The following is a 144,179-nucleotide window of genomic DNA, read 5'->3' as shown; positions in this document are numbered from 1 at the left end:
ATGAGACAGCAGAAAAATCTTTGCATCCAGAAGACAAACTTATGCAGTATGGATGTAGTAACTGTCAGCTGGTCACTGGATATTGTACTATCAACTGGACACTTTATAATGGCCTTTAATTATAGATGGCACAGTTGCAAGTGGACTATGATCTTTACTGGAAAAGCCTTGGAAGCCAACATGTGGCAAGAAATGTGACAGGAAGCTGGAAAAAATGATTATTTATGACACAGTCATCTTTGTCCCTGGAAATATAAAGCTGGATACTTTGACTATGATGCAGGCTCTGGCCAGGACGCAGGCAGTACACTTGATGAGGAGGGTACAGAAAGTAATTTAGAAAGTGCTAAAATAGGATGGAAGAGGGTTAGAGACAGAATTATCCCTAAACCATAATGAGTTACTCTTGGTCACATCTTAGTGACAGATTCTTCTGCCTCCAGTCCTGTCCTTTGAGCCACATTGGGACTAAAACTAGTGTGGGACTGGCATAGTGATCATATCAGCCTCTAGCTAAACAATAAAGGACACAAATATGCCTCAACCTGTGTAATCTCCCCTAGCAAGAGAGCTATTCAAACCACCACTTTCAAAGGTCTTGAGAAGCTAACGTAATATACGGGTATCCACACTGTATTGTCAGTGTCAGGACATGCATTTCACAAGCCATACTATTCAGCATTGGTCCCAAGGACATGAAGCATCATGTAATTTCCACTTGCCATATAACTCTAGGGCAGCAAGCAGGTTTGGTGGAGAGAGAAAGTCTTACTCAAGTGTTAGATATTGGCCTATTAGGCAAACCCACCTTGGCTATGGCCTGGAGTCTTTGGAGAAGTATGTGTATAATATGACACAATACACTATATTGTCATGTGTATCTAAAAAGAACAAAGAAAAGAAGAAAAAAGAAATGATAGTAAGTTTAAATGCCCAAAAATTCTTGGATACCTTCTCCTTATAAGCATATGGGAGCTCTGACCCCTGCCCCAAAGACTGTGGATGTCAAAGCTGTACATCCAGATGATATACTGCCAGAGTTGACACAAAAAGCTCTGCTGTTTTGCACACAGCATTAAATCCAGGGTAGGGGACAAGTCAATGGAGGCTTAAGTAGTGTGTTCCCCCAGAGATGGGCTGGCTATTTTTTTTATGTTGTTCTAATTAGTTACACATGACAGTAGAATGAACTTTGACACATCATACATAAATGGAGTATAGTTTCTCATTCTTCTGGGTTGTACATAATGTAGAATCATACTGGTTGTGTAGTCATATATGTGTGTAGGGTAATAATGTCCAATTCATTCTATTATCCTTCCTATCCCCTGCCCTCCCTTCACTCTCCTCTACCTAATCTAAAGTAACTCTATTCTCTGTTAGCCCTACCCTCTGATTGAGAATTAGCATCTTCATATCAGAGAAAACATTTGGCCTTTGATTTGGGGGGATTGGCTTATTTTGCATATACTTTCCAGCTTTATCCATTTACCACCAAATGTGGGCTGGATATTTCTTGCCATAGTGTGAGGAATCTCCAGTCCTCCTAACTAAATTCCTGTTGGTCCTCTTGGGCTGTGGACTTGTGATCATGACCTAATGTGTTAAAGAGAATACTCAGGCAGCTGAACTTAGACTTCTAGTCAGGCATGTCATTCACTATTCATTTTAAGAGTCCCTCATGGACTCTGTCCATGAGTGGGATGCTCTACAGCATCTTCCCCAGTTGTCATTGCCTTGTTCTAGAACAGATAAGTTGTCACCAGTACTTTCTTTTTGGAAGGTGCAGATTAACTTGACAAGTCCCTATTAAACATTTATTTTTCTATTTGTAGCTGCAGTCTCTCACTGTTTTTCTATTTTCTGTGGAACACTTGCTATTATAAAGACAAAATGTTGTCTGTACAGTCACAAACCTCAAGTCACACATGAAAACATAAAGTAATGCCTTATGTAATGTTCTCCCTGGATAAAGAGCAATGATAAGTCATTGATTTGGTTCCTGGGACTTCTGGTGGGAAAAAAAATGGTTATTATGATCACTTGCATAATTGTCATCTTGCTCCTTTTTGTTCATGTGCTCCTACTGGTGCTTTGGACTCTGCTTACAAGCCATACAGGATGTCTTTTGTCATGCTGTCTACACAATATTAAAACTCCTCCCAGGCTCAGGGCCCATCATGGAAGAAGGGTGCATGTGAGATTTTAAGATCCAGTTACAAGTTAGTTACACATGCATGTGATCAGCTTGACATGACTGAAGCCATCTAAAGTTGTCACCACCATGATTGCCCCAAAGTAACCCTAGCTTGTTTCTCCTGCTTTGTTTCCCAGCATATTATAAATAGATGAAGTCATTAGAGTCATGTATTGTATTAAGTAGAGCTTTATGACTGGAACTTAGTAGTAGAAAAGTGAACAACTCTTTGATTCTCGTTTAAGGTAAACCAGCTACATTGCAGCTAGGATGAAGTTGTTTTTGACCAGACCCATATACAATACACACTTTTCATTCTGGCAAAGTTGTGGGGATGCAATTGCTATCACTGCCACTCTTACATCAGTAGATTCCCCAGTAAAGTGCCCTTTTTAATCCTAGATCTGTCTGCATCTCATTCTTTGGTCTCATAGCACCTTGATGCTGGTTCCCATACACTGGGACTGAGTTGTTCTGTACTACAGGCTGAGAAGAATATAGGAAACCTCAGAATGAGAGCTGGAAGTGCTCCATCTTGGGCTCACATAAACAGTTTTCATATAAACTCATGTAAATTTTTCATTCAGTGAAGCACATTTTTAAAAACTCATATAAAAAGAAATTCATTTTTCTTATGTCCAGAGTATTTGTGAAACATAAGCAAAGCTCATCCTTTTCAGGTTATTTGCTTTGTTTTTGTTCTCAATTTTGTCCTGGTTTAACATAAAATGTGATATAAACCTCCTCTCATAAAGCATATTATTTCAGACTCTCATTCCAGGTAAATAGGCCCTGAGTAGACTTCCTACCCATTCCTTTTCATACCCAAAGCAAGGTTTTCTCTCTGATTCTCCTTTTTTAAGTCTCCTGCTGCTGGCTAAGAGACTTGTTTGTTGCCCTCTTACTCACCAGATAAAAGTACAGAGATTTTCCTATTTATGATGGTTTGACTTAACCAATTTTCATATTCAATTGTGGGAGAGTGCTCCCTTACAACAATCCTGTCTTTCCCTTTCAGTATGGTATTCATTTAAATCCATGTGATATTAATCACCTTATTATACAATACATAAGTTTGTGTTGGATTATTTTGCCCAACTGTAGACTACTGAAAGTATTCTGAGCACATTTAAGGTAGCCAAGGCTTATGTATAATAGGTCTATTAAATGCATTTTTGACTTATGTTTTATTTTGGTGTAAACCTATCATAAGTTGAGGAAGCACTTGTTTATAGTCTCAGCATTTAAAAAGAAATCATTTGTAAGGAAATTATAGAGTCAGAGACCACTCCTTCAGCTGTCATATCTCTTAGGAGCCTCTGCAGTGGACCTCTTAGCTCCTTACCACTCTGCCTGTTTTATATTGTTGGCAGTTATTATTCACTTAAATTTGTGTTCTTTTATATCTTAATTTGGAAATAATAAATAATCCAAAATACTAAATGATTTTCTATTTACCAAAACAACCAAAATTTTAAAATGGACCAATATTCAGGAATGGTGCAGATGTGACACTGCTATAGTTCTGTGGTAGAGATATGGACCAGCAGCAGTTATAAGGCACTATCACTGCTTGTCTGTCAGTGCCTGCTTGGTTGTTCTTTCACATGTGTGAGTTGCCTGGTGCTTTGTTCCCATAGCAATCTCAAACCGACCTAACATCCTGGTCTTTTTGATGATATAGGGTTCATAATTACATCTGGCTACTTCCTGCTGGCTAGGAGTGCTGAGGGAAAGGGGTTGGCTCAGACATTGGTTTTGGTAGGGAGGTGATTATAGGGGTGTAGGAGCATCTGGTTGTAGGTCACTCTGGCAATTTCACCCATGCACTTTGGGGCGAACCCAAGGAGGCCGGGGGTAATCATTAATAGAAGTCCCATTACAAACATAGGAGTGAGAATGGGAGTCAGCCATGTAATGAGGGTTGAGTTTAGCCAGTCTGGTCAAGGGTCATTTGATTGTAGCTGTTTAAGCCTTTCATGCAAACAACAGAGGCTTTTGATATTCTTTTCTACCAATCCAGTTTCATTGATATAGTAGCAGCATTCATCTTTCAGGAATAGACAGATTCCTCCTTTGTCTGCTGTCAGGAGGTCTAAGGGCTTGACAGTTCTGTAGTAAAAAGTTAGGCAATAGATGTTATTTGCCTTTTCAGGGAAATGAGAAAGGCGGCCGATGCCTCTACTGCTTCCCAAAGTTGTTGTTCAAGCTTCTGAGTAGTGGTTACTGCATAACCAAGTCCTCCTTCACCCAGTCCTGAGGCAGCAAGTAAGGAGGCCAAGGAGAGTCCAACTACTACTGGTAGAAAGCATCCCATCTTGTCCTGGAAAGAGAGGTGGTAACAAGCCATGTTAATTCATCCTCACTGTACAGAGTTGACTGAGAGACAAAGATGAAAGGAACACAAAAAGCGAAGGGCATGCTGAGGCATAGATTTTTTATTAAGGTACCATTGAACCAGCAGAAGAATCCCAGTGGAGCAAAGCTTGGGGAAGAGATGAATGATCTGATCACAGGGTAGCTCCTAATAATTGGAGAACATCTCTGCTTAGGAGAAGAACTGGACAGGATGGAATGTCCAGAAAAGAATGTGTGAAAGGGTGTCCCTCCAGGGCACAGGCGAGCTTAGCAGTACAGTTTGGGAAGGAGGGTTTGCTGTCAATCTCCATAACTGAGATCCGGGAAGGAAACATAGGCCCAGAGTGAGCAGACAAGACAGAATAGGTAGCCCCTACCCTGAGTCCACAAGGAAGGTTATGGACTTATCCAATACCTGGAGTGTTGCCCTGGGCTCAGTGAGGGTGATGGGGGTCCTTGAGTCCAGGCTTCTTCAGTCTTCTGTGAACCCCAATAGTTCAAGAGAAGGGACTGCCTGGCTGGTCATACCCCCACATGGCAACACCAAGGAAGGGCCAGCCATGCGGCAGTCACTTTTCCAATGAACTGTCTGCTTACAGGTGGGGTACAGCCTGCAGGGGGACCGTGGGTTTGGGCATTGGCAATCACAGTGACGTTCGCATCCACATTTGAGCAAGCCCCTGGCAGAGAGGAATGCTGGTTTCTCCTGAAGACTTCACTGGAGCCATAGGCCTAAGGGCTGCTGTCGAAGCCTAGGTTTGGAGTATTACCTTTTTCTGCAATTGAGCCTGCCTGGCTAGTTCAGCCAATTCTTCCCAGGCATTATAGACTTTAAAGGCCATTTTCACCAGATCTTGGATATGGGTCTGAGGGCCCTCCTCAGCTCCTTTGAGCTTTTTTCTTATATCTTGGGATGATTGGGTAATGGAATGGGTTGCTAACCCTGTAGCCCTGGAGGGAGACTCAGGCTCCAGCTTAGTATATTTGGTGAGGGCCTCTGTAAGATGGTTGAAAACTAAGGCTGGATTCTCATCTGGATCCTGGGTTATTTCTCTAATCAAAGTTAACCCCCTTATTGGAAACTGCCTGCATGCCGGCTATAAGATATTGGACCATGTGAGTGCAGTAGCAGCGACCTTATTTGCCATCTTGGTAGTCCCAGTTGGATTTAGTTATGGGAGAAGCTGCTTTACCTGTGGGGAGAGTTATATCTGTTAAGACAAATTTGATAAAGCATGATCTCATGTGGCCTGCTGGATGCAAGTCTTACCCTTCTGGGGTAAGGGTGGAGGGGAGAATGACATAGACATCCTGCCAGGTTAGATTCTAAGTTCAAGAGAAGTATCAGAATTCCTTGCTATTAAGTAGAAGTGTCAGCATAGAAAGACCCAAGGAGCTTTTCAATCTGGGAGAAATCTTTAAGTGAGAATGGGACGTGTACTCAGACAATCCCTTTGGCACCAGCCACTTCCCTAAGAGGACAAAGGAGCTTTGGGTTAGCTGGTAAGAGGGCCTAGTGGGATTGGCTGTGGGCACTGACAAAGAAGAGAGGAGTGAGTGGGTGGAGAGATCCATTGGCAGGAGGGTTAAGGGTTGTATCAGTAGAAGAGGTGGGCAGAGGAATAAGGACTGCAGGAGGGGGGGGAGAGGGATGGAGGGGAGGGTTGTGGAGTGGGGGAGGAGGAGTTGTGGTATTAGGAGGAGGGGAGGCGAGGGTGCAGGTGTGGGAGGGGAGGAGGAAGAGGATTGGCCTGGGTAGGGAGGAGGAAGAAGAGAATGAAGGGTTGAGAGTAACTCAGGTGGATCTGAGAATGAGAAAGGAAATGTAGAAGAACAAAGGGAAAGGGGATTGGATTTTCTCTAGCAAGGAATTCTTGAGCAGTAGAACAGGTAGAGTAGAGGATAGGACTGGAGTATATATCCCAAAAAGCCTGAATGTGCCTGCAGATGTAAGGGACTTCTGCCCACTTCCCTTTCTAGTGACAGAAATTGTCCAAATCAATGAGTTCCTTCTGGGGGCCATTTTTACCCATTGTCTAAGGAGGACTCAGTGTTTCCCAAGACCTTCTGGCACACTCGGGGGTGGATGGGAGCAGAAAAAGATGTCCCAATTTCTGATCTCACTCCCCCAGAGGGACACATAAGTATTGGGCCAGGGTTGAGGCATCCCTGCGTCCCACCAGGGATCGGAGTGGCTCACTCACAGACTGGGATGTCCCCACAGTTCCTGGGGCCTTGAGCAGAATGGGCAGGGGACTATGGTATGCGCATGACTTACAGATAGACCACATGGGTGGTCAGGGGAAATGAGGGAACGTACTCCAGATGAAGGCAGAGGGAAAGAAACAGCAGCTTAGGAATTTCCTGATTCCTTGGAAGGAGAGTGTGGACGTCAAACCCTATGGGGGAGACCCAAAAAGCCCTCCTGGGTTTTTAGCACCAGGGGTAGGGTCAGGCACCAGTGATGAAAAGGGGGCAGATGAAAAGCTGCTGAACAAAGATTTATTGATATTCACTCCCAGGTGAGACCCTCTAGTCCAACAGAGTAGGTCCAGGGGAATCTTACCCAGGCTCAGCTGGATTGGAATTTTATTGGGATTAGGGCAGGAAGGTAGGGCTTGGGACATGAAAGGGGGTTGGTCAGGGGATTTTGCTGAGATCATGTCCTTCCAGGATTGGTCAGGAGACCAGCTAATTGACAGGGGGTTATAAAGCACTATCACTGCTTGTCTGTCAGCATCTGATTGGTTGTTCTTTCGCATGCCTGGGTTGCCTGGTACTTTGTTTCCTGAGTCACCTCAAACTGGCCTAACAGTTTTGTGTGACCTTTGGCTGAAGTTCACAACTACACTTATTATGTCACTTACTAATACATTTATTTTGATAAAAATGTATAACAGTGAGAATTCTGAACAGATGGGATTGTAGAGAGTATCCAAAATCCTTCAAAAATTGGGATATCATTTCATAACCTAGGCAGGTTGGGATGTTGGTACGTTTTATCTTTATATAACTTTTTGCATCTTTCCCATAAGTTAACATAGTATTTTCTATGTTTTTAAATGCAAAATTACAATTAAATGTAAACAATGCCCAGGAAATTATACTGGACATGACATAATAAAGCCAACAGTCAGCTGTTCATGGTAGTGTATGCTTGTAATCCAGCAACTCAGGAGGCTGAGGCAGGAGGATCACAAGTTCAAACCCAATCTCAGTAAAAGCAAGGGTCTAAGCAACTCAGCGAGACCCTGTCTCTAAATAAAATACAAAAAAAATAGGACTGGGGATGGTCACATGCCCTGAGTTCAATCCCCAGTACCAAAAAAAAAAAAAAAAAAGAAAAGAAAAGAAAAAAAGCCAATAGTGATTCCTGTCTCACAGAAAACAAAAAACAAACTGGGTATGGTGGCACACACCTGTAATCCCAGTAGCTCAGGTAGCCTGAAGCAGGAGGATTGTGAGTTCAAAGCCATCATCAGCAACTGCAAGGCAGTAGACAACTCAGTGAGACCCTGAAGTTAGTTCAGCCTTTCTGAGTAGAAGTCCATGTCACCAAGTCCATCCTTCCCACCATAGCCACTCTGTTCATGGGCTTACTTTACAGGAATGACTGGGAAGAGAGTCTGAATGGCATCCACAGATTATTAAAATTCCTGCTCTACTGAGGTCACTCTTTAGTGAGCATTCACATGGGGCACAAGTATCTTCATGATGTTTAACCATTCAGAGAAGCCTATCCACATATTTATCCCTCATTTTTCCTCATCAATAGTTTTCCAGTCATGGTGTGCTCAAATCTATGACCATCTTATCAAAAAAAGTAGTGTAATGGCTATGTTTTATTCATTATGTCTAATCAGCATAATGCTAACTATTTCATGGACCAGTGTTATGTTTTGTGGGAAAAATATATAAAGATCCTTGTGAGTTGATATTGTGACATAATGCTGCTGAGGTAGGATGATGAAAGCATATTGTTGGCCTTGCCTGCTGATTCCAGGTACCCAGGGATGTGTTAATTTGCTCATGTATCTGGTACAAAAGTTGAAATTGAAGTCACTACTTTCTTAAGCTTATGGTAATCCACTGTCATTCTCCATGATCCATCTGTTTTCTGCACAAGCTGAATAGGAATGTTGAATGAGGATACAATGGGAAAAATTAATGCCCCCTATGCCCTTTAAGTTTTTTAAGGTGGCATTAATTTTTGCAGTCCCTACAGGAATGCAATATTGCTTTTGATTTATTATTTTTCTGATAGAGTTTTAGTATCTTCCATTTCACCTTTTCCACCATCATAGCCCCCACTCCATGGGTCAATGTAGGGAGTCTGCAGCTTCTAAGTATGTTTATTTTAATGATGCATTAAATAATTGGTGAGCTAACAATGGGTGGGATCAAGGACCTCTGAGCCAACTATGAGACGAACTTAAACTAAAATTCCATTGATCACATGACCTCCATCAACCAGCCCCTACCTGGTGGGCCATAGCAGTGCTTTGTTTGGGTTTACTGGAATCAGTGTCAGTTCAGAGGCATATCCCATAATATCCCTCATATACCTCATTATTTCCTTTTCCTCAGTGCAGTCATCCTGGTAAGAAGTGATAGGTTTCTTGGAATAAGGAGAAAGATTAATAGTTTACATATTGGCAGTGCAGAGGGTCTTTCCACAAAGGTACCCAGTCTCCCTTTCATTCAAAGCCTTGTGGTTCTGCAAACTGGCTCCAATCTGGGAATTGATTGAAGGAAGGTCTTTGACTCTTCTTGTAATTCAAGTTTGACTTCTGGAACTCTTCTGCTTATGCAGATCCAGTAAGAATTTAATAGATTTTCCATCTATTTAATTTGTAGAAACCCAGTGATCAAGTAACCAGTACTATAGTCTTTGCAGGTCAGATTAATGTAACTGCTCCTTTGACTCTAGTCTCCACATGGTAATCATAATCACCTTTTCTTTGGTTACTGAGTGCTGCCATTTGGCCCCTACCATCCCAGGATCAGCTTTTTCCTACTACATGCTTTAAGTTTTCCAGTTCAGTGGCAGCAGTTCCCATTTAAAAATCTGACCTACATTAAAATTGACCAATGGCATATTTAAGGGTCCTGGGGCTCTCTACAAATTTATTTCTCAAATTAATGGTGAAAGATATATCCTCTAGACTTTGTTTTAGTGTAAGTGAGCAGATACTAAGGACAAGGCTAGTATAATTTCCATCTTCCTTATCCTTTGGATTATTCCCTCATGTCATTCCAAGGCAGTTCTGGCAATAACTGAATTTAGGTCACCTTTTGGTCCACATGGGTCTGGGAGTTTGTGGTTCTGCAGCTTTTAGTTTTATGGGATACTGTTATAGAAAGAATTGTCTTGCCCCAGTGGTGCCTTGTCAGACCTTAAAAGGGGAGATTTTTCCTGTCCCCTGGTCTTAAGCTGAAAATGTTGAAACCTACTGCCACATTCTTTGTGGCCATCAGCTTCCACCCCCACTGCCCTTCCATGGGCAAAAGAGGCTGGAAGACAAGGCAGAGGCCAGGTTCTCTTTGGCCATTTTTTGATAGCCTAGGCAATTTTTCTGGAATTTTTCCAAGATTAGAGCAGGTATCCTTGATCCACAGTGAGATAATCTGTGACTGCCTGGGAGGGCCAGCCCTGGGTTGGAAGGATTTAAACCTTTTTTTTTAACCCTTTCTTCTGGTGTCCTGCTATCTTTGCACACAAGAGATAGTGCTTTCAAGCACATTAAACTTAGTTCCTGACTGTTCAGATCCCTTATAATGTACCTGCATAAATGCTTATACATACAGAATCTCTTTTATATACTTTACCCCTGACAGACCAACTTCAACTGCAAGATTGTATAATAATCCAGAAAAAAAATTCAAAGGCCAAATTGTGTTACATTAAAATCTTTCTCCTAGGTAGGCTTATACATATAGGAGGCCCCTTTAGCCAAGATCAGTCTTCTCAAGAAACTACTGGTAAGATCAATGCAGCTTGACCCTTGACTTAAAGGGCCATTAACAGATACAAAAAACAGACAAGTGAGGATCACTGAAACCAGGGCTAACATATAGGAACCTTTAAAACAGACCTGCATATACAAATTTCTTCAACTTATTTTACCTTTGACGGAACAACTCTAACTTCAAGATTGTATAATAATCCAGAAAGTTATTAAAAAGCCAGATCATTACAGTAAAACATTATCTTAGACACTCTTGTATCTGTAGGTGGCCCTTTCTTCAACTTATTTTACCTCTGACAGACAAACTCCAATAGCAAGATTGCCCTAAAAAGAAACAGAGAGACAACCAGAGAGGAACCCTGAAACAATGGCTGACAGACAGGAATATTTAAATTGACAAGCCAAGATCTTTCGCAAGAGACTACATATAGATCAATGCAATGTTGACCATGCTTTAAAAGTGGAAGGAACAGATACAAACAAAATAACAGCATAGACATACAATCAGGGGGAATCCTCAAAGCCAATGCCAACAAACAGGTGATAAATTAGAACAGAAATATTCCTATGTTATTGAGTCCCCAGTTAACCATGACTGTATACCAGTGGCACCACAGGTGTCCCCACAATGAGGGACCATATATGTGGAATCAAGGGTCTTGACATGCACACTGTGGAACTTATCAGATGACCAAGGGTATCGTGATTTTACTGAGTTCAGTTTTCCTTTTCCTCAAAGTGGACCATGATGGAGCAATGTGCACCATTCAGGGGGAAAAGTTAGGAGTTCCCCAAAGCAACAGGAGTTCAGCAGCTGCTGGGATAGTCCCTCAGTCACTCCCTTTACTTACAGGAATAGCTTCTTGTTTTGACCTGAGACAAACTCACCTGTCTCCTTACTCTACTGCAGTTGGCTCTCAACAAGTTTGCCAGCACCCTCCATCCTCAGCATGGAAATGGGTTCCTTGGAGAGCCAGGCTTGCCCAAGAATTGTAGAGCAGGGGCTTCTCTGGTGTCCCACCCAGCGTACCAAATTTGTACCAAAAACTCAGTTCTTGTCTCCAATGTCAATCCAATAATGAGAACAAGATTTTGAGAAAAAGGAAAAAAGAAAGTTTATTGTTTTGCCTGCAAAGAAGAAACACAAGGACTCCTATCTCTGTGTTTCTTCTTCTGAGAACTGTCTCTTCAATTCCTTTGCCCATTTATTGATTGGGATATTTGTGAAGTTTCTTGGTATTGTTTTTTTTTTTTTTTTTTTAGTTTTTTAATATATCCTGGAAATTAATGCTTTATCTGAGAGGCAGGTATCAAAGGATTTTATCTCATTCTTTAGGCTCTCTCTTCATGTTCTTGATTGTTTCTTTTGCTGTAAAGAAGCCTTGTAGTTTGATGCCATCCCACAATAATGCTACTTTTTAAAAAGTTGAAAACTTTGAGAAAATTTTATATATGGTGACATTTGTATTTCAAAATTGTTCAACTCTCCTATGGATGATGATAGTTCTGGAGAATAAAGAAATTATAGAGTTAGTCTATAATTCTATAATTAATGTGCCAATTGGTAGCTGAAAGTAAGCACTAAGCTAGAATGTAGAGAATTGTTTTGTTGTTGTTGTTTGTTTGTTTATTATTTTTGTTGTTGTTGTTGTTATTGTTGTACCAAGGATTGAACTCTGGGGCACTTGACCACTGAGTCACATCCTCAGCTGCTTTTGTATTTAATTTAGAGACAAGGTCTCACTGAGTTGCTTAAGGCCTCTCTAAGTTGCTGAGGATGGCTTTGAACTCACGATCTTCCTGCCTCCAACTCCCGAGCTGCTGGGATTACAAGCCTGCATCACCACATCCAGCTGAAGGTAGGGTTTTAATCCAGGGTAACTAACAGAGCTTGCTTGCCTTGGCTGACCGCACTTGGTGGCTGGATTACAGGTCAGGGGAGCAAAGTCATCCTACACAGCTGAGGTGAGGCAGCTGCCAAAGACAAGACAAAGTTCACACAGCAACACAAGTTTTCAGACCCTAGTCTGCAAGCAACAGGTACAGGGGAGACAATTTTACTTTCAATCTATTTATAAGATGTGTTCATTTAATTTTCAGAATAAAAAGAACCAAACAAAAATGGCTTGGTGCTTTCATGCTTGCTTTTAGCTTCCAGAACTCTTCAACTTTGCCCTAATGATTGACAGTGTAGGGATGATTTCAGAATATTCCTACCAATGCCATGAATAAAAATCAATACTAGAGATCAAAGCACAGGGGCTGCGATTGTGGCTCAGTGGTAGAGCATGTGCCTAGCATGTGTGAGGCCCTGGGTTTGATCTTCAGCACAGCAAAAAAATAAAATAAAGATATTGTGTCCAACTAAAACTGAAAATAAGTATTAAAAATAATTTAAAAAAAAGAAATCAAAGTACATATGGTTGTACTTCCTAACAATATGTGGTAAATAACCCTGCATACAAATTCTCCATGTCAAAACTCAGAGAAACTGGATAGCATTTGAGAACAAAGGAGAAATAAAGACAAAATGAGCTGATTGGCATGGAAGAGAAAACCAAATCAATTTGGGGACAAGCTGAAGTTTCCTATGGGCCTGTGGAAGGAGATGTTCTGTGGAGTTCAGCAAACCAGGAGACAACACGGTGGAGCTCAGTAATTCATCAAAGCTCTCTAAATCCTGGTGTCCACACTTTAATATGAATTAGCTCTTCTGTATTTTATGAAGTCTCACCTCTGTATGTGAAGACATCAAAAGATGGAGTTTCTACCTAACACATAGATGCCTTGAAAGCTGTGCATATTTGTCCTTTGTTTTGAGTCAACCTGGGATTTCTGCCCACAGTAGGTTGCCTCTCTTCTGGATCAACAGACATTTCTAAATAAAATCTTGCCTATGTCTAAATTCTTTTCAAGTCTGCTATTCATTTCTTTTATTCTAGATCCATGAACCCAAGTTCAGTAAGAAAATTAAAAAAAAAAAAGATGAGTCAAATAGCACCTACCATCTAAACAAATTCCTTAAAAGTTATTATGATTGGGGATAAGGAAGTTGTCACAAAGTATTTCAAGTTGTTGATTGGTGATTTTTTTTAATAGAGTACATTTAAGTTAATGTAGCTTTCACCAGGAAAGAAAGCTACCATTTTGAATCTTTGCAATGGCCAGAGGCAGGTTTCCTGGGAGGATCATTATTCAATTATAGAGATTTAATAGGAATATCAGGACATTAAAATGGCTTCTTCAAGAAGAAATTTGACTGGATTTTGCTTAAGCCTATGAATTTTACAGTTCTGGTTTGGTCAACATAAACTAAATTCAACAAATTCATTAGATTTTCTATGCATCAATAATGAACCCACTAAGAAAGAATTCAGGAAAACACATTTATTCACAATAGCTTAAAACAAAATTCAAAAACAAAACCCTAGGGACAAATCTAACCAAGGAAATAACAGACATGTACAAAGAAAATTACATAAATTTGATGAAAGAAAATGAAGATGCTAGAAGATGAAAAGACCTCCCATCTTCATTTTAACAATTTTAACAATTGATACTGTTAAAGTAACCTTACTGCCAATAGTGATCTTCAAATTCAATGAAATCCTCACTAACATACCAAAGACATTTTTCACAGAACCAGGAAAAAAAACCCTAAAATTTATATGGAAAAAAAATGAGAAATATCTAGAACAGCCAAAACAATCCTGATCAGAAAGAGCACTGGTGGAGGCATCAGAATACCAAATTTCTAATTATACTGAAGTGGGCACCCCCTTTCTCCACAGAAAAGCCCTCTTCACCGTGGCTGATTTGGGGACTGTCAGCAAAAGAGTCTCTGCAAAAGAGTCCAATGTAGATAAACTTCCTATTTTCATGTCACCCTGTTTACTTGGCCACTGGACGAGAACATACAAGCACTCCAGGTGCTGGACACCCCCTTACTAGTTTTCACAAACATATCAAATATAGTACTTTGAAGAAATGTGCAAACAAGGCCTCTGGCCTTGAGTTGGGCTTTACAGAGATGTCTACATTTTTAAGATAAATTACAATTGGGCTCCATGGTAACAGCTGGCAGGGGGAGGAAAGAAAGGGGAGAAGAAGCTCTCCCCTTTTCTCAGGTGTTGTCCTTGAAGAGTTAACCTGCCCAGAACAGTGAAAGAATAATCTGCTTTTATGTGAATTTCTGCAGACTGTGAACTTCTGAGCCCCTCCCCTTACACACTGGGTATAAAACTCTGAAACTCCCTGATTAATTGATTACAGCAAATTCTGTGCCCTCTGAACCTGGCTGCAGCCAAATAAACTGTTTCCTGCTATCTTTGGTGTCTTGCCTTGTTTGTCCCTACAACAATACTATAGAGACTTAGTGTCAAAAACAGCATGGTACTGGCATAAAAGCAGACATGTAAACCAATAGAACAGAATAGAAAACAGAACTAAAGCCATCTGATTCTTGAAAATGTGCCCCCCAAAAAATACAATTGGGAGAAGACAGACTCTTTAATAAAAGGTGCTGGGAAAACTAGGAAGCCGTATATGGAAGAATGAAACTGGATCCCTATTTCTCACCCTATACAAAAGTCAAGTCAAAGTGGAACAAAGACCTAGGAATTAGACCAGAAACTTTGCAATTCCCACAAGAAAACATAGGGGCAACACTCCAACATATAGTTGCAGGTAGTGACTTCCTCAATAGGACTCCTAAAACTCAAGAAATATTACCAATAATTGATAAATTAACTGGCATCAAATTTAGAAGTTTATGTACAGCAAAAAAAAAAAAAACACATAAAGAGAGAACAAGCATGAAGAGAGAACCTACAGAATGGGAGAAAATCTTCATTAGCTTCTCTTCCAAAAGAGGATTAATATCTAAATTATATAAAGAACTCAAAAATCTCAACACACACACACACACACACACACACACACACACACACAAACCAATATAGTAAATGGACAAATAAACTAAACAGACACTCCTTGAAAAAAGTACAAATAGGCAGCAATTATAGAAAGGAATGTTATCATTTTTAGCCATTTAGGGAAAAGCAAATCAAAACTACATTGAGGTTCATTCTAACTTCAGTTAAAATGTCAATCATCTAGAATATAAATAACAATAATTGATGGTGATGATATGGGGGGAGTCCTTATACACTGCTAGTTGGAATGTAAATTAGTACAACATTTATGGAGATCAGTATTTTTAGAAAACTGAAAAAGAACTACTGTCGCGACCCCTTGCCCGCAAGGAAGACGCAACTCGGGAATCTTCTCTCAGCAGTTTATTCAGGTCCTTGATACTTTTTCTTCTTAACCCCTGGATGCCCCTCCCAGCCTTAATAAATCACCTCAAGCCCCAATGCGAAGCTGCCACGTGGACTTTTCTCACAGGGTGCCAAGTCACAGCATGCCAACTCATTCTGATAAGGAGTTGTTTGTCACAGACTACAGGGGAAACCAGCGCCATCTTGTAATGGCGGCCACAGTTCACAGAAACGGCTCACCACAAACTACCATATCATCCAAGTATACTGCTTCTCAGAATTTATCCAACAGAAATAAAGTTAGCATACTTAAGATATACATGCATACACATAATTATTTTAGCACAATAAAAAGAAAGAAGTTGTTGATCAGCCTAGGAACCCATAAACAGATAACTAGATTATACACACACACACACACACACACACACACACACACACACACACACACAATAGGATTTTACCCAGTCAGGCTAAGAATAAAATTATGTCATTTGCAGAAACATGGATGGAACTGGAGATGATCGTGTTAAGTGACATAGGCCAGACTCAGAAAGACAAGTATTGCATGTGTTCTCTCCACATGTAGAATATAGGAAGGAAAGAAGATGACATGAAAGTAGGAGGAAGACTGTTAGGAAAGGGCAAGAGACAAGGAGAGTTAAGAAGAGGGTAAGAGAGTAGATAGAATCAAAGCATGTTGAATGGATTATGGAAATTTCACATTGAAACCAACTATTTTGTGCAATTCACATGCACTAATAATTATAATAAATGTATTGAAATACTTTTGGTTTAGGGCACAGCAAGGCAAAACCCTTAAAGTCTGTCTTGAAAGAACTTGTAGATGAGTGAGCCATTTGCCAGTGCCTAAGCCATTGCCCAGAGAGGACAGCTGCTTTCCCAGAGGAGCAAACTCTTTCCTGGTTAAATTTGTTGCAGAGTCTTCATTGGCTTCCAGTTTGCCTTTGGGATGAGAATTCCCTCGAAATAAAAAGTGACTCTTGTTCACAGAAGACAATTCAATCTCATGTCCCAATTTCATTATTTATGAAACTTTACATTTCTTATTTTTTTCTTCATTTACAACAAGTTCTGCATGGGCTTTCTTTCGTTCAGCAAGAAGGTCCACGGAACAGTGTAGAGGAGAGTGTGGCTTCAAATTCCCTAATCAAGACCTCCAAAGACCAAGCAGGAAAGTAGGTCTGATTTTATTGTGCAGTTACCATGTATATATACTTAGGCAGTTGCTAAGCAGTGTACAGGCAGCCACCAATGCAATTTCTGGCCAACTGTCCTTGCAGCGGCCAATCGAGGAGCAGGCAGTGGAGCAAGTGCAGGGATTGCAACATGGCCTCATGCCCAGGCCTGTGCCTATGGGATAAGTGGTTTGCCACTCACATATCTAGCAAAGGGGAGTGGTTTGCCACTTAGATGCCCTTAACATATACCATGTATGCGTACTCCATGCACTTGTCCCCACAATGCTCTAGGTAAACAGATTTTATTTACATTTCCCCTTTTCTTAAAAAAAAAGCTTTATTAAGCTGAATATTGACTAACTTGAGAATTATAAACTCCTGGGGATTTAGTCTGAAGAGGGCCCTAAGATTTTATGGCTTTTACTACTTGAAGGCTTGCCAGATTCTTAACGTGAAGTTCTAAAATCTAACGTTTTTTCCAGAGGGAGAGGAGAAGAAAATATTAAAGTAAGCCAAAAGTATTCTACACACACAAAAAAAGACTAACCTAGAAGTAAAAGACTTCACCAAAGCCTTATCCAACTTGGTGAAAGGAAAATTACCCCATTCTACCCCTCTATATCTAACCTGTCTCACCGAAGAAGGGCAGTAAATCTAAGAAGTACCTGCAACTGGCACAACCCAGAGGCCCAAGACTACTAAAATACTGAGACTCAGAGGATTCCACATGTATCTCTTCTTCCCACACTACATGAATGAGGCTGCTGTATAATAATGGTGGATTATACCCAGAAGAACTTCAAGACTTGGATTTTATATATGAGGTCATTTCTAATGAAATTCAAAACAACAGAGGAGATAAAAAAACAAAAATACTAGAGGAAATCTTATCCTCTCACATATAGAGCTAATGTAAACAGCAAGTATAACCTAACTGTTGATAAATCCTCACACTGACAGCTTATTTAGTCTTTGTCTTTTATTCATAGAAGATACTCCCAAGATCAACTGTGGATGGCCGAAACCACAAGATTTGCCAAACCCTATATGTGCATGCTATGTTTTCTCCTCTACATACATACATATGATAAACTTTAGCTTATAAATTAAGCACAGTAAAAGGTTAACAACAATAACTACAATAAAGTAGAACAACTAAAACTATACTACAATAAAAATTAAGATAGTCTCTCTCAAAATATCTTAGAGTATTCTACTTATCCATCCTTCTTATGATGACGATGATGTGAGGTGATGCCAGGCCTATGTGATGAATTGCTGTGGGTGAATGATGCAGGCATTGTGAGGCAGCATTAGGCTTCTATTGACCAGACAGTAGATCAGAAGGAGCATCGTGGATTTTGAGTGACCCTGGATCATCAAACCTTCATGGTATTGAGTGTGTAGTTGGATATGCTTGCTAAAGGGATGATTCACATCCTAAGCAGGGCAGAGCAGGATGCCATGAGATTTCATCACACTACTCAGTACAGTACACATTTCAAAATTTATGAATTATTTATTTCTAGAATTTTCCATTTAATATTGTCATACCGTATTTGATCACTAGTAAATAAAACTATAGAAAGTGAAATCAGGGATAAAGGGGAATGACTCTACCTAAGTTTCAGAATCAGATATATTATGTCTGACTCTTGAAGAAAAATGACAAGGAATGCTAAAAGACAAAAAAAAAAACACAATATGGGAGTCAAAACAGCATGAAAACAAGAATCATACAAGGCAGAGTATTGATAATTACAAGACAAGGAATTTAAAATAACTATGATTACTATGGCAAAGGTCTACTAGAAATAGTGGACAGAATGCAACACTAGAGGGGTAATGCAAGCAAAAAGTGGATGATTCTAATAAAGAATAAAAATGATGGAAATCAAAATACTACAGGAAAACAAAAATGTCCTTGATTAGTTCATCTGTAAATTGGACACAGTCAAGGACAGGATCAATAATCTTGAAAGAGGTAAATAGAAGCATCTCAATCTAAATTGCAAAGAGAAAATAAATTAAATACAATTTCCAAGAACTTCATGACAGCAAAAGATGTAACATGCACAATGGGAATGCACGAGATTGAAGAAAGATGAAAAGGAACGGATAAATTTTAAAGCAATATTGACTGAAGAGTTTTTTAACATTAATGACAGACACCAAGTGACAAATTATGAAGACCAAAAAAGTACTAAAAACAAAAATCCACACATGGGGCAACTCATACTCAAACTTCAAAAAACCAGACACAATGAAAAAACTGTTAAAAGCCAGAGAAGGGGAACAAAATATTAAAAATGAACCAGACTTATATCAAACTTCTTGTCAGATACTATGCAATCAAAAACACAGAGGGACAGTTCACAATAGCCAAACTATGGAACCAATATAGAAGCCCTATAACAGATGAAATGATAAAGAAAATGTGATGTATATACACAATGAAGTATTACTCAGCCTTAAAGAAGAACAAAATTATGGCATTGAAGGTAAATTAATGGGGCTGGAGAATATGATGCTCAGTGAAATAAGCCAACCCTCCCCCCAAAAAGGCCAAATGTTTTCTTTGATATGAGAATGCTAATTCACAATAGGGGGTTGGGACTAGGGAAGAATAGAGATACTTTGGGTTAGACAGAGGGGAGTGAAGGGAGGGAAGGGGACATGGTGATAATAGAATGAGTTAGACATTATTACCCTGTGTGCATATATAATTACATGACTGGTGTGATTCTACATAGTGTACAATTAAAAGAATGAGAAGTTGTACTCCATTTATGTATGATGTGTCAAAATGCATTCTACTGTCATGTATAACTAATTCAAACAAAAAAATTTAAACCATTTAAAAAGAACAAAAAAAAGAAAATAAAAAGGTGGAGTGAAATATCTAAAGTGTTTAAAAAATCAATCAATAATTATGAATTTAGTGAAAATTAACCTTTAAAAATGAAGGACTGTTGAGAGTCACGGCTGAGTTGGAATGGCCCCTGGCATTTTGCGGGAAGTAATGGTTGAGAGGGGAGCCATTAAGATGATGCTGGATTGATTCAATTGTATATAGACCCCTGCTGTCCTCCTTGGGCGCCTGCTACTTTGGAGTTCTCTGGGGCATTTCCTGGGGAGTTTGAGTTGGTTGGTGAAGTTCCAGTGGAGGGAGTTCCAGGTGGGGTGGTGTGCCAGAGAGGGGCCCCATGTGGTGTTCAGGAGAGTTCCCAGGGAGTGTGCATGGAGTGCTGTTAGAGTTAAGGCAATAAAGTTTCCTGTTTGAACATACAAGTGCTTTGTGGCCGCTCGGTGATTTGTGCCCAACCAGACTGCAGCAAGGGACAAATAAACACTTGTTGAAACATAAATTGAGAAAATTTGTCATAGCTCTACCTTGCAAGAAATTTTAAGAGATTTTTCAGAAGGAAGGAAAATTAATAAGTAAGAAACCTACAAATATAAACATAAGGAAGGAATTATTTATCTATTTACATTAGATGAATAGTAACTAAAGGTAAAATAAAATCTTCATTTTTCTTATTCTATATATTGCTGAGAGCCATTGCCAAGTAGGAATGACACATTGAAATTTCCTTGCCAGCGTACACCATGTTGCTTAGAGGAAGGACTCATGGAAATGGACTTGCCTTGGACATTCGCTGTGACATTGCATGTATTCTTGAGTAAGGTGACCTTGCTCAAGGACCAGGGCAGATCCAGGTTTAGGGCGGATCAGGTTTTAGGGAGTATTCCGTCCTTGGGTTTAGGGCGGTTCCAGGTTTAAGGTGAATAGGGCATATCCTGCTGCCTCAGGCAAGCCCGATCCTTGAGTTCCCCTTGAGTTCTCATGGGATTCAGAAAGTATTTGGGATTCAAAGCCTGATGGAGTATGTGAATTTTGCAGCAGAACTTGGATTTCCCCAGAACGTGTTTGTAGAGGGCCGGTGTGAGTTTGGGAATAAAGAGTTGCTGTTTGAATCTACAAAGCTGTGAGTGGCTCTTGATTCTGTGCCCAGCCAGACTGCGGTAATATATAATCAAATATAAGAATATTAATTGAATTGCATTGGGCAATAATCATACAAGGATAAGTGAAATGAATGATATCAATGTTATAAATTATGAGAGAAAGAAACTGGGAATAATCTGTTAAAAGGTAACTGCACAAATCATGAAGATATATAATGTTATTTGAAAGTGGATTTGAATAGTGTGTGTGTGTGTGTGTGTGTGTGTGTACTATGCTAACACTAATCTATTTATACTTATGCATCTAAGATCAAGGCATTAGAATGTTTAAGGAAAAACTTATATAATTGCAAGCAGAAATAGTGGAGTCCATTATTTCACTTGGCACACTCAACATATTTTGTGAGTAATTGACAAAACTAGCATTGAACCAAATACTACCATATTGTTATGGTTTAGATATGAAGTGCCTCCCCAAAGTGCAATGCAAAAATTTTCAAAGATGCATTGATTATATAATGAAATCTTTAGACTAATTAGTAGATTAATCCACTGATAAGGATTAACTGAATGGTAACTGAAGGCAGAAAGGGTGTGGCTGGAGAAAGGTCATTTGAGGTTTGACCAACAAGAATTAACCTAGTATGAGGAGTTATTGCTGTCCTGCCATGTTCAGCATTCCAGCCTCCTTGGAATATCTCTGCATTCAGATTCTTCAGGGTACACTCCCCATGAATTCAGGAGATTGGGCCTCAGCACCATGGGTGCACCCTGCCTTCACAGGGGGGGCTACGAAGTTTTTTCACTGTGCTAAGCTGCCCAAACAGAGATGGCTACAAACATGGCCCAGGAACCCTGGCTACTGCTCAAGATGGTGGCAGACCTTGCTATCAAACACATAGTGTTGGTGCTGCAGGTCTGCAGGATGCTGGAATTTAGGGTTCATGGAGGCTTCCACTGAGATTTCAAAGGAAGGTCTGAGAAACCAGGAAAAGTGTAGAAGGGTTGAAATCCCTGCAGGCAGCCCCTGAGAGGATGATGCATGAAGGAAGCTAGAGTTCAAATGAGACCCCCAAGATTAAGAGATGCCAGTAATGTGGAATATCTACAAAGGAAAGCTGCAGGAATCAAGAGGCAAGATGAGAGAGACCATGTGAACTGCAACGAGTAATGCTACAGAGATGGAGCTACACAATCTCTTTGGACAGAACATCAGGGTATCATGTGCTTCACTGGACATAGAGCTACAGGACTTGTTTGCCCAGCTGGATTTCATTCTTGCATTCCTTGGTCCCATCCATGTTTGCACACCTGGAATAAATATCACTTGGTGTAGAATTGCTATTATGTTTTGCTAGATTCTGTTTGCTAATACTTTGCTGAAGAATTCTTTAAATCTATGTTCATAAAAGATACTTGTCAACACATATTTTTTCTGTTTATGTCTTTATCTTATTTTGGCATTATAGCCCCATGGAATGATTTGGGAAATGTCCTGTATTCATCCATTTTCTTGGAGAGATTTTAAATAATTGTTATTTTTTCTTAATTTTTTGGTAGAATTCACAATAAAATTTTTTGTCTGGTGCTTTTTTCATTGGAAGACTGTTTATTATTCACCTGTTTCCATTCTAGATATAGACCTACTCAAGAAATTCTATTTATTCTTTTGTAAATGCTATTGACTGAATTTGTGTCCCTTCAAGATGTATTAGTTGGACCATAATTTCCTATGTGATGGTACTAAGAGGTGGGACTTGTGAGAGATGGTTATGTTCTGAAGATGGAGCCTCATGAATTGGTTTAAGGCTTTGATTAAAGAGGTCATGGGTGTCCTTCCCTGCTTCTGCCACGTGAGAACACAGCAAGAAGAAATCCTTATATTCCAGGAAGAGGATCCTTGGGAGACACTGAAACTTCTGTCATCTTGAATTGATTTTGAACCTCCTCAATCTCCAGAAGGATGAAAAGTAAGTTTCTGTGCCAATTCAAAGTAATATAAAGCCACTTGGTTCATGGTATTCTGTTAGAGTGGCATGAATATATTAAGACATTGAGTTCTGGTAGTTTGCATCTTGCAAGGAATATGTCTATTTTTAAATCATAAGCATACATAGTTTTTTCCTAATATTCTTTTGTTAACCTTTTAATGCCCATAACATCACTAATGATAAACTTTTGTTATTTCTGATATTAGTAATTTTTAAAATCTTTTGTCTGTTTCCTCACTTCTCCTCTTTCCTCCTTCTCTACCTTATTTTTTTCTCTTTCCTGTTTCTCTTTCTCTATTACCTTGGTTTGGGTTTTATTAATTGTATTGATTGATCTTTTCAAAAAATTACTTTGGATTTCATTTACTTTTTGGTGTTTATTTATTTTTTAAAACTTCATTAATTTTTTATTGTAATTTTTATTTATTTTTCTGCTTTATTTAGGCTCTTTCTCTATTTTCCTAAGGTGGATGCTTAAATTATTGATGTTATAACTTTCTTTTTTAAATGTATGCAACCAGTGCTAAAATCTTCCTTATAAGTCTGCTTTTTCTACATCCCTTAAATTTTGTTTTAATTTCAATGATTCTGAATTTCTCTTGAGACTGGCTCATGTGCGATTTATAAGTATATTGTTCAATCTTCAATATTTTGCTAATTTTGGTCTATTATTCTGTTATACATTTCTACTTTATTCCATGTTGTCTAAGGGCATATTTTGTATGATAATTATTCTTTAATTTGTTCAGTTATGTTTTCTATCCTAATATGTGATCTATCTTGATTGGAGTTCTAAGTGCACTTAAGAATAATGTGAATTGTGCTGTTGTTGGATGAGGTGTTGTATAGATGCAAACTTAATCTAAAGTTTGTATAGAAAAGAAAAAGACCCATACTAGTCAACAGTACTGGATAAGGAGAAAAAAATTTGTAGGACTTGCAAATTTATCTATGGAATAGATTAGAGACTTGCTCCTTTCAATGAGTATTTTCTCATCCTGCATCTTAGTTCTAATCTTTATTACATTATTAACATTGTTTTGAACTGAGCAGTCAGAATTATGAATATTTATGGGGCACCATGTGATTTTTTTAATATATGTATATAATGTGGAATTATTAAAAAGTCAAGCTCATTAACATATCTATCTAGTCCTTTCCTGATCTATGTTATTTTTGTGATGACACATTTTAAAATTACTTTTATTTTAAAATATATAATAAGGGTTTCATTTTATTATTTTATACATGTTACTCAGTTTTCTCAACAGAATTTGTTAAAAAGGATATCTTTTCTTCAACATATGTTTTTGACATCTTGTCAAGGACCAGATGATTATACATGTGTGGATTTATCTCTGCATCTTCTATGATATTCCATTGGTGGATGTGTCTGTTTTAATGTCAGAATCTGGTAACAATTATTTTACTCTCTACTTCTATCAGTTAAACTTGAATACCTAAATTTAAACATAAAACTCTAAGACGTTTATAAAATAACATGAGAAAGTATCTATGTAATCTTTCATTTGATGGTGTTCTTTTAATTGAATCTCAAAATCGATGAAAGAAAATACTGGTAAGTTGGGACTTTGATAAAATTAAAAACTTTTAAGTACCTGTGAGTTTAAGTTCAGGAGTTTAAGACAAGCCTGGGCAACATAGTGAGATCTGATCCCAAATAATGCATCAGTCAATCCATCAATAACTTAGGATCTGAAAAACAAAATGTTAAGAAAATGAGAAACAAACCACAGAATGGGAGAAGATATTTGCAAAACAAATATATTTTTATTTATTTGCTTTTGTCATGTCCAGGTTTATTTCCTGTGCATTATTTGCATCTCATTGGGATTTTGTATTTAAAACATAGACAGTGAATCCCTCAGTGCTTATCATGAAGCACTTCTTTTTGTCCTCCCAGATTTCCTGTGGTGTGTAGGCCACTGCTTTGCAGCAGGCTCCTCTCGACAATGAACCTTTTCAAAGCAGAGAACCTTCCAAATGCAGGGGTCAGAACTGGGGTCTACACTTGGTGGCTCCCATTTCATCTCTTTGGCACCAGAGCACTGCCCTCAAAGTGGGTGCTAACTCCATTTCAGGATGAGGAGTGAGAGAAATGCTAAATGAATTCACACAAACTAAACCCAGGCTTTGAGCCCAGCATGGCTGACCTCCACTTTTAACACTCCACCAACTGCCCCATGCTGGGCCCAATCCTGAGAAGGATCCACATCAGGGCTGTCCTTCCCTGCTTGGCTCCTAAGGACCAGGCTCAGTGCCTAATGAAACAGCAGCCATGCATGGCACTGACCCACATCCTGAGCCTTCCCAGGACACATTCCATTTCTTACTCCATCCTTAAGAAGCAGGGCTCTGGGATGCCCCTCCCTTGGAGGGTTTCTAGCCTCTAGGTCCCTAATCTACAGTGTCAAGGATATTGGCCCCTTGGTTTGGGAGGCAGTTGGGGAGGGTGACTTTGGTCAGGTGTCCCAACATCATGCCTGAGTCAGGTAGAAATGAGGTGCAGACTGCTGGCCCTGGAGGTGACAGAGTCTGTTCAGGACCAGAGTCTAAGGATGCCTCATCCCAGCACCTAATTATCAGCCACTTGTCCAGAACAAGCCATGGACCCTCCTGGACACTCATGGACTTAGGCCTGAAAGGAGTCCCCTGACAGTGCAGCAGGAATACCCTGTGCCATGGCTCAGTGGCCATGTCATACTTTGGAAAATTAAAAAAAAAAAAAGATAACAACCAGCAAACAAGAGGCTGAGTAACAGCTGGGCTAAGTCACAGCAGGCAGAGGCATCTGGTACATGGTCAGTGGTTTGGGGTGGGAGCCAGCCTTAGGATAAGAGGATGGGGGGGGAAGGGACAAGGACCCACCTTCCATGCTCCCCTAGAGGCAGGAGGTCGATCCTCCAGAGAATGTGGGCTCCTCTAGCCAGGTGTTTCAGGTCTATATACCTTGGGCTGCCCAGAAGCTGACCAGAACCTGGGTTCACAGCATAGCTCAGCACTAAGCATCCCCAAGGCCTAGGCCAGCCACTCAGGCTTTCTTCGCCTCAGTATCCTGTCTTTTGTGACAGGGGCTGCTCCTACTGTTGTGTGCTGGTTACAGGAGGCTGAGAGCCTGGGACTCCACGTCCAGTACACTAGGACTGAGTAAGACTATGCTGCTGTGTATTCTGTCACCAAGGAGAAGCCCTCGTGGCCTGGGTGGGCACTACTCAAGCAGAGATTCTGGGGGGGGTGCTCATGGGGCCTTCCTTCCAGCCCCAGGCCCTCCAACCAAAGCAAGGCTTTGGTGACTGGGTTATTTCTTCAGTGACTTTCCACATCTCCTCCTTCCTTGGGGACTAGTGTCTCTGAGATGTTCTGGGTCCAGTGGACTGGGCTCTGGGGGCAGCCAAGGCAGGCAGGGTCTCCTACTTCAGTCAGCTTCCTGCCCAGCAGCCTTGCCAGACCCCTCAATGTGTGGCTCCTGCTGCTACCTAGGTGGCTGAGGAAAGCTGGTCAGGGATCTTGCTCCTCAAAGGGACCTCAAGGAGCCATCCCAAGCTCTGTTGGAGCCTCAGCCTCCGAGTTCAGCGTGGAGTCCCTGCCTGTTCACTCTGGGGGGAGTCTGGTAGGGTGTGCTGGAGCCCCATCACCTCCTGGCAAGAGAACCCTGCAGATAGCAGGCCTCTATGTGCTGAGGAAGTTACCCTCCTGCAGAGCTCATGGCTCAGAAAATGAAGGCGCCTGAAGACAGTAAACACTCTTTCAGGCCCTGAGGAACTGGGAGAGAAGGGATTTGCCTATGGCTACCCAGCTAGGTATGACAGGGGCATGCCAACCCTGAACTACAGGGTCCTGCACCCTCTCTGAGGCTGGGCCAAAGCTCCCTGAGCCCCGTGTTCAGGATCTGGCCCCTGGGTCCTGCCCCAACCCTGGAGCCCATGGGGTCCCAGTCCCCTCCCTCTGATGTGGTCCCTGCTCCTCCACCAGTGGGTGCCTGCCCCTCCTTCCCCACAATCCCTGCAGGAAGGGGTTCCTGTGGCACCCCTTCCCCTGCACACACTTAACTCACTGGCAGCCATCTGCCCCGAGACAAATGGGGACACGCTGCACTCACAGTTGGCAGCTTCCTTGGAACCCTACCCCCCAACCCAGAGATGTCATATGTCAGTGTCATGAAAAGATATGAGGCTGGAGAGTTGGGAAGTGGCAGCTGCCAGTCACTTTCTGAGTAGAACAGGGTGGGGGCATCTACTGCACCAAAGGGCATGCTGGGGCTCTACCATGATCAAAGCCAAGGGCAGGGCATGTGAGGGTATAGTCACTGGTCCTCATCTGGGGGACACATACAGCAGAGGCACCCAGATCATGAGTGTTGCTGGCCCAAGGGCCAGGTTTGATCCTGGCACTTTGTCTCTGCCCACCTAGTGCCAGCTGACCAGCCCACATAAATTCCTCAAGGATGCTATCAGAAATGCACCCTGGCCCCTGGTTCTGACCTGGGAATGTTCTACACCAGAGGGAACCAAGTTCAGTAACTGCCTGCTGGGGTAGCAGGCCCACTCCTGGGAACTGGGCTTAGCAACCCCATTCTAAGAGGAGAAAACAAGGCTCTTAAAGATTTTCAGAGTCTTATTCAGTCTTACAGCTCTCCAGCAGCAGGAGACAGATCCTGCCCTGGTCTTCCAGTGTGTGGCACCTGGTTCAGGCACAATGCCCAAGGCAGCCTGTCTCTGAGCCAAGCCAGGGCTGCTCTGCACCTCATGACCTACTCACCCCCATTCTACCCTGTCCCTGGGCCCAGCCCCTCCTTTCCTCCTGCTCTGTGATGTACTCCTGCCCTGCTCTCCTCCCTGCTCTGAAGATGCTGTTTGTCACCCTTGATTCCACAGAGCTGCAAATGCCACCTGCCTGCACAGTTGTCTCTCCCCAGCACTGCTCTGTTCCTTGTCAGTCCCCTCTCTTGACCACCACTCATTTTGGCAGGTGACTGAGGAATGAATGAAGGGACTGAGGTAGCAGAGGCCAGAGTGTGTGCCCAGGGTTTGTGGCAGTGGTAGAGGAGGAGTGATGCCCAGCCCCACTGGGCCCTGCAGGTCCTTCCCTCTTCCCCTTCCCTGCTAGAGGCTGAAGCCAGATCCAACTGATGCTCCAGGTTGATTGGCTCTCTCCCTGCCAGCAGGAAGGATCCTTCCTGACATTTCCTCAGATAGTTAATTGATACCCAAGTAATGTGTCTGGATACCTCATTATATGCCAAATGGATCCCCTAAGCCTTTCATGTCTGTGCCTCAGAATCAAGATCAGCAAGTTAATAATGGGCCCTTAATAACACTGTTCCCTGTTGGCATTGAAAGAGAATTACTAGGAGATGGGACAGGGCAGTAGTAGGAAGAGACAGTGTGTTCCTAGGACCTTGGGATGAATGAAACTATGAGTCCCTAGAGCTTCTACATTTCTGCAGAAGGCCCCAGCCTCAGTTTTCCCAGATGGTGTTTTCCTCTGACAACAGTGCCTTGACTTTCCACTGAGAAATCCTTTCTCTATAGGTGGGTGGAGGCTGGCTCTGCCCCTGGCTCTGGCCACCCTAAGCCACAATGACATGCTCAGGGAAAGGCCTGTGACAGGCTGGGCCAGCCAAGGTGCACCACCTGGGGTATCTCCTGGAGCCATTCAGCTAGAGCATCCCCATGCATGAAGTCACTAGATGCAGGAGTGAGGAAATCTGGGGCTGCTGCTGAGCCCCCACTGGGAAGGGCTGATGGAGAGCCAGGAGGCAGCAAGGCTGTGCAGTGTTGGCTCACCTTGGAGTCAACACATAGGACCCAGTTTTGCTTCAGGTGGTTTCTTTCACACGTGACCTGTGGTTCTGATCACACACCGGATGACTTGGTTTGTACACCTGCACACTCTTGCTCCAGGATTCACCCACCTGAGAGACTGTCAGGAGTCCCCAGGGAGGATGAAAGCCTGGTCAAAGTCCAGGCTTGGAGCAGGGTATGCTTGAGGATGGCTCCAATCCTCCCTCAGGGGTCTGCTGCCCATGTTGGGGGCTATGGACAGAGGAAGCTGGCCAAAGCTGATAAGCAGTGAAGCTGCAGGAGGGTCCCCAGCACCTGGCAGACCAGACAGCCCAGCCCAGTGGTGCCATTGTTTGGACCTTGAGTGTCCCTGAGGCTTAGTCCCCAGACTGTGGCCCTATCCACTGGGCCCTGCAGGTGGGGGAACCTGTAGAAGGTGGGCCTAGTGGGCAGTCCTAGATCGTTGGGATTGTGCTCTCCAGGAAAAAGTGGGCCTCTGGTCTCTTCTTATTTTCTTCCTGGCTGCAATGAGATGAGCAGCTTCACTTCTGCCATGAGGTGCTGTCCTGCCACAGGTCCAAAAGTAATGGAACCAGATGCTCATGAACTGAAACCTCTGGAAACATGAACGTTCCATCTTTTTAAGGCAATTTTCTCAGATATTTTATTACAGTAACAGAAAGCTAGACAGCATAGGTGGGCTTAACCCATACAGAACTATGGCCCAGAGGAGGAGCCAGCAGGCCCTCCAGGCAGATGGGCTTTAACAAGGTGACATCCAACAGGGCAGTTCATATCCACCTGAAGACTCAGGCAAGTTAACAAAGAAAGCTCCACTCCCAGGCCTTCCTGCTGGAAGATCAGGGCTGGGGTGCCAGCTGGGGTGAGGCAGGGGCAAGATGGGCTGGTACTCTTGCCACTCAGTATTAAACCAGGGAGCTGTCCAAAATATAGGTTGTGGGGGATGTGGGAAGGATGCCACTCAGAAGCAGACAGAAGAACTTCCAAGGCTGGAGTGGAGGGAAGTTCCTCATGGTAAATGGTGCACAGGTGTGAAGGTGACCGTGACAGATGCATGCCTGAGGAAAAAAATGGCTCTGTATTGCTGTGTAACAAGTTATCCCAGAACAAATATTTACTATCACACAGTTTCTGGGGGACAGGAATCTGGAAGCAGAATGGTGGAGGACTCAGGCTATAGGTATCATGAGGTGGCTTGTAGCCAAGAGGACAGCCAGGGCTCCTTCCTCCCAAGTGTGGGGATGAAGGACCACTTCCAAAATGGTTCCCTTGCATGGCTAATGGTAACCAAGAGGACCCACTCACAGAGTGCTGTGCCATGCAGCAGGGGCAGGGGACCTCCCTCAAAACAAATGCCAAAAGAAGGAGAAGGAGGCAGAGAGGAAGAGAAAAAGGGGGAGAAACAGAAGAAAGGGAGAAGTAGAGAAAGAAGGAGAGAGAAAGGGGGAGAAAGACAGGAAGAAAAAGAGATGGAGAGAGAGCAAAGCAGAGAGGAAGAGGAAAGGTGGGGGGAGAGAGAGAAATGGAAACAGGGAGAGAATGGAAGGGGCAATAAAGAGGAGAGATAGATAGATAGATAGATGATGATAGATAGATAGATAGATAGATAGATAGATAGATAGAGACCACCACCAAGACAAGAGCCACAGTGTGTTCTGTAACCTAAACCTGGAGCCAGAGAGAGAGCCATGGCTTCTGCCATCCGCTGTTTGTCATACAGACCTACCCTGTGCCATGCAGCAGGACAAGGACACCAGTACCAGGAGGGCAGATCACTGGGCCATCTTTGAGGCCAGCTACCACAGGCTCCAGGAAAAATTAAGCACATAGATGGCCTGATGTTTTCAGTATCAAAAAGAGATTCATATTCCATTTCATTCCATGGCATGGTTTGGGGATAAGTAAATACCCGCCTCCAAGTGAGGCAATTATTAAGGCCAGGAAATACAAGAGGTTGTACAGAGATGTAATTACAACACATTACTCAGCAGCAACCAGTGTATGCAAAGAAACATCTTGGAAACACTTAACCATTATTCATGAGGATGGGAGGAAGCAGGATGAGTGTGCTATGTGTGCACACACACGTGTGCATGTATGTGTGCATCTGGGCTCCATGAGAGGACAAACTTTGACTCACCACAGCCAGATGTCAATGAGTAGTTTCTAAATCTGAAAAGGAAAAAGCAGCAGCAACATTGCTATTCAGAAGTAAATACCAAAAGAACCATCCAGGAGGATGGGGAAAGCAGGGAGCCATGCAAGAGGGGCTGGATTCCATCCCAAGCCCCACAGAACTATCTGATCATCCAGACTGTGCATGTTTATGACTTTGTTTAGGAAAAAAACGAAATTTAAATCACCAAGAACAAAACCAAAAGCAAACAAGCTGCTCCCCACACGCATCGCCCTACAGCCTGGCAGAAGCCCAGGCAGCTGGGCCTCTTCTTGAGTCTGGGACCCCCAGTGTCCTCCTTCCCCCCTGTAGGTGCCCTGGGTCTTTCTGCTCTGTCCTGGCCCTCAGCTTGTGCATCTGGCCTGCCACCACCTCTGTTTGCCCTCTGCAGAGCCTCACCACCTGCCTGCACTGGCCTCTGTTGTCAGAGGCTGAGGGGCTTGGTCTCCTGGCTGGGTTGGAGCAGAGCAGGCAGTGTCATCCTTCCATGCTCCTTGCCCACCACCTGCCTGCCACTCACTGCATGCCAGTGCAGCCACCTGTGCTGTCATTAGCACTGGCAAAACTCCACAAGTGGCCTGGCCAGGGGAGTGCAGTGGGCTTGGGCTGCTGATGGGGCAGGTGGGCCAGGCTGGGGAGCCCCTACCTCACACAGGCCCCTGGTGGCACCCCTAGTTCCTCACCTCTCTGAGGGACTAGAGATTGAGCTGCTTTGGACAATAAAGGGGTGTCTGCAGCTGGGCAATGCACCTGGAAAGGAGGGTGCAGACACCCTCTCTTGCTCCCGAAACTATCACAGCTTTTTCTGGAGACACTGATCCTACCAGCCCACTGATGGGGAAAGAGGTGCAGAAAGGTGAAGTCACTTACCCCAGCACACAGGGCAGAAGAAGCCTGAGTTGGAACCCAGGTGTCCCCACCAGGACAGAGAGCTCCAGGCAAAGCCCTTCAGGCCCTCATCTGAGGAGGCACAAGAACAACTTTGGGTGCACAGAGGCTAGGGATCAAAGGGGCTCCCCTACAGACTGAGTTGGACCTGGGGCCCAAAGGGTGGGTCCCAAGAGGCCTGTGGCTCTAGTGAGATGTTGAGGAAAGGGCCAAGTGGCTCAGCTCCACCCCCTCAAGCAGCCCAGTGTCTGAGTAGGTGTGAGTTGGATTGAGGTTGGCCTAGGACAGGTCATACAGGCCACCCAGCCCTGGCTGTGAGAGCCCTGAGGGGTCCTGGGTAAGACCACCACGGGAAGCCAGTCCCTCCCAGACCCTAGGCAAGTTGGGGGGCTGGGAAGGAGCACAGAGGCTGGCAGGGGAACTGGAAATTCAATTTGGATGCAACTTGAATTATTAAGAGGTTCAAGAATATTCTTAGTCCTGAAAGGCTGTAGTCTGCAGATATGGACATCACCATGGTCTATTTATTAGGTTCTGCAGGAAGGAGCTGAGGTGCCACTACACTTAGCCCCCACCCCCCACCCACCCCTCTATTCAGGCCTTGTTTCTGGCTGTCCTCCCAGCCCCAGGCCCAGCCAGTCCTGTGTACCCCACCCGTGCACCCTGCTCCTTTGGTTTGCACCCTTGAGCACAACCCTGAGAGGAGGGTCTGGCTACCCAACTGTCCCTACCTGTGGCCTGCTGGCTAGACAGCCATCACCCCTGGCTCTGTGGTCTTTGCTTCTCCAGACAACAGCCTTCCTCATTGTGTCAGGCCTGAGCCAACCCTTACCACCTGGGGTCTTCATAGTCTCAGGGAAGGTGGAACAGGTATTGTTCCAACCTGATGTCTGAGTTGTGCCCAGGGCACTAGAGACAGGCAGTCAGATCCCAGAGAGCTATGCTCACCTTCAACCCTAGGCTTTTGATTTCCCTGACCCATGGTCCTGATGGAGGTCTGATAGAGAAACATCTGGAAGAAGTTGGGAAGGCATCTGGTGGGGTCATCTGCTGTATTTCCAGTTTGGGCTTTCATGGGAATGCCAGGAAGTAGAGTGCAGTGGGGTGTGGAGTGGGGTGGGCAGCCAGCCAGGGCTTTGCCTACCTGGGACAGATGGCCTGGGGCACTCTGGCAGGGGTGGTGGGCACCAGCTCAGGACCTACACCTCAGCAGGTAGGTGAAATGACCTGAAAGTTTTCCCATGAGCACCCTGGGGAAGACAGGAATCTGGGACACTTCTGTTGTCTTTTTCAGCTAGTCAATCCCAGCTCAGGTCCCCTGGAGCCCCTGTAGCTCCATGGGGCAACCCCCTGAGAAGGGGAATCTCATCTTTTGTGAGAGGAAGGGATCCCCCAAGAAGGAGAGCACAATGCTTCACGAGAGGAGGGGTGGCCCCATCCCCCTACAGAAGGGGCAACTTCTGAGGGGGAAGTCCTTTTCCTACAGAACCAGCACCCTTTGAGAGGGGAACTTAAATTTTAGTAAAGGGGCACCACTTTTCTTAGAAATGGGCACCCCTCTAGATGAGAACTCAGTCTGTAGAAGCAGGGTACCCATCTGTACGGAGACAGATGTTTTAGAGGATTGGCACTCCATTAGAGAAGTATCCAATTTTTACCAGAGGAAGGAAACCCCCATTTCCTACTGAAGGAGCACCCCTCCAAAAAAGGCCACCATTTCTAAATGAGGGGCACACCATCCCCTAGTGGAGGGGCACCCCATTTGACCCCATCCTTCATGGAGGAGCAGTACTCCTATCCCCTAGAGAAGCTGCATGCTTCAAAGGGTGACATCATCCTTATTGTTTGGGAATCCCCAACCCAAATTAAAGGGCATCACTTGAGAAGGTGATCCAACCCCTAAGGAGTTAAGAGGACCCCTCATCCCTCCAGGATTCCAGGCACTATGCCCTAAAGAAGGGGCACACCTCAAAAGGGAAAACATAGCTCTCCAGGAAGTTGGGGGTGCATGACCCATTCATAGAGTTGGGGTACCCTATGATATGGCCACCCATCACTCCAGGATTCTGGGCTCAACTATATCTAAAAGGGGAACCCCCTGAAAACTTGACCATGCCCCTCAAGGAGGCAGGGCTCAGGCCCCCATCTGTAAGATGTGGGTCACACCAGAGAGGGACCACATGCTAGAGAAGGGCTGCCTGAAACCCACGGAGCAGAACACCCCAAGATATGAACCACACCTCTAGGGAAAGTGGGGTGCTCACATCCCCTAGAGAAGGGACACCCCTGGCAAAAGGGAACCCATCCCTGGAGAAAAGGCTTCTTTAAAATAGGGGGACACTGACAATAGAAGAGCAGCAACTACCCACTAAAAGTGGGATAACCCCTGAGAAGGGAGCCCCATCTCTAATGGGAGGTGTGATGCCCGGCCCCATTCCCCTAGAAGAGGGCCAACCCCTGAGAGGGGAACTCATATTTTCACAGGAGGGGTGCCCTTTGAGAGGGAAACTTAAATTTTGATAAAGGGAACCCACTTTTCTTAGAAAGGGGCACCCCTCTAGATGAGGACTCAGTCTGTTAGAAGTGGGGCACCCCTCTGTAGGGAGACCTACTCCCTAGAGGAGGAACACCTGATCCTTTAGAGGATTGGCACCGAATGAGAGAGGTATCCAATTTTTGCCAGAGAATGGGAGCCCCCATTTCCTACTAAAGGAGCACCCCTCAAGCGAGGGCCACCATTTCTAAATGAGGGGCACACCATCCCCTAGAACAGGGGCACCTTTTTGACTCCATCCTTCGTGTAGGAGCAATGCCCTTATCCCCTAGAGAAGCCGCATGCTTGGAAAGGTGACACCATCCTTATTTTTGGGAGCCCCAACTTAAAGTAAAGGGGCACTTCTCAAGAAGGTGGCCCAATCCCTAGAAGAGGGGCACCCCATACCCTAAAGAAGGGGTACACCACAGTAGAGTAAACATATCTCTCTAGGAAGTTGGGGGTGCATGAACCATTGTTAGAGGAAGGGCGCCCCATGAGAGGACCCTCCATCCCTCCAGGATTCCAGGCACAACCATATCTAGAAAAGGGGAACCCCCAAAAAGCTTGATCCCATCCCTCAAGGAGGCAGGGTGCAGACCCCCATCCCTAAGATGTGGGTCATACCAGAGAGGGACCATATGCTATAGGAGGGCTGCCCAAATCCCACAGAGCAGAACACCCCAAGAGTTGCACCACATCTCTAGAGAAAAAGGGGTGCTCACATCCCCTAGAGAAGGGGCACCGCTGGCAAAAGGGAACCCATCCCTGGAGAAAAGGCTTCTTTAAAATAGGGGGACACTGACAATAGAAGAGCTTCAACCACCCACTAAAAGTGGGATAACCTCTGAGAGGGGAGCTCCATCCCTCACAGGAGGAGGGGGACCCCAACCCCGTCCCTCTAGAGGAGGGCCAACCCCTGAGAGAAGGAGTCCCATCCCTCACAGGAGGAAGGGTGCCCCCATTCCCCCAGAGGAGGGGCAACCCCCAAGGGGTGTACCTTGGGCTCAGCTGCTGACTTAGGTGTACTTTCTCCCTAAGGGCCAGGCAAGTGTGGCCCATCCTCAGTGGGAAGGGGTCGCTAAAGGCACACCAACCCCTGGGCTTGGGTGGGAACACCACCTTGTTCCTGGCTCTCATGTGTGTAGTGCCTGCCCAGGCCTGTGGCAGTAGGGTAGCCCCTGTGAGCCTTGCCCAGGTCTGCATGAGCTAGTGACATGAAGTTTTAGAGGGAAAGCTCTGGGGGCTTCCACTATGACCCTGTTCTCATCACACCATTGACAGGACTCCACAGGGAGCCTGGCCAAGAGCCTGGTGTACAGGTGCTCAGTGGACTCAGAGGCACTATCTCTCCGCCTACCATCTTGGTCCTGGGCCCAGCCTGAGACTAGACTCCTTCACTTACTGGGAATTTCCTGCATGTCCAAGAGACTTCATATGTATTTGCACATCTAATGACCTCCAAACCTGTTGAGGAAAATTTAGAACAGTGAGAGCTGGTGCTCAGCTTCCTCAGAGGCTGCTGTAGAACTGTCCCAAAGGGGGTTCCTTGCTGCCTCCGGCCCATGGGGGCAGCTGAACTTAAGGTTGCTTGTGTGAATTTCCTGAGACACCAAATAAAACACAGACACACACTTTACCTTTAAACAAGCTTCAAGACAGCTCCTCTGCTCTTGGCCTCAAGTTCCCCAAATGGGTGAGCGAGGGATGTCACAAGAGGTTGGCCAGAGAGAGCCAGTGAGCTCATTCAGAAGTGAGCTTTTATTGGGAGGACGCTTATTCTTAGAAAGTTCCATCCAAAAAAAAAAAAAAAAAAAAACTGAAGAAGGGGTGGAGTTACAAGGGACATGTGAGTGTAATTCAAGCCAAGGGCTATAGGGAGCCATCTATGTCTAAAGACATGTCCTCAAACTTCCGGGACCAGGGCAATATCCAAGTCACTAAGAGATATAGTGACCATCACAGCCTCTCTACTCTGGGAATGGAAGACATGAATCACTCAGAGGGGCACCCCATAGTTCCTAACAACCAGTGCACACTGGCTTGAGAGGCCAGGAAGCTTGCCTGAACCTAGACACGACGTATTGAGCTGTCACTTGGGCTTAGCACAAACCCATCACCCCAGCATATGGCTGAATCTCTTTCCCTCTCCTGTTTGGCCCATAGCCCAGCTGCACTAAGTGCGACAGGTTGCCAAGAGACCCAAGGAAATATCCACAGATGGTGTGCAAGACATGGGTGTATTTTTTATTTTGATATCAGGAATTGAACCCAGAGACATTTTAGCACTGAGCCATATCCCCAGCCCTTTTTTATATTTTATTTAGAGCTAGGGCCTCTTAAGTTTGCTGAGACTATCTTTGAACTCACGATCCTTCTGCCTCAGCCTCCTAAGCCTTATAGGTATGTGCCACTGTGCCCAGGGATATCAGTGTATTGAAAGCTGCTCTTGGGGAAGGTCCAGGGCAGAAGGCAGGACAGGCAGCACCCACCCCTCCTGCAATTCCATTCTTTCCACACTTTGTCCAATGGCAGGTGGCTGGACAAGAGGAACTTGTCATCTCCCTGGTGCCAACACCAGGCCAGTCACCCAGGGAGAAGGGTTTGTTGTCAGGTCACAGCAGTGACGTCATTAGAATGCTTCATATGCTTTGATACCTGCATGATCAGCATCCAAAGAAGCAGCTGTCTGGTGTGTGTGCAAGAAAGAAGATCCTCCTGATAACACTAGTCTGCCTATTTACCATGTGGACAGTCAGTGTCCCTTGGGATGGCATTTACCTGGACATTCTGGTCTGGGCTTAATGTGGCTTGGGAATAGACAAGGGCATTTCAGGGACATGGTTTCTCACCATTCTCCATTTCTTTAAGAAAGCACACCTCCCTCCTCTTCTCCATTGTTGGCCACATTCTTTCATCTTGATCTGGAACTGGGGAAACAGGGACCACAGAATCTGGCAGCCAGCTCCACCTATCCTCTGTCAATTCCACTCTTGAGCCTGGAGTCTGGGGTTCAAACTGGTACATGAAAGACAGGGGATGAGGCAGGCTGAAGGTAGGTCACCCACTGTACCCTTCCTCTCAGTTGCCTCTTCAAACCATGCCAAGAGAGGAAGTGGCCAGATGGGGTGGGGGAAGGGCTGCCTTCCTACAGTAGAGATGAGGCTTGAGGCTATGCTTCTGGGTGAAGGTGGCAGAAGTGTCCTGGCTTTCTTGTGGTGGGTATGGGGCCTCAACTGCCTTCCATTTGGCATCCTCTGAACCCCTAGCAGCCCATGCCCACCCTTGGCCTCATTCCAGACTGAGGACAGACTTGTGGGTGCTGAAGCATGGCCACACCACCATGAACCCCTTCTGTGGCCCACTATGGCTGGTGGGGCACCAGTTAAAAATGAACCCTGAAAGAAAAGACAGAGCAGGTGGAGGCAGGTTTATATTCAAAGGAGTGGACTGAGCAGGAGAGTTGTGGTATTCACACAGCTTTGGGTCCATGGTGCACATGAACCTGAATCCTCTTCACATGCTCTAGGAGGGTGATTGCAGGCACTTTCTGGTCTGGAACTGGCCTTGGAAAGGTCTGTCTTATTGCTGGAGAAGGTAGCTTGCCACTGGCCATGTTGGGTGTTTCAATGGGCATGTCCAGGGTCCTCCTCTATGTTCCATTGGGCCTCTACCTGAGGTTGGGTGTGTGAGGTCCTCATAGCTGGAATGGGAAGCCAGCAGCCCAAGTGCTCATGGCACCCAGTTTACTCTGGCCCTAGCCCTATTTCTCCTGGGAGCCTCCAAGTCTGTCCTTGGGCATTTGCTGTGGTCCTTAGAGGTCAGTAGGCTCTCCCAGGCCTCTTTGGTGGCATGCTTTTAGACCCTGTGCCTTCTGGCTCTTGGTAATGGCATGGAGAAAGGGCTTCCATCAAATGCCAGAGCCAGCCCAGGAGACCCTATGAGGTCCCTGGAAGGCCTGAGGATAGGCCTGGCCAGAGCTTGACAGGACCACCCTGCACTTGGGTTGGCCAGACCTGACTGTGAAGCTGGGCAGTCCCAGGGGCCCATCTCCCAGTTCTCCAAGCAACTTAATAAGGCTGAGGAACAGTCACCAGGAAATGAAGGCGGAGGGGAAATGAGCACAGAGGATACACAGGGCTTGAATGACTTGTGCCATCCAGCCCTGGACACCTCACACAGTCTTCCCTCAGGGAGTGAGGAGTGCCAGAAACAGGGTCTAGAACCCAGGCTGCCACTGTGGCCTGCACTGCTGCTTATCAACACCCTGGGCCTCCCCTTCCTCAATCATACGGTGCGACCCAATACCTGCCTCCTGGTAAAACTGCCATCAGGCTTTGCTAACCCATTGACAGTCATTAAACAGGCCTGCTTTGTGACACCAAGGACAAGAACTACTGTGCTGCCTCACAGGTGAGGAAAAGAGGGCCGGCATGCATGTGATGGCTGTGAAGGGTCTCCAGAGGCCATGCCCTTTCTGTGGAACCCAGGATAGGGTCCCTTGAAGATAAAATAGGCCATGAGAAGCTGGAGTAGCCCTGCTGGGGGACAGTACTCGGGCCAGATGTTTCTAGAGTTCCCACCAAGCCAGGAGTCCATCTCATTCTCCTCCCCCCTTCAGGACCTCTCCTGTGTTCCCTGCCAGTCATGAGCCACAACACTGCAGCAGGGCAAGACTGGGCCTCTGGAAGCACCACCTGTGGGTAGCTTAAATGTCCCCTGGTGCTCAACTCTCTTGCCCTGGTACAGATGGCCTGGAGTGTCCCAGAGTCCTGCAACTGTTCTTGATAGTGGATGACAGCCTAGAGGAGACAGAACTCAGTGACATGTGCTGGCTGGTTCTGAGCCAGACTCTGGACAAACTCTACCTGCCCCACAACCTGGGGAGGCTCTCACACCTCCCACAGTCTGGAGGCCCAGACTTCCAGATGTTAGGAACAGCCACCACTGGTGTGTGGGTGCCAGGGATGCCAAGAACCTCAGTGTTGAGGTCCTGACATGAAGGAAGAGTGTCCTAGGGTCCTCCCCACATGAGCAGCTCTGCCCAGTTTTACTGGGGACTTCAATCTCTTTGGAGGACTTCCAGCAGAACTAGTCTGTCCTTCCAACTAGTGTCACCTGTGACTCCTGCCATCTCTAGAAAGTTCAGCAAGGTTACCTTTTACCAGAGTGAAAGAGGGCTTGTGGGTTGCAGGTGGAGATTGGGACAACCCAGGTGGAGAGGAATATGAAACAGGGCTCAGTCTCAAATGGGACTCTGGCCTCAAGAAGCCCCCAATCTTGGCTAAGATGGGTTTAGCTGACCTCTGGGGCCTCGTGACTCATGGGCAGGAGCAGCTAATCCCCAGATGGCTCCTGCTTCAGTTAGTGGGGAAGTAGGTGGGGTGGGCGGTGGCTGTCTGGCAGGCAGCAGCCCAGCGTGGCAGGAGCACTTGCACCTGGCACTGGCAGGGCAGTGCATCTAACACCAGGGGCCCATCAGAGCAGCAGGAGGGAGACCCAACACCAAGACCATCTCTCATACTATCTAGGAGGGCTGAGGGGCCAGTGGGCCCAGGAAGAAAATGTCGAGCCTATAGGACCCTCACCCATTCCAGCAGGTGGCTTGTCTCTGAAGTGTGGGTTCAGGACTTGGTGGGCTCTTCTCCAGCTCAAGGCACATGACCCTGACTATTTTTAGGTGGTCAAAGTACATTTCATGTGGCTGACCCCTCACCTACAAGAACATAAGGCCACTCTATGGTAAGCTGAGAAGAGGACAGAGGCCTGCCCGGCAGGTCTGGGAGAGCACAACCCAGAGTTCTAGGGCTGAGGGCCTCTGAGAGAATCTCCTTGTTTTTTCTCATTATGCCACTGGGAAAGAATGGAAGAGGAAAGGCATCTTAGGGCTAACGACACACTCAGGTTTGACAGCCTATGTGCCTAAGACTCCAGCAACACCCTGGATGGGGAGAGAGCAAGGCTCTTGCTGGTGGACACCTACAAGCCCACTCATCCACCACCTCTTGGCACATCTGCCCCAGGAGCCTGTCCCTGGTGGTATGCAGGCTGCTGCTGCCACCTGGAGGCCATTCTGTACACCTACAATGAGGCCAAGGCAGGACTGAGGCCCACTCAAGTGTGTGTAGCCTGTGGCCCCTCTGCTGGGTGGCTACCTCCACCAGCTCAGCACAGGCTATAGGAAGGCAGGAAACATCAGACAGCAGGGAGGCTTCTAGGCCCTCTCCCCCTCCCCTCAGCAGTCTCCAGGACTGGGCTGTGGAAGGCAGGGACTCAGGTGCAGACCATGGCCCCAGCTCCTCCCAAAGGCCCAAGGGCCTGGTACCACACAAGGAGCTGCTGCCTGTAGAAGGCAGATCTGCAGCCATGCACACTGGCTCTGAGTCCCTGCAATGAGGTCTGCAATCTGAAAGCTTAAGACACAGACTGGCTCCTGGTTTTACACCTCTCTGGTCTGGCTGAGCTGCCTGAGCATATCAATGTCTTCTCTGCCCTGGGGCTTTTGCAAATACTGTTCCTGAGCCAGGATTTCTCTCTTCCTGAGGATGGCTTCTCTTGGGTTTTCACCTTATAGCTTCCGTGAAACACATATTAGTATGTGACTGGTGTCCCCTCATCATGACTATGAAGGTGAGCCATGGGCATTGTGTGCTCAGCTGCAGGCTGAGTTCCCTCTCAGCTGAGCCAACTGGCTCATCAGAGAGCTGATCCCCTGACCCCTGAGCACCAGTTTAGGTGCTGAGTACCTGGCATAGCCACACCCTGGAGTTCCTGATGCCAACATGAGCCTTCCTCAGCACTCACCCCCAGTGTTCTTGCAAGGGCCTCCAGCTGAGGGCTACTGGTGGAGCACTCTGCCATTAAAGCTGACATCAAATGATCCTCCAGACAACCTGGTACCCAGGTGCAGGAGGCTCAAGTAAGGGAGAAGCTGAGTGTTAGGCTAAGTAGCTTCTGAGACACAGGCAGGAAATCTCAGGTAGAATCCTAGGAACTCTCCATCCTTCTGTCTACCTTCCTGCCTCCAGGGCCCAATATGTCCACACCAGGTTTCCCAGCAAGGGGCTCATGGACTTGCCCTCAGCCCAGGGCCATCTTGTCCTCAAACCACTGCTCTGTGACTCCAGCTCAGCTGACAAATGGTGAGAAGTGGAGGAGCATGTGCTGAACCCCGCTTGGCACAAGGACTCTGGGATCCAGAACCTGTAGCAGCATCAGATCAGGCACATGGCTGCTTCCAGGCTCATCTTGTGGCCCATGGAGATGTAGAGAGGCTTGTTGCTGTGTCTATGGCTTTTCAGGGCCTACAGCATGGAAAGGAGGTCAGAGCTGCAGGAACACATGCCCCTAGGTCCAGGCCAGCCACAGGGACTGGAGGCTCTGATGAGGTCCTTGGTGGTAGCAGGGAGTTCTTGGACACCCAGCCTTAAGGCTCCTTCCTGGTGCCTGTCCCTGGGCAGGGTGGGCGAGTGCTGGCATCAGAGTGTCTGGGGTACACACATGCAAGTGCATGCAGTGCCTCTGACCTTGCAGACTAGGGTAAAGACCCAGGCCAGTCATCATTCCGAGGACAGTTCCAGAACCTCCCATCAGAGGATGCATCTCCCTCAGCCTGCAGGAGCTGAATCTGGAAAATGAGGAGAAAATTTGCAAAAACCATATTTTCTTGGTGAAGGGCTGAGGCAAGCCCCTTCCTCTTTAAAACCCAGTCACAAGCCAGGAAAGGAAAGGGACCTCTCCTGGATGATACTATACCTAAGCAAAGCCATCTGATCAGACAGCCCTGAGTGTGCCCAAGGCCCCCATCTGACCTGACAACAGGGGCTTTGAGATGGGCAGCAGCTCACCTGGGACCACAGCACTGGTAAGTAGAGGAGTGGGCCAGGGCACACAGGGCCACCCTGGCAGCAGGCTGTGACCAGGACTCAGCTATTAGCTTCCTTCTGCTTCCTCCCTACTGGGAACTTGGACATGTGTGTGTCACCTCCACACTTTCCTCTGGAGGGGAGAGGATGGGCCCAGTGTGGGTCACATTGGCCTGGGAAGGGTCTGGACCGCCATGTCCTCCACTGATGTTTATGGAGTGAGTGCTCCACACAGGCTCCTCTGCTGGAGGAAAGGACAGTTGGGGTCTTTGCCCTCAGAATGTGCTGTGCAATAGAAGAGCCAAAGTGTTAATGTCATCTCCCCTGTGCATGCTGCAGGGCCAGAATAGGGAGGTGCAGGGGTGAGAAAGGGTGTGGATGCAGTCACAGGCAGGAGCAGTGGTCCAAAGTCTGGCACCTGGGATGGCATAGGGGTGACTTGGGGACATAATCTACAATAATCTATATGAGTGCAGCAGCAGCACAGAGGTGGAGATGGAAGAGGCAATCATAGCACAGGGAGGAGTCCGGGGCCCCAGGGATTGTAAGCCACAGGCTGGGATGCACCACCCAGGGCTACATGGAGAGAGGCACCAGAGAACACCAGGTGTGCTTTACTCCAGGCCAGGATTCAGGGACACAGAGGTGTACGGGAGGTAGCTGACCCATCCTTCCCATCCCCAGGACCATTCCAGGCACCTGCTGGCTGGGCCCAGGCTGTCTGGGCCTCCCTATCTTCTCCTTGTGCAGGGCGCTCTTCTCCAGCATGTCTACCTGTAGGAGTTTCTTGGCCACTCCAGTGCAGGGCAGCTTTGTGAAGACGCCAATGTAGCAGGCCACCCCAAAGCTTGGCAGTGGGCAGAGGAGGGTGAACTAGGGCAATGGGGTTGGGCAGCACTAAGCCATGCAGCCTGGAAGTGGGCCCAGGATGGGGGATGAACAGAGTCTCACCATCTGCAGACCAGCAGAGAACTCGGGCCAGACTTCAAGACCCTTTGTGCCCTGACTTCATGGGTGAGGTTGGGGCAGGCCCGGCAGCCTATTCAGCATGCTCACACCACGTCACCCTGTTTTTTCTTTCATTTTCTGGCAATTTCCCTCTTCCTCTCCCCTTTGCTGCTACCCTAGGGCCTATGCATATGTTCCCATGGCCTGGGTGCCCATGCCCAGGAGGAGCCGGCTGGTCCCAGGACTAGCATCCAGGTCAACATGAGTTTACCCTTTGGTTTTGGGGCCATGGAGTCCAAGGGCAGTGGCCAGGATGACCATCAACCTAAGCACCCTCCTGGGCCAAGGTACCTGCATCTGAAAGAAATGGCACACCTGTCTGAATATGGACAGAGGACAGACTGTCCAGCTCAGGGATGGTGGTGAGGGGGCTCTCTGAGCTCAAGCCCTATGACTTTTCACAATGGCCAGGTTGGCACTGGACTATGGTACTGGAGATGGGCCAATGTACGGTACTGTGGGGAAGAAAAGGGATATGTAGTAAAGGCGGGGTGAAAGGGGGGATCTTCTCTGGGTGGGGGATCTGTCCTGTGGTCTCACTGCCGATGATGAAAATGAGTTCAGAAAGGAGCCATCAAAGCCTGGATGGCAGCAGAAGCTCTTGCATGGGGTCAGACATGCCCTCTTCTGGTCTTTCCCAGTGCCCACTCTGACCTTTCCTTTTGGGAGAGCAAGATTACCTCAGTGGTGGAACAACCCCATTTTCACCCAGAAACAGATCCTACAGAGCCACAGGGAATCACATCAGCTAAGCTGACCCTCAGTCCTCAGGTTGGACTTGTGGGGCAGAAAAAAGGGGAACTGCCACAGGGGCCCAGCTTTTAGAAAATCCTCTTCTTTTCTGACTATGAGTAGTAGTGGATTTCAGGGGGCCTTCCCTCCCCCAGGCAAAAGCAGAGGGTCCACTTCCTGCCCCTGGGAGGAAGTACCTGTCTGGGGCATGAGTCCCGGCTCCTTCTCCTATAGCAACTGTACCAAATCCACCAGAAAGGGCAACTCTTGGAAGGCCAAAAAGGCCTCTCACATAGGAGGCCATCAGGCTACCCATTCAGCTCTCTTCATATACCACCTGCCACCAGGCATGCAGGTCAGCAGGACCCTGAGGCCACCTGCTTCCTGCCTCCATTTGCTCTGCCCTATTGCTCAGTTCACCATCAATAACCAACCTCCCCTCTCTGCCCGACCCATGGCTCCCTTCTCTGCCTCACCCAGAGTTGGGGTGTGCAAGATAACCTTCCCTGCAAATGGCGGTGAGGACTGAATGCAATGTCATTTTGTAACAGGGGTTCACTTAATACTTTGACTATATACCTTATTGCCTTGAAACTTACATTTTTTTCTTTTTCCAAAACTTCTCTTCCCTGACCTTTATCCTCCTTGATCTCTCTTTCCTAATCTCATTTTTCTTTGAATCACCTCTTTAAAAAACCCCTATTTCCCATGATGGGCAGAATCACTGGCTCTGGGACAGGAGTCCCTTGGGTTTCTCCTTTGCAAGCAAAGCAATAAAACATCTTCATTTATCTCAAGACTTTGTCTTTGTTATTGGATTGACATTGAGGATGAGGACTGAGCTTCAGATTACAATTTCAAAGGTGCCCACCTGGGACCTGGTGTGTATGACACCCAACCACTCTTCCCAGGAGCTCTTCTAAGGGCAGTGGCTAGCCTCACCCCTGCTTGCCCCTTGCCCTTCTGGGGCTCCTTGTAAGTCAACACTGGCTCCTCCACCATATGCAAGGCCACTGGAGGCTCAAAGACAAGGCCCAGGAAGGCACTAGCACAAAGGCAGCATTGCATGGACACAGGGAGGGAAGGGGAAAACCAGGTCTCCTGGAGGCCGTAACAGTGAGGTGTCAACACTGGCTTTATGAAGAGACCTCTGATCATCTAGAAGGGTGGGCATGCCCTCAGAGCTAGGAAATCAGAGAAAATAGGGGTTTCCATGGACAGGAGAACTTGGAGACACTGAGGGAGGAGGGGAGTGCACACTGGTGTGGAGCTGCGGGGACAGGAGATAACTGATTGAAGGCCCTTGCACACATGCTACCAGGAGGTGTGGAGGACAGAGGGTCCAGATGGCCCAGGCTTTCTGGAATGGCTGGCAACTACCCAGAGAGCTTTTAAAGTTCAGCTCCCTTATTTAGGGCTCCTTTTCTCTGGCAAACAGACTGTTTTAAAACCCAAAAGACCCTACCCCACAATGGAAGAGGGTGTCTGGTTATAGCCTGGTAGAGCGTATAGGTCAACCTCTGCCTAGAGCACATGAGAGTGGAGTCTCTTAACTCTGTCTTTTCATTAGTCTCTCTGGCCTGGGCTACTTTGCAGGCTGGTCTGTTTCATTCCCCACCAGGGAGCACAGTGACATCTGAAATAGGCTCCTCTTATGTCATGGGCATGGGAAATGAGAGGGGGCTTTCCTTTCTTGCTCACTGGTTTTCGGAGCTTGTGTGGAGAAATTATAATTTAAGCAACCACCATCAACCTATGAGGACACAGGATGCCCCTTATGTCCCTGTGGAAAATCATCTGTAGATTTCAGCAGCCCAACCTGCTTGAGTTCACTAAGAATCACTTTCTCTTGTCTACCATTAGAGTGGACCCTCCTCATTTTGGGTTATTTTCAGGTAAGATTCTTACCATGTTACTGATAAAATGGCCAAGAGATAAATCCCAACCCTCTAGGCTAACAGAGTTTCTCTTGGGTGTGTTCAGTTGCCAACCCAGCCTCAAAAGAGGAGTAGAAATTGTGATTTAGGAGCTATCACCAAGAGATCTGGATGATTCAATAACAAAAACGGAGGTGGGGGAAGTATAGGGTTCTAGAGAATGTATGTATAGTAGGACCCTGGGACTTCCAGCCTCCAGAACTGTTTATAAGGCACCTGGTCTGAGGCATTCTGCTATAGTAGCCCAAATGGACTAAGACAAGGGTGCAGGGGGCCACTCCTGGACTTGTTGGATGAGGAGGCTCACTAGAAGAAGCAAGTCTAAACTGGGTCCTAAGAGAGAAGTGGGAGCTGGCCAGGCACAGCATGGTGTGTGAGGGAGTAAAAGCTGATCTGAATGGGATATGGGTGTGGGGAGTGGGGTGTGGGAAGGATAGTAGTGGTGGGAGTCCAGCCTACACGGTCATACCAAGCAGAGAACAGATCACAAAGGGCCTTCAAGCTACTGTCAATAAGTGTGAACTTGAATTGCCTTTAGGTCACAAAAAGGACACTGACGTACTGTAAAGAGGACTTATGGTGACATGATCTCACTTTTATTTTTTTCAGGCAATCACTGTCCTAGCCCTGGGCACCAAGAAGAAAGACTTGGGATGGGGAGCCCATGACAATTCGGCTGGCTTAGTAACCTACAGAAGCAGAGATGGTGACATAAACAGGAAAGGGGCCAAAGGGAAGCAGACAAGAAGGCAGATTCCAGCAAGACTGAAAAAGCTGAAAATATTGAGCTGACATCAGACAGGATGAGGGGAAGGGGAGAATCCAGGAAGGGACAGAGATTTCCAGCTTGGGCACCTCTGGGTGTGTGCTGCCTGTCACTGAGACTATGAGACCCCAAAGCTGAAAACCAGACTTGGAGGTAAACATCAGACTTGGTTCTTAGCAGTCATAGAATTCCCTTAGTCTTTATATTTTTATTTTATCCCCCTTCAAACACTTCTCACTTGTTAATGAAATTCGAGGAAAGGCGGGCTGGGGTTGTGGTTTAGTAGTAGAGTGCTTGCCCGGCACTGAGCCAGGTCCTGGGTTCTGACCCCCAGAACCGCAAAGAAAGAGAAATGGAAAGAAAGAAAATTCTACTACTTTGCTCCAGGTCTTCAGCCCCTGCCTGTCCCTCCGGGTTACCTTGGGCTCTGGAAAGCTGAACCATCAAGGAGGCACAGGCGCTGACACTGTCCCCTTTCATGAAGGACACCTCAAGCTCCATGAGAAGGCGGGGTCCTGCTGGGATGCCTCAGTGTCACGGTCCACCAGGAGGTTTGCCCCCTGGAAGGACGACATCAGACTTTGTACAGAAATCAGCCCAAGTTAACTGAATCCTCCACATGATCCATGAGGACACGGAGAGGCACAAGAGTCTCTCCACTTGTCGGTAGCAGAACCTAAGGAGCATGAGTAACCTTTAGCACCTGAAGAAGCTGCTAATCTGCTGCTGGATATTGATATCTGGTCTGATATCATCATTGAGAAAACAACCCCCAAGGGGTTGGTCTGTTCTCATCAAGAAAGTTTGGTGATCTGCCATCCTGCTTGCCTCTCTGAGCTCTGGGATCCCTAAGCTCCTCAGGGAGCCAGAAAGCCTGGTGCTCACAGCAGACACCAGGATGAGATTGTACTGTCCTTATGTATGTGGATGGAACAACCCTGCAAGAGAGGGTTTATCATGACCACCTGTGCCATTTTGTTCTTGATGTCCACAAAGAGATGTTCGAAGTTCCAGTCATGTCTGTATACCAGCGTGGGTATCCCCTAAGTGAGAAATAAAAAAAAGTTTTTGGAAATTAAAATAGAGGAGGCTTCCATCTGATGACAGATGTATTCTTCAGCAGTGACTCAGTGGAAGTACCAAGCCGGACAGTATATTCCTAGGCAAGGCATGTAACTTTGTTGTGTTCTGATGATTCTGTTCCACAGTAACACAAGTAACACAAGAAATCTAGCCTGGCTACAGTGACCTTGCAGATACTGCCCTGTAGAACAGAGTATCTGCCGACCACAAGAGAGGAAGAGCACTGAAGGAACAGGAATGGGAATGTGCATATTTGTGATCTATCCAACAACACTGAGCAGAGACTGTGCACAAGGCAGCCACTGTCAAGATGAATTAAAAATGGCTTTAGCCTCAAACAACTGACAGGCTGACTATAATGAAGGAATAAATACATCTGAGAATGACACCTGACTGGACCTGTAAGGATGAGTGCAGCCACAGTAAGGGACAGTATAGAAGTGCCACTGTGTTCAGGGAGTCGGGAGGCAGTTCACAGGGTTTGATGCAGCAAGGAAGGAAGGGGCTGGAGACACCTGGAAGGCGGAGCTAGGGCCAGGTGACAGGGCCTCTGTGCCAGATGAGGGAGTGTGGTGGAGGCCATGTAACTGTCCACATGCTGTGGACTGGCTGGGGGTGGGGGTTCCTGACTGCCCCTTTCCAGGGGTGCCTGCACTGATGCTCCCCGCATAGGGGCATTCTGGCAGGAAACTAAGATGAAGTGGTGCTACTGGCACTGGGCAGCTGGTCTGACAGATGAATGCTCTGAAGTGAAGCCAAGGCCATAGCAGTTAGAGGACGAGAGAATGGGGAAGGTCTGTGTGGTGGTTCCTGGGCATGGACTGCATATGCAACTGAAGGGGTGGCAGCAGTGAGGTCTTCTTGGTGGTGCCATTAACTGTAGTGGAAACCCAGTCCACTGACACTTGAGGCTGCCCTGGGGGACAGGTGCAGACAGTGATGGTGATGTGGAAGAGAGCTGGGGACACCTCCCGGCCCAGAGAAAATGTAGGGACCACAGATCACTAGTGGGGAGGAGATAACACAGACAACATCCTGGGTGTCACTTGTCTGTTCCCCCTGAAACTCACAAGGTCAGTTCATAACTATAGCAAATCGTTTGCAGAGGGCCCAGCCTACCTTGAGGGTCAGCCGGGGCTTGCCCTGGAGGAAGTGGCTGCTGATCTGCCGCTGGATCTTCTCCAGGTCAAATTCCTGTGAGGTCTCCCCACCTTGCTCCACTTGATACTGGCAGTTGGAGAGAATCAGAGACATCAGGTCCTGCTCCACTTCGTAACTGACAACATGCAGGTCAGTGAACTCTGAGGCATCCACGGAATAGCTGAGGGACACAAGATACAGGTCTTGGTGTCCAGAGCAGGTGTGTGAGGCCTAGGGCTTTGGGGCATATGCTCCTGCTTCTGCATTATAGTGTAAGCAAATGAAAACCATGTGCAAATATGGGGCTTTATTGAGGAAGGCTGAGAGAGGATCTGGGGGACGGGAGCTGTTGCTGGCTAGAGTCTGCAGCCCAGCTTGGTGGCAGGGTGGTGAGTTTACGAAGTACCTATTGTTTTCCTTGGAGAACTTCTCCATCGTGTAGATGATTTCATTATGTAGATTAATCAAGTAGCTAACTAATGCAGTTGAGCAGAGGCCCAGGCCCCGACGCTGGGGCAGGATGACCTTAAAATCTGTGTCCAGATCCAACTCAGAGTTGTAGTAGCCTTTAGGTAACTTGATTTCACCTTTAAAAGACAGGGTCATTACTAAGCAAAGGGATGTTGCTCCAGGCGTTTGTCTGGAGGCAGGGAAAGAGAAGGGAAGCCAAAGATCTAGGCCTTGGCTGTTAAGTTTCTAGTGCCCCCAACTCCTTTCTGATCCCATATTTATAGACTCAAGATGACTGAGGGTTACTTTGGAGGTTGGTTCATGTATCCCAGCACCTCCATCAACAGGATGCGTTGCCACACACACAGCAGGGTGCTGGCAGAGCCACGTAGAGGAGGACACTTACCATTGGTCTCCAGTGATCGCCTCAGGGCATTCCACGTGGACAGGAAGATGGTGATCCTGTTGTGGAATAGCTGCCTCAGCCCATCTGTTGAACAAAACACTTGGTAAGAGCCCCACGGAAACAATCCCCACCACCACGCTGGCCAGGGTCAAACCACAAGGCGTGCTCCCAAGAACCTGACCCTGAACCTTCCCTCACTCAGCAGCATGTCTGAGTTTCAAGTTTTAGGCTGTATGAGAAGCTGGAGAGGCTGAGGGCTTTCTAGCCACAGCAGTGGCTCATGGCCATCTCTGGGATTTAGCATCCTTTGCCTCTTTCTCTACCTTAGGAACTGAGCCCCACCCTCATGTCCCAGCCTGAATGATCCTTTTGAACCACCAAACATGGATGGTCCTGATCTTGGTTGCAGCAGACAGCAGTCATACCTGAACTGTGACTGCTAATAAAACTCCTGATGGAACAGGAATATTCATCTTCTGGAACATTCTGGAATTGTTTTACTAAATCCCTTTGCAGGGCCAAAATCTCAGGTAAGAATTTCACCAGTCTCAGTTCTGCTTCCTGGAGAAGAGAAGATAGCTCAGTAACACTTCCTCTATTTAATTGAGAAACAACATGGGGTGTACAGATTTTAGGGCAGGCTGGGGACTTTTTGTGTAGTTTAGTTTGGTCAGTGGGTTGTTTTACATGATTATACCCTGAAGCTTGCAAATGGGAAAGGGATCATCCCATCCTTTCACCAAGTGGTGAGGGATGTAGGATGAACTGGATCAAGTCCCCACTCTCCTCTAATGAAAAGCTCCCTCAAGGACTGAGCTGGGCCCCATCTCTCAGTTTGCACAAGAGTCAACTCTAAATGACCAAAGACCCAGATGTAAGACTTGACCTCTGAAGCTATCAGCAGAAAAACAGAGGAAACACTCCAAGACATTGGCATAGGTGATGGGTTTCTGGATAGGACCCCAAAACCATAGGAAGTAAGAGCAAAATGACAAATTGGATCACATCAAACTAAAAAGTTTCTGCACAGCAAAGGAAACAACCAACAGAGTGAAGGGACAACCTAACAGAATGGGAGAAATAGCTGCCAACTCTTCACCTGACAGCAGGCAAATACCCAGAATATATAACTCAAATTTTTTTTTAAAATCAAAGTAATCCAATTTAAACATGAGCAAATGATCTGAATAGACAATTCTCAAAAGAAGAAATATTAGTGGTTAACAAATATATGAAAAAATGCTCAATATAATAGTCATCAAGGAAATGCAAATCAAAACTACAATGAGATGCCATCCTACCATAGTTAGAATGACTCTTATTAAAAAAATAATAAGATAGGTGTGAAATCCCAGCTACTTGGGAGCCTTAGGCAGGAGGATCACAAGTTTAAGGCCAGCCTTAGCAAGTTCTAAATTAGACTAGGCAATTTAGGGATAACTTGTCTTAAAAAAAAAAAAAAGCAGGAAATGGGGGCTGTCGCTCAGAAGTAGAGCATTGCTTGCTTAGAAAGCCCAAGAAAAGGCCCTGGGTTCAATTGCCACTAGTCCCCCATACCCAAAAATAGATGAACCCAAAAATAAAATAATAAATGTTAGCATAGATGAAGAGAAAAAGGAAATCTAATATATTTCTGGTACAACTTTTAATTAATACTTCATAATAGAGAACAGTATGGAGGTTCATCAAACTAAAAAAAGTTATACCACTCCAAAGGAAATCAGGTATCAAAGAGGTACTGCATGCTCATGTTTATGTGGCACCATTCACAATAAGACACAGAATCAGCCTAGAAGGCTATCAGCAGATGAATGCATAAAGAAGATGTGGTTTAAATTCATAATAGAATATGATTCAGCTATAAGAAAAATGAACTCCTGTCATTTTCAGCAAAATGGATAGAACTAGATGATATTATGTTAAGTCAAACAAGCCAGACACAAAGACAAGATCAATGCATGCTATATGCATACATGGAAATTTCACACCGATTCCCATTATGTATACAGCTAATGAATTAATAAAAATAAGTAATTTGAGAAAAATTTTTAAAAAAATTGACTCTTGGGCCCACCGTTGGGTGTGAGGTTGTTGAAAGGAAAGACCAAGGCCTACTGCAGTGGTAGCTGATGTGATTTTGGGTTTTGTTCTGAAGGGCCAGGATCCAGCATCCTCAGTCAAATAAAACCATGTCTTAATAAGAGATCACAACACTAACATGAAGTCCTTCCTAATGTGAGCACCAGACGTTCCCCAATCATTCTGCTCCCTGCCAGCTGTGGTACTGGTCCATGAAGGAGGTGGTGTGAACCTCTACTGTGGCCCAGGAGAGCTCAAGTGGGTGAAAGCTGGGGATGGTTTCTGGGTCTGGCAGGTGTGACTCCACACCCTGTAGCCCCATCATGCAGCACACTGCCTCCCACTTGCAGGGCATAGGGAGGGCTCTGGTTTGGTTTTGGTGTGCATTCTTTGTTTTTAATAATTTTAATTGTAGTTGGACAAAATACCTTTATTTTATTTATTTATTTTTATGTGGTGCTGAGGATTGAACCCAGTGCCTCACACGTCTAGGCTAGAGCTCTATGGCTGATCTACAACCCCAGCCCCTTGGTGTACATTTTTGACTGTTCAGCAGGCACTTGCTAGTGACCACCTACTCAGCTTCTGGGGATGAACACAAGGTATCACAGTCGAGTAACCCGTTTGGTCTCTCCTGGCCTTCCTTAGAGATCACTGCTAACCTCACTGTGCCCTATGTAATGTGCATATTACTCCTGTGACTTCAGCAGATGTGTCTTAAAATCTCTGAGCTCTTCCCTAAGATTCCTGTGATCAGGCCTTGCATTCAGAATCACAGTGCTGATGGGGTTGCTTAGGATTCTGCCTCTAGGAATGATGACTTTGAACCCAGGCACAGAGCCTCCCAGTCCTCAGGGGAAGTCTACCAGGAAAAGGGGGCAGCCCATGAAGCAGACACACCTTCTGTAGAAACTGCCAGAGCACGGGCACCACCTCCTTGCCGTTCTTCTGCTCCACAACGTGCTGGAGGTACTCGACTGTGATCTTCTTCCTGCAGCTCCAAATCTTTGAGCAATGAGCCACATTTCTCTGGTGAAGCTGGGGCAAGAAGCTTGCAGGGTCACCATATATGATTTTGGCCACAGGGCTAGAGCTGATGCGCTCATCCTGGCTGATGAATGTGCTCACAGTCAGCAGGGTCTTATCTAGATGCTGGATAAAGAAATGACACAGCATTCTTCAAGTGAGACATTGTCACAGACAACCAGGCAGCTCTTGGACCCACAGTAGCTCCTTAGAAATCTGCCTGCACAACCCAGATGCTTGCTTTTGCCATCTTTCACTGATTAGGGGGTTCCTTGTTCATAGGGTTTTTGCTTCCACAAACAGAGTGAGACTCGGGGCCTTTATTTCACTGCCCTTTTGCTTCCTGACTTCCCTGTACTGCTGTGGATAGTCAGCTCTGTGATGTTCTCAGCAGAGCAGTCATGAATCCAGAGAGATTGTCGATGCATTCCTGGAGGGTCTCTGCCTCTTACTTTCACATCTTGCTATAAAAAGCAGTGGAGCAGGCTGCCATCTGCCCTCTGGGAATTCCTGATAATCCTTGGCCTTACTTAAGACTAGTGCAGGAGGGGGATAGCAGAAGGAGGGGTTTCTCCAGGTAAGGCCTCTGACAGCCCTCCTGAGGACAGTGGGCCAACAGTGCTCACAGATGAATGGGACCCCCTCCTGGACAGAGGGATAAAGAGTGGTCACCACTCACCACTTACCTCCAGTTCAGGTGGAAGAAGGGCTTTGACATGTTTTTCCCAATTGTTTCTATGTCCTTTTTTTGACAATTTTGCATCAAAATTTAAATGTCCTACAAAGAAAATCAAAATGTGTCTGTTACCCAACAAACAAAAAGCAGTGCTCTCTATACAGTAAACACTAAATAATGTTAATAGAGATAGTCCTCCTTTTGGGGTGATAACTTCCTAAGTTCACCAGGTACTGCCAACACCAGCCTCCAGGCCTTGTGAAGACACTTTAGTCTCTGACAACCCTCCAGCCCACAGCTGTGGCCTTGAAAGTATTTTAAACAAATGGCTAAGGACAATACGTGAACTCAAAAGCCTAGGGGCACAGCAATGCTGACAGCTACCCAGAGCCACCTCACTGCTGCCCCCAGGCCTGTAGGCAAAGGTGGTCCTGGGGAGCTGGCAGCAGGTTAGGGCTCCCGAGTCCATGTGCTGTGGAAGCCACACCAGAACAAGAGGTACTCCGCAAAATCAGTGTTGCTAAGATGGGAAGGACATGCTAATGCTGGTTTCTGATGAAGACATCCCTGAAGTGGAATAGATTCTCCGGTGGTGGTAACAGACATTTTATTGCTACTGTTATTATCTGTATGCTTTTAAATAACATTGTTCTACAATGGTACAATGATGGTTTTAAAAGATTTTTGCAAGTAAGCAAGAAGGAAACTGAAATCCCTCATAATGCCACTCAGATAACCACTTACAGAGTCCCCTCACAGACCTTTGCTTTTGGCCTGGATTTAATTGTTTAGAGTACAAGAGTTAGCTCAGCAGACAGTGTTTTGTAGCTTCCTTTGTTTATGTAACAAATTGTGTACATGTACATATTAGGTCAGGGTATAAGTGTGACATCTCTGGAAAGCAGAAGTGGGACATGTCACCTGCTGGGGTGCCATGTGCTCCCAGGGCACAGGTTAATGGTGCATGCACAAGCACCAGGTATCAGTGATGCAAGCCCCAGCCAGGCAGGTGGTGTGTGGAGGAGCGCAGCAGCCCCTCCAGCCCCCGCAAGGAGAGCAGAGCGCTTGCTCCCACTCCTGTCATGCCATTCACCAGGAGCTGAGGGAGCCTGGCCTCTTGGCAGTTATGCCCAGCCCACATCCCTTGCTTACTCCAGTCAGGGAGTGGGTGCTGCTCTTTGAGAAGGCAGTGCAGCATGAGGTGGACCACATGGGTGGTCTCCTCGGCACTCTTCCCCAGTGTCTTTGTCAACTGCTCCAAGTCTCTCCGGATGTGCTGCTGCAGGAATCCTTTAGGGTCATTCACTGGAGGCTTGATGATGTTTATCACAGCCTGTGAGGGCAACGAGACAAGACGTGTAGTGAGATCAGTGTGTAGAGGACACAGAGAGAAGCCAAGGGAGTGAAGCACCAGCACTGGGGAGAAGGTGGTTTCTAGGTGAGGTCAGGGTGCTCTCAGCATGACGCAGGCAGCAGAGGAAGGGAGGGAGGTGAGTAGAGCCAGAGATTGCTGGCTCTGATGTCATCCCGGAGCAGCAGGGAATGCTTCCCTGCACCTCCTGCAGCCACCACAAGGGTGTAGGTGACAGGGTCCCACCACCTCCCCATGCCCAGGTGTGGGCATGGACAGAGCTGTATACTCTGAGTAGACTTTATGATCTGATTGTTGCACCTTGTATACACATGCTAAGATGTCACACTGTAACAAACGTGTAATTGTTTTGTGTCAGTTAAAACAGATTTTAAAAATTAAAAAAAATGAAGAGGATTTTCCATAATCTGAGGAGTAGTTCCCCCATTACATCATACGCCACAGAGGGAAAAGTAGGATCTATAACTTTTGCATTACCCTGTGGACTAGATAAAATCCCTAGGTGGCTAGGACTTTGTAGACAAAAGGACTGGATGCAAACACAGCAGGTTCTTCCTATAGCAACATAAGAGAGTCTAGCAGTAGCATCTTATACCTCGGGATTTTGAGTGGCTCCCAAAAGCATAGCCAGATGAGTGAGTAGGCGCATGAGAATGAAGATGACTGGGGACAGCTCTCGGTCAGACACTACTACGACATCTCTGGATTGTGGGTGGCCCAGTACATGGCCAGTCTTGGTTCTGTCTGTGCTGTCTCTGGAAAGGATGAGAGGAAACAGGATGAAGACTAGAGATGTCTGTTTCTCCTCAGCTCCAGGGGCCTCACATCTTAATGACTAGGTTCCCAGGTTTTTTTTTTTCTTGTTTTTTTGGTTTTGGTAATGGTAACGGGGATTGAACCCAGGGGCTCAACCATTGAGCCACATTCCCAGCCCCCACTTTTTGGGGGGCACTAGACCATTAAGCCACATTCCCAGCCCTATTTGGTATTCTATTTAGACAGACAGGGTTTCTCAGTGCCTTGCTTTTGCTGAGGCTGGCTTTGAACTCACAATCCTCCTGTCTCAGCCTCCCGAGTTACTGGGATGATAGGTGTGCATCACCACACCCAGCTAGGTTTCAAGCTTTGAAGAAAACACTCTTTTAGTGTTATTCCAATTATTCCAAGCCTAGACCACCTGCCCCCACATCCTTCTCTCTTTACACCCACCCAGCTGGATGGCCAAACTCTGCAACTTTCCCAATGTTAAATGGCTGCACGATGTGGCCATTAGTGCAGGGTGTCAGGATGGAGAGCAACACCTTCCTCATGACAGCAAGTTTGGGGCATTTTTGCATCCATGTGGGGATTGTCTACGTAATTCTCAATTTTCCCAAATCAAAAACTGGGATATATAGACTGGAAAAAGTTTTCAAGATTCAAGGACATTGATAATTTAAGAAGATAAGAGTCTAGACTATTTTAAGCTTTGTAACAGAAAAGCCAGATAAATGGTGAGGTAGAAGGCCCTGCATGTCATCTTAAGGGAGCTCTGACAGCCACACTTATCTCAGGATCAAGCATGGGACTATGAGATCACATTTTTATTTTTATTTGTTGTTTTCGTTCTGGGAATTGAGTGTGGGCTACACATGTGCTAAGAAAGTACCCTACTTTTGAAATACACCCCAAGTCCTTTCTATTTTTATTTTAAGACAGGGTCTCACAAGGTTTTCTGAGCTAGCTTCAAACTTTCAATCCTCCTGTCTCAGCCTCCTGAGTAGCTGGGATTACAGGTGTGCACCAATATTCCTGGCTGAAGGTCAGATTTTTATCTAGTTTCTGAATCTGGTACAGTTAGCCTCATGTATCTGCAGTTCTGCGCCTGTGAATTCAACCAACTATGAATCAAAAATATTCAGAAAGAACTGTGTACTGAAGAGTAGCTTTTTTTTCTTGTCATTATTTCCTAAAAATATGATAAATGAATATTTACATAGCATTCAATTTGCATAAAGTATAATAAGAAACCTAGAGATGATTTTTTAAAAGTCTATGGGAGAACTGGGGATGTGGCTCAAGCAGTAGCGTGCTCGCCTGTCATGCGCGCGGCGCTGGGTTCAATACTCAGCACCACACACAAATAAAGATGTTGTGTCCACAGAAAACTAAAAAATAAATATTAAAACATTCTCTCTCTCTCTCTCTCTCTCTCTCTCTCTCTCTTTCTCTCTCTCTCTCTCTCTTTAAAAAAAAAGTCTATGAGAGGCCAAGTACAATGGTGCACACCTGTAATTCCAGTGCCTTGGGAGGCTGAGGTAGGAGGTTCACAAGTTCAAACCCAGCCTCAGCATCTTAGTGAGACTCTATGCAACTTAGCAAGACCCTGTCTTTAAATAAAATATAAAAAGGGCTGGTGTTGTGGCTCAGTGCTTAAGAACCTTCGGCTCAATCCCCAGTACCATTAAAAAAAATAGTTTACAGGAGGATATTTGTGGGCCACAAGCAAATACTGTGCCATGACATATAAAGGAACTGAACATCTGGACTTGAGTATCTATGGAGGAAAGTGTCCTGGAAACAAGTCTCCACAGATATGGAGGAATGGCTGTAGTTAATATGACTGATTACAGGGCTTGAGCTGGAGCTCCGTGGCCGAGTGCTTGCCTAGCACATGTAAGGCACTAGGTTCAATCCTTAGTATCGCATAAAAATAAATAAAATAGTGCATGTATGAAGACATGAATGATGAGGCTCTACTTTGTGTACAGCCAGAGATATGAAAAATTGCGCTCTATATGTGAAAAAAAGAAAAAATAAAATAAAGACACGCTATCCATCTACAACTAAAAAAGTTTTTAAAAAACACTGATTATATCTGTCTTTCACTTTTCTCAAATTAAAAAAACAAAACAGGGAAGGGGTGCAACTCAATGGCAGAGCTCTTGCCTAGGATGTGTGAGGCCCTGGGTTCCATCCCCAGTACCACAAAAATAAAACAAAGCAAAAAAAAAAACAAAAAAACTTCAGCACTACATGACTACAGGTATGCTTGATATGGATCCCCAACATGACACAGTCCAGATGTAGAACAGTGGTGTTAGTGATCCTATAGTTCATATGATTCATCTGCTGGAATGGACAGCCCAGAGCCTCAGGTTCCAAGGGACGGAAGCTGAGTCCACATTCCTGATACTTTGGAAGCCGGCATGAGGTCTGTGGTTGATACCTCCTATTTTAGCACCACAGTCAACACAGAAGCTCTGCTCCATTGGCCTGCCGCACTGGGACATAGAGGGGACACACAGTCAGCACTGCATCCAGCATTGGTACATGTGCAGAAGCCACCCTGCATAGGAGGTGGTGTGTGCCACAGACTGCATCTGGTGCATGTGTGTGTTAGGGAGGAGAAGGAGCCCTGGGGAGAGGTTGGGCACTTAACCACATATACTGTCCATGGGCAAATGTGGCTTCATTTTCCAAAAATAAAGTTTTTTACTCCCAAGTAGAGTGACTAGTGTCTATAGCCCCATCTTCCTTTCTCCTATTCACTGCCTTCTCCATCTCTGTGTCTAGCATGCCAGCCTCTAGAGCATCGTTATCTAACACCAGGAATGATGGTGTTAATAACTTCTAAGCAGTCCTCCTCACATCCACTGGACAAAAACAAAAAAACCCAACCATAAGATTTGCCACCACTAATGGGCCCAGGTTTCCAAGTCAAATGGCACCCCACTGCTATGAATCACAGCCACAGCAGGCCCCTCCAGCTGCAGCACACAGACCACAGAACTCAGTGATAAGAGGGGCCCTGGAATCTCTTCTTATTTCACTCCTCAGACAAGGAAGCAAGTGGGAGTCAGGAAGGTGAAGTCACATCAAGGAGAATCCTGTTCACTTTAGGGAGCAGCACACATAAGTCTAGTCCAGCAGCATGTTGCTCAGCAAGTGCAGATGCCATGAGCAGCCCGGGAGATGCCCTGGAGTCCCAGATGAGCAGCATGTGCTTGTCTCCCAGGACTCATCACCCATAAGTCTTTCTTGTCCTCTCCTGTCCTCTGGTATCTAGCCCACATTCCTCTCTGACTAGTGAACCAGCTGAAGGTCTGTTTGGCTGAGCCCTGCTGCAGGGCCAGGGAGGGAGGTAAGGCTCCCAGGCAGCAGCACCATGGCATCCTAGGAGTCTTGGGCAGTGCCTGCAGACATTCTCGGGCATCACACTGGGCTAGGGGGTTCTGCTACTGGCACCCAGGGAGCTGAGGCCAAGCATGCTGCTAAATATCCTACAATGCACAGACAGATCTGCAGAAAAGAATCATGTTTACAGTGCCATTTACACACTCAGCTGGAACACCCTGAGTAGCCCTCAGAATACACCCTATGTCTCCCTCATTCCCTAGGCCCTCCCTCCACTCCCAGATGGGAAATGCACATTTTGAGCCTCCCCCAAACACCATGGCTCACCTCTCCTACAGAACACGGATGACCATAGGGACAAGCTGTTCAAAGAACAATAGGACACATGTTAGCTAGTGAGACTCCTCCAAATGACCTATGTGGGAAGGGGAAGTTGCCCATGTCCTCATGATCTCACCAGAAGCCTTGAGCCATGCCATCAGCTAAGTTTACTTGACATGTCAAGTAAACTGGAGCTCAGTGAACAAATGTCATCAGTGAAAAATGTCTGCATTTAGCTTTCAGAGAGAGGTTAGATTCCAGACACACACCAGGAGTAACTTAGTGGCAGGGGGATAGTATTTATACTTTTCTATTCTCTTGGATTTTTCCTTTTATGGCAAGAGAATGATTTAGAACAACTTAAAAACTAGTTTTAGAAGGTTACTTACTCAAGGCAACAGCATAACACACATACAGTCAGAGGTTATATATGGCTGTCTCTCAGGTCCAGACTACAGGAAGCTCTCTCTGGGTCAAAAACCCCTGATTTGCGACTGGCCTTTCAATGAGCCTCAGCATGGTCCCCAGGTCCCCCTTATTCCAAATGGCATGTTCTGCCGAGCAACAGTGCATTCCAAAAGGCCTTTTCCCATGACTATGCAGGGAAATGATTTGGTCATCTAGCCAGCCAAGTCTGTGGCCCTCGAACCACCAGGAGGAGGCAGGGGATATGGGCCTTCAGCAGAACCTTGTGAAGCCAAGTCCAACCTCTTGTGAAGCCAAGTCCAATCTGGCATGGCTGCAGGCTAACCTTCCAAACTGAGAGGAGTGAGATCCTTCCCCTTACACCGATACTCACTATACCAGTGGACGCCTTCCAGACCCTCCCACTTCTGGGCTTGAGCCAGCAGGTCTTCAGGCATTGTTGGAAGAAAAGCATTCTGAAAGACCAAGAGCAGAAGTGGCCCTGCTGAGTGAGCCTGTGGGTTGTAGCTGCAACCCAGCAAGAGGCACAGAGTAAGAAAGTTTCTTCTCTGTTCAAGAGCTGTTTACAGAGGATGAACAACAGCTCTGTGTGAAACGGCAAAGGATAGGGCATGTTTTTACCAGGACTGTGCTGAAGGATCAAGTGGGGCAACAGGGCAGAGAATCTAGAAGATGGACAAGTCGGAGAGTTCCCACAGCCACAGGCCAGGTCTCAACATGAAACACCCTGAAGTTTCACTGTGAAACCAAAGTCATCAGCATGCAGCTTACCACCATGCTGGCTGGGGAGAAGGCCAAATTCCTCAGGGGCACCAAGACTTTGCTCTGTCCACACAGAAGGACAGCCGCAGTGTGAACAGCCATTTCTGTCACTGTTCCTTCAAGGCTGTCGGCACCAGAGCCTGCGCTCAGCAAGGGCAGAGTGTTGGCCACGAGGGATGCTGCGAAAGGCCTGACCCCCGGAGGAGACAGGATCCTGCTGTCCTCAACGAACCTGCTCACAGCCTCGCATTGCTGGCACGAAAGACGTTTTTCATGTCAAAGAAGAATACTGTGTGAACTTAGGGTTTTCTCTTTGAAAGTCACACATTTCAATACTGAGTGCACATCAAATATTAAGATAAATATAGTTAAATGATCACTAATGGAGGAGAAATTCATCAGGAAAGAGAATTTTCATATAGAAACACAGCAACCACATTCCTGAGTGCAGATCTCAACACTCTGTTTTGGTAAACATTAGGTAATATTCCTGAGACTGTAAGTTTGGGTTAAACAATGAATAATTCTTCCACATAACAAGGGTACACCCTCTATCCTAGATAGGAAATTATGGAAGGTCATAATTCCTATTATCCTGATAGGAAATAAAAGTTTATGACTTCTACTGTGCTCAGAAAGTTCCTCCTAATCATGAGACTGAACTCAAGCCCCAACGTGTCACTCACCTCTGGCTTAGGGTGGAGGTTCAAGTTGTGGGAGCAGTGGAGAGCAGCCACTTCTCGGAACAGCACCAGCAGCAGGTAGACGGCCTGTTGAGCTCCGGGGCTCCTGCAGGCCTGCGGGTGGGGCGTGGAACGAGCCCTCAGAAGCTACATAGCGCTACCTGGAGCAACCTTCCCTGGGCCACGCACCATGGCCCTCCACGCACATGACTGGGGCTATGAGTTCATGAGACAGGCTCAGGTTATCCTCAGTGCACAAGGGCCAGGCAGCCATGATGGAGAAACAGAAGTCAGCACCTGTTCTCCTCCAACTACTTCACTGGTCTTGGAAATGTTTCCTGAGAGGTTTTTCTATTTCCTCTTTCCAGCATAAGGCCCAAATAAACTGGGACTCAAAAAGGAAGCAAGACCAGAACAATTTAAAGATTAGAATCCTGGGGCTGGGGTTGTATCTCAGTGTTAGAGCTCTTGCCTAGCATGTGTGAGGCACTGGGTTTGATCCTCAGGACTGCATAAAAAGTAAATAAATAAATAAAATAAAGGTATTGTGTCCATATACAACTAAAAATGTTTTTAAAAGATTAGAATCCTAAATCTCTGTATCAACATCAAAATAGACACATAAGCATATATGTGGATTGTGAATCCATACAGCTATGAATTTTACTAATTGTCCTGACATCTTTCACTTACCAGTGAGACCATGGGCATCTGCCTCCTGGCATATAGTGTCACTCTAGGGGCTGTTCAGAGGCCCTCTCCACCACATCTGCATCCTTTGACATAACCAAGGTCAGGGGGGGCACCTACATCAGGGAGAATGTTTGAGCCCATCCTACCATGAGAGCAGCCTCGAGGCCGGAGGCCTTGCACTCGAGCATGGCTTTGCCCACTGCGTCACGAAGTGCCTTGTACTTCTCCCCATGCACCAGGTATTGGTCCATCTGGCCCATGTGGTCTTTCTGCAGCTCAAAAGAAAAGGGTTAGTCATGGTGGAGTGGGTTGAGGTGTTCTGCAAGGCCCATCTCCATGGGCTAAGAAAGACAGCAGACACCACTGGAGGCTGGAGGTAGCTCAGCTGGGACTCCCTGTAGGGTCCAGGCATGACAGTCCTGGGAGTCTTTAGAAGCATGTCTTCCATAGGGTTGGAGAGCCCTGGGAGGAGGGAGGCTGACCCTGGAGCTTCTTGCTTTCTCTACACATGGCACCACCCCAAGCGAGGTGACAAAAAACATGTCATCCCTGAGTCCCAGTTGGTCATATTAAAGATGCCAGGAGCTGCAGTGCCATATTTTTTAACCCTAGGACAGTAAGAATTTTCAAATTTTGAGCACTGGGAACAGAGAAGCCTGAAAGCCAAACTCATTACACTTGGCTTTCAAGTCTACCCACCTCTGCCTGGCACAGAGCACAAGACACAGCCTGCAAGAGGTCACCTTTTAATTTACTGGAAGCAAATATTTAAAAAAAATACTCATTCACTTTCCCTGAAGTGAAGCCTAGATAAAATGCAGGTGAACAACGAACCAGAAACACACACAAGTGTGCACACACATGTGTCCATGCCTACCTTTGCCCTATAGCAAGTGGCCTAATCCCACCCTGAAGCAGAGACCAAGGACCAGATGCCTGCCTGTGTCCTGCCTGTCGTGAGGGCTGGGAGGGTGAGGAGTGGTGCCCATAGCTTGCCCGCTCTGCCAGGGACCTGCGTCTCACCTGCTGTGCAATGACTCCCTTGGGAAACACCCACTGGCATTGATGGCCCTCCCTGGAGAGGCTTTTCACAAATTCCATCCCACGCAGGCTCGCAAGCCTCCGGACCAGGTACACGCGGTGCCAGTCGTTCCCTGCCTGGGTGCAGAACTGCTGGACGTGCCCCAGGTAGCCCTGCTGTTCCTCAGCCAGCTCTGAGAGTGCAAGGAGAAAGCTGGTTAGTGACTGAGGATTGAGGGCCTGCTTCTGGGGAACTCAGTAAAAAACACCCAGAAGAGGGGACCATGGTAAGGGCCAGCAAGACCCTAAGGACAGTTCCTGTCCTTCTGAACCTGTAGCTAACTTCTCCAAGGTAGAGAAGACCTGCCTGATCCCTCCTGAAACTCCAGGAGGAGGTCAGAAGCTCTGTCAAGACACAGGCGAGTCCTGGCCACCTCCTGCAGGAACTCTACAGACGCAGCAGTGGCAGGTCCTTGGCCTTGTCTCTCTGAGGAGCAGGTCTGTAGGAAATGGCCTTCCTCCCTCAGGCAGTCGAGTTCACTCCTTGTGCAGTAAGCACTGGTCTTCTCCTGAATTGAATCCTAAGGAACAGAGAACAAGAAAGAAAAGGATATTATACTTTGTAAGAGGCAACTCCCCAAACCTTCTAAAATTTCCAGTGAGAATTCAAGGGAAAATAAAGACCATTATTGTAGATCTAAGTATAAATTTTTTGATTCATAGAAAACAACTGAAAAAGCAAACATATGAGAAAAAAATGTGTATAATCTTGAATTTGGAAATAAAAATATGAAGACATTAAAAAGGATTCATGATCTCGCCAGCTGGGGATGACCATTGCTAACCCTGAGGTGTAATCCTCCAGGCTGTGGTGTCTTCGCTTTGCACCTGCAGGCATGTGACTGACAATGTAGTCACACACTGCTTAACAACAGGGACACCTGCAAGAATGCATCCTTAGGGACTTTCAATGTTGTGTAAACATCAGACAGCTTCAGATACTAGGTAAGGATCTCACGAGACCACCATCAAATATGCAGTGAAGGAAACATCACCAAGTGGCTTCTGACTGTGTGTGTGACATCTAAGAGCAGAGAAATGTCTTTGAAACATCTTTATTTTTCCACACGGAAAAGAAGCATCTGTTAATTGTACTGAATAAAGCTGCATTCTGACAGTTTTCAGAAACACTGCCACTGCCTAAACCATATGGTTCAGATGGTTTGCAGAAGAAAAGCAACAAAGAGGCAGCCGGCTTACTTCTAGGCAGTTGATGAAGAGCATATAGAGTTCGGTCTTATCTTCAGTGATGAGCGCTTTCTTCTCTAACAGGGACAAATAGGCTTGGATGTAATCTTTCACTGCTTGGAAGCTGTGAAAAGAGAAGTATTATTCCTGGTGATGTCAGGATCACCCTACACAAAAGCGCATCTATTAATCAATCTATTATCCAACTCTTTCTCTGTGTGAGTATAAAGGTATAATACATACATATGCAGGTATATAGCTTTAACAGCTTTTTATTAAAAATGTTTGCACACTCTTGGAGGAATATGAAATTCCACATTGCAGTTCAGCTGTTCTCAAACATTTTGGTTTGGGGCTCTTTTACAGGCTTAAAATTTATTGAAAACTACAAGAAACTTTTTGTTCATGTGGGTCAAATCTATCAATGTTTATGGTATTAGAAATTAAAACTAAAAAAGTTCAAGAATATTTATCAATTCATTTAAGATAAAAAGAATAAACCCACATGTGTTAATGATGTTTAGAAGTGTGGCTTTTTTATAGTCCTATAATTCTTGGAAGCCTTGTTTAACAGAAGTCAGCTGACTTCCTACATCTGTTTCTGATGCTATATTGAAGCGTATAAAGAAAACCTGGCCTCACACATGATGTAGTTGGAAAAGGAAGAATTTTTTAATAGTCCTTATATATCTTTGGGGTTATTCTTTTTCAATACTGTACCAACACTTTAAAAGTAATCATTTCTGAAGGCTGGTTATGGGACTTGATACCATGTCAGTTATTTTCATCATCAACTATATTACAATCCCATCAACTATATTACAATCCTACTCTGTTATGAATTTTTCCCAGTGCTGTGGATTGAATCAAGGGCCTCACCGTGTGCTAGTCAAAAGCTCTATCACTGAGCTGCATATCCAGCCACTGCATCATTTTTTGAATCTGTGATATCAGGCATTGGTCATTTGGAAAAGCTTTGGTTAGCTGAGTAAAGCATATCTTGAGATGTTGGCATCTTTTTAGTCTACAACCTGTTGTTGTAGATACCTACCTACATTCATCAACATCACCAGAGATCTGTGGTCTGGTGGTCACTGGTTCAGGCAAACTGGCAAGGCCTGAGAAAAGCAGCCAATTCTTATCTGGAGACATTTAGGAGTGGAATTCTTTGAGATAACCACTGTCCCCTGGTATGCAATGTTTTGGATCTATTTCCTGCTTCTACACAACATTAAAAATCACAGCCTCAGGCTGAGGTTTTAGCTCAGTGGTGGAGCACTTTCTCCTCAGGTTTGAGGCACTGGGTTCCATCTTTAGCACCACATAAAAATAAACAAACAAAATAAAGATATGCATTCAACTATAACTAAGAAATATTTTTAAAAAATTGAAACCTCAGGGGTTGAGATTTAGTAAGGCTCATATGTGAAACTGGCATTTGAAAAACTACATATGCACAGTGGAGAAGATGACCATGACTATGGTTGCAATTTCCTTCATGCAAAGAAGCTTTGGCAATGTTACTGCAAATATGGACATGTTGAATAGGCAAATTACTGTCTCAGGATTATTTTTAAAAACTCTGAGGTCTGGGACCCCTCCCCACCAAAGGGTCTCTGCCAGCACGCTGAGAATTGAAGCTCAATGAACACACAGGATCAGCCAGAGGACACCATGCTTGAACATCACTGACCGCCTGTCTAACTGAGAAAACACATAGTCCGCGTGCTGTGGAATCTTGAACTGGAGGACACCGAGGCTAAGGTACAGTCTGAGTTACCACCCTGCAAATCACACCCTGGGGTGGCCATGAAGCTAGGGTCAGAACCACCATTCCTAATGCATGGGTTCTGCATGTTTCATCACACCAAGGGTCCTTCCCAGAACTCTGTCTTCTTACTTGTACCAGACCCTGGCAATGCCCAACTCACATGCCCACAGGGTTCAGTGTCTAAACATAAGCAACAGAGACCAGGTTTCCTCACACTGAAGAAACTTTCCCAGATCATGAGCTAGGATATTTGGCAGCACAAAGACCAAGCACAGCTCAGCCCAGAGAAACTGAGGCCTCAGACAAGTGTGCCTTCAGGGACCCACTCCCACCTGTACTTCAGGAGCAGCTTCAGCACCACGGAGCGGATGACAGGAGTCTTATCCACAGCATCATCAAATGGCGAGAGAGACTTGGTGTGTTCCCGGTATCCTTAGCCAGAAAGAAAAAGGTGCTACTGCTCATATCATGGCACAAAACAGAGAGGAACCGAATCAAGGTTTGAAGGAAAAAAGTAACTCACGTTGGGGAGCATCTCTCAAAAGCTCCTTCTGCACAAAGAGTAGAGACAGCAGCTCATCAATCACACTCTTCTGAGGAGGGGTACTGTCTTTGAAGCACATGGTAGAAACCAGATCCATGAAGAAACTGTTGCACATCTGCCGGAACTGGGCGTGTTTCCCAATGGCCACCCTGAGGAAACAGTGAAAACCCAGTCAGAGGATTCAGAGTGTTCCCAAATCCCTGCATGCAGAATGATTTGAGATTCAGACAGCAAATCATTTTACATCAACAGATGCAAGTGTCTACTTCTGTTAATTAGTTTGTCTTCAAAACTGCAGACAGTTTCTACACACATCTCTTTCAGGAACGCCTCCATCATTGAACCAGGCAAAGCCTGTCACAGAACACTTTACTGGGAGGAAAGAGAGGGCAAAGCCACCAGGGATGGAGCATGACCACGGTCTGAAGCCCACAGCACCATAGCTCTCTTCCTGCACCTCCCAAAGGCTGGGCAAGAGCAGGTGTGTGGCTTGATAGTAGAGGGCTGGCTTGCCTAGCCTGCACAAGGCCTGGAGTCCACTCCTGTACACACCACTCAGATGAAAAGGAGGATAGAAAAGCTGTATCTAAGTTTCTTGGGTCTCTTTCAAGGGCTTCATTTATTAGTTTCTGAATTTTGCTGTCTCAAAATGTTGCGGGACATGTGTGTCTTGGGGAGAGGAATTCTGAGATACCCAAAAGGGAGTCTCACTTCAGAGAGTTCTCTGAAGCCAGGCTTTTATCAGATGGAGGTTAATAGAAATTGAATTTCTGAATATTATATTTGAGAAAAAAGGACAGAAAAAAGAGGAAGACTTTTAAAGAGAAAAGTGTTTTACCTATGCTTTTGGCAGGACAGTTAAACAGTAGGGGCAGGTCATTTGCCTGGAGATCAGCCAGATCTTGATGCAAGGCAAGCAGTACACATGGTCACAGGGCAGACACACAGGATCTTGAGCATCTCCCAGGCAAATGAGGCATGGCTGAACTCCAAACCTGAAATCCAATCTTTAAATTTCAATCTCCAAGGCAGACACCAGCACCCCAGGGGCAGCAATCCCTCCCGCCTGGAGCCCAGACCCTCTCTCACCTGGCTAGGCTCTTGCTGGCTTGCTCCTTGCACTCACAGAGAATGGTCATCACAGCCACAAAGGGCCTGTGGGTCTTGAGGTCAGAGTTCTCTTGAAGACACTGGAGGAGAAAGGCCTGGTGAGGGGTGGCACCCATTGAGGAGGGGCAGCCCAAGGCCTCAGGGATTCTTAGCAGTTTCCCATCCTTTTATCTCTTTGTGGCTCTGCTGCTTTTAAAAGAGAAGAACCAAATTCCCAGTGTCTAAATTTTCCCTCTTCCTTTCTTTTCTTTTCAGGTCTGCCCCTTCCCTTCTCTTGATGAATTTCAATCTTTAAATGATAATAATGTAATGACCATTGCTACACACCATTAAGCTCTGAGAGACCTCAGCATTTTTGTAATATTGGCTTTAGATCTTGTTTTATTTATTTACTTATTTAGAGATGGGATCTTGCTGTGTTGTCCAAGCTGCTCTCAAACTCCTGGACTCAAGCCATCTTCCTGCCTCAGCCACCTGAGGAGCTGGGCTACAGGTATGCACTGCCACCCCTGGTTATATCATATTTTAAAGGAACAACACATAGATCCAGTTGTGGCAGCACAGGCAGCCCTTTATAATTAAGTGTCCCCCCTCCGCTCCCGGGTAACCACATTCCTAAGCTTCTCTGAGGTCTTGTGTGCCTGTGTAAACATCCTGCCATTGCCCTGTGCCATTCTGCCCTTTAAACCCTGTGGCCTGGGAGGCCCCACTGCAGGCCCAATTCTGTGAGTTCCTGGTTGGGAGATCAGCTGCAGATCACTGGCATTAACCACTGTATGGCAGCTCCCATGAATATTTCAGATACCTGTTTCCAGTAATGGATATTTAGTGTGTATCTGGGTTTTCACGATTCTAAAGAGTGCTGTACTAACAGTCTAGCGTATGTCTACTTCAGTAAAAACAAGAAGTTGGGCTGGGAAGCAGCTGGGTAGTGCAGCCCTCTCCTGGCATGAATGAGGCCCAGAGTTCCACCTGAGGACCACAAAATAAATCAAAGTGTCTCCAGGACACTCATTTATAAATGCACATCTTCAGCAATGCAGGATAGTGAATTTAATGATTTAATGGCTGTTTCTGAGAGTTTGTGGTCAGGCATGATATTGAAGCCAGAATTAGACAGGCTGATGGGTCAATTCAGAGAATGGAAGGATTGAAATGTTAATTCCTTCAGAACACTTCTCCATCCTCATCAAGATAACCTGACCCTGCTCCAACATGTTGCTAAGGTAACCTGTCCCAGGGATTGTCCCTCCCTATAGGGAGTTTTAATTAAGCCCCTTTTCTGCCCAGTTCACTCCACTTTGACCCCTCCAGCCCATCTGTTTTTCACCTTTTGGCCATCCCACCAAGCATCTTCTGGGCCTAGTCACTAACACAGGAAGGAGAGAGATAAAAGAGAAGAGAACAGGAGAACAAAGGAAGCCTAGAACATATAAAAAGGCAGAACACCCTCACTTCTTGGGATACCAGGATACTGGCTATGGCCCCCTTCTCCCTTCTGGGAGAAGTCTATGTTACCCATTTTTAAATATGCTTTACATGCTTGCCTCTGCATGTTTCTCTAATGTTCAAACTTCACCATGTAAGGAAGCAAGACTTGTCACTGGTAACCTGTGGTATCAATGTTAGTACTGATGTTCTATAAGAGCATTATACAAATAAGAATAGTTCCCTATTGCTACTTTGCCGAGGGTATATTTTTTCTAAATCATACATTTTGTCAAATGTTCTCTTTGCCTTTTGAAATTATTATTTAGAGTTTATTTTTTAGCTTATATAACTGATGACATTCATAGATATTTTTTAGCCATCCTTGAATTCCCATGATTGATCAAACTTGGAAATGATGTGTTTATTATCCTGATAAATTTGATTTGTTAATTAACAAACCAACTCAGCAATGGATAAAGCACTTAGACATTTCTCCAAAGATATATAAATACCTGAGAAGCACAAGAAAAGGAGCTCAGCATCACTAGCTATTATGGCAATGAATATCTAAACCCTCTGAGGACTGGGGTAGTAGTTCAGTGGTAGAGCACTTGCCTAGCATGTGTGAGGCTCTGGGTTCTATCCTCAGCACCACAATAAAGTAAAGGAATAAATAAAAGTATTCTAAAAAAGCTCTTCATTATTAAAACATTATTCTTCATTATTAAAAACAAACTTCTTCATTATTAAATTCTATTAAAATTCTTCATTTTTAAAACAAAACAAAACAAAAAACTCCGAACCAGGCAAGGTAGCACATACTCATCGATAAAGAAGCCTGATGCAGGAGGATCACATGTTCAAGGCAAGTCTCAGCAACCTAGCCAAATCCTGACTCAAATTTTAAAAAGAGGCTGAGATGTAGCTCAGTGGTAGAGCACCCCTGCATTCCATCACCGGGACAAAAAAAAAAAAAAAAAAAAAAGAGAGAGAGAGAGAGAGAGAGAGACAGAGAAATTTAATAAATTGATACTGTGAGTCCCCTTCTAGTTATACATCCAAAAGAAGTAAAAGCAGGCCTCAAATAAGTTGGTGAACAACAAAGTTCACAGCAATCACAACCGTCACAAGGCCTCTGACATTCTGGTCAAGTCTGGGTATGACAATCTATTTCCTATGTGCCTGCCTGCATTTCAAAGGCTGCATACCTGTCTACAATGGCCTTTCTCAGACACCCTGACAGTGGGCACTCTGGAGGTCAATGGCATTCCAACCACAGGATGAGATCACACAACAGTTACCCTAGCCCAGGTCATGGGGTGAAAGAGGTGGGAATCTGGTTGTGCTGAGTGACCATTGTTGCCAGACAGCTTGGCCACAGAGATGGTGGCTTTCTCTGAGGGGCACTGGTTGTGCTATCATTGGCTTTATCTGGTGTTGGGAGCAGAGGCTCAGTGGTTTTCTATTTCCGTGGTCCAATGAATTGCATGTATTTTGAAGTCCCCCACTCCAGTGGCATTCTCCTGCATCACTTTCACCCTGCTCAGGGTGGTGGTGACTTTGTCCCTGAGGGCTAGGATGCTGGCCTGCTCTAGGTCAGCTTGGAGGTGGGTGGAGCCTAACTCTTCAGCTCTTGCAAAGCATCCACAAACAAGTTTCCTGCAAAAGTCCCGTTCTACATAGTCATTATTATCCCTAAGTGACATGCCACGATATAGCAATCAGGCAGGGCAAACTCATAACAACACATGTCTCTGCATCCCACCAAGAGACTTGCCCGTGCTCACCTTGTCTAGTGAGAAGACGTACTTAGTCACCAGCTGGCCCAGCTCAAGAATCTGGCTCTCAGTCCCCAGAAGCACGTGTTCCACAAAGAGTGCAATAGAGAAAACACGACTCCACTGGGTTCTGTCAAAAGAGGGTATTACACACTCAGCTCCAACAGAGAACTCTGAGACAGGAGGAGGGATGAGAAGGCAGGTGTAAGGCAGCATGGGAAGGCGAGCTGACAGGAGGGATTATCCACCAGCCCTGCCCTCAGCACTCCCCCAGCTCTCCATGCAGGCAGGACTTTGGGTCTCAATTTGCTATCTCAGCATGCTCAGCCACTGTGCTCACTCTCTCATAATCCTTCACACAGTGAGTTCCTCTTGACCCTCACAGCATAGCACAGGTTGGGACCCTCCCCACCCTGAAGGCCTGCCCCTCTGCTTGCCCTGCCTGCGTCGGTCCATTCTAATGGCTCCCTGCCACCACAGTGGTTCTCCAGGTGCAGCTGAATAACCTGCCTTTCTGTGGCTCTGGCGCACCATGGCCTCCCTGCATGTGGTTATCCTCTTTCTCAAGCATCTAACGAGATGCCTGGCACTTGACAGGGTTCATCAAGCGCAGAGTAAGTGCTCAAAGAGCCCTTCCCATGGAAGGAGCACCTGCTCACCCTGCTGCCAGGTGTGCCAGGACCTGGAGTCCACTGATGATCACAGGCCGAGCATGCCAGGGAGAGCCGGGCTCTGGGTCTCACCTGACCTCCACAGTGACAGCTCTGGCTGTGCTCCCACTGCCTCGCAAGTACCCATCTGAGCAGACGAGCTCCAGTGGTATGGACAGCTTCTTCACCAGTTGCAGCCAGGCCTGGGGATTCGGCTTCAGGATGTCCCTTATCAGCATTTCAGCACAGGCCATTGCAGCCAACACATCTAGTGTCTGGGAAGAGGAAAGTGGTCACATGACCCCACAGGGCCCCTTCGGCCAGAGGTCCTGGCAGAGTGTGTCCTTGCATTCCAGGCTCATAACCTGCTCCTTTGGGTCTTGGGATAGAGGAAGCACTACCCAGCTGTTCCCAACACCTCTGGGCTATGCTGACTCCCAGGCCCCTAAAGGATCTCTCCTTGTGCTCCTGGGGACAGGCGTCTCCCGAGGGGGGCTGTACCATCTCACTGCCAGCCATGTCGTGCTTCTGTACAACTTCAGTGAGGCTCTGTAGAATCTGTGGGTGGATGGTCAAGATTCTGGAGAAGTTGTGCAGCCGGGTCTTGAAATGTTGATAGGCCAGGTGTACCCACGGCAGGTAGAGCCCTTCCTCGGGCTTCTCTGAGGCTGCTCAAAGCTCACAGACACAGCACCACAGCGCCATCTGCAGAAACTGGGGTTTTGAAAGGTTTTCAGTATGAACTTTTAAATTATAAAGAGATGTTTTCCTGTGGGAAATCAGAACTATTCAAAAATCACAAAAAAAGAGAATTACAACCCAGACTTCCTATCTTCCGATTGCTTTTCAGTAGAGCCTCTAGCCATTTTCCTAGCTGTGCCTTTCCTCAGAATCATCCTCAATTCAAGATCACTGTGTTCCTGATTTTCTCCACTCAAGATTATGAGAATCCTCTATCACTCATTATCTGTGCAAATATTGTTTTTCAATGGTTGCAAACAACCATTTTAAAATGGACATACTATAAATTGTCCCTTCTTCATTTATTGGACATTCAAATTGTTTCTAACTCTTCATAATCAGACAAAAAGCTAGAAAACCTTGCTGTGGGCACCTGCCTGGCCTCTGATGAGCAGTGGTGGGGGGGGCAGGCTCTCTAATCACCCTGCCATGACCACTGCTCAGCATCTGCCCAGGAAGCCTGTAAGCCCTCCCTTCTTTTTGAAAACTCAGTTTTGCCAGATGAGCAGGTACAACTGGTATCTAGAGACTCTATATGTTCTCTTGAGTCACTGGTAGGGCTAAGCATGTGAGCAAAGCTTTCTAGAAACTTGCACAATTACACCCTGTGTAGCTGGCTTGTAACTTCTACCCGTTTTAAAAATAAGAGTATATTCTGCTCATTCTCCACAAACTCCTCGCTAACCTTTCGTCATGCTGGCTAGAGTATATTCTCTTATATTCTCCACCTTCTTTTTCTGCTCTGCGTGTGACTACAAGGCAGCTGAGTTTCCATCTTGGGCTGGGCTCTGGCTCTGCAGTCAGCACTTGCCTAGTGGGACTGAGGCTCTAGGTTTTCTCCCCAGCACCAAAAACAAAACCTATCAATCTTTCCACTGAATTTCACTCATTATTCTTACCCTAAGAGGTCAGTTACATATTTATCTCAATTTTGTCAAGAGAAACTCAACAATTTCAAGAGGGGTGATACAAGGAATCTGGAAAGCTTCTCAAGTTACTAGAATGTGCATTCCTGGAGGCCTTGGGGAGTGATGAGGATTGGCCCTGTGTTCTGAGCAGCTCAGGGGACATTCTTAGCCTAGCATTCTGCATGGCTTCATTCTGTTCTAATGAATGCCTGGCACTTGACAGGGTTCATCAAGCGCAGATGAACCTACATGGTAGCACTAGCTCTCAAAAGCTGAGTTCCCATGTTTGCCCCCAGTCCAGACCATGGAATTTCCACACATGACCTTGAATGGATACCTACCTTCAGCTCCTCCCAGGTGGACACTCTCATGGTGAAAAGCAAGAAGTCCCTCAAGTAGCACTGAACCAGCTCCTGATGCTGCTCTCCAGGGAGCTTGGCAAGAAACATGCCCAAGGGAGTCTGCTGGAAGATTTCTACTAACTTATCTGACCGTCCTGCAGGGAGGAAGCCAGAGTGGCTTGAGACAATTGAAGCCACAAGCTGAGAGAAGCTTGCTCCCCAGGAAGGAGAGCCATAGGCTAGAGCAGCCCCTGGGGGTGACTCAGAGACAAAGTGATATTGGTTGCCTTATGGGACTAGAGAGTGGTGGATGTATAGACTAGGGAACACAGAAAGGAAGGCAGGATCAACATTCAATTTAGGCCATGCTAGCCCCAACAAGAAAAAAACATCTGAGGGAGTCTGAGTTTTGTGCTGCATGACTATTCAGTGTAATGGGCTCCAGTAACCCTGGGTTCCTAGGGAATCAGGACTGAGTGGGCTACTCATCAGGGCTGGGGCCAGAGACTATGCCAACCAGGGAGATTTGCCTTCCAGCTGATGGGGAGTTGGCTCCCAGCTGCACACTCTGCTGGACCAGCAGGGTTGGGTAGGGCATTGTCCTAGGTGAAGAAACACCCTCTCAGCAGGGAACAGACTGCTTCACATTGGTTTAGGATATGCAGCAGAATACAGACCCAGGAAAACAAGTTCACTTTCAAGTTCACTTTTTTACTGGTTCTCTAAGTGAATGCTGAAATGATGAGTTCATGTGTACATGAAAGATGACTTCCAAAAACACAGCCCTGCCACTGGCTTTTTTGGAATGACTATGGCCAAACTCAGCCCCCAGCAAGTGACAGCAAAGCACACACTCTCTAGCTTGTATGACTCAGGATGGATGAACGGCTTATCATGGAAGAAGGGGACACACTTACATTGCTAGCATTTGCTGAGAAAGTTTAAAGGGGACCTTTCCTGGGTCTGAGCCTCAGGACAGGAATGGTCAACTTGCAGCAGGTAGCAAGCCCCGTCCCTGCTGGAACATGCTCCAGTTCACCAGCCTGCTGCTCAGTACACTACTAAATCACCTCACAGGCTCACTTGATGGTGTGACTTACAGGCTTCTGGCCTCCTGATGACTCTCACTCCTTCAGCAGAAATTTCAAAATGAAGGCAGGACATGAACTTGAGCCTATTCCACATGCAAAGTGTGAAAACTACAAGTCCCAGAATTTACCAGGTGCTGGCTGCTGTCTGCCCACTGATGGTCAGGCAGTGTCTTTGTGGATAAAGGCTGCTTCACTAGGACTGCATCGGGCCCACGTTGAGCAGGTCTCAGCTTTTACATCCATGATGTACTGGGCCTGGACCCAGAGCTCTTCCACATAGTCCCTGATTCTCCAGCTGAAGGGGACACTGTTGCAAGCACCCTCGGGAAGGCTCATATAGTTCTGCACCATGATGGAGGACATCTCACTCTTGGATCTGCAGTGAGGTGAGGTGAATGAGAGGTGAAGGTGCTGTGGGCCAGAGGTGGCTCCATGGTAGAGTGCTTGCCTGGCATGTGTAAGGCCCTGGGTTCCATCCCCTGCACCACATCAAAATAAAACAAGGCTGCATAGACAGTTGCTGTCTCCTTTGATGGCCAGGACTCCTGCTGAACAAGAACTGGTGGGCTACCTCATAACCCCTGATAACAGATACAATGAAGCAGGCTACCTATGCAGGGCCTAGGAGGGGCCCAAAGCCTCAGGCAGAAACAGGTCTCCAGTGACTGCGCCTGTCCCTCCCCTGCACCTTATTGGCCTACATTCCAGAAATGAAGTCCCTGAAATCTGAACAGGAAACTTGGGAAGGCCCCGCACAAAATAGGGATAGTGAGTCTGGTCTGATCAGAAGCTCGAGGTTGCCATCTCTGCCGATGAGAGAGATCATGCATAATGGAGCATGAGCATGATTAAGGACAAATTCTTTCCAAAGGGCAGTGTCCCCACTGCACACAGAGTCCAACCTGGCTTTCTGAGCTATCACAGGTGCCCTGAGAGAAGGAAATAAGGAGAGAGGATATGCAACAAAGGCCTGCAGGATGCCATGGCCTCTAGGATGTAGAAGGAGCTGGCGAAACGTTCCTTGGAAAACAGAGCCTACGTTCTCAAGCCCAGGAGAGCTACTGAGGGTGATGTGTGGATTTTCATTCACCTTATGTTATTCATCACAAGCGGAATGTTCAGCAACTTAGTGTTACTAAAAAAAAACATCCACAGGTCCTGGGCCCAGGCTGGTGAGTCTGGTCTGATCAGAAGCTCGAGGTTGCCATCTCTGTCGATGAGAGAGATCATGCTGGCCAGCAGAGGGGTGACTGTGCCTTGGACTCGCTTCCAAAGGCTATGCCTGTAGCAGGGGTGGGACAGGGGATAGGGGACAGTGGCTCAGTATCACAGCCAGTGCTGTTCTTGACACCTCCTTCCTCTGTGTCAACAAGCCATCTAGCTTACAAGCCAGGGCTGCAAATTGAAGTTTCTATCACTTTTAAGTACAAGAGATTCACAAATGAAATTGTTTTAAGATTAGTTAGCAGGACTGGATAGAACTTAATTCTACATCTAATAACAGTAACTAGTGCCTTGAAAAGGTGAAGAAATATTTGCTGCATTTTTATATAATTTTTTTCAGAACAAGCCTACTAGGTTCTATAAACAAATCAAATAAAGACCAACTTCACTAAAAAAATTAAATGAATATTTTAAGAAAAAAGTAGCTATAGATAAAATATAATAAAGATGAAGAGATCAAACTAAATTTGATACAAAGTTAAATAAGAAAACATGTTTATCTAGAATTCGGCTTTTCTTATAGGTGTTTCTGTAACTAACCCTGAGTACTTTAGACTGACAGTGCTTAATTTGTTGAATTAACCTCATCTCATGTTCATGCTAAAATGATATATTTTTTACTCATGATAAAAGACAAGAATTAATAAATATTTGTTTTTGGGGAAAAAAGTGAAGCCCTTTGTAGGGATTTTTTTTTCTGGATATATAGTACACAGGATTCTAGAGATAATTTAAAAACATTATACTGAGAAAAAAATCCCATTAGGCAAGGATAATGACCTTGACTTAAGGCCCCAGACTAGAACACACACAATGGATGTGGGGGAGGTGGTGAAAGGGGCCCTGGGCCGGAGCAGCTGAGAGGCCTGAAAAGTGCTCCAGAGTAACAGTCACCACAGAGGGTCTCCAAGAGACCAAATTTAAAACAACTTGAGAATCAAAAAAAAAAAAAAAAAATGAAGGCAACAGGCTGCATAACATGATGAACTAAAAACCAGAGGACTCCTGGCATAAAGGACTCCAAGGAGGCTGGCTATCTAGCCCCAAGGGTATATGACATTAAGTCCCGGACACACAGTGCTGGTGAAGTGTCATGACATCCTGCCAGCCTCAGAAATGAGCATTGAGGGTACCATGCAAACAGGTCCAGTTGTTCTTGGGTGTTGCTGGTGACCACGGGGAAGAAACTGGACTCGGGTGCTGTGGAGACCATGGGGCAGTAAAAAGGGAGGCTGGCAAACCCATCAAGGCCAGAGGAACAGTGGCAAAGGGGCCATGGGACATGGCTTGGGAGGAAAGGGAGACAGACCATTCAGGGAGACAAAAGCAGGTTCAGTTTCTGGGCTCACAAACTTCCTTCAGACAATGTAACTAGGAAAGAAGTCAAGGAGCACTGCAGAGAGAACTTGAAACAGAAAACTTCCTGTGATGAGGAAGCCAGCACCCATGGGCCCTGGCCTCCCAGGACTCTGCCATCGCCCACATTCCCCCTGTGGGCCATGTGGCGCAGCAGGCCTGGAGCCAGGGGGTCAGAAGGGAAGAGCTGGAGGGACCTGGAGAACCTCAGTGGCCTAAGATCATCCTGCCAACAGGTGGTTTCAGACCCTCAGACCCTCCATCTGAGACCCTGAGCAACCCTCCTGTCCCCAGAGCACAGGCTCCTCAAAGGTTGTCTCAAGTCTGAAGAAAAGGGTCATGGTATTATAGGATAATAAATGATTATGGATAATAAATGACACTCCTGGGTCCTATTTTTGTACTTGCTGTTACTTCAAGCTGTAGGGATGGGAAGATAATTTCTGTTACTTCCCTGAACATAACCATCTCAATTTTAATAACCTTGAATGGCAAACCTGGCTTTGGTTTATGACATGCTGGCAAACATCCTGAGAACAATTTTTTTTAAAGTTTTCTATTATGAAAAAAGTTAAGGACACAAAAGCAGAGAAAGGAAGCCAACCATCCCCATGAGCACCATTCAGGTGGCCAACAATCCACCAAGACCAACATCCAGGTGGCCAGTAAACACCCTAGGACCACCACCTGCATGGCCAATAACCCACACATGCCCACCATCCAGGTCTGTTTTGGGCTCTTGGAGCAAAAACATAGCTCTGCCCCCCACATAGGTAGAGAAAGAAACACCTGGTGTGCTCCTTCCCCTGGGACGGTATAGTAGGTCCCTGCACTGCCCACTGCTTGCAGTACCTGAAGGTGCCGGCCTCCTGGAGTGCATCCTGGTTCGCAGCCTCTCGCCCCACCCACTCCTTCAGACTGCAGAGCTGGTTCTCTTCTTGCTTCTTTAGAAGGAAGGAGAGGCGCATCTTGGATATCCGCAAGAACGCGGCTGTGAAAAGGCAGAAAGGACATAATTTGGTACACCTGTGGGCACCAAGTTGGATGCTCTGCTGTGCTGCTTGACCAGTTATCCCACAGAGGGAAGCTACAGGTCCTCTGGCCAGGCCAACTCTAGAGCAGAATTCATGAGATGTTCTGAGATTCCCGCTATGACAGCTGCATTTGCCAAGCCACAGGAACCTAGAAGGGCAGATCTCCATACTCAGCCACTTGATTCCCACTGCTCAGGAAGGGCTTGCTGGACTAGGATGAGAAGCAGGGACATGACTCGTACCACTGCACACACTATCCCTGTTCAAGAGGCTGAGGAGGATGGTGACTCTCCTCATGTTGTGCAGGCAGCTCTCCTGGTCCCTGAGCATCCCCACAGCACTTTGCACACAGCTCCTCAGCAGTCTGGTGGTGTCCAGGACCTGTGCCTGCCAAGGGAGACAGCACATCGTCTGCTGCTGCCATTTCCAGGGTGGGTGAAAGCTACGCTACCCACATGAGAAGGTGGCCTGGTGTCCACCTGCCCAAATCAACAGTGACCAGTCTCCATGGTAAAGCTGACCTACTGACCTCCCCGGGCTGATCCCAGTGTACTGCCCCACCCCCAGAGGTCCACTGGCAAGGTGATGGCTGACATCACGAATTTGGCCAGTAGTTGAGGGACAGCTCCTAGAGCTAACTAAGAGCCTTCATAAAGAAGGGAAAGGCAGATCTTGTCCTGGTAAGTCCCCTACACTTCCAGCATAAAGAGAAGGCAAGACTCAGCCTGACGCTGGCACAGCTGCCTGTGCTTCTCCAGATCAGCCACCTGCAGCCAACAAGGGAACAGAGGAGAACTCACATCACTGCCCCGCAGGTCAGCGGTATCCCATTCCATCTCCTCAGAAACTTCCTTTTTCATTTCCATTTCTGCTACCTCCCCTGACTTGCTGGTCTCTGCCTCCATCACCTCCTCCTGGTTGCCTTTCGCTGCAAATGAAGGGAACACAATCAAGTCACCACTTGGAGAAGGAAAGGGGTGGGTAGTACCAGGTCTGTGCCTAGGCTGAGCCTCACCAGGGTTTCCTGTCCCAAGCTTCATTGGTAGCTTCAGTTAAGGGGACATCCATCATCCACTAGTCAGGTGCCCCACAGCCTGGGCTGAGGGCTGGCACATGACCCACAGCACACCAGCTGATACACTAGATGCTGCTCCTTGGCCTTCCCAAGGCTCTGGTTATGTGGACCATGAGCCAGGCAGTTCAGTGCCACATTCTGAGTTCCTGCTGCAGGCAGGTGCCAAGACTCAAAGGTGACTCAAATGTGGCAGCCCTGACTCCAGCTTCACAGGAGGCTGCCTAACTTGGCACCTTTCACCTGCCTTTCCGCCCCCACCTCTGCAGTCTGCCACCTTGCAACTCACACTTTAGGCTGCCTCCTGGCATGAACAGCTGGCTAATGGTGACACTCTGCAGCTTAGTCACATCAGCAGCCATGACTGTGGACCTTCGGAGGTCATCAATCTGCACAGACTGCCACAGCCCTGTGAAGAACAAAGCCACCGAGTCTTCTCACATCTTTCTGCTTTCTTCTTGTCTGTCATGAGTAGGGGCACACCTCTGTCCAGATGCTCAATCACTCTACTGTCAGAGTGATGATCGGTACCTCAAAGCCTACATCCCTGAACACACCAAAACCCATCAGACCCCCTACATCACATCAGTACTCTCACCATCAACATGGGTGTTGAGGCTGATTTATGTAGTCATGCAAAGTCTCCATGGATCCTGTTCACAGTTCTTTACATTCATCTTACCATACTTACTGTCCCATAATTAGAAAGTGCTGCAAAGTGCTGACAGTTTGACTTTCCATCTATAAAATTATTAAACTTGTTTCCCTCTTTCCAAAATATCAATTGTCTTACATAAGCCAACCGGTGACCTTCCACAGAAAAAGGGATGGACTGATTTGAACACAGTACTTTCCCAGGAACATGCAAAAGAGTCAGCACTACGGCCGGTGTGAAAGGGGAAGATCTCTGAGTCATTTGTATAATGAAGAGTGGGAGCAGGAGTGTGTCCTGTGCACACCTGAGGTAGACCAAGCCATGCTGACACAGCAGCAGCAAGTCCCAGAGTGATGGCTGTGAACAGTGAGCCCAGAGAAGCCCGGAGACAGATGGGGTTGGTGTCTGACCTAGATACAGTATGGGACCCCAAGAGGCAGCCCAGATATACTTAAAGACAGTCACTCATCTTTTGGCCCTACCTCCATGGAATCCCACGTAGGATGCCCTGTTCCTCATCCGGGACAGTTTTGTGATGAAAAAGAAGAAGACGCAGCCCTGAGTTCCTTGTATTTTGTTTATGTCATTAATAGCAGAATACCTATTGAGAAAACAAAAATCAAAACAAAGCAAGCAATGGAGCAAAAGCTAAGGTGTGAGATGGCTGCCTCATCCCAAGAGCTGTTGGGACTTTACCACATTCCACACAATTCCAGGGGCCACCACAACTCTCATGAGAGGAGAAGGGTGGCTTCCAATTGGCAGGATCACTTCCTACCTCTCAGGGCTGATCAGAATCCCCACCCGCCCTGCAGGTCTCAGAGCACCCACATGCCAGAGGTTGGGGCTTTCTGGCCTTCCCATTTTGAGAAAGTACAATGTGGTACAGTGGCCCTTGCACACCCAGTGGCCGCAGACCACCTCCCTATAGGATCTGGCTAGGCCTTAACTTGTACTAGGCTACCAGTGCTTTAAAGGGGCAGAAGTCACTCTTAATTACATGAGGTAACAGAACACAGCAATTATGAAAGCAACAGATTTATGAACACCACAAAAATGTTCAATAAATATTAATTTATTTATATAGTCTTACTGCCCTTAAACTTATGATAAGTTCTTTTTTTTTTTTTTTTTTTTTAGGCAGTACTGGGGATCAAACCTAGGACCTCAGACATGCTAGGCAAGTGCTGTACCACCAAGCTAAATCCCAGACTGAACTTTAATTTTAATTATGTGATTCAAAATCAAAATGATCAAAAAAGGACTGTAAATGACTGCACACACAGCTTTAACATATTCTCCTAAATACTACAAAAATTCCATTATTGACAGGTCTTGCATTCCACAATTTCTGTGCCATTACTGGCCTTTTCCTTCATGCTTTACTCTCTAGCTTCTCTAGTCCATGTCAGGAGCTGGGAGGGAGAGTCATTCTTATTTCCACACTGTTTTCATGGAAAAAATTCTTCAGGATGTCCTGGGGAGATTGTGGCTTCTTATTTTTCCTAGAAAACTGCTGAGAACATACTTAGCTGATGCAATGAGCTGAGCACTGTGAGTGCCATCATCAAAATCCATCTGGACAATGAGGATTTTATGTCTGGCTGTCTTCATTAAGCTGCTTCTGAAAGAAAAAGAGAATCACCCAAGTGAGTCCTCTGTCCTAAAACATGGGCAGCCACAGCTCAGGAGGCTAAGGTAGGAGGGTCACCAGTTCCAGACTAGCCTCAGCAACACAGCCAGATCCTATCTCAGAAGTAATAATAATAAAAATTAGGGCTGGGGATGTGGCTCAGTGGTAGAGCATCCCTGGGTTCAATCCCCAGCACAAGCAATAAAAACAAACAAACAAACAAACAAAAAAACATGAATCATAACACTCCACAAAGTGAAGGGAAACACAGGCCATGCAGAATCCAGCATCCAGGTGGGGTCTCCCTCCACAAGGTGAGGATGCAATCCACTGGAGAAGAAAAGGGCCACACAGTGCTCAGGAGACAGATGGACACAGCTGTCTTACAACTGGGGCCAGAGGGGCATTCAAGGAGGCTGAGCAATGAGCCTCCATAGTACTCAGAGTTCCTTACAAGTGGTTACCACACCCTGGCATGCGATACCACGTTCCCAGGGCAGGGGCCAAGGGTGATGGGCAGGCAGGGCGCCTCACCGGACTTCCTTGAGGAATGAGTACTCAGTGTCAAACTGCTGCAGTGACAGGATCACAGGCTTAGGGGCCAAGCCCTTCACCTCTGCCCCTAGAGCTTCGCAGTCACAGTTGGTCAGCAGTCTGGAGAAGGTGGTGACCTGCAACATGGGCACACAAGCAATCAGCTGAATTTAAGCAAGAACACAGAGCACCGGGTCAGAACCCAGGGCCAGTGGGCACTCAGACAGAAAGAAGCCCAACCCAGAGTAGTTTTTATATACAAGGAGTGGCTGAGGCAAGCAGAACCTCCAGGGTCAACAGATGGCTGAGAGAAGACTTGCCCTGACTAAAAGATGCTTCAATCTCCTCCTGAGATGTCAATGTCTCTCTTCTTGCTTTTTTCCCTACCTGGGAGCCTCCTGATCCTTTAGGGCTCAGCACAATGCCATTTCTTCTTGTAATCTTATTTCATGCTATCAGGAGTTAGCCACTGGCAATGCTCCCTACCCTCAATAGTTCTCCATTCTCTGCCATGGACCACACCCCATAGTGCAAACCCAGACATCACCAGGCACATAGGACCACAGCTCTCCAGACCCCATTGTTTTTGTACCAGGGATTGAATGCAGTGGTGTCTAACCACTGAGCAATAACCCAACCCTTCTTTTTAGTTTTTATTTTGAGACAGGGACTTGCTAAGTTACTTAGGGCCTCCATAAGTTGCTGAGGCTGGCTTTGAACTCTCAATCCTCTTGCCTCAGCCTCCCAAGCCACTGGGATTATAGGCATGTGCCACTCCACCTGGATCTAATCCCCTTCTCTGGGCCTGTCCTTACTGACAAGCTTCCTATTCCTACATCCAACCACACAACAGACATCAAACCTATTCAAAACAGATGTCACTACTGGATCCCAAACCCATCGTTCCTTCCTGGGGTCTCCATGATGATAGCACAAAGCTACAGTGAGCTCAGGAAGGCTGTCCTCCACCTCCTGCCACCCTCCATGGAATTGATGATTAGCCCACCCATGCTGCCAGCTAACCATTTGCAGTTTGTACCATGCCAGAACTTCCTGACAGATCTATCCTCTCAATGTCACTCTCTTACTCCACTGTCTTTCCATCACCCAGTCATTGGGGCATGTCTACGTACACTTTCATTCATAGCTCCTCTCTGTGCAGTCAAGACCAAGCTCAAGGCTATCCACAAGGCCCTCCACATGTCTCTCCACCTATCCCATCCCCACAACCCAGCACTCACAGCTTGAATTTCAATCTCTGTCAGCAGTCCCTTCCTGGTCTCCTGCACAGATGCAAATTCAGACTCGACACCTGTGCCCCAAGGATCCCTCTGCCTCTGACACATACCCAGCCAGCCCTCACAGCGGGCCGGTGTCTTTTAAGGAGAACCAACCTCGTCCATTACTCTTAGGCTGTCCAAGAATGAGAAGCAGGCCAATCACTTATAACAGGGTGGGCCCAGTGAACACTGTGCCTAGTGCTGCTGTCAGAGGAGAGCTCTGCTCACAAACAGGTGAGAGAGACCAAAATAGACTTATCCTCATTTTGCCTAACATGGAGGGGACATACCGGTTTTCCTTCTGAACAGTGCCTTAAATGGAGTTGAGACCTTCTGGCACCAGAGAGCAAGGGCTCTTGGGTGAAAGAAAAATGAAAGGCTATGGGGGCAGTCACCTCTGTGAAAATGGCGTGGCGCTCCAGGTCCAGATTGTGAAGTTGGGCCAGGAGGAAATCTGCAAAGGAGTGGTGCTGCTGATTGTTCCAGTATTCCGGGGACAGGGTCTGTGCAGCAAATGAACCTAGTGTGGAGGTGCTCAGCCCCACCACAGCATCTGGTGTGGCACAGTCCAGCAGGATCAGCTTGGCCTCCTCGGATACTCTGTGATACAGCTCCTGTGTCAGGTCCCCGAGGCCCTGCCTCTCCACAGCCTGCAGCACCACAGAGGCACAGGCGTCAGAGTGGTAGCCGATGAAGACGTCAGCAGGGCTGTACTTGTGCCCAGCCAGGAACTGATGGGCCTTCACGTCAGCAAACTGCTCTGCCCACTGCATGAGCTCCTGCACAATGCTTTTCTGCCACCCCTGCAGCACCAAGCTGAGGTCCAGGTAGTGCTTCTCCAGCCGGTTAATGAGGGGCACGGGGAACTGCTCGTACACCACATTTTTCTCCTCAATGACAATCAGACGGAAGTCAGGGTGGACCCGACACTTGACGCGATGGGTGCCGAGCCCGAGGTCCACGTACTTCTGGCCCCCAAGGTAGACGTAGTACTGGTTGAGCGCATCGTACAGACTCTCATAGAGGTGCTGCAGGTTCAGCAGCACCACCATCTTGCCAGTCTCCATGCAGATCTTCACCCGATTGATGTTCTGCAGATCTGGGTGTACTCCTGGTCCCAGGGAAAACTGGAACCAAAGATGATCTCGGGGTGCTGGTCCTCACTGAAGAATAACTGCTGCAGGATCTGCAGGGCCACATAGTTTTTGGTCAGTATGAGCAAGTAGCGGGATTCAGCTTCTTCCAGTTCCCCTACTGCTGGGAGTATGTTCTGCATACTCCCACAAATGTTCTGCTTGATGAGCTCCAGGGTGCTGACCTCTTCCACATACCCGGCCTCAGATAAACTGGCCATGAAGATGTCCAAAGCGGGGATGTCATCTTTGCCACTGATGTTCCGAAGGACTGCATGTGCAATATCCTGTGGAGAAGGCTTCTTGTTAGATGCTCTGGTGGTGGCGAAGACCATCTTGATGAGGCTATAGTAGTCACGAAGCCCAAAGAATTCCTTGTTCTGCCTGCTGCACACTGTTTCATAGGCCTTGGCAAAAGGAGCAAAGTACCCTCGGACCCTGTCTTGCACCAGGCTGTCTGAAGAGCAGATCCCTCTGGCACTCTCTATGAGCTCCTTCTCACTGGGGCTGCTGCGGGACACAAAGATGCCCCGGTTCATCTTGGCAGGGTCGAGGGCCCAGTTGGAAATACCTATGAAGCCGACTTTTTGGTGGGGGGAAGGATCACCTTCAATGCACCCGTCTTCCAGCAGTGGGTGCAGAGCCTTCAGGGGCATTTTGGGGGAATCTTCTGCCAAGCCGACCTCATCCAACACCACCACAGACACGTACTGCTGCAGGTCCTTCCCCTGCTGGAAGCGAGCACACTGCTTGAAGGTGTTTATGATGCCCTGTGGGGTGCACTGGGGGCTACACTGGAACGACACCAGATGGACCTGCTTCAGGCTGCGGAACAGAGCGGAGTGTGCGGCCTGGCCTTGCATGGCATCTGCCACGATGGTCTTGGCAAGAGATTTGGAGCTGCCAGGCTTTCCCACCAGGAAGAGGGGTATCTTTAGCTCAATGCAGATGATCATCATGAAGACATTCTCCTTCAGAGCCAAGTTCCTGGCTATGGTTTTCCTCAGAGGCACCCCACTCAGGAAAAGATCCTGTGCATGTGTGATCTCGTCCAGGATGACCCTGCCGTCGTCATATGGTCCTGGAAAATACCTGCAAATGGCTCTGCGGTAGGACTCCTTCTCCTTTAGGGAGGCATGGTAACAGACCCCCACAGCCATCACCAGGGACCAGAGGATGGGGTCTCTCCTGAAGTTATTTTTGCTGACACTTTTCTCACAGAGAAAGGTGTTCAGCTTCACCAAGAGCATCTCACTGCGGCCATGAAACCATGTGAACACCTTCACACAGCGCTCCACATCCCAGAGGCTGACGAAACTGCACTCACTTTCAGTGTTCCTCATGAACCTCTGAGAGGCAGAGAGCACTTCCGTGATTACATGAGTCTCGTCCTCGCTGATCCTGACGTGGTCCACCAGTCTCTGCACAATCTGTTGGATGTAGAGCTTTTCAGTAGTGTCATTCAGTTGCCCAAAGTCCCACACTAGAGGAATTAGGCTCGGGGGCAGGGCGTGGACACGGTACACCAGCTGCCTGAGGGGAATGGAGCCCAGCCTGTCTGCTGTCTCCTCTGCACTGACCCTGTACCCCAAACCAGCTGACTCCAGACAGCAGATGATTTCCTGGGAGTGCTTCCTGTAAGGGTTGCAGGCAGCTATGATGTGCAAGCCTGAGTCCTCCTCCAGGGGCTGGCCATCCATGGTCTGGTCACACAAGACTTCCTTGATACAGCTTATGGCTTCTGTTGTGTTGGCTTCATCAAAGAACAAGATGGTGTCCAACTGGTGTTGGTCCTTATTGGATAAGGCAGTTTTCTCAGCCTCCAAGACTTTGGAGTGGATCATGGCTGCAGTTGTTCCTCCATGAACCTTGACCAACATCATGGTCTCAGCCTGGGTACCTGCACGCCGCAGATCACTAAGGAACTTAATGAGCCTGGTTTTCCCACAGCCTGTTTCTCCCATGATGATAACTGGGATCCCACAGCGGAATCGCATCTCAATGGCCAGAATCTTGAGCATGTTGTCCATTGTAAGCTCATATGTTTCATCAGGGTCAAAGGCCTGAGGAATTCCTAGTGGCCGGCAGAGTCTCAAGAGTTTCTCGTGTCTGGGCAGGTTATCAAAGTCAACATTGAAGGGCACGCCTTGAAGCAACAGCCCCTTGTACAGTTCTTCTGTCATGACATCTTTCTTGATTATCTTCCCATTGAGATGGTTGATGGCGTCAACGCTGCCATTCTCATTGGGCTGAAGACGGAAGCCTATGAATGTCATGGTCTCAGGGTCACCATTGAAGAATACATATGGGTGAGGCTCTGACTCCCACCTCCTCCGGAGAGTGAAGGGGGTGAGCTCTTCCTCATCAACCCCATCCATGGTGACCATGTGCTTCCCTGGGCTCTGGTCAGAGATATGAAGCGTTGGTGTGGCAAAGTCTCTTGCCATGAAGATCATGAAGGTGACCACAAAATTCTTGAAGCCTGGTAGTGTAAATCCAGTAAAGCCTGGATTACAGAACATACAGGCCTCACAGTCCTTGAGCTGACAGTTGAGGAACCGAGCAAAGTTCTGGAGCTCTGACCAGGAGGGGTTGATGACCCCACAATATATGAGGAGGTGCTGGATGCACTCCTCTGGGGTACCTTCAACAGAGCCTGCTTGGTATTGAAATGTGTCTAGGTTTTGTTTTTGATGGAATCTTTTTAAATATTGGTAAGGTCTTTGGAAAGTGGCACTGCGGAATTCTCTCTCGTCCATTCCAAGCTCTCTGAAGCTTCTCTCAGGGCTCAGCTCCAAGGCTATCACTTCTTTGGGAGGTCTGCAGGTGACTCTGGGGAAGATGTCAAGAAAACTAAACTGGGGGGCATGTGGATTCTGCAAAGGAGAGACATAAATATAAGTTAGAACTTGATTTCCTGAAAGATGCCCATATATATTAACCCTCCACGCGATCTACTCAGGATCGGCCTTCATGAAAACAATCACTTAAATACACAGTGATTGTTTGCATTCTGCAGCCTCTCATTCACAGAGGCTGGCATCTGCACCTTAGAGTATTAAAGAAGCTCAACTACAGTAGCTGTATTATTAACCAGGAATCCATTTCCAACCCAGCCTCCTGTGGCATGATCTCTCCTCCAAGCACGAACACATGTGCGACCATAGAACTCCCACCAGCTAATGGCTTTCTGTGTGCAAAGTCACCCTGCTATCTTAACTGGCAGTAAAAGAGACAATGGCCATCAACAGAGGAATCTCCTGAACACTCAGCATGGGTGAGACTCAACCCAGACACAGCATGGATCTGACAGATCCAGACAAATGCAAGACGCTGCCAATCAATAAATACGAGAGCATTCATTCCAGACATCATTAAGATCTAAGTCTAAGCATGCATTTCGCCTTACATATACTCGCTGCTCCCTGAACATGAAAGTGGGAAAACAATTAAGATGTGTCAACTCAGGCCATATGCCACAGCAGCAAAGGTGTGCTGTGATCACCTGCAAATGCCCTGTGTGCTTACCAGCTTTGCAGACCTCTTTGGCAGTACTGAATTTCCTACTGGGATTTCAATGATATATAAATGGCATGGGTTCCAAAGCCACATTTTCCCACTTATATCCATTAGGTATTGTAAAATGAGGAGTTTGAAAACAAAAACCCAAGTTCCAGTCTGTACCTAAAGACAGAGAAGCGTGGGTTGAAAATACACAAATGCCAACCATTTCTTCCAACGCCCAGGACAATCCTGTCTTGTTCCTGAAGAGAAGGGTACTGACCACAGGTAGGTGTAAAAAGAAGGGACTCTTCATACAGGGAGAAGCAAGTGGGGCCCTTGGAATTACAACTTCTGATGTGGCCATTCAGCTGCCATATAGGTACTTACCGAAGCAGTCACATCAAAGTGGAATATCATAGGTGTTTTCCAAAACTGAGCATCCCAGAAAGATAGGAGGGAGCCCAGGATGCGGCCCTCATCCACCTGAGTGTCAGTCAACCGAACAATCTTTAAAGGCACCTATTCACTGTTTAACTTCTTTTTCAGTTTTTCATGCAATCTCTTCACATAGAGAAACTTCCCTGTAATGTTAAAATAAGGAAATTAGATCCCAAGCCCATGGACCAAGAGGAACAGAATCCAGAGAGATTAGAAATTACTTCTTAGGCAAGAGCAGTGGCATACTCTTGTAATCCCAGGAGCTTGGGAGGCTGAGGCAGGAAGATTGCAAATTCAAGGCCAGCCTCAGCAACTTAGTGAGGCCCTAAACAACTTAGTGAGACCATGTCTCAAAATAAAAAATAAAAAAGGCTGAGGATATGGCTCAGTGATAGGGCACCCCTGAGGTAAATCCCCATTTAAAAAAAAAAACAAAAACAGTTACTTCTCTATGTAAAAATCAAAACTGATGCAATGGAACATCAGATTAGAGCACAATTGCACCATGAAGCCAGAGTCCCTAGCTGTCACCCACTCAGCATCCTGGCATTCTCCATGATGACGGCAGTGGAAGTGAAATAATGTAAAAGCAGAGGTATGTCCCGAGCAGGGAGGGGAGGGCAGGTTTTGTCCTGACAGGGCACAGTGATGCTCATGGGATGAAATCAACAGAATGGAAGTCACCACCTCTTATTAAGGACACATGACAGTGACTGAAGGGAGGGTGCAAAGCACTCTTCTTCTGGAGCCAGAGCAGCTATGCCTCCTCTGATCACATCAATGTGACCCAGAAGAGGTCAAGAGTTTACACAAGAAAAAAGTGACCTGCAGAGAAGTCCATCCAAGGAGGAGCTGGGCTCCCGGGAACTACAACCTGGGTGGAAAGGGGGCCCCTTCTAGAGGAAGTACTGACTGCTGGGAGTCAGACCCTCCTGAGACTCACTTTCCCACCTGCAGAGGGGTGTCATCTGAGGTGCCCACTGCTTCAGAGGCAGGGGTCATTGAGAAGCCCTGAGAGACTGCCTACCCACCCCAGCGCTCTCATTACCAACTCCAGCTCTCTCTGAGGCCACGAACCCCACACACATCTGGTCTCTGAACACAGCTGCTGCCGACAGGGTCTGTGCTGGGACCTGGTAGTGATGTGCCAAGTAGGCCTGGATGGCATGGAGGGGTGCCTGGGGGATGAGGTAGTCTTTGTACTGGCTGAAGGCTGAGGGCAGGTAGCAGCATTCCTGTGCCGTGTCGCAGACCACCACCAGCTGGTAGTCCTCCCGGGGACACTGTGTGCACAGGCTGTGGAAAAGGGCCTCTGCCTGGCAGGCCACCTCGTAGCTCAGCTGATCCGCAAACAGCAGGCTGTAGACCTGGTGCCCCTGGGAAACTGGGGCCAGGCAGCAGTGCAGGAACAGGGCAACCTCCTCAAATGTGGTCCCTGGGGTGCAAAGTAGCACCTCATCGAAAGTGGGCAGGGGCTGGCCTGGGGCTTGCATGTAGATGGCCAAGGTAGCCTACAGCACCTCAGAATGGCCACACAAGACCAGGTTGGGCTGGCCAGCCTGCAGGCCCATGGGGAGAGACCGTTCCACAGGAGGCCCACTCATCCTGGCCAGGCGAGCCAGACAATGGCCCAGGGCCTCCAGGTCCAGGCAGCCAGGCAGAAAGACACTCATGCTCTCCAGGGACTGTTCCATGATGGCCCTCAGCTTGGTCACCAGGCTGATCTCAGCAGATTGCAATGGAGGTAATTTTTCCATCACTGTCCTCACGTGGTGTCTGGGGGCCTCATTGAACCCCTCGGTGGCCCTTAAGACGTCAGCTGGGGTACAGTTGACTTTGATGAAGGACAGCATCATGAGGGCAGCTTCACTGGGACTCTGCTTCCTGAGCTCGGTGCTCAGGAGGACCAGCTGCTCGGCCGTGTAGAAGTTGAGGTAGAAATGCTCCCTGCGCTTTCTGCTCACCAGCTCCTTCCAGTCATTCAGGAAGTGCTTGATCTGCCTGCAGAGGGCTTCCAGGAGCCGGGTGACGTCCCCACTCTCTGTCAACTGGCTTACCAACTCCAAGTGGAAGTCCATGCAGATGAAGACACCATTCCTGGGGCAGCAGGAGACCTCAGCAGTCCATGCCCGGAACAGCATGTTTCCCGCAGAGTACAGGTTCAGGAAGGCTTGCATGAGCCGCTGCACATGGCAGAATAACTGGGGGAAACAAGGGCATAAGGCAGATGTCACAGTGAGCTACTGCAGGGGGACATGCTAATCTAGACACACATGGGTTCTAAGTCAAGGGTTTTGGGTTCACTTCTCCTTCAGGGTCACTGGGAAACACGAAAAGCCTAGGAAGAGGGCAGCTACCTTCAGGAAGAGATCAGGTGGCAGATAAGAATGTTGACTGTGGGCTGGGCTGGTCTCAGTGGTAGAGCACTTGCCTAGTATGTGCCAGAATCTGGCTCTATGGCTGCACTGGAGGAAAAATTGTCTACTGTGAAGTGCAAATAAACTGTAAGGAAAGAACCTATAACAGAGAGAGAGAGAGAGAGAGAGAGAGAGAGAGAGAGAGAGAGAGAGAGAGAGAGAGAGAGAGAAGGGGGGAAGAGAAAGAGAGAGAGACTATTATAAAAACCAACAACCTATATCTACAATTATTTTAGGGTTTTTTTGGTTTATTTTTTTGGGGGGTGGTTGTTACCAGGGATTGAACCCAGGGTGTTATACCATTGAGTTATGTCCCCAGCCCTTTTTCATTTTGTGACAGGATCTCACTAAGTTGCTGACACTCTTCCTGACTCCGTCCAGAGTCACTGGTATTACAGGCATGTGCCACCACACCTGGCTCAGTTACTTTAGTTTTGATGAAGAGTGCCCATTAGAATATTGAGGTGTTTGACTTTGCCAATTTACAGAGTAAATGAAGCCATTCATACTTCTTCTCAGAACTATCTACTTGGTCACCTCCTGCTAAATGCAGCTGATTAACCACCAGTGGTGACAAATCTTAAGGATGCCTCCAGGGCCTCCAGGGCCTGTCCCACCTCAGATGTGGCTCCAGGCAAGGTGTACCCTGCAGACCCACCAGCTCCACTCTCTGGAGCCACTCTGTCCACCAGAAGCTAACCCCTGCCCCTTCCCCTTTGCAGGAAGCAGGGCAGTGAGCATGCCCAGCCTGAGGCAACAGGGCACCTGCTCACCTCAGAAAACCTCTCCACTTCCATATTCTTGTGGTCTTTCTTGCCAGACATCAGTATCAGCTTGTTTAAAAGATCCTTCAGCTCTTCCAAAGTGTAGGAGCGCTCTGGCTCCAGGCCACTGTGACCCCCAGGGAGGGTCAGGTGCAGGATGGCATCTGGGGAGATCTGGGAGGCAAACCATGATTAGAAGCCATTTTCTCGTGTCTAAAATGCTGACTCTGCAGCAGGCCAGTGCATGCTACCAACACTGCACCTGGAATCTGGGCGGGCTCACCTTCTGGTCACCTGTGGGTGCCCTGATCTCATAGATGCCTCTGCTGTTGATTGCTGTGGCCAGGGACAGGGACGAGAGCTCAATGGACCCATGGCTTTTCTTCACTGTCTTCAGCCACTCCAAGTTCCTGGCAGAATCTCGCTGTTGGAACAAAAGCAGAGAATATGGGCCAGGGTTCAAATGACTATCTTCCTGGATGTCCTCCTCCTGCCTCTTCCCTTGCTGGGCAAACTCCAGCCACCCTCCTCTAGGGCTCCAGGCATAACTTCTTGCCTGAGGCTGCCTCAGGTACCCCTGGCTGTTCCCTCAGGACCCTGCCTGTTCCTCAGGACCCTGACCACTCATTGTGACTGCACTGGTGCCAGGTTTCTAGCTGACACTTAGAATGCACTTGGCCTGCACTTATGGTTGATTGGTAAGATAGCCACAGGCCGTGCTCTCTGGTGGCAGGCCACCATCCTCCTGGGTTCCCAGAACAAAGACCCTCTGAGGAGAGATGGTTGACTGAACAGGAGCCCTAAGTTCTTAATGTCTTGTCATGGTCCCTGAGCATGACCAGAAGAACAGGAAAAATCACAACAGAAAATGAGCTTCTAACAGAAAAACTGCAAACTGCTCTCTCTGTCCATCTCCCCACCCTCCAACCACATACAGGACTGTCCCAAGGCTGGTGCAGGCCTCTGGACATCTCTTCTCATTGGGTGAGTTATGAGTGTAAGTTTACTCAGACGCTGGTACAAGTAATTTACTTAAATGTTTTTTTTCTGATAAAAAAAAATAATCAACATCAATTGTGAAAAATACCAAAAAGTAACTAAATAAAAGCACAGTTACTAAATTCAGAGAAAACTGCTGCTTCCTACCTTGCTCTTTCTACACTTGTCCTGTAGGGTGGAGACTGCTCTTGACAAGCAGCTCTGTAGTTCTCTTCCAACCCAAGACAAAGAAAGCATTTCCATAGTGAAGAAAATCTGGCTTTAAACATCAGTTTAAATGGCTGCCTACACGCCTCCATGCCCATATGCCCTCAAAGCACAGCTGCTTCCCAAAGCTGCAAGACCTCCACACCTTGGAATCAGGAACAAAACTCACCAGCTTACTGGGCAGATGGGGGTCATTTTGCAGAGCCTTCCAGAGTTCTCTTAAAATTTCCATGAACTTGCTGAAGCCTGCCTTCTTGTCCAGCTTATACAGCAGGGACACATAGCCCTGCACAGCATCATGGAAGCAGGCCACCTGGTCCACGTCAATGTCGCTTTCTCCAGCTGAGATGGAGGCCAGGTCCACAAATACCTTGAGCTCGGTGAAGCCTGGGGCAGAGAGGGAGTCAGCACAGGACCACTCCATGATGCTGCACAACTCTCACCTGGGGCAAGATCCTTCGTGAGGTCATCAATAGACACTAAGTAAATACCTAGCGTGTGTGGCACTTCCTGCCTTCCGTTAGGACACCAGGATACCTTTTCTTTTGCAGCATATGATGACACCACTGAACAGCATCTAATCTTTACCAAACAATGTCCCAGGCACTGTTCTAGGCTTGTGTGTATCTTATTTCCTTTAATCTACAAACATTATCACCTGAACAAAAACACGTTCCATTGGTAAATATTTTGAATCAAATGTATGATATGTCAAGATCATTGTAATGTTTTGAGCAACTAATAAAAAAATAATAATAATATTGGGCAATCAATTATTTAAAAAACTGAGATAATTCCCCTAGGGTTAATTACTAATCAAAGAATGTAAGTCAAAGCAGACTCAGGAGTACAAGGTGGAAGCAGCAAAGCTCTGGATGAGAGCCGGAGCCAATGACGCCTCAGTGCCAGCAGGAGGTGGCCTTCTAGGCCTCTGTGGTGTGTGAGTGCTGTCCCCGCTCCACCTCCTTGAACTTTCTTTCTTATCTCTCCTCCCCTGCCTCTATCTAGTCCACACAACCACACAGGCTGCCCAGCCCTATGCTGGAAGAGAAGTATACAGGTTACACAAGCTTACTGCTGTAAGCAGCAACACCCCTCTGTGGGCAAGAGCATGCCTAGGCCTCTGGCAGAATGAGCTTGAAGGAGAAAAAGAAGTCAGGATGCTTATGAAAATGATGCCAGTGTCCACAGATGGAAAGAGCAACAAAGGAAACAGTTTTAACCAGAAGCCTGAAAAGCTGTCCTGATGCAAACTCCACTGTGGGCCTAGAAGCAGACACTGCCCCCCCAACCCAACACATGCACATTATTGAGGCAGGACATCCTTAAGGTCAGGAACCCCATTTGGCAAACACCTGAAGCTGAGCTCCCACCATACCTTTCAGCTCGTCGTGTAGCCAGCTGACAAGCTCCTTCTGCAGGGCCAGCTCCTCCAGACACTGGCGGCGGGGCTCACTGATATCCTGCAACAGCTTCTTGGCCTGGATGAGCTGTGGGCTAATCTGGTTCAGTCTCTCATGGTGGGTGGCCTTGAAATCATCAATCTGCAAGATGAAGCTTTGCTGTGGGCTGTTCCAGCAACCACCCACACCTGCCCTCCAGTATGCCTGGACAAGCAGCTGCTATAGCAGAGCCTGACACATTCTTGCACCAAGGATAGCATGACCTCCACAGCCCTCCTTGCTAAGCTGCAGTTGCTACTGTCCCCAGTACCCAGGTCCTGTGAGGAAGCTTTCATAGACTTCGAAACCTGCTACTCAGAGCAGCCCAGCCAGGTCCATGTTGTTAGCTTCTCTGGGGGAGTTACTCATAGACTTACCGAAGGGTTCAAGTCTAGGTATAGACAATTCCACACTGTGTGTTAAATTTTAAGCATTAACATACCTGCCTCTACTGAAAATCCACACATCTTAGAAATGTGAGACTAAGAAACAGGAAGAGATTCAGGCCTGAGCTACAACAGGAGCAATGTACCATTTGGCATTCCCACGGCAACTAGGAGAGGTACCTGGACAGATGACAAAATACTTCCCTTTGTGTTTTCATAACCTAAAGAGATGAGATTCCTCTGGAAAGGTGTAGGTTTTTTCTACCCTGAATTTTTGGCTCTCATATAGACCCAAGAAAACTCACTAGCTAAGGAACAGTCACACTGTCTCAAGCAAAGGTAAAAACCAGGGCTTGGAATGTTCCAGACTTAGTGCAGCCCAGATGAGAGTCCTTGGAGGGGGCTGCCTCACTGATTTTCCCAGAAAACCTGGGGCTTCTAAGGAGTCTGAGGTAGGCCCCCACCTCCCAGGAGTCCCCAGCAAATAACTTACAAAGTTTATTAAAGTGTAAATAACACTGAAGTCACCAGTCAATCCAAAATCCTTTTTGAACTGCAAGATGACCTTGGCCGAGCTGATTGCCTGGTGCAGGCTATGGTACTCCTTGATCTGTTCAACACGCTCTGAGATCCAGGCCCTCTGGGCCTGGGGGTCTACTTTACACATGATCTGGAGGTCTAAAGTCAGGTCATTGTATTTATCTACAAAATCCTTGAAGAAGACATTAATTTCTCCAAAGGTGATCTCTCCTGACTTCAGATCCTGATACAGTTTCATGAACCTCTGGTAACAAGGCGAGTACAAGTACTCATAGGCCTCTAAAAGCGCACGGGTTTGTCTTTCAGACTCTCCTTGGGGATGGCTTAATGACTCTGCAGCTTCCTCCCAGAAGATCTGGAAGATGTGGCTGTCCATCAGCAAGTCTATCCTTGTAGCCATTCTTTTGACCTCATGGTCCAGGTTGTAGTGCGTCATCAGCTTGCAGGCTGAGGACAGCGGCTGTCTCACCCTCATGGCTTCATTCAGTCTTTTGCAGTTCAAGTCTTCTGAGTGTCTTGCTTCAATCTCTCCAAAATCCACTTTGGAAACCACAAGGAAACATGGAAGTTAAACTGCTAGACACAGTAGCATCTTGTTTTATGTTCCTAGTATTTCTAATAACTTCTTTGAGAAAACACAAATTAATATTATTTATGGGATTTTTTTTTCTTAAGAAGAATTCATCCCTCCTCCCCTCCACCCTGCCATGGGATTGTTTATCAGTTTTCATGATAAAGAACAGACTGGAAGCTCTTGTGTGGAGAGAACAGTTGGAAACACAAATCCATCTCCCTCCCAAATTCCATTCCAGTGACAGATTAGAAAATGCTTTTAAAACATCATAACCAGCAGGAACAAGGACAGTAGAAAAGAAGCCCAATAACAACACAACCTGAGAAGTAGAAAGATGGCCACACCAGTGGCAAATGACACTTGGGGCCTGAGAACAGAGACCCTAAGGACACAGCAGAGATGAGCTCAGTCAGGCCCAGCACAAGTTTCTGGCACTTAAGGACACTAGATGTTAAGGTCACCCTAGACTGGAGGAGGCAGAGAGGGAACTGTAATTGGGTTCAAAATCTGTTTAAGAAGCAGTTGGTGAGAGTCCACCTCCACCATGGAGGCAGATGGGGGCTGCCCGCCCCCTGTCAAGAGGCAGGAAGGACCAACTGCAGGGCTCTCTGGCCTGGAGGCTACTTCTAGACACACACCTATCTTGGGCAGCTACAGAGGACAGGGAGTATTCAATCTAAGGACAAAGAGGATGACACAGTCACCAGGGCAGGAAAACTGGAATAAAAGTGGGGCTCACTCTCCTCCTCTCCCTCTTGGCTCCAGAAATCTGGCAGCAGGCAGGGGGTGCAAATATGACCAGCTCACAAGAGAAGCCCTCAAGGACTAGGTCAATTTAAGGGCAGCCACAGAGCCCCACAGGTCACAGCCCAGAAGCCCTTAGCCTGTTCATCCACCTGTGGGGACTGTCTTCATACAGACAAACGAGAATCTCCAATCAGAACAAAAAAAGTTTTAATGTGGGAATATATATCCAAAAAAGCCAATAGGGATTGTGTAGCTCAGTGGTAGAATGCTTGCCTAGCATGCATTCAATTCTCAGTGCCATTAAAAAAAAAAAAAAGCCTAGCGTCCATCCCCAACATGCAAAAAAGGAAAGAAAGAAAGGAAGCCAACAGATAAAAGCAACTTGGATGAAACGAGAAAAAACGGGAAAACATGCTGCAACCACGAACCATAAGAACATAGTATATAAATAAATATTTCAAGAGAAAAGGGAGGGGCTGGGATTGTGGCTCAGTGGTAGAGCATCCACCTAGCACATGTGAGGCACTGGGTTCTATCCTCAGCACCACATAAAGATAAATAAATAAAGGTATTATGTCCATCTACAACTAAAAAAAAATCTTTAAAAAAAAAGTTTTGGGCGTGATGGTACACACCTGTAATCCCAGTGGCTGGCAAGGCTGAGGTAGTAGGATCACGAGTTCAAAGCCAGCCTCAGCAAAAGAAAAATAATAAGCAACTCAGTGAGATCATGTCTCTAAATAAAATACAAAAATAGGGCTGAGGATGTAGCTCAGTGTTCTAGTGCCCCTGAGTTCAACTCCAGTGCCAAAAAAGAAAAGAAAAAAGGGAGTGCCTTCAAATTAACTATATATAAGAGCTGAAATGAAGAATTCAATGCCCAGGTTACAGGAGGAGATTGAAGAGAAGGCTCAGGAAGTGAAGCCCAAGCAGGAGAGATGTCATGGGAGTCAGGCAACCATGCCAGGAGGCCCAGCAGCTGCTGATGTGTACCCTGCAACAGGGAAAGCATAATTAACCAATTCAGGAGAACGCCCTAGAGCTCTAAGACTAGATCTCTGGCTGAGACCTGCCAGTGCCCCATCCTAGAGATGGAAAAGAGACCCAAGGCCAGGCACAGATTAATGTCAACTTCAGAATACTAGGGCCAGAGAGTTCTCAAGAGCATCCAGAGAAGGACAACAAGCTCCATACAGAGGATCAATAGCGAGAATGCATCTGACATCCCAATGCAGCACTCATGCAGCACTCTGAAGGAAATTCTGCCCCTGGCCAAATGATCAACCTACAGCAGGGGCACAGTTCTGTATCTGGTATCCTGTATCCCTGTCCCAGCAAGCAGTAAATGCCACCCTCTGTCAAACAGGAGTCAAGCACAGGCCAGAGATGCAGGAACTGCTCTACCAGCCCAGAGGCCAAGGCAACCCAGGGAGACAGAGGAGATTAAGGGCCAACTCCCGCTAGGGAAAATAAGCCCTCTGTCCTGGGAGATGCTTCAGAGACATCCACTCAGATAGCTGGTCCAGTTTGGGGCTGAATTTGAAATAAACATAATGAAAAAGGGGAAAAGAAAGTACCAAGGCAAGAAATGCAATTCCACCAGCTACAGAAAGTTTGTTCCAGATCCGTGGAGTGGCCGTGGTCCACAGCACGGCTTGCCTGTGAATCCTGTGAATCCTGTGTTCACACCATGGTGAAGGCCTGACCCTGAAGAAGGTACCAGTAATTCAGGACACCACTGGGAGTGACAGAGCAGCAAGCAGCCTCATGTTCAGGGCTTCCTCCTTGGGAAGCCAGCATAGGACACTGACACTGGGAAATCGGGGACATGGATGGGTGTGGAGGCACACAAACAAGAATGTACAAGGGGAAGCTGCTTCGCTGGGCAAATGCATTGAAAACTGGGTCAAGAATGTTTTTTAAAAGCTTCTCCCAGAAAAATAAGGCCCCACTATTTGTGGCCTGCTTCATCCCCATGACAGCTCTCAAGGGTTCCCAGCACAACTGTGGGAGCAGTACCTTGGATGAGATGCTTCACCTTCCCACACAGCCTCAGGAGGCTGTCCACCTGTCTCTTCTCTCTCTTCAGAAACATGACTTCGCCCATCCTCCAGTCCAGTGTCTCTTCCATGTCACAATTTTTCTGTTGGAATGAAGAACTTTCTGTCTCTGGAAAATAATGACAAAGTCAGCCAAAGGAAACAAACTTCATGATATTCCTTTCTCTCCCTGGGAGTGCCCCACAGTCACCATCAGAAGGACAAGGAGGCCTCCAGTTGGTGGCATAGAGGAGGACAGCCAGCACACATGTGAACATGGGCTTCTTACCAGCCTGGCCTCAGCTCACCTAACTGCCACAGGTCCAGAAACTGACTTTTGTGCTTCAGGATCAGCTCCAAACATCTGACCAATATGGACCCATCCAGGACATCACCAGCAACCTCTACGAAGACAGAGCTGGCGGCAGCCATCAACCTCTTGGCATCCTCTGTGATGTTGGCTAAGAGCTTCTCATCTGTCCCTGAGAAGATAATGAGCACAATGAGCATGCGGCCCTCCCCTCTCCTTGCCATTAGAACCTCTCACCAGCCCCCTGCCAACATGGCGCTGGCAGCAGTCAGTGGTGTTTCCAGATGCGCCGATGCCTCACTTAGCTATGCCTGTACCTGTGAGGTTCAAGTCTTAACCTAGTGCATCTCCTGACTGGGAGGAGGAGATGGCCAAAGTCAGCAAGGAGAACCACAGTGCTCGGGGTTGAAGTCCTGAGCCCATGCTACAGTGAACGTATTTCTTGAACTACATATGATATTCTTGGAAATTCACCTTGTGGGAGACCAACCTTGCAAGTGACTGAGTCACACTCCCTGGCTGGGTGCTGAGGCACTCAGTCACAGAAATGTGGCAAAGCTTTCCCCATCCTTCTTGGGTTTGAGGGACTGTGCCTTGTGCATAGGTGAAGTTATGCTCACCTGTTCCTTTGTAATATAACCCCTTGCCTGTTTAGGATAGAATCTTTCATGGAAGTGCCTGTGTGTGTCCCCTTCTCTTACTATGCCCTTGGATGTGGCCTACTCAGATGTCAGTCAACATGCTGACAGCAGACATCATATAGATAGACTCAGCCCCCTGAAACCTGACTCCTTGCCTCATTTGAAAGCTTCTCCTCAATAAAAGGGGTCAGTATGTGCTCTTGCTCTCTCTCTCTTCCTGAGGACCCTTAAAGTCAGAGGAGCCGTCACTGCGACCCCAAACAAAAAGATATTTGTGTCTCTTTTGTTTTATTTGGTGTACCCCAGTTCAACTGGAGTGACCCCTGAGCCTTTTAGTCACAAGTACAGAAACCCGGCACATCTGTCTTGAGAATCCCTGCAGTAGTAGGAAAATAAACTGCAACAGGACAAGCTCACATCAGAGGCCACTCCACGGGTGTAGGGAAGCATCTGCACAGCACCCAGGAAGGAGGCAGATCCATGCTGCAGCTTCATGCTTTGCCTATCTTGTCTGCGGATCAAAACCTGGAACATGAGCTTTTGGAGCAACTAGAGGGCAACATTTTAAAACATGACTATTTTAACTGCCAGATTATTTATCTCACAATAATATGAGGCTTGTATAGTATTATAAGAAGACCAAGTTTATCTTTACCATTAAAAACAAAGATAGCAGGGGGCTGGGGTGCATCTTGGTGGTAGTGTGCTAGGCTAGCAAGCACGAGACCCTGGTTCATCCCCAGCATCACACACACACACACACACACACACACACACACACACACACACACTGTAGCTGAGATGACCTTCAGTGGGAGAACTGACCAACCCAAGAACATCCAGACAAGGGGGCTTTGCTCAGTGATAAAAGGAACAGAGCCATGAACCAGGAAAAGACAAGGAGGAGCCTTAACTGAGTGCTGCCAAGTATGCAGAGTGTAATACAGTGTACTCTTCCCCAGCAGGCTGCTATGGCCCGTGCACACAGCAGCCACCTTCAGGACCACACACTACTCCTGTCTATGTCCTGGTGTAGAACAGAGCAGCTGGTTTGGCTGAGACAATCATTGGCCCTGGGTTTTTATTACCACACAAGTGCTTTCCCAGTACAGGATCTGAATCTAGCAATTTACACATAAACCTGCACCATCATTTCCAGGGCAATGCATGACACTTGGAAAGGTGATGGCTGAAGAGTCACTTCATGTTTTGTTAGTTATCAATATTGGTCTCAAAATGTGACACATGAGCTTCACAGGGAGGCAAGCTGGGTTTGGACTGATTTCTAATAATTTGTTGTCTTGGACACAGTGAGTCTCCAACATCCTGGTTAAGCAATGTGCCCTGGGCATTTCCATTCTCTCATCTGGAAATCAAGGGGCTTGGGGACTTTCAGAGGGGTTGCTTCAAGGAACGTGTGTCCTCCCAGGAGCACATATTCAGCAGGCACTCAGCAGACAATGGTTCTAGTGTTAGAAGCTCTTTATGCCTAACACCTGCCTGGGCACCTCCATGCATCCTGCCTTTACCAAACCTCAGCACATGCAGGCTGAGGACCAGGTCAAGTACCTTGCCTGTTCATTTGCCCAAGGAAGGACAGCAACTCCAACCAGTCCTACACACACCGTACAACTTGAAGAGCTGCTTCACATCTGGCCCCGTGAGCAGGTGTTCAAGAATCTCATCCAGGCCTTCCACAGCCTTTCTGTTGTTCCTGGGCCAGGACTTGGTGATCACAGCAGACACAAGGCTGCCAAATTTCTGCAAATCATGACAAGAGACTCCCTCTAGGACACTGATCTGAGACTAAAAGAAAATGAATTAAAAGAGAGAGTTGAGAAGATTTTACTGATTTGTTTTTTAATGACACAAGTTAGCACCCAAGAGCATTTCATAAATCTACTAAAGCTAGTTTTATAGTGCCTCAAAAAAAATAATAATACAGTAGAGAGGTTGGGCTACCCCCTGGTAGCTTGGCCTATTGGAGGCCCTGGGTTTCATCCCCTGTATTGCAAAAAGAAAAGAAATATAAAATACTAAATATTTCCTAGGGAATTTCCATTGTCCTGGCCTGGCTCCTTACGTGAGGTGCCAGAGGTTTGAAGATGCATACACATGCACAAACACACCGCTATAACCCCAAGTCACACACCCTCCCAGCTCATTGTCAGCTTCTGTATTTCTCTTAGACTTGCCTGTCATGAAAAAATGCCAAAAACAAGATGAGGAAAACTTTACTACATCACAAGCTGCCCTCAAACACCACAGACACTCCAATTCTCCTTCTGATGCTTCACTAAGAAACAAAACAGTTTTCTTCTTTGCATTCACATTTTTGCAAAAAAAAATGAAAAAGTTTCAGTGATCAATAAAAAACACAGGGTGAACTAATAACAGGTACTTTTGACACTCAACAGGATAAAAGAAAACATTAATTAGCAATGAATAAAAAGTTATAGACCATAGGGAAGTGAGATTTATCCTAGGAATAAAACCATGTTTTTACATCAAAAATCAGTTAATAAGCCTGGTGTAGGGGCACATGCCTGTAATCCCAGCAGCTCACTAGGCTGAGGCAGGAGGATCACAAGTTGGAGGCTAGATTCAGCAACTTAGTGAGGCTCTGTCTCAAAATGAAAAAACAAAAAGAGCTGGCAATGTGGCTCAGTGATAAAGCACCCCTGGGTTCCATCTCCAGTCCACATACACAGACACAAAAACATGAATACATCATACTGATAGAAAAAAGTTACACAACCATTGTAATAGATACAGAAGAAGTATCAGGCAAAACTCTAAGAACAAGACCAGGATAGCCAATTTCACTCCTTTCACAGTGCCAGAGTTGCTATCCAGGGCAATTAGGTAGGGAAAAGGAAAAAAAAAAGTATTGGGATTGTAAAGGAAGTACTAACTTACAGGCAGATAACATGGTCATCTATGCCAAAACTTCAAAGAAGGTACTCTCCCACAGATACCCCGCTAGAGAAAAGAAATGAGCCTGCAAAGCTGTAGGCCACAGAGATGAGGTGCTGCCCTGTTTCCAAGTGCTAGTGATAAACAATCCAAAAAAATATTTGAGAAAACAATTTTTAAAAATATTTTTTGTGCTGGAGATGTGGCTCAAGTGGTAGTGCGCTAGCCTGGCATGCGTGCGGCCCAGGTTCGATCCTCAGCACCACATACAAACAAAGATGTTGTGTCCGCCAAATACTAAAAAATAAATATTAAAAAACAATTCTCTCTCTCTCTCTCTCTCTCTTAAATTTTTTTTTTTAGTTGTAGATGGACACAATACCTTTATTTTATTTAATTTTTATGTGGTGCTGAGGATCAAACCCAGTGCCTCACAAGTGCTAGGCAGGTGCTCTACCATTGTGCCTCAACCCCAGCCCTGAAAAAATAATTTGTTACAATAGCAAAGGAATAAAGTACTTAGGAGTAAATTTCATAAAAGAAATGCAGACCTCACCACTTGCAAACTGCAAACTACTGTTGACCCACTTGAATCTAATGTATGAAATATGATATGTCAAGAGCTTTGTAATGTTTTGAACAACCAACAAAAAAAAAAAAGAAAAAAACTTAAAGACCAAAATAAATGGGGAGACATTCCAGGTTCAGAAGCCATGAGATGTGACATTGTTAAGAGGTCAACACTCCCCAAAATGACTTACAGATTCAAAGCCACCCCTGTCAAAGTCACAGCTGCTTTCCTTGCAAAACCTGACAAACTGATTCTAAAATTCATATGGAATCCCAAGAGATCCAGAATAGCAAACAATACAAAAAGAGGAGAACAAATCAGGAGAATTCATGCTTCTTGATTTTACGACCTACTGGAAAGAAATGGCAGTGGAGACATGGACAGATGTGAGGTGAACCCTCACAGCTGCGGCCAACAGACTTTTTGACAAGAGTGCCAAGATCACTCAAGGGGTGAAGTACAGTGCCTTCCTCAAATGGTCTGGAACAGATGGATCTCCACATGCAAGAGAATGTACCTGGACCCTTACCTCATACCACATAGAAAAAGAAACTAATGTTAAGAGCTAACACTCTAGAGCTTTCAGAGGGGGTTGCTCCATGACAGAGCACTTATTAGCATATAATCCTAAGTTAACACTCAGTGCCAAAACCAAAATAAAAACCTTTTAGAGGAAGACACAGGTAAATCTTCATGACCCAGGATTTAGCACAAGATGTCAAAATTACTAGCAACAAGAGAAAAAAAAAAAAGACACATTGAATTTTTCCAAAAGTAAAAACCTTCCCAGGAGTGGTGGGGCACACCTGTAATCTCAGCTACTCAGGAAGCTGAGGCAGGAATATTGCAAGTTTGAGGGCAACTTTGTGAGACTGTTTCACAAAATAAAAAATAAAAAAGGGGTAGAGATGTAGCTCAGTGTTAGAGCACCCCTGGTTTCAATCCCTACTACTACAAAAAAGAGAGAGAGAAAAAGAAATTAAAAACTTCTGTGCTTCTAAAGAAAACACCAAGAGTGAAAACAATCCAGAGAATGGAAGAAAATGCTGGCAGATCACATATCTGACCAGAGATTTGCACCTGATTATCCAAAGAACTCTCATAAGCCACAATAAAAGAAAAACATAGAGCTCAATTAACCATTTGAGGAAGGCACTGAACTTCACCCCTTAAGTGATCTTGGCACACTTGTCACAAAGTCTGTTGACCACAGCTGTGAGGGTTCACCTCACATCTGTCCATGTCTCCACTGCCATTTCTTTCTAGAAGACATTTGTCCAAAGACATAGAAAACAGAAATAGCCAAAAAACATATGAGAAGGTACCTGAGGTCATATCTATCAAAGTCACCAGAGAAACCACTCCACACCCCCAAACTGCACAGTGACAGGTCTGAGAGCACAGGCTATGGGGGTGTGGAGAAGTCAGGTCCCTCCTAGGCTGGCAGCTGACATGGAAATGGCTCAGCCACTGTGGGAATGGTCCAGATAGTCCTTCAATCACACAGGTACCAAGTGATCCAGCCATTCCACCATAGGTGCAGAGAGTGTGAACAGCACATCCATACAAACCCATGTGTGGAGGTCCACAGCAGCAGACTGATAACAGCCATCAGTCAGGGAGAGCCCGGATGTCCACCAGAGGACAAATGGAACATAAAAGCCCCCTGAGTCCATATGATGAGCAACATGTAGTCATGAAAAGGGACAAATGACTGATAGGTACTCCAGAGTGAATGACCTTGAATACATGCTCAACGAAGCCAGGCACCCAAGGCCACAGCCTGTGTGATTTCATTCCTGAGACACCTGAGTAGTCTGTGGAGGAGGAAGGAAAATTAGGTGCTGCTGGGGAAGGCCTTGGGGCCAGCATGGTGGAGGGCAGACTCTGCAGCTGAAGGGCTGCATTTTCTTTCTGAGCGGATGAGAAAGTTGCCAAGTAGACTGTGCTGGTGGCACTCACACCTGAAACACACCACTCCCCCCAAGTTTGGCTTCCAAGGGTGAGTGACAGGAGATGTGGCTGCCATGTTACTAAAACACTGAGCAAAAAACAAATGAAAGCCTTAGAAGTATTAGTTATGTAAAAAGACTAGAGCCTGTTTCCCTAGAAAAAGTGAGCTCTGCTTCTCACAACTCCACTGGCCAGCAGTGTGCAGGGCTTGAAGTGTCCAGCAGGAAATACAGAAGGACCCTGGGAGCCTCAGGGTACTGTGTGGGGAATGTGCCGGGGCAGAACCTCCTCCCACTTTGCAGAAAAAAGCTAAGTGAAATAATAGAATCTTTCCCCTCTTTTTCTGCAGTGTTGGGAATAGAACCCAGGGCCATGCTGGGCAAGTGTTCTACCCCAACAAGGATGGAGTCTATTTAACTTCAGAAGCTTCCTTCCATAGATGTTTTGTCAACCTTTGGGGTCATTTCCTGTATATCTGTTGAGCAAGAGTTAACAGACCACAAACCAACCAGATCAGCTGCACGATGGCTTGTGGTTTTGCACAGGGTTCTGCAGCAGGAAGCCAAGTTGCATGTCAAGGAGTGGGTAGAGAGCACTGGATTGCAGCATGAGGCCCAAGCCAGGGAGGGGGCACCAAGGACCCAATCCTGGTCAGCACAGGCCTTGGAACTGGCAGGCACTTAAGGCCTGGAGCTGGCCATATCAGCAAGTATCTGTGAACCTAAGCATGTTTCCCAAGAAGAGATTGGTCACCTGGCAGGCAGAGCTCACAGCTTCGATGACACACTTCTCAAAGCTCCTGGCCACACTGTCCTTGAAGCCAGCGGCATCCCAGTGAGGGCTACAGAAGGCAGAGATCTGGGAAAGGGGCCTCTCCTGCAAACACAGCGGTAGGTGGGGGTGTAAGTGCCTGGTTGTTCTGACTCCCCTCCTCCCTGTCCTGTACTAAGCATGTCCTCCCTGCCCCTCACTAGAAGAGTAAAGATGAAACCAAGTTAGTCTCTTCTCATATTGCAAAAAAAAGCAGGCAGAATAGCAGCTTGTAAAAACATGTAAATTTTGAAAAAGAGCCATTTTTCCTTTCTTTTGTCTTCCTAAAAACATCCATTTAATCAGATCCATATAAAACACTCAGGGAGAAACCAACTTTTCTGGGTCACAGACCTTCATTCAAAATGAAGGGCATTTTTGGAAATTGATTCAAGAAAATGTTCATAAAATAGAAGTCCAATACATTTCTACACAGTACAGTACCTCTCTAGAGATGAAGACACCTGCCTACATTTCCTCTGATGGGGAAGGTGGGTATAAGTTCAGAGAACACTAGGAGAGCAATGTGTCCAGATGATGTAAATTGTCATATTCTATCTTCAGATGAAGAACTGGTCAAGAAACCTATGCTCAGTATCATGAATAGGGACTCACTGACAAAAATCACTAGCAGCTGTCCTGCATCTACAAGGAAAAGTTGGTCACTGTATTGTGCCTCTGAGAAGTACAGCCCCATGAGAGCTTTCTCAGAAGTTCTTCCACCATGTTCCTATTCAGGGAGAAACACAGGTTAGAGTTGGGTGATATCCTTTATTCAGCCCAACTCTCTTATAGATGAGGCAAAGGAGGCCTAGAAAAATGTTCCTGCCCAACTTAACAAAATATTTCAACTCTACCACACATTTCTGGGTAACCTAGTGCTAGTCATTGAGCTTTCTGAATTAGTTAAGTGGTTCAAAGATGGCAGAGGTCTGAGGGCTTCCTGTGTACCTTCTGCAACTAAGCCCTAACCTATATTTCATATGACAAAACTCCAGGAGGAATAGAACTAGATCATGGACATTCAAGGGCACATAAAGACATTGGTCAACCCACTACTGTCTCTATCCTAAATCTCAGAGTTACTGGGACCTACCATGTTGTCCATTTGTCTGTTTTCATCAATAGCTCTCTTCTGCAAAGTCAATTTAAAGAATGATTTGGTATCTGTGCCTTACTGAGGTGAAGGTGTGTCAGCTCTAAATGATAGCTTTCAGGTTCTAAATGGCCACCTTCAGATCTCAGCTCTGACCCCAGATCCATGGGAAAGCCCAGCAGTGGCACCCGTCATGACCCCACAAGTACGGGTCCTTCTAAATCAGTATTTACATTAGGACCCTTCAAAGACTGTCCTTCTTGCAATAGTTCTAGAATCTTGGGATTTTCCATGATTTACCTGAATATTTTCAGCACAGGAAGATGCTATGAGATGCATCTAGATATCCCTATCACTCATCAGCATCAACAGCTCTCTTCTGCAAGGCCAATATAAATGCTTTCTGTTCTGCACAGGCTCATTTCCATGGACATTCACAGGGTGGTCATTTCACTTAGTAAATCACATTGAACAAAATTATGGGGGTCTGCTCATTCATACATGAGGGCTTCTACTATCTCACCTGGAAGGACTTCTGCTCTCTTGAGGTAATCTCATGTGTGCTTGATCTCTTTCCAGGCCTGACATAACCCAAATGTTTAGTTCACATAAGACGTTATTATTATTAGTGTCTACCTCTGAATTTCTTTTTTTTATTGGTTGTTCAAAACATTACAAAGCTCATGCTATATCATCTTCCATACATTTGATTCAAGTGGGTTATGAACTCCCATTTTATATCCCAAATACAAGTTGCAGAATCACATCAGTTACACATCCACATTTTTACATAATACCTTATTAATGACTGTTGTATTCGGCTACCTTTCCTATCCCCTACTATCCCCCCTCCCCTTCCCTCTCATCTTCCCTCTCTACCCCATCTGCTATTGTTTAATTCTCTCCCTTGTTTTTTCCCCCTTTCCCCTCACAAACTCTTATATGTAATTTTGTGTAACAATGAGGGTCTCCTTCCATTTCCATACAGTTTCCCTTCTCTCTCCTTTTCTCTCCCCCCACTTGTCTCTGTTTAATGTTAATCTTTTCCTCATGCTCTTCTTCCCTGTTCTGATCTTAGTTGCTCTCTTTATATCAAAGAAGACATTTGTCATTTGTTTTTTAAGGATTGACTAGCTTCACTTAGCATAATATGCTCTAATGCCATCTATTTCCCTGCAAAATCCATGATTTTGTCATTTTTTAGTGCTGCATAATACTCCATTGTGTATAAATGCCACAGTTTCTTAATCCATTCATCTATTGAAGGGCATCTAGGTTGATTCAAAAGTCTAGCTATTGTGAATTGTGCTGCTATGATCATTGATGTGGCAGTATCCCTATAGTATGCTCTTTTAAGGTCCTCAGGGAATAGACCGAGAAGGGCAATAGCTGGGTCAAATGATGGTTCCATTCCCAGCTTTCCTAGGAATCTCCATACAACCTACCACATGTCATTTTAGCAAAATCATTTGTCGATGGAGAACACTATGCATACACTTATAAAATGAGATATGAACAGAACACCATGTCATTTTCAATTGAATGTATGGCTTATTATCTATAATCTTGGAAAAGTGAAAAAAATGAATTTCTCTGAGCCTCAATTTCTATGTTTAGTAAATAAAGAAACTGGATCAAGAAGCATCTAAAGACCCAAAGTTATCACTCTAGACATGTGAGACTATTAAGGCAACTGTCAGGCAGGCTGTAGACCTAGCCAGGTTCTGAGTATTTGTATTTTTATTGTTCACCAAGTCTCATTTCATGGTAAGGCTGTGGAATTTTGTTTGTTGGAAGAAAGAACAGCAAAATAAACTTCTCTGCAGCATCTGCATTTCCCCCTCTGGCATAGTTTAAGGGACATGCTGTTGCATTTCACATTGGCAGAGGCACTAGCATGCCTGTTTAGGAACTACTATTGGAAGCTACAAAAAAACCAGCCAGAGTAAGCTGCCCCCACGTGGGAGAAGGAAGGGCTCTTTCCAGGCAAATGCAAGTATAAAAAAGATGTGGGATCATGGTAGGACAATCATCAAAGAATAGCTATTCTTTCTTTATTTCTTTTTTTTTTTTTAAATTCCTCACTAAGCCTGCTGTGTTAGTCATCTTTCTGTCACCACAGTAAAACACTGAAGATAATTAACTTATAAAGAGAAAAGATCCACTTGAGCTCACAGTTTAGGGGTTTCCAACTTAACAAACAGGAGAACCTCATGCTTTGGGTCCTAGTGGGTGTGCCAGATGGCAATGCTGGGGAATGCCTGGCAGAGCAAACTGCTGTAATCAAGCCAAGAAACAAAAGAGGAAGAAGAAGAGACCAGGGTCCCACAATCTTCTCCAAGAGTATGTCTGCAGTGACAAGAAGGTCTTCACTAGGGACCACTTTCATAATGTTCTTTTGGCTCCTGACACTGCCAGCCTGGGGACTAAGCCTTTCATACATGGGCCTTTGGGAGGTCATTCACGACCCAAACCATAGCACCTGCTAACAATTCATTAACAAATTAAATTTGGACACCAAAACATTACTGATCATGGAATGTGTTCTTGGGATCTTCTCTACTTTTCTATGAATCTTGGGATTTTTCAGAGGACATGGACTCTGCTCACAGGGTTAACACAAGACAAAATAATGAAAATCTTTAGCATGCTCTAGACTTCAGTGATAGTTAAGCACCTAACTAATAGAAGAGAAATGTATAATTGGGATGCCACCATCTTTTTAAAGTTTTAGTTGTTCCCACCTTATCTACAATAATGAAGGCAAAACAAGGAAGACACTGAGTAACTTGGAAGCCTAGTATCACCACTGACATTGACAACATCTAGGAAGATCTCCTTGTTTGTTTCCCACATATTTTATTGATCACTCATCTTTTGGTAAAATTAAGCCAGTGCATTTCTCTCTGCAATCACACTGCAATGTTTCAGTCAGTATTGATAATAAAATGCTTGCCCCAAATCCTAAAACAGCTGAACCCACATCTACAGCAATGTCCCAAGAGCTCCCACATTTTGCTAGTACATTCTCAAACAGGAAGATGTATCTAATCTAATGCTGATCACATCACATGATTAACCACTGCCAAAATGTTCAGACTTTGTTTTACCTATGAAGAGGTAGTAGGCATATAAACTATATCAGGCTTCTTTTTTAAAGCTTCTTGCAAACCCTCATAAGTTAACCCATGCATAATTCTCTCCTTGTAGACACTGCAACACTATCAGGGCAGTATATAGTAGTAATAATAGGGATACCGAATTATAGCTAACTCATAATTACCTTAGTATCATCTAGAGTTGATAATTTTCTTAACATTATCTCAGAATGTGCAGGTTCAAATTCTGCAGAGGTTAAAGTACCTGTTTCTATACCACCAAGGTAATACAGAAACAGTTTCCCAAAGGAGGGACATTCCTTTTTGGTTGGTGAAACAATGTTGAGGAGGAGAGGTACACACAGACACAGTTACAGAGAAATGGATAGGAGCTATATATTCAAAGAGGCTCTGGCTCACATCAATTAAGTTAGGGTAATTGTCATTCACTAGACTTGATAATTTAGTCCTTCTGAGAAGCAGACATCAAATAGGAAGAGTCAAGGATTCGTGTACAACATGTATTATTGCTATCTACCACACAATTATTTTCTAGGTAACACATTGTTGCACATAAATATATGCTTACATACTGTATGTATGATTTAGGAACATTTATTAACTTCCAGAAAAATTCATGTGCTTATATAGATGTAAACAAGACACCCTTAGAAGTACAGAGTAGAATGGCAGTGTCTGGGCTTGGGCAAGGAGGAAATGGAGAGATTTTGGTCAACAGGTACAAAGTTTCAAATATGGAGAATAAAAAAGCTCCTATAATATAATATGAGGTAAGGTGACTATAATAACAATACTGTAGTGTTTACTTACTATTTACTAGGAGAATAGATCTCAACTGCCTCATCAAAGAAAGAATGAAAGAATTATAAATGCCATAAGGTGATGGCTATGCTAATTAGCTTAACAAGGGCAAGCATTTCACCATGTATACATATTTCAAAACATCTGGTTATCTGTTTTAAATATATATCTTTTTATTTGTCAATTACACCTCAATTACATCTCAATAAATCCAGAGAATAAAATAAAATATTTTTGAAAGATTCAAAAGAAAGTAAAGGACATTTTCATAAATTTAGAAAGTGAATAGAGAACTGGGAATGAAGCTCAGCTGTAGAGCATTTGCTAGCACATGTGAGGCCACAAGCTCCATCTTCATCATCATAGGAAAAAAGAGTAAAGATTCTCTGAAGTGTTTGACATTTATTGATGTAAAAAATCATTTATCCTTTTTTCTTTTAAACTAATAAGCAAAGACTTATTGGTATTATTTCACAAGGAAAGAACTTTTCCAGAAAATAAGGACACAACCATTAACCCTCACATTTTACCTGTTTTCTAACTTTTTAAAAATACTTCTTGGCTACTACATTACAATCACAATGCACATCTAAATAAGCATGTCAACTCAGTAAATCCTTGACTTTCTTAATTTCGGTTTTGCACAGAGCAAACACCCATAGGAATTTAACTTTTACAGAAGAGCTTAGCATACCTGTCATGTTACAGTACACAAGAGCTGATCCAAGAGGGGTACTTCCATCCAAGTCAATGTAGTAGAGGCCTAAAGAGTTTCCACTGTGCTTACATGTAGGCTTCAGGTGACCACTCATATAGAACTGCAAAGAAGTCACAGTGTTACAGAGGGGCTTTGAGGGAATGGAACTCTCCGTATTGCCCATGGAGTGAGACTTTTCTCCCATGTGGCTCATCTTGGTCATGTCTTCTCTCAGAGAGTGTCCTTCCATCTCAACTCTGCAACAGGTAGATTCAGAGGCACAGAGTGAAAAATTTGGGGATATCTACTCTGAATCAGAATCCTACACATCCTTATTTTCAAAATCAAACAAATTAGATTTATTCTAGTCTAGTCCAAGGATCTCAAGTGTATTGGCTTAATCTGCCTAAATGCTGTTATTATCTAATGACAATTAATTTTTTAACACTTTACTTAGTAATTATACCTTTTGTTAACTTAAAACAATTTATATGTTAAAACACATTTTTCCAATAGTTGAATTATTCACATCAGCAACTCTTCATGCCATTTATTTTCTGGTTCAATAAGTTTATTATCTGTATCTGAAAAAACTTCATAGAAAAACTGTTGTTTGGTTTAGCTCTCTGCAGCCCTATCCTGAGCTCTGAGGAAGCTTGCCTTCTTTTGAGCTACCCGATATTTCTTCTGGGCAAGGAACATTTTAGGACTGTTCCACCTCTTCTTTTTAACTTGTAGTTCTAGCAAGGCCTGCATCCAAATAGCAGGTGAAGGCACCAGGTTGATCATCAATGCTTTCCACACTGTATTCATTTCCAGTCACCTCCACTTAGCCTTCATAAATCTTGTCCATACCAAATCTATTGAGAAGCCTACAGGCCAGTACAATATGCTGCAGCATAATTTGTTAGGCCAACTTTCACACCATATTTTGGAAGTTCATGTGCATATGCTGCGCAGACTATCATATCCCCTTCTATACGGGCATAAGCAATCTGGCAAATAATATCTCTGTTAGTTACACAAACTATCATCCTGTATTTGGGTGTGTTGTACTTATTTTTGTCCTGGATCACCAAGTGTTTCCAAGCATAGTAATCAGTTTTTCCCTCTTCTTGACAACTTTCAGAAACCCCATCCTGTGGCTGGGGATGTGGCTCAAGCGGTAGCACGCTCGCCTGGCATGTGTGCGGCCCGGGCTCAATTCTCAGCACCACATACAAACAAAGATGTTGTGTCCGCCGAAAACTAAAAAATAAATATTAAAATTCTCTCTCTCTCTTTCTAAAAAAAAAAAAAAAAAAAAGAAAAGAAAAGAAACCCCATACTGCGGAACAGAGCCCGGGTCTGCAGATCCACACAGACCTGCAGGCCCAACAGCCCTACAGGGGAGAAAAGTTCTTCATGCCATTTTTAAGTTCATTTTTAAAAGACACTTTCTTAAATGCTTTGCAAATGATTATCAAAAAATTAAACAAAAATATTTTATGTCTCTTTTTAATTTTAATTTATCCTAATTCAAAATTTTTAAATTTGTACAACAAATGCTTTGCTATATAAAAGGCAAGTGATTAAAATCTCCACATGTTGAACCTAATTGATATTTAGCATAATTTTAAATGAATAGTCAATCTGTGACATCTCCTGTGTGAATCACACATTGTCTTGATGGGAAAACCCTTCAGAAAGCCCCAAATACAGGCCACAGCTACCATAAAAGAAATGCAAAAGCATCAGATGAGGTGTCCATACAGACAGACTTGGGCAGTGGTTATGCAAGTGACACCAAGACAAAGAGATCCTAGTAGAACTGAGGATACAAACTTAGGCCATTTCACAATGACTGCTCTCCCTCTCTCTATGTATATGTGAGTGTGTATATATACACAAATATACACACACACATACATAGTATGCATTTATATACCACTGTGTATCTACATATGTGTTTCTATAGGTATGGGTGTATATTATATATGTGTGTGTATTCCCCTCATTTCAAATAGTTAAGAATGACCCAGGGATGTGTATAAATATTATTTTCCTCTCATCTCACAGAATAAAAGGACACAAAAATGTCTGTTTAGTTCAAGGATATTACAAAAGATATTTTTTTTTAAATATGATCAAGGGTCCAGTGTGTAAAATCAGAGGCCTCCAAATCAAGAGTCCAACTAGTACCATCTCCAACTGATAAAAGTACAGATAACATGGATTGTTTTCCCATCATGCTTGGATTTTGGCCACTTACATTCACATTTCTTTTTTTTTTTTTTTTTTAAAGAAAGAGTGAGAGAGAGAGTTTGAGAGAGAAAGAGAGTTTTTTTTTTTTAATATTTATGTTTTAGTTCTCGGCGGACACAACATCTTTGTTTGTATGTGGTGCCGAGGTTTGAAGCCGGGCTGCACGCATGCCAGGCGAGCGTGCTACCACTTGAGCCACATCCCCAGCCCTTACATTCACATTTCTATAAACAAACATGCTAATAACCACCTAAGAAAATAGCCCAGAGTGACGCATACACACATTTGGGCTGGGGCTCAAATTGCCTATAAGAACAAAGGAAGAGGAAGAATGATTAGGAAAATTTTAATCTAAATGGGAATGTATATATGCATTAATTTTGTACTTGGAACTTCAATCCCTGTTGTGTACTTCACCAAAAAATAATGGCCCCACGATCACTTGGTTTTGATTTGGCAATATTCAACTTTCCTTTGATATACCCATAGAAGAATCACAATAAAATAAAATCAGTTAATAAAACAAATCATGGGCCACAGGAGGAAAACCCTTTACATTTATCAGTCAAGTTTTTCTTCTCAGGGTTACTTGGATTTATGTTTAGATAACAGCTACTGATACCAAACACATTTAGTGGGTATCTGCTTTGTCTAAGAAATTTTTCTAGTGTGATAGGAGAGGCTGTAAGTAAAAGAAACCATCTCAGTTCTAACTCTGCACCTGTGGCCACATCCTTAACCCAAGGTTTCTGAGATCAGATGTCCAGCCCCTTTTAAATGGGAAGTTCCTTAGCAAATTCTTACCTAGCAGAGTAAACATAAGTGAACATACAAATGGAACTGATCACTGGATATGCAGAGGGTGAGTCACCTTCTTTTGCTTCTCTGTGGAACTCCAACATCTGGAAACCCAGGGGTCTCATTCCAAACTGACATACTAGCTCCCTGGGATTCAGTTCCTACAAAGTTGGATTTGTGACAATCCATTCTCTACATTATGTCTCACCATTTATGTGGGAATAAAATTAATTCACATGGAATAGTTGTTTTTTTTCCCCAGTCCTAGGTATTAAAACCAGGGCCTTGCACATGTTAAGAAAGTGTTCCACCACTAAGCTATATCCCCAGTCCTTTATAATTTTTATTTTGAGACAGGGTTTCACTAAATCACTCAGGTTAGTAAGTGCAGTACATGCTACTGATTCTCATGCATTTATGACAGGCAAATTTTCTATTTATCATAAAAACGGTTTTCCTTCTCATAAAAACATAATGTTGATTTCATATCTGACCAGGATAAATTTCTTTTTTTATATATATATATTTATTTATTTATTTATTTTAGTTCTTGGCGGACATAACATCTTTGTTTGTATGTGGTGCTGAGGATCGAACCCGGGCCGCACGCATGCCAGGTGAGCGCGCTACCACTTGAGCCATATCCCCAGCCCCTGACCAGGATATAAACTGCTTGCAATGACCATAGGCAGATATACATTTCCCCTCCATCCTTCCACACCCTTGTGATGTGACACTGCAGATCTTTCCATACATAAGCAAAGCCTGCATTTCCACCTTGAATCTGAGGTGGGCATGTGACCAACTTTGACCAAAGGACATTTTAACAACACACAGTAATTAGTTATCAGGCACAAAAAGGACAGTTCTCTTTTGTAAACCTCAAATATGTTTCTGGTACATATGAAGAATGAAGTGGGGTTTTTTTTGCCTAAAAGCACAACAATATAAATCAAGAATCAATAAATGGTATGGAGTCAAACTAATAAGCTTCTTCTTGGCAAAGTAAACAATTATGTGAGGAAAGAGCCTACAGAGCAGGAGAAAATCTTTACATATACATCAGAGCACTAATCTCCAGGATATATAAAGAACTCAAAAAAACTTAACACCAAAAAAATAAATAACCCAATCAATAATTGGCTAAGGAACTGAACAGACACTTTTCAGAAGAAGATAAGACAGTTGATCAACAAACATATGAAAAAAAAATGTTTAATACCTCAATTACTAGATAAATGCAAATCAAAACTAAGATTTCATCTCACTCCAGTCAGAATGGCAGTTATCAAGAGTACAAGCAACAATAAGTGTTGGTGAGGATGTGGGGAAAAAGGTACACTCATACATTGCTGGTGAGACTGCAAATGGGTGCAACCACTCTGGAGAGCAATATAAAGATGCTTAGAAAATTTGGAATGAAACCACTGTTTAACCCAGCTATCCCACTCCTGGATTACAGCTTTGTAAGGATAGAAACAGATGTCATTTATCTTTTATTTTTTATTTTTGGGTGGGAAGGCTGGAGATTGAACTCAGGGGTACTCAACCACTGAGTCACATCCCAGCCCTATTTTGTATTATTTTTAGTTAAACACATGGTCTCACTGAGTTGCTTAGCACCTCGCTTTTGCTGAGGCTGGCTTTGAACTCACGTTCTCCTGCCTCAAACTCCTAAACTGCTAGGATTATAGGCAAGCACCACCATGCCTAGCCAGAAGTCATTTTATAGCCCAGTGGAGATGTAATCTCCAAATAAAATGTGGTCTTACTTCCTGTTGAGTTCAGTTTACATCTAATTAAATATCATATTTTAGTATTTCTTATGCAAATGAGCACATAAATCCAAGTCCTGCAAATGATCTTCAAACCAGCTTTCTCCTTTCTGCTTGATCTCTCACTAGTGACTTGGTTTTGGGGACTCATAAGAGTCTTATGTGGGTCACGTTTCTAATGTGACCCCAAAAGTCATAGATCCTGCTCTACAGAGTAAAAACAGCTGAAAACAAAAACAAGAGGATTTAGGTTAGATGCTTAAAACATATTTGATGAAGTTAACTCTGAACTAGAATTCAGGAAGAAATTCTCTAATCGTAGAGCCAAAACAACGTGAAATGAAAAGAAAAAAATATCTCCTGTGGTCTTTCCATGTAACCCTTCTAACTTAAACATTGTGACAAAAAAATTTGTAATCTATATTTTTTTCATCTATTTAAAATTTAAGCATCAAATATCAGGAAAAATTTATCTTTACTTTGTTTTCAAGGGAAAAATGGTACATATTGCACTTTAAAAGTTTAAAAAGCCATTCAACCTGGATGGAAGTATAGCTCAGTACAGAGCACTTGGTTGGCATATGCAAGGTCCTGGGTTCCCAGTCTCTAGCACCACCACCCCTCCCCCCCAAAAAACAAAGAAAAAACAGCATTCTATAATAGTGTTGACTAACAAAAAAACTCAATAAGGATATATACATATATATGTATATACATATATATTTATGTGTATAAGTGTGTATGATTATATACATGTGTGTGTATATATATATAAACACACATATATACATGTGTATATATATATGTGTGTGTGTGTGTGTGTGTATATATATATATATATATATATATATATATATATATATATAAACCTGTATCCACATGAAAACAACTGTGAATACTTCTAGCTACAACTGCATATAGATTGTAATGCTAAACAAACCAAAATTCAGGCAAAACACTGGCCAAATTAGTGACCACAGTTCAGCTCACAAGGAAACTCAGCATGCTGGTTTTCAAGAATTTTTGGTTTATAAAAGAAAGAAAAAATTTATTTTCACTCCCGGCTTTTCAACCAATAAGCAGTAAAGGAAAATATTAGGAAAGTGTGGTGGTGAAAAATCTTTTGGTTAATAAATTCCACTCCTGAAAATTATCATCAAAATAAAAGCCTCAATATCTGAAACCACATGTGCCAATGCCAATGTTTGTAGTGGGGAAAAAACTAGAGATAGGATACCCACCTTCAGTAGGAAAAAGAAGAAAATACTGGTGCACTTTCATAATGAAATGTTAATAGCCATTAAAATAGAACTATACCTGGTTAAAAAAAAAGAATCCCACAATGTGTTACTGAGTCAGAAAAGCATATTTGTAAAAACTGCCAAATTCAGATAGGTAAGTATTTATAAACATGTACATGAATATGAGCCAGTGATAGATCTAAGTGAGATTTGATTATGCTGGATACAATAAGGTAGGCAAACTAGTCCAGGAACATGACAGTGTTGGGAGGAAATGCAGTTCTGCAGGGAAAAAGCAGAAGGAAATCAAAGAAAGCCAAGCAGAAAGAAAAACTGGGAGGTGACCTCAGAGAAATTCTACGGTAAGTTCTGGCCTTTCCTTCCCTCATGGACACACAGATTCAAAGAAACACAGATCAAGTCTTTTTATGAAAAATGAAGACCCTATTTCATAAGAAGCACAAAACTAGCCACATTGAAGCTGGTAGCAAAACCTATGAGATCCTAACCCCTTTCCCAGCACAGTGTCAGAGAACTATGAAACTGCAGTACCAGCTTCTTCCAGGGGAGGGAAGGAAAGGTCTGAACTGTACATCCAAGTCCAATGTTCTGAGGGCTGCCCATCGGTCTGGTCTGATTTACTTCTTACCTGAATCTGAGTCTTAACTGGAAGGGACCCTGTGTGGGAGTCCCTGAGAACAAAAAGAGCAGTGTGGAGGATATCTAACAAGCAAGTACGCCCTGTAGCCCCTCCCCAAGGCTCAACACAGAGTGTACTGCTGAAACCCCCAAATCCTAGGTTCCTCATGGGGAGGGGAAGAGATGGAATGTGTATCCAACATTCCAAATTTTCCAGTGACTGGCTTCTACCCACGGGACTGGTTCCTTCTTTCCTATCTTGAAGCAAGTAAGAAGCTGGCATGCTGTGGACATCTAGGAGATATGATAACAAAGACAGCAGTTTAGACTAGGAAGCAAGCACCTGCTAAGCCCCTCAACTAGAGCAGAAAAGCAAGAAGGTGGAAACCACCAAATTTCAGTTCCTGAGGAAGAAAAGGATTGGACTGTATATACAAGTTTCCAGCTTTTTCAGGGGCTGCCAGAGAGACTGGCTTCTGTCACGTTTGTCTTGGTGTACTGATGGGACCTGGAACATTTTAGATACCTGTGAGCCACTGGGGAAAATGGTGGCAGTTTGAACTATCATGTCATTACTTATATAGCCTATCTTTGTGGTTCAATAAAGTGAATAAAGTAATCACCAAATCTCAATTTTTCTCTGGAAGGGGAGAGCTGGATCAAGTGTGCAGTGTTCCAACATTTTCTGAGGAACTGGCTTTTATCTCACCTCTCTTAGAGCACTGATGGGACCCAGCATATTCTAGATGCATGAGGGCCACTCAGAGTATAGCCAAAGGATGGACTATTTTGTAGTCATCTGCCAGAGCCCCTCTCCTGGTCAGCACAAATTAATCAATGAGAATCCCAGAACCTGGCTCATCTCTGTGATGAAGAGAAAAGAAAGAAACATATGCCAAACAGTCATAACTGGCTTCAATCTCACCATTTTCAGAGGATGAATGAGACCTGGTATAATCTAAATGTCTGTGTGCCTTTGAGACCTCAAAGGAATCCTGGTGTGCTGCTGCATCAGAAAACCAGTGGTACCGCAGACCGGAACCAAAAGCAGCAGAAATCTGTGAATTCATGAAAGAAAGAAAGAAAGAAAGAAGGAAAAAAGAAGGAAGGAAGGAAGGAAGGAAGGAAGGAAGGAAGGAAGGAAGGAAGGAAGGAGGGAGGGAGGGAGGGAGGGAGGGAGGGAGGGAGGGAGAGAGAGAGAGAGAGAGCGCGCAAAGATCAAAAGAAACAGGCAAATCCCCTAACTGGGAATTTACACAACTAAATCCATCCAAGACACATACACAGAGAGTTTGAAAGGTACGCGGCAGCGCTTCCCATTGAGGGTCTTATTCTATACAAATCCTGTTCCTAAAGACTGGAAAACGTGTATTTTTTTTTTCTAATGTGCAGGTACTAACACTAAGAGACAAGGAAAATGAACAAATAGAAAAACTTGCCTCTCCAAAAGAATAAGATGAGACTTTTAGACCCCAATTTTACTAACATGTAATATATGAATTACCTGGCAAAGTACTCAAAATAAACTTGGGAGAAAAAAACATGAACAAAATGAAAAATTTAGCAGATACATAAAAAGAGCCAAAAGAAGTCTTGACCATAAAGAAAACAGTAACTAAAATGAAAAATTTAATATAGAAATCAGTCTATATCAAAATATCATACTAGATCAAGCAGAAGAATCACTGAATTTAAAGATAAATCATTTGAAATTAGCCACTCAATGGCATAAAAAGAAAACAAAAAGTGAAAAAAATGAAGAAACTTGGTAACTTATAGGACACTATTGAGTAGACCAGTATAAATAATTTTGAATGTCCAAGAAAGAAAAGACAGAGCCAAAAGCTTACTCAAAAAAATAATGGGAAAAAACTTCTGAAATTTGAAAAAAATGAAGAAATATCTATATTTAGGAATCCAAATAAGAAGAACCCAAAGAATTCCACAGTGAGAGACACTATAATTGAACTGAATTGTGAAATATCAGACATAAAGAGAACTGTGAGAGCAGCCAGGGAAAAGTGACAGATCACATTACAGGGGAACTTCCCTGAGACAGTCAATGAATTTTTCAGCAGAAACTTTGCATACAAAAAGGCAGTGGAATATTTTCCAAATGCAGAAAGGTAAACCTGCCAACCAAGAATATAATACCTGACAAAATTGTCCTTTAAAATTGAAGAGGACATAAAGAGACCAGTCTTACAAGAAACATTAAAGAGAATTCTTCAAGTTGAAACAAACCAAAGCTATCTAACACTATCTATGCATACATAAGTATAAAACTTGCTGTTAGAGGTAAATGTATAGAAAAATACAGAATAATGTAACACTGTGACAGTACTGTGGAAATTGCTTTTCAATGCTAGTATAAAAGTTAAAGACAAAATTTTAAAACAATTTTATAAAATATGTGTATGGTTACCCAGTACAAAATGATGTAAATTATGATGTTAATAATATAAAGTTCCATGGAGAGGGGTAATAATGTAGTTTTTTTTTCTTTTGTTTGTTTTTGGGGGATGATTGAACTCAGGGGCACTCAACCACTGAGCCACATCTCCAGCCCTTTTCTGTATTTTATTTAGAGAGAAGGTCTCACTGAGTTGCTTAGCACCTTGCTTTTTGCTGAGATTGGCTTTGAACTCATGATCCTCCTGCCTCAGCCTCCTGAAATGCTAGGATTACAGGCATGCACCACCATGCCCAGCAATAATGTAGTTTTTATATGCAAATGGGGTTATTATTATCTTGAAACAGACAGTTATAACTATATAATGTTTTAGGTAAGTTTGATTGTAATCACAATTAAGATATGTAAAATAAAGAAATAAATCAAAGCATATCACTATAAAAATCAACAAAATATAAAAGAAAATAGTATAAAAAAAACAGGAACAAAAGATTTATAAAATTGGCAGCAAACCTTTAACAAAATGCTAGTAATGTATTTCTGTGGCACAATAAAAAATAAATATTTGGTATTTGTACCTGATTCCTGACACATAGCTCCCATAACTCTAAATCTCCAAAGGTCAAAGTGCCTTCTGTATGCTCAAGAGAAGACTGATGACTGAATGCTACCTCTATATACTTTTTAAATGGGAGCTGTTGCCAGAAAGACCAAAGAATCATTAGAGGCATGGAAATTTTCACTGCATTACAAGTCCCAGAAGGCAAAAAAGGATGAAGATTGAACTTAATCACCAAGGGCTAATGGATTACTCTATCTACCTGTGTCACAAAGTATTCATAAAAATCACTAAACAAAAGGGTTTGGAGAACATGCAAGCATCCATGTGATAGGAGTGTGGTATGTCCCAAACCATGATGTTTAGGACTCTTCCCTAATTTGTCCTTTTACCTCATTTGGCTACTTATTAGAAGCTTTTAAAATAAGCTGGTTATAGCAAGTAAAGGGTTTTCCAGAGTTTTGTAAGCTATTGTAGCAAATTAGTGAACCTGACCTGGGAGTATTGTGATAACTCTGTAGGCAACTCTTGACAAAAGTGTGGGTAACCCAGAGACCTGATACTTGCAAATGTCATTTTAAGAAAGGACAATCTTGTAAGGCTATTCCTTAAGAGTGTGGAGTATGACACTAATTCAGGGTACTGAGTACCAGAATTGCTCTGAATTGTAGGACACACAACTGGTGTCCAAAAGTTGGAGAAATGGTGTTAGAAAAGGCAACATAAATTTGGCATCAGAAAGAAAAATACCACACATGATTGGAGTCAGAAATGTTGTAGCAAAAATATTCACCATCCTCATTAATGATTACTTTACTATGAAAAAATTAAATTCCTCAACCAAAAGACACAGGAGTGGTTGAACAGATGAAAAAATCAAGATCCACCTATGTGTTGTCTACAAGAGTTTCAGGTTTACATATAAGGACAAATACAGACTGAGTTAAGTAATTCAACAAAATAGTCCATGCAAATTATAACCAAAATACAGCAAGGATGGCTAAACATGTCAGAAAAAATGAATTTTGAGTCAAAAACTATTACAAGAGACAAAATTTTAATAACATCAAAGGATAATAAAAGGATCAATTCACCAGAAAAATACCATAATTATAAAAACAAATGAACTAACATCAAAGAACCTAAATATATAAAGCAAACATTGCAGAACTGAAGCAATTCAATGATAGTAGGATACTTCAATGCCCAACTTCCAATAAAGAATAGAACATCCACATAGAAAATCAATAAATAAACAGCATAGTTGAACAACAAGGTAGACCAAATAGATATAAACAGAACATTCTACTCAAGCACACATGAAACTTTCTCCAAGGTAGATCACATGCCAGGTCACAAAACAAGTCATAACCAATTTAAGAAGACTGAACTCACAAAAGTTCTTTTCTGATCACCATGGAACCTGGAATTCAATAGGTGAAGGAAGACTGAAAAATTCACAAATATGTAAAAATTAAACAATATGCTTTTTTTCTATTTTTTGTTTATTTATTTATTGGTGCTATTGTTAGAATTCAAGGCACCATTTATGTAAGGCAAACACTTCACTACTAAGCTACATCCCCAGAATTTTTTTTTTTAATTTTAATTTTGAGACAGGGCCTTGCTAAGTTTCCCAAGCTGGCCTTGATCTTCTGATCCTCCTGCTTCAGCCTGAGGAACGAGAATTAAAAGACCATGCTGCCACTCCTGGCTGTAATCAACACTCTCTGGAACAATTTGGTGTGTCAAAGAAGACATTTAGGGGAATTAGAAAATATCATGGGATAAATGAAAAGGAGAACACTCTGTGCCAAAACTTATGGAATAGAGCATAACAATATGTGCCCACTCTGAAGATAAAGGAAGATCTGAAACAAAAATCTAACTTTATACCTCAAAGATCTAGACAAAGGAACAAAGCCCACCCACCTCATCAAAGAAAGAAAATCATAAAGATTAGAAGAGTATTTAATGAAATAGAGAAGAAAAAAATTAATAAAATTGAGTTGGATTTTTGGAAAAATTGAGGAATTCACAAAGTTTTAGCCACACACGAGCAAAAGGAGATTGAAATAAATAAAATCAGATATGAAAAAAAAAGATATTATAACTAATGACACACAAATAAAAAGGATCCTAAGAGACTGATAAGACCAATTCAATGCCAACCAATTGGAGAGCATAAAAGAAATGTATAAATTCTCACAAAGATATAACCTATTAATATCAAGTAATGAAGAAAAAGACAATCTTAATAGACTTGTAGCTAGAATAATAAAAATGCTGAATTGGTGACCAAAAAATCTCCTACTAAAGAATATTTAAAGAATTTGGGGCTGGGATTGTGGCTCAGCAGTAGAGCTCTCGCTTAGCATGTGCAAGGCCTGGGGTTCAATCCTCAGCCCCTCGTAAAAATAAATAAATAAAATAAAGCTATTGTGTCCATGTACAACTAAAAAATAAATATTAAAAGAAGAATATTTAAAGAATTTAAAAATATTTAAAGAATTGAAGCCAACCCTTATCAAACTCTTCTAAAAAAAATAGAAGAGAACATTTCCAAACTTATGCTGAGACTATCAAAATTAAAGAAGATTTAAAAAGCAAAACCACAAAACAATATTTGTGATGAACATAGAAGCAAAAATCTATATCAAAATACCAGAGAACTGAATTCAACAACACAATTAAAGGGATAATACATCATAACTAAGTGGGATTTATTCTTGGAATACAAGAGTGGGTCAATATATGAAAATCAATTAATGTGATTAACTAAATAAACAGAACAAAGGACTAAAAATCACTTGATTATCCTAATAGATGCAGAGAAGGAATCTGAGAAAATTCAACACCATTTCAAGATAAAAACTCCAACAACTAAGAATAAAAGGATATTACCTCCACATAATAAAAGCCATCTATGGAAAGCTAATATGTTCAATGGTGAAAAAATAAAAAGTTTTTCCTTGAAGATCAAGAACAAATAAAGGGAGTTTTCCCCAGCCCCTAGGGGGCAGTGCTGCAGATACCAGTCCTGGTCTCTTGGCAGCAGCACCAGGTTACTATGGGTTTCTTGCACTTCTGCTTCCCAACCCTCAGGATGGTGCAGGCATCTGGGGAGATATGGATAACTCCTGTTGTGAGGAAGGCACAGGCAAGGAGGAGAGGGTTTTTGTACTTCGCCTATGGCAGCAACTTAATGATGGAAATGATCTACCTCTAAAACTCCTTGGCCACGTTCTTGGCCTGCCTGCAGAATTTCAAGGTTGACTTTGGCAATTTCCAAGGCAAAACCAGTCAGAGGTGGCATGGAGGCAAGAAGGCATTAAAAGTGGAATGTATGTTTTAACAGAAGTGAAAGTTTCAACTCAAGAAAGGAAAGAACCTATCAGAACTATCTAATGACAAATTATGACCACACTTCCCCATCCCAACTATATAAAAAGGTTATTTGCATGGGTACAAAAGAAAACAGTTTGCCACTGGAGTATTAAGAGAGCCTAAAAGAAATAGAAACAACCAGGTGTAGTGGCACATGCTGGTAATCCCAGTGGCTCTGGAGACTGATGGCAAGTTCAAAGCCAGCCTCAGCAAAAGCAAGGCACTAAGCAACTCAGTGAGACCCTCTCTGTAAATTAAAAAATACAAAATAGGGCTGGGGATTTGGCTCAAGTTAAGTGCTCCTGAGTTAAATCCCCAGTATCCACCCCCCCCCCCAAAAAAAAGGCAATAGAACCAAATAACTATAAAGGAAAGGTCTCAGAAGACTTTATTATCAAAAAGGGGGAACAAGAGCTCTTTAGAACATAACAAAATATATCTAAGAATAAAGAAAAGTCTATGTACTAATATAAAATATTTTTAACATTTAAGAACAGGGATCTGTGATATCTCCATGTTTAATCTGTTTTCAACAATATTCTGAAGGGGAACCTCACTTTAGTGAGGTAAATTGCTCTGCTGCCTGGGCTTTTTTTTTTTTAATTAGTGTAATAAGAGTAATCAAACTACTGACATAATTGATAATAAAAATAATAAAATTTTGGGAACTGGAAAGAAAAGAATAAAGCCATCTGCCCACTCTTACTATTTGTAGTCAACATCTTAATAAAAACAATAGACAGCAATTAGGCAAGATAAAGAAATAAAATGCATCCGAGTTGGAAAGTAAGAAGTAAAATTATTTCTTTTGCAGATGACATTTTAGAAACAAAAACACTAATATTTTAAAAATTGGAATTAATGAAAAAAATCAGTAAAGTTGCAGGATAAAAAAAACGACACAAAATTCTGTTGTGTTTCTAAGGAAATTGCATTAGTCAGCTTTCTGACACTGTGACAAAATACCAGAGATAATCAACTCATAAGAAAGAATGATTTATTTTGGCTCACAGTTGCAGAGGTTTCAGTATGTGGTTGCTTGGCTCTGTTGTTTTGGGCCTATAGTGAGAAAGTACGTCATGGTTGAAGCACATGATGAAGGAGATCTGTTCACCTGATGGCAGCTGGGAAGCAAAGACTCCCACGTTTATTGTACCGTTACTCACATTAGCCAAAATGCATAAACAATATAAACATCCATTGGTGGATTAGTGGATATAAAATACACACATACACACACACAATGAAATATCATTCAACCTTTAAAAAGGAAATCCTGCTATTTGCAGAAACATAGATGAACCAGGGGAACCATATGCTAAGTGAATTAAGCCATTTGCAGAATGACAAATATTGCATGATTTCACTTACATCGGGTATTTAAACAGTCAAACTCATAGAAGCAGGGAATAGAATGGTAGTTACTAGGGTCTGAGAGCAAACAAAAATGGAGGGTTTCCATGTAACTCATGTAAAATTTCAGTTACTAAAGATAAATAAGTTCTAGAGATCTGCTTTACAACATTGGGCCTAGTTAATGTTATTGCACACTCACAATTTTTTAAGAAAGTATACTCATGTTGAGTGTTCTTATCACCACAAAAAGTCTATTAAAAGCTGTTATATGATAATACTTCGTGATTTTGTAACTTGCATCCATTTCACACATAAATATTAAATTCACACATAAAAATTATATCAAACATAAACAAAAAATTATACCAAACATATAAAAGTTTGTATGATTTTTACCTTTAGAAGAAGTATATTTTAAAACTGAATCAATGAAACAAATTGAATCTCTCTTCTCTATTAACCACACATTACTTTTTTACCATGAAGAGTTATCTCTGGTTTGTGTTTCTTGGACAAATCAATGATATCCACTCCATTATAAAAGAGATTTTCAAAACACCCAGTGGACACTCTTATGTGGCAACACCATTGATACTCCATGTCCAAGAATCCCTCCAAAGCTGATATAAAAAAGAAAAAAAAGATATAAATAATATTGTTTAATTATTTTCTGATTATCTGCCCCAAATATTAATGATATATAGATACTATGATAAGTGTCTTCAAATTTGCTTTGCATATTATATTGTCATATTAATGCCAAATGAAGTTTTAAGATGCAGATTTATAATTTTATTCATTAAAGAGAGACTCAATCCCCTTATTACAATTTCTAGACATATGAGTCTTCTAATATTTAGATGAGAATATTGTATCATTATTTCCATGGTGATCTGTATAATAGCTTATCCACTGTATCATTGCTAAAGAAAAGGAGAACAGTAAAACTCCATGTCCCTGAATGCCCCCTTTCTTTTTTTAATAATTTTTTTGTAGCTGTAGATGCACAGCGTGCCTTTATTTTATTTATTTTTGTATGTGGAGCTAAGGATCAAACCCAGTGCCTCACACATGCTAGGCAAGTGCACTGCTACTGAGCCCCAGCCCCAGCCCTGATTGCCCCCTTTCTGTTCCCAAAAACCTTGCCAAGTTAAGGAAACACTGAGAGCAAGCCTGGACCGGAAAGTCCACATATGCATTATCTTAAAGGACCTGGGCTTCCTCTTACGCACAATGGAAACCAGAGCTAGTTGGTGCTACCTGTAGAAAGCTACTTTCTTACATGTACATCAGGGCAATTGCTCCTTAGGATGCTGGTCAGACAAGCTAAGGAATTGGCTAACACTGATGATGTCACTGCTTCCACAGTCTAAGGCTGAGGGCACCATGGAAAGGATATGTGACAACAGTCCAGCTGGCAACTACTGAACAAAGTGGTGAATATAACAAAGTGGTGAACAAAAGTAAGAATATAACTAGTCAAATTCAAATGAAGTTCTCTAGCTTATTGAATAGCAATATAGTAATGAAACCCTGATAATGAAGAATTAAACGATTTCCCATTTTAGCAGTACATATTCCTAAGTATGTCATTGATGGCATTAAGAATAACTAAGGCTTACCTTGCAGTTAGCCAACAAGGACATGTTTGTTCTATACATGATTTTGCCAAGATTATTTTGGTCAAAAGGATTTTACCCTCATCCTCCCTGTTGCCACTATGGTTCTGCAATAGTTAAATGATTAAAGCATCAGAATCTTCTGGAGCATTTGCTGCACACAGATTGCTGAAATGGGGCCCTGAATTTCCCACTGAACAGGTCTGAGGTAGAAGCTGAGAATCTGCATTTCAAACAAATTCCTTCCTGGTGTCCCTGTGCTTGAGCTGGTGTCCATACTTTGACAGCCGCAGCTTTAAACCACCAAAATTACATTTCTTGGAAGATTCTCCTCAGGCAAAATGGAGTAGAGAAAATTTTATTGGTAACTGAGACACAAAATAATGGTTTTAAAACTCTTTTGTCCTAATGCTTTGAGTTATTTCCTAATGTGGTATCTAACACTATCTAGAACAATTAACCATGTGCTAATCACTTATATATCTGATAAGGCAAATCTAAAATGTATGTTGACAGATATTTCTAAGCTTACTGGGCGATCAAAGTAGCAGAGAGACACCTGGCAAACTGGGTGTAACAAAAGTACTTAGTCACAGCGACCCCTGCAGCAGCCCCAGTAGTTTAAAATCTTAAAGGACAATAAACCTAACCTCAATTTCAGGGATTTAAAATGGTAGACAAGGCGCAGGCGCTCGCAGCCGCTCCCGCGTGCCCCCCCACCCCACAAGCCCCGCGCGCCGCCCCCCAGCCCCGCGCGCACCCCCCCTCAGTCCCGCGCGCCCCCCCTCAGTCCCGCGCGCTCCCCCCTCAGTCCCGCGCGCCCCCCCCTCAGTCCCGCGCGCCCCCCCCTCAGTTCCAAGCCCCCCTCAGCCCCGCGCCCCCCTCCCCCACCCCCGCGCGCCCGCGACTCTCGGGGCTGTAGGTTTTTTTTTTTTTTTTTTTTTTTTTTTTTTTATTAGTTGCTCATGACCCCCACTACCTGGTGCCCAGCGCGCCTTGGGTTCACCGCCCCAGATCTCCCAGCCGCGAAGACGGGCTCACTTCAGCAGCAAGAGCGATTGCTCTTCAGCCACCGGCGGCGCCCAAGGTTCCCCACGAGGCTGGGACTGCTGGGCGTACGCGGGAAGCTGAGAGAAGGCAGAAGATGCCTAGGTCTTGGGGCCATTGGGGACAGCTGGCCTCGTCCGGTAGCTGCTCCTGAGGGCCTTGGCTCGGCTGGCGAGAGCGAACGTCAGGCCTCGAGGAAGGAGCGACGCACTCGGAGGAGACCTCAGCGCCGCTGAGCTATTAGGCTCAGAGCGGGATTCCCTTAACCGGCCCGGCCCCGCCTCCTTGGCGCCACTTGGCCCGCATTGGCCAGCGCCGCCTGCACCTCTGGGGAACTGGCTCATGCAGAGTTGAGCCGGGAAGAGGAAGGACTGGGCAGCTGCTCCTCCCCACCCGCTAGGCCCAGCAGTGGACCTCAGTTTTCCACACTTGGCAGCCCCCTCAGGTTCAGGTAAATAGATGGGATTCCATCACTGTTTGTTCCTGGTCCTAATGACTTTCGTCTTTGTGTCTTCCAGCCAGACCTCACCCCTCAGGCCTGGGGCCTGGAGGCACCAGCTGCCTCTCAACAAGGGCATTTGTTCTTCACACTGTCCCTCTCAAGGCCTCTCAGCAGGGATGGCCTTCAGAGGCCAGGAGCACTGTGAAAATTCCTGTCCCAGAGAGGAGAAGTGGGCAGGAAAGGAGGGGTCAGGTGCAACTTTGACCCAGTTAAGTGACTCTGGGGAAGAGCAGATGCAAATGCCCTAAGGCAGAATCAACTTAGAGTGTTCAAAGAACCTCCAGAACAGCATTAAGCTGAGGACAAGGTTAGTAGTTGTTATGTTTGAATATGAGGTGTCATCCAAAAGGTCAGGTGCTGACACAGGAGGTGCTCGATTACAGTTTGAGAGCTGTAGCCTAATCAGGATTATTGAGTGGCAACTGCAGGCACATCCTGTATGGTTGGAGGAGGTGGGTCACCAGGGGTGTGCTTGGAGGCTGTATATTATGTCCCTGGCTCCTTGTGCTTTTTCTGCATCACCATGACCTGAAAGGCTTTTCTTTGCTACATTCTTCTCCTATCAACTTCTGCCTCATCTCAGGCCCAGAGCAACATTCAGCCAACCACAGAACCTCTGAAGCTAGGAGTCAAAATCAACTTTTCTTCCTCTACCTTGTTCTCATCAGGTATTTGGGTCACGGTGACAAAAAAGCCAACTAACATAGTAGTTGAGGGTAGAGAGGTCCTTGGCCTTGGAGGCCAGTGCAAGGAATTTGCATTTGCTTTTGCTAAGATAAGAAGCTTCTAGAAGAGGGTAACACTAAGAAGAGACATGGGGCTAGTCTGGGTTTTCAAGAAGCAGACACCAAGAGGGGATTAAATATGTAAGGGTTTTATTAGGGGGAGTGCTTTATTGAGATAAAATGGAGCTGGACAAGATGAGATCTGATTCCTAGTGAAGGAGAGAGAGCGGGAAAATTGGGTGGTCCAAGGTGGCCATGCAGTCTGAGGGAAGATTCTGCAAAGCCTTGGAGCATCTGTGAACTGTCCAGGTGATTCTGTGTCCTGCAGAAATGGGCCTGCCTTAGTGTCCTGCCTCTTTCAGACACTGGCTAGGGGTGGCCCCTGGGACACATGGCCTCTTGTAAATGCGGGGGGGGGGGCTTTCAGATCCCGACAGCCATAGCCCTCAGTCCATTGGGCACCCAGGTTGCTGGTCTGCAAAAGGCGTTCTCATATTGCCCACCTAGCTGGCATTGTAGACATGCACTTGGGCTATTTCAAGATTATCTGGGAAGGTGAGCAAGAGGCACAATGATGACCACAGAAGGTTCCAGCTCTAGAGCCCCACCCAGGGGTGCATGAGCAGCCCCAGATGGAACTCAGTGGGGTCCAGACAGAAGTATGTGCCTGCCAGGGAGTTAGGCACTGCCTGACTCCATCCCTGCCACCCAGTCTCCTGCCACCCAGCAAATCCCCTGTCTCCCTAACGGAATTCAGGCCTATATCCTGGCTTCTGGCTATTGTGCCATGTTTATAGCCTGGACTTGATTTAGATGTTAAAGCCTTGCTAAGAATATGCCCCAACACTTGAAAGAACCTTTATTATTATCCTAAATTGTAAAGAACTGGTTGTTGCCCCCCCCCCCTTCCCTTCTTCCCTTTCTTCTTTTCAGGGTCAGGCTGGAGCTAGGTCATTGTTGTTAATTTTAGATCTGAAATTGTATGGGATATGACTGGTGTCCCTATACTTTCACTCCTTAAAACAGGAAGGAAGGCCCCAGCTGGGAACTTGGGAGAGACAAGAAGCTGCTCAGGGCAGTGTTGCAGTGGAAATCACTAAGTATACCTAGGAAACACCAGATTCAGAGAGAGTTTTTGTGTGGTTAAATTAAAAAATCCCTCTGCCCCTCCCCACCATCTGAGGGCCATGTCTACACCCACCATGGATTAGAGAGTGGGAGGTAAGACCTGTATGTGTGGGTTCAAATCCCAGCTCTGCCACTTTCTAGCTCTGTGGCTTTGGGAAAGGATCAAAGTCCAGCTTCTTCACTGCCTCAATTTCTTCATCTATAAAATGGGTGATACAATCTATTATGGCTGGTAGGGGGTTAATCAAGGTAGCCTATGTAGTTTTCACTGGAGTGTCTAAGGCAGGCATTACCTTTGTGTGTGTTAGCCGTTAGGACAGGTTGAGCTTTCCTAATCTGAAACTCTAAAATTGGAAAAGCTCCTAAATCCAACATGTTTGGGGTGCCAACACAATGCCCCTAGTGGAAAATTTCACACCATAAAATTCTGTTTCATGCATAAAATTATTAAATATATGATATAAAATTGCCTTCAGTCTATATGGTTTAAGGCACATATAAAAATGAAGACATTTTATGATTAGATTTCAGTCTCATCCCTAGGATATCTTATTATGTCTATGCAGATATTCCAAAATCTGAAAAAAAAATCCAAAATCTAAAGTGCTGCTGGTCCCAGGCATTTTAGATAGAGGATACTGTACCTATATTCACTCTGAATTTCCTGATTGGTGGGGCTTAAACTTAGAACACATCAAGGAAGGTCTTAGGGGTAAAAAATAAAAATCCCACAATAAAGTAGTGATCAAATGAATAAACTTACTATTTTACTACCTGGTAAGACTTATTAAGACATTTAATGATACTTGCTGATGTTGACCGAGCACTTTCTACATAGCTTTTGCTGAGCTAAACTCTTCACGAATAGAACAGCCCAGAGCAGCAGGCAAAGCAGGGGGTCTGGATCAGGCCACCTGGTTCACGATTCTGGCTCTGCCACTCAGAAGCTGCTTCCCGCTTCTTATTCTTCTTTAACAATTTGGAAGTCAGAATCTCTCTGCAGTGGGGTAAATTCTGTCTCCCTGCACATGTCAAAGTCCTGGCTCTGAGTATCTCAGAAGGTGGCCTTATTTGGAATTAGTGTTGCTGCAGATGTCATTAGTCAACATGAGTTCACACTGGAGCAGGGTGAACCCTTAATCTAATCTGAAAGGTGTTCTCATAAAAAGACAATGTGAAGGTCCAAGGGAAGAACACCATGTGACAAAAGGGACAGAGGTTGGAGTGAGGCAGCCACAACTAGGGGGCACTGTGGGTCAGCAGCTGCCACCAAAAGCCAGGGAGTGGCAAGGAACCCTTCTACCCAGAGTCCCAGGGGGACCACATCCCAGCTGAAGACTTGATTTCAGTCTCTGTCCTCCAATGTTAGTGGAGCTTTCTGCTGTGCGCCACTCAGTTCAAGGTACTTCATGATGGCAGCCCCTTACCTCCTAGGGACCACTGAAGCCACCTGGAGTCCTGTGAGCCAGGAGATATGGGCCTTCTTTTCCTGCTGCCCAGCCTCTCACAGTACTCCCTGTTTCTGCTCAGCGTGTGCCTTGTCATGGGAGTGAAGTTTTTATTTTCCTGCAGGTCATGATTCTTCTTGGCAAGCCATTTTGAAGTGCTGGACTCCAAATGCCCCCTGAAGGAGTTGAGCTTCTGGAAACAAAACCAGCCCCTTGAAGAGTCTAGATAGAGACTATCACTGTGGTTTAACACTGCCCATCAAACACTTTAGGATGAAAAGACCCACGTATTCCCAGCACTCAGGGTCAGGGGGAAATCTAAGACCTAGGTGTATGCACCTATGTGTTGCTTCTTTTCTAATTAAGTCATTTTATAAATTTGTTTTTAAGTGTCTCAGGTAACTCCAAGCATGCCCTTACTCATCCCTAGGATATCTTATTAATTTATTTTTTCTTCATCTCAAATTTAAGACCATATATCCTGTGGGGGAAAATACAGGGTTTGGGGCCAGACCTTGCTGGATTCTCCCCAGCCTTGTTTTCTGGTCTCTGACTCACCTATATTTTCTCATGTAAAATGTGATCATAACTACACTTACTCCAGAGATTTTTTGCAACATGTAATAAGTGGTGTGTCCAGATCATAGCACATTAGATAGGAGCTGATCTTGCATATCAGTGTTGTTTGCTGAGGCAACACTTTCCTGGAGATTACTCCATGCTTCCTGTGAGGTCTGTGGCTTGTGCTGGCTTCAGTGGAGCACTTAGTAAATGCTAATGGGTAGCAGTCCCTCAAATCTAGGTATACTGGTGATGGCTCTGCCCAGTGCTGTCCCCTTTTCCCTTTTTGCTTGCAGTGTGAGTATTACCCCACAGAACCCTTTACTTACTGGGTCAGTATCTTCTTTTCCCTTCAGTGGGTCTTGAGCATACAGTCCCGGGCTGTTGGATAATTTCCTTTGGCATCCAGCTTCAGGGAGCCAGCCCAATGCCCAACTGCTGCAAAAGAGAAGGAAATGAGTATTTCAGGGCCTGAGGGGAGCCAGGCTCTTGAGTTTGCAGGGAAGGAAGTCTAAAGGGGACTCTTCTGCTTTTTCTTGGGCAACCTGTGCCTTGGTGGACCTGCAGGCAGCCTTCATTCATGGATTGGCCCATGCTATCTTGTTCTCAGCTCTGCAGGAATTCATGCTGTTAAATACCTAAGCATTCTCAGTGGTGGTGTTCTGCTTCATCACCTATAGTGATTCTCAGTCTCCATGGTGGATAGCCCTGCCACACTCACTACACTGACCTGAAGCCAGCATATTTCCCTATGGCTTCCATTGTGGGTGTAGAACTTGTAGAAGTGTCTGTCTTTCTGATTCCCTATTTTTACCCCAGATGTTCACTTCAGGCCTTGGGGACCATGTGAGGGGGACTTTCAGGTCTGATGTTGGCATTATTACTTCCCAGATAGGCTCCTGTATGGATGATTCTAGATTCTCAGGCTACACTTAACTTAGCATGACCCTGGTCTTATTTAAACTTTTCTAAAAGTTCCCTGGTAGATTTTTTAGAATATGATATTAATTTTGCACTAGAGAAAGACAAAGTGCACCCAGACCCTCTGGGTGTATTTGTATCGTAAAACTGATGTAATAAAACACCACAATCTGGATGGCATAAAACAACAGAAACAAATTTGCTGAGGCTGTCTTTGAACTTGCAATCCTCCTCCCTCAGCTTCCCCAACTGATGGGATTACAGACATGCCCCATTGCACCCAGCCAGGAATGCAGATCTTTGAGTTGTCAAAAATGTAGATGCAACACTCAGTTTGAATGATGGCACAAGTGCCACCCTAAGCTACTGTAAGAACATCCAAGGTCATTTAGTGTTGTAAAACAGCCTTTTTGATGAGTACCATCTCTGCCTTAAGGAAAGAACTACCTTTCTCAGTGTCATTGAGAGCTTTTTGAATATAATTGTCTACAGCTTCTATGTACCACATTTACATCCTCTAGACTAATTTTTGAGATAAACAGTAAAGCCTAAATTATTATACCAGTGAAAAACAGATTGTCCCCATCTGTGCTTGAGACTGGGGCTGTTTGCAGGTTGACTTATTTTTTGTGTCTACTTCCCTTGCATCCATGGGTATACAACAGTACATCTTTCCATGCAGCCTAGAGGAAGCCAGGGCCATAAGTTAGTCCCACATATCCACTAGGTCCCATTGGGTGCTTATCATCTAATTCCAGGTCTGTAGTACCATCTAGTCCCAAACTGATCATAAGCCTGTGAAATCACAATATGTTGACATTGAGATTTTGAGGTCTATCCTGACTCCCAAATGAAACTAGGCCACATATCCTAAGTGTTGTTATGTTATTCACAACACATTGTGGTCTTCTGATTGAGATGTCCTGTGGTGGGCATAAGCCATATATATTTATCCCAAATTAAAAAAAATATATTTTTAGTTGTAGATGGACACAATACCTTTATTTATTTAGTTCTTTTAATGTGGTACTGAGGATTAAACCCAGGGCCTCATACATGTGAGGCAAGCTCTTTATCATAACCCCAACCTCATTCACCCCAAATTTGATAGTAATATTCCTTATATCTCTGCTATTCTGGCATTTATAATGGAAGATAAAGTGAAGATGGACTCTAATGTGGCTTAATGACTGCAAAAGTTTGGAAATTGGTTCACTCTACAGTGAAGCTTTTTCCATGACCTGGATGTGACAGAGTCTCATTTATAGGACATAATTTAACATCTGCACAAGAAGTGGTTCATAATGAGTCCATCTTTCCCCTTTGATCTAGCATTAGAGACCATAATTTTGCCTAGTTATACCAACAAGCTAGGGTCAATCCATGTTCTGATTGTTCAACTACTGACATCAACTACTGCCTTGAGTGAAAAACAGACAAGCACCTAAGTTTAAGATACCATGACCCAATAATGGAGTTGGATATTTAACCATTACCAAAAGAGAATAAGTAAATATTGTATATTCCCAATTGCAACATGGAAAAGAAATAAAATGTCTTATATTGCGTATTCTGCAGGAATCAGCAGAAAAGTGTCCAGGGAACAAGGTTAGGACACTATATGTGGTTCCAGTATCCTAAAGGAAATGAATGACCCTATTTCCTACCTCAGGTTACCCTCAGTACAGCTCCAGTGACGGTGACTGTCTGGGATACTGGCTGATTTCAAAGGCTTCCTCATTCTTGGGCCATCATTTTGAGAGTGTCTGACCTGAGGTTTCTTCAGCCTTAGGGGAGTGAACTTTCCAGTGGCCTCTTCTGCCACATATAGAGCAAGGAGTCTTTGAAACCTGCCCTTAATTGAGTGATCTTTCTTCTAATGTCCTTACTTTCTGTAACAATGACATACATTTTCAGAGGCTCAAGGGTCCTGTGGAGGAAGAAAGGGGTGGACATTAAGAAATGCAGTCAATAATTGCACTGATCTCTTGTCCCTCATTTCTTCTTTAATCTATCCCTTAAATGTTCCTCCTGGTCTAATCAGAAAAGACCTTTGTGGCCACCTTCAAGGGAAATTCCAGGGCATACGAAATACCAATTTTCCAATTTCTATCTAAATTTTGGAGCAAATTGAAGAAAGAAATTATCTTTTAAAATAAGTTGTCCTTCAAGAGATGTAGGATCTAAGGGTGTATATTTTACTAAGCCTTCTTCAATCTTTCTACAAAAGCCCTGGGATTTCACTCCAACCCCTGATCAATTGTTGCCAGTTTCATACAACTAATAAGTTTCATCCTACTGTCTTTAAGTTCTGCCTTGAGACAAATAACCGAGTGATTGCTGTTCCACCTTCTGGGTGATTCATCATAATTCCATTGATGATGCTAAGTTGCAACAGTGGAAGGACCACAGGGTATAAAATGTTAGTAATATGTAAATCATTCCCCCAAGCCCTAGAAGCTTCTGTGCCCTGACGTCTCTCTGTATCTGTTAGTGATTGATTCAAAATTACAGGTACACCTCTCAAAGCCTGGGTTAAATGTTGGTCATCAGGAAACCTTCTGAAATCCTCTTGATTTCCTTTAGATCTTGCATAGAAAAAGACACCTGCATTCTGACTGGTCCAGATCCTCCATTTGTCTCTTGTAACAGGTGTAAACTGGCAACGGGCTTGGCACAGATAGGCTCATGGTGAAGGAAACCACAATGGGAGGAATGGGAGCAGTAGGTAATGGTGGGTACAGAGGAAAGTGGAAGAATTAGATTTTGACAGCTTTGTATGAAGTACATTGTTGAGAGAGAGGAAGAGGTAGTTTGGGGGGGTCCCGTAGGCCAGTAATGTTTTGACTCATCATTACTAGAAGGGCCTCATCAATGCTGCAGTTACCACATCAATTTTTTTGGTACTTTAGTAAAAAGAAAGCCTGTAGATAGGGAACTTCTGCAATCTTACTTCCTTTCTGCAACATGAATCTCATAAGAGTATTATAGTTTAGACTTCCATTAATGGACCATTTCTTTTTATCCGCTAATTCATACTGAGGCCAATCAATATTATAAAATATAATTAATCTCTTCTTGAGGGTCTCCAGGCAAAAAAATGATCCTAGTTTCATAGGATGTACCCCAAGGAGGTGGTAGCTTGTATCAATGGTTGATTTCCTGTCTGTGAAATAAAGCCAGCCAGGTGTGATGGCATACTCCTATAATCTCAGGGACAAGGGAGGGTAAGGCAGGAGGAGTGCAAGTTCAAGGCCAGCTCAGCAACACAGCAAGGCCCTAAGCAACTTAGCAAGACTGCCTCAAAATAAAACAATAAAAAGGGCTGCGGATGTGGCTCAGTGGTTAAGTGCTCCTGGGTTCAATCCCTGTTACAACACACACACACACACACACACACACACACACACATACACACACACACACACACAATAATTAATTAAAGAATTAACAGCCTGTTGATACCCCAGGAGTTCCTCAGTAGCACTGACCTGCAAGACAGATGACTGTATGAAGATATCCCTCACATACATTGCAATTTAAACCCAGAATCAGGAGCCATCCCTGTGTAGTTCCCTAGAATGTAGTGTAGCATGTGTGTCCAAGTTCAGCAACTCATGCCTTGTCTGCTCAACTCTGTTTCTCAAGCCTTTAATCTTATTTATTAAACATGTTTAATAACCTTATGCCAGACAATTGATATGACTTGGGGAGTGACCCTTAACCCTTTTGCAGATAATTTGAAGAATATTATGAACTTGATGTTGAAAAGTGAAGGGAGCCAGAGGTTTTTCTGTCACCCTGTTGGAAACATAGCAAGGCCAAAAGTAACAATAAGTGTCATAGAAAAGAGGAAGGATCATTATATGGCTGGTTTTTTCCCTTGGAATATACACTGTGAGGGGACATAATGTCCATGCAGAGTCATTATACAGTAAGGACAAAAAAGTACCATTTTGGTGAAGATACCAGCTGAGAAAAGGTTTCTTAGCTATTAGATACCTTAAACTAACTAGTGCCCCATGAGGTGATTTGCAAGTAGGTAAAGATGGTGAACTCATTGTCCTCCTATTTCTGAACATAGCCTCTAATAGAAGGTGGTATGATGCTCATTACTGAAGAGAGTCAGAGGTTACTATAAAGCAACAGCCAAACAGTGGAGTCTCATTGCCTCTCTGGTGGCCTTGCTCAAAAAGATGCCACAAAAAGCAAGAGAGAGTGTACATTTGCATGTCAGGAGGATAAAAAAAGGTGCTGCTGTAGTTATTTACTGTAAGAAAAGATGGCACTGGTGTGACATATGGAACAGATTTTGGCAGAGGAAAGTGTACACAGAGAAGCGCAAAGCAAAAGGCAAGATATCAGGGATTAAGTTACATATCATCTCAACCAAAGCTGTGAGAGGAACAAGGTGAAGTTCATATACCTGTCCTGTAGATGACTGTTGATCTGAATGGAGGCACCAGGTTAGAAGTCACAGGAAAGTGGAAAGTTGAAGCTCCAAACTTCAGTTCTTATGTTCCAAGGAAAGAAAGCCAGACGCTGAAAGCCATGCAAGAGAATTTTATTATAAGTAGAAAGTAAAGTAAGGCTCAAAGAGCCCTCTCATGAGAGTGGGTCATCTCTCATCAGAGAATGAGAAATGAAATAGTGCTGTTTGTAAATGTACTGCTGTTTTATGGTTGCCTTGAGAACTGGGGTTCACCTTCATCACTCTTTGCCAATCGGGTGTTCAACTCCTTCACATCAGGTGGTAGAGTTTTTGATCCTAGTTGGTTCTCCCCAGAACTGTAATGGTGGCCATCCTATTAAAGGGGGGATTTATTTAAAAGTCAATCCTATGTTAATGTGAGTTTTGGGATCAGTGACTAGACAGAATTTACCTTTGTGCTCCTGGATTTCTAAGAAAATTTATCTTCAGGAATATTTTGAGACACCTATGGCCATAAGAATGTACTTGTGAATATAAGATCCTATTTTCAGGAGATCCCATTGTCTAACTTTACAATGACACCAGCTGACCCTGTCAAGAGTTAGTAATCGCTCCACTAATCTTATTTGATGTATTTCTAATTGGCTCCCTTTGTTCTGTTTATTTGTATAACTGTTGTTTTTCTGCATTTTCTGATTACACATTTGCCTTAAAAAATAAAGAAAACCTTAAAGTAACTTAGAGAAAATCTATGATCTTTCCCTGTTATTGGTCTGCATTTCATTGCATTGCAGTTCACTACTCACTACTATTTAATGTCTCCCACCCCCTGAGAGAACTGACAATGACAACCTTTGGTTTGTACAGGTTGAAGGACCTTTGCATTGGGGCTGGCAGGCTAAATGGCAGATGAATAGGATTCCACCGGCCACCCTCAGGGATGGACCAACAGGAAAGCAGGTAGAGGGTGGGGTTAGTCACAGAGCCAGCTTTGGCAGAATGCCCCTCTTCACACTGAACCAGCCAGACTTTGTTAAACATGATGAATTTTCTCACTGATCTTCAACAGCTCCATGGGCAAATTGGGCAAAATCCTTAGAGATGAGGAATTAAAGCAGAGCACAGAAGTCAAGGTTGCCCCAGGCAAGTGAGGGGACTGGAATGCAGGTCCCGGGTCAGGGCACCTCTCTACTGGGTGGCAAGAGCCTGGCATACTTGGGCCTGGGCAGGCTCCAAGTTGTGGCTTCACCAGACTGAGGTGCTGATGGAGTTGGTGTCTGCCGCAAACCTTTAATTCAACATATTAGCATTAAAAACAGGAAGCCATAAATTCTAATCATTGTAACATTCCCTTTACTAACAATATTACAATATAAAATTTGAATAATTTTTCAGATTTAAAAAATGTAATGACATCATTAAATATTGTTACAGCATAATATTAGAAACAACAAAAATGCAAATAAGGCATTCGGATTTCTCATAAAACACATTTTTCTCCAGATTAAAAACATTTTATTCAGATGTATAATTTGTATATCTTTATGGGGTATAACACAGCAGTTCAATATATGTATACAAGTTTTATCATGCAACATTAACTTTACTCCCAGGAAGTCACTAGAGTGTAATCTCTCTTTAGTTTTTTTTTTGTTGTTGTTGTTGGTGGTGTTGTTGTAACTAATGACTTTGCATAGAATTTATACTGTGGCAGAATCAGAGAAACTGTCTCTTTGTACCCTTCAAGAATGGAGACATTAGAGCACTTCAAACAGGCATTGATGCAGGGCAGACGTGGCTGATCACCTGTGGAATTTTGGGGATGCAGTTTTATTTATGTTGCAGCAATCCAGAGGGATTAATTCCAAGAAATCTCTGGACCCTAGGTGAGGAAGTTCTCTGAGATTTATAGTCAGTGGTTACACAATAGGGTGGTTAACATAACAGTTACTGTTTCTTCCATGTTCTTATCTTAGGTTAGACAGAGTTTCACAAGTTTTTACTAAGAAAACAGAAACAGTAAATTTTGCACATCAAAAAACTTGATTGCAGACTGTTTTTTTTTTCTTTTTTTGGTTGTAGATGGGCACAATACCTTTATTTTATTATTTATTTTTATATGGTACTGAGAATCAAAACCAGTGTCTCACATATGGTAGGCAAGTGCTTTACTACTGAGGTACAACCCCAACCCTGCTGACCTAATTTTTACAAGAAAGAGAAACCTGACATTTAAAACAAAGTGGAGCTCATACCACATGAACACTCTAGAAATCCTGTTGACTTAAAAAAAAAATCTTCTTGGCTAGAAAGGAGGCTTATATGTTACAATTGGTGAGGGTCTTTTGGGGACCACATCATTTGGAGTCTTTTGGGGACTACACCATTACTCTCTCTTTGATGTTCATTATTTAATCTTTTAAATCAAAGGCCATCATTATTTTCTTGGTTTAAAGCTTCATGTGATGTTATATCTTAGTTTCTCTCTCTCTCTCTCTCTCTCTCTCTCTCTCTCTCTCTCTCTCTCCATCTGATTCTAGAGTACACCTAATAGTTTTAATGTAAAGGGAAGACAAACATGGAAGCAATGAACAAGTTAATAACATAATCTCTACTATGTCAATTATGCTTTTGAATCCACCTAGAAAACCATTGTCCAAATCATGAGCTTGGATCCTAATCCTTAATGCCCTCTGAGGTTTGAACTGGTACATGTACTAGTTTTCTGATATTGTCATTTGTGTGTTTGATTGTTATCAGTCCTGTAGTAAGCACCAAGGAAAGGACCATGTGCATGCCAGAAGTAATAAATCATAGCATAAGAGCCATCTCAGCAGATGAAACAGTCCATTTGTCCTGTTGGTTGGTTTACCTTCCACCTTGCAGTGATCAGCCAGCCCCCAAGTGGCTGAAGCAGGGCTGATGTTTCCTCAAGCTTTGGGTGTGTGCAGGCTTTTCAGCTTCCAGAGTGACTAGAGCAGGGATAGTGTCCTTCTGATCCTCAATTGTCTGTTGTTTCCTTCTTCCTGATGGTCAGCTGAAGGGATACAAATTAATGGGGAAAGCTGCAAAAGAATATATATAACAATATAAGATTATATTTTCAGAAGGTCCCAAAACATGCCAAAAGAAACAAAATATTACAAAATGTATATCTGTGTATATGTATATACATATGTTGATATATTTGGTGACACTGTAAAGAAGAATATGGAATTGTGGTCAGTGCTCCATGTATGTGTGGTAGAGGTGGTGGATATCCCAGGAGGCTTAAACTACATAGATTTATCTCAATGTAACTTTTTTTTATAAAGAAAAAAATGTTTATTTGACTCACAATTTTGGAGTCTCTAAGTCCTGTTTATCACAATCTCAGCAAAGGCTGGTTGTTGACTCTATGACTTCATGACAAGTGACAGATTGCAATGATAAAAGTTCATGTTGGAGTAAGTGGTCACATATTCACCCATGAATGGAGGGAAATGGGTAGGGCCAGGATTGCTCCTTTTATAACAATACTCAGAGAGAATTTAGGGTTCTTATTAAAACCACTAAAGATGGATTGCATATTGTTTCATGCCCCCAAATGATCTTAGGACCTCCCAACTGGGGCCCACTTCCCAACTATTCAGCCACTTCCTAACAGTGCCACCATGGGGACCATGTTTTTAATCATGAAGTACCCTTTAGGGATACAAACATTTAAAACAGCAAGTTGCGGACCAGTGGATCCAATGAGTCTGCAGAATATTGTCTTCTCATATATTTTACATACTCAGATATTTCCCCAGTTTCTGAATATGTGATCTGTACAGATAGTTTATCTGCTGGTCTAATAATCACCTTAATTTGTTAGCCTGTATTTAGTAAAATCCATAATGGTTGAAAGTTCAGGTTGCCAAGTGAAAACCCTGAAATCACATTCTTCATTCTACAGAAAATTGTAAATCAGATACAAACTGGGGGTATAAAGGAAGGATAGATATTAGTGATACTTATGATATTCAGTGATTTAGAAAATGTTTTCTCAGTAATCTTCTCATATAATTCATTATTTTAACCCCTGAAGAAAACAGATAATGGCAGATTATGGTGTTCTGATATCAAATTAATAAGGTGGCATTACCAGTTGCAGGTGCAGGCTAGATTTGGTACCTGCAGTAGAATAGGTTAAAAAAAATGACTCAATGCCATTAATCATCAAAGAAATGCCATTAAAAATTCAATGTAACTTTAAACAAATTTGTAAATAGGCCTACACTTTTATAAGCCTGATCCAACTTTTCATGCTTTGGCTTATGATCTTTCATATATTATTATTTATTTAATCTAAAAACATGAAGTAAATTTTAATTTCCTACCTCCAGACGTCAGCTTTCTTCAAAAGGTACATTTCTAAGTGTGTCATATTTAATCTCAGAATATATTTCTGTGGGGAAATAATGCTGAATGCCTCCCTGGCTCCCAAATTAAGATAGTGCTCAGCAGCTTAATTTACCCCTGGCTTAGCATCCTCACCATCTTTATTTTACAAAATGTAAAACCAAGGTTGTACCTAGTTCTGTACCCTGGTCAAAGTCACCCGGTTAAGAGGGATTTGAATCCAGCTCTACCACCTCTGAAGACTTGGACTCTGCTCACACTATCCTTTATCAAGACGAAACTCACTAACTTATATTTTTCCTTTCTTGATAATCTCTTGGAATAAACCTATGCCAGGCTAAATTTTGTAGGTCTAGGAGGGTATTTTCCCAAGAGACTGCTTTTCCCCACTTCAGGTTTATGGAGTCTGGCCAGTCTGGCTGTCCACAGAGCTGCAATGTACCCAGCTCCACCCCGCTGTCCAGAGGCTCAATGCCCATCAGCCCTGTCTCCAGGACCCAGAATACTGTTCAGGGAGGAGTGAGGGGTGGGGGAATGTGCCAGGGTAGTAAACTCAGGAGAAAAGACCAGAAGGTGCTCCCAGAGCAGCCATAGATCTCTCTCCAGCTTGCCTCACAGGGTCAAGGTCCAGACCTGGCCAGCAGTCCCCAGGCTTCACCTGGTCCCTCACCAGCTGGCTGGACCCACCTAGCCCAGCCTACTTCCTGCTGTGAGGATTGCAGCCTTTATTTAATGTACTCACTTGTTTCCCTAGGACGAGTTCCCTCAGTGTCACAATTCCTCAAGGGTCCAGAAGAACTGGGGGCTCACCCTAGGGGAGGAAAACCAGATGATGGCATGTGGTGGATGCTAGTGAGGCCACTGTCATGTAGAATGCCCAGCTTCCCCAGCTTCTGTGGTCTTGGGCAACATAGCAGCAGCCTTGGGGTTGAGTTGCTACAGCAGGAGCAACAGCATGGAATGGTAGCCTCTGGTGACAGCAACAAGCAGCTGCTTCCTGAGTAGGGAGTTGAGCATTGGCATTGGGGCATCTGTGGAGGCATCAGCTGGACAGTTCGGGAGTTTGGTTGTGGAGCTAGGGGCAACAAAGTCTTCCAACCATGGGCAGTTTTGTCCTGCAGTGCTGACAGGAGTCCAGCTTCAGTTGCAATAAAGTTGGCATCCAGTGCTGATTGTCTCTGGTGTCTATGTTGGAGTCTGGTGTCAGAAGTGTGAAGCTCCAGGATCTAATGTGGCAGCAACAACATGCAGCTGCATCAGAGTCCGGTGTCAGGTTTAAGACCTTTGCAGGTGTGGGCATGGGGTGCAATGCATTGACATTGGGGCATAGGGGGCAGTGTTGGTGTCCAGCTAGGGCCTGGGAGTTTTGTTGCTGTGCAGAAGTGGTGGCACCAGAGAGTCTGGAAGCTGGTGCAGCAGCAATAGAGCATCCAGCCCTGAGCATCTTCATCCTGCAGCAGTGACAGGAATCCAACTGCAGTGGCGGTGAAGGAAGCATCTGGTAGCCATGTGGGGAGTCCAGTGGCTGTGGTGAGGAGCTCCAGGCTG

At 44.7% G+C, this 144,179-nt stretch overlaps 3 pseudogenes; 1 reads left to right on the top strand and 2 right to left on the bottom strand.

Moving 5' to 3' along the window:
- Positions 1-41,601: 41,601 nt before the first annotated feature.
- LOC113199019 (endonuclease V-like) lies at positions 41,602-47,270 on the bottom strand (annotated as a pseudogene).
- A 306-nt stretch (positions 47,271-47,576) lies between these two features.
- Positions 47,577-111,676, bottom strand: LOC144251330 (E3 ubiquitin-protein ligase RNF213-like; annotated as a pseudogene).
- Positions 111,677-124,251: 12,575 nt separating this feature from the next.
- Positions 124,252-124,938, top strand: LOC144251329 (gamma-glutamylcyclotransferase pseudogene; annotated as a pseudogene).
- The last annotated feature ends 19,241 nt before the right edge of the window (positions 124,939-144,179 follow it).

Source organism: Urocitellus parryii (genome assembly GCF_045843805.1).
Source record: "Urocitellus parryii isolate mUroPar1 chromosome 13 unlocalized genomic scaffold, mUroPar1.hap1 SUPER_13_unloc_11, whole genome shotgun sequence".
In the NCBI taxonomy this organism is placed as follows: Eukaryota; Metazoa; Chordata; class Mammalia; order Rodentia; family Sciuridae; genus Urocitellus; species Urocitellus parryii.
The sequence above is the reverse complement of the archived record's forward strand: the minus strand, read 5'-3'. Positions and strand labels throughout refer to the sequence as shown.